Source organism: Atractosteus spatula, chromosome 1 (genome assembly GCF_055471065.1).
Source record: "Atractosteus spatula isolate fAtrSpa1 chromosome 1, fAtrSpa1.hap1, whole genome shotgun sequence".
NCBI lineage: Eukaryota > Metazoa > Chordata > Actinopteri > Semionotiformes > Lepisosteidae > Atractosteus > Atractosteus spatula.
This window is the reverse complement of record NC_142706.1, coordinates 49307185-49451363: the sequence shown is the minus strand read 5'-3', so window position 1 is coordinate 49451363 and position 144179 is coordinate 49307185. Positions and strand designations below refer to the sequence as shown.

At 37.2% G+C, this 144179-nt stretch overlaps 2 protein-coding genes across 7 annotated transcripts; one reads left to right on the top strand and one right to left on the bottom strand.

Moving 5' to 3' along the window:
* Positions 1 to 2716: 2716 nt before the first annotated feature.
* On the bottom strand, positions 2717 to 16909 carry slc49a3 (solute carrier family 49 member 3). 5 transcript variants are annotated; one of them, XR_016091292.1, is made up of 11 exons: positions 16440 to 16890; positions 10621 to 10779; positions 9714 to 9933; positions 9102 to 9178; positions 8590 to 8727; positions 7566 to 7682; positions 6713 to 6865; positions 6219 to 6376; positions 4952 to 5064; positions 4766 to 4872; positions 2717 to 4408 (listed from the first exon to the last, which is right to left on the bottom strand). XR_016091292.1 is itself a non-coding variant. In XM_088919801.1 (10 exons), exons 2-10 carry the CDS (start codon positions 10648 to 10650, stop codon positions 4215 to 4217), a joined length of 1200 nt encoding a protein of 399 aa, XP_088775927.1. In that variant the 5' UTR covers positions 10651 to 10679; positions 16440 to 16909; the 3' UTR covers positions 2717 to 4214. The 5 variants fall into 5 exon arrangements, 4 of the variants coding, with proteins under 4 accessions (XP_088775927.1, XP_088775924.1, XP_088775926.1 ...); XM_088919801.1 differs by lacking the exon at positions 4766 to 4872 and having other exon boundaries at positions 10621 to 10679; positions 16440 to 16909; XM_088919798.1 differs by lacking the exon at positions 4766 to 4872.
* A 9869-nt stretch (positions 16910 to 26778) lies between these two features.
* On the top strand, positions 26779 to 116835 carry pcgf3 (polycomb group ring finger 3). 2 transcript variants are annotated; one of them, XM_088908648.1, is made up of 10 exons: positions 26779 to 26874; positions 72095 to 72199; positions 73024 to 73141; positions 89084 to 89180; positions 95255 to 95310; positions 96595 to 96705; positions 98504 to 98592; positions 105722 to 105859; positions 107154 to 107234; positions 108148 to 116835. In XM_088908648.1, the coding sequence occupies exons 2-10, from the start codon at positions 72185 to 72187 to the stop codon at positions 108193 to 108195; spliced, it is 753 nt and encodes a 250-aa protein (XP_088764774.1). In that variant the 5' UTR covers positions 26779 to 26874; positions 72095 to 72184; the 3' UTR covers positions 108196 to 116835. The 2 variants fall into 2 exon arrangements, with proteins under 2 accessions (XP_088764774.1, XP_088764783.1); XM_088908657.1 differs by lacking the exon at positions 26779 to 26874 and adding an exon at positions 27390 to 27504.
* The last annotated feature ends 27344 nt before the right edge of the window (positions 116836 to 144179 follow it).

The following is a 144179-nucleotide window of genomic DNA, read 5'->3' as shown; positions in this document are numbered from 1 at the left end:
CCTTCTATCCTGATCTCATCAGGCTGGAACACGTGATTGAAGTCAACCCCTTAGTTACCTGTGAAAGATGTAATACATTGGGGTGGTGTGGTGGCTCCATGGCTAAGGTGCTGTGCCTGTGGCTGGAAGGTTGCTGGTTCATATCCATAGAGGAATCCTATGATGTTGGGCCCCTGAGCAAGGCCCTTAACCCCAACTGCTCCAGGGACACTGTATAAAGGGTTGACTCTGCGCACTAACACCAAGCCTCTCTCTCCCTGTCTGTATCTTATGGAGAGCAAGTTGGGGTATATGGAAAGATGAATTCCTGATACAAGAAATTGTATATGGCCAATAAAGTGATCTTTTTTCACTTTCCTGTTGTTTGTAAATTCTAAGCATTAATGTTGTGTATCTCAAAAAGTTCTTATTTTATAACAGCTGCTTATCCTAATAAGCAGTAAAGACATTTTAGTAAATAAGATGTGTACACCTGTGAGAACTGATAGCATTACAGTGGATGTCCAGAGGTATTCAACAGGCAAGTCACACTGAGTGACAAAACTAGCCAGGGATGTACAGTCATGAGCTGGCACTCCATTTCTGTCTTGTCAGCAGATTTGAGGTTAATGACATCTAAGCCAATAATCATGGCTGAAATATGGTGAGATAGTTTTGTCTCTTACAAAGTCAAATTAAACCTGTTTAAATCGAAATGGGTGTATCCAGTGCGATCTGGGACAGGCACTATTCACTGGGTATTGCAGATAAAGATATTGCCTGGAACAATATATTAAATAATAATAATAGTATGACTCACATTTCTTTACAGGGTGTATTTGATTCCTTGATGATGATACTGTATCTGATATGAAGCTAGTTCCCAGTCCTCTATGTACAATACACCCTACTGCTGAGAGGCATTGGTGGGGACACTGAACATCTCTTACACACCTTCTCCATTCTCTTAATGACAGACTGCTATCTTTTTAGAAACTCTCGATTCATTTGCAGATTTCATTTGTTTCACTCCTGTCCCCCCAGATCTCACTTTGTTGGAAAGCTCTTTCTCACCTGCTCTGTACCTACAGTATTATCATCTGCTCTGTCATCTGTTCCCTGTTCGCCTGTGTTTTAGATCCCCACTACCTTCCCCTCTCTCCCTCACATCTGAAGGCTCAACAGCCAAAACATTGTTACTGTAATTCTTTCTACCCTTCTGCATGGCAATAACTTTAACCTGATCTTTTCCACGTGTTTTGGGAGTGTCGTGTCCAGACGTGTTTTAAGTTCTGGAAGCAAGTCTCTTCCTCTATGTCTATTGTTCTAATAAAGGATTATTGCCTGTTCTCATGTGGTACTCTTGCTACATAATAATTCTTTATATTGGCCTTTTGCATTAGCAGACAAAGATATGATTAACTGGTCTGACTGAAAGTAAAAGGATGATGGCACTGAGTTGAGAGCCTCTGTCCTCTTTCCTCTGTTATCATTGAGTCATTAGTATATTGAGTAATGTCATTTATATGGTGCTCTTAGGGGTATTGTGGGCACTTTGAGTGATGCTGCTAGTGCAGTCAGATCCCTATTGCTAGGGACTGCTGTTGTTATTTAGTCACTCTAGCTAAGGGGGAGGGGATGGAATAGTTAAGTTTTAATGGGGTGAGGGACTTGTTTTTGTGCTTGTATTTTGTTACGTTTAATACGAAGGAAATACTGTATTACAAAATGTTTCATCATTATGAAGCCATATCACTCTGCAACTCACAACTGGCAACCCACTGAAGCTAAACAGGTGTGAGCCTGGTCAGTACCTGGATGGGAGACCTCCTGGGAAAAACTAAGGTTGCTGCTGGAAGAGGTGTTACTGGGGTCAGCAGGGGGCACTCACACTGTGGTCCATGTGGGTCCTAATGCCCAAGTATAGTGACGGAGACACTATGCTGTAAACAGGCGCTGTCCTTCGGATGAGATGTAAAACCGAGGTCCTGACTCTCTGTGGTCATTAAAAATCCCAGGGTGTTTCTCGTAAAGAGTAGGGGTGTAACCCTGGCATCCTGGCAAAAATTCCCAGTGCCCTTTACCAATCATGGCCTCCTAATAATCCCCATCTATGAATTGGCTTCATTACTCTGCTCTCCTCCATGCTGATAGCTGATGTGTGGTGGATGCTGCACATTGGTGGTGGTGGAGGGGAGTCCCCATTACCTGTAAAGTGCTTTGAGTGGAGTGTCCAGAAAAGCGCTATATAAGTGTAAGCAATTATTATTATTATTATTATTATCTCCAAGGAAATTCAGGCTCTTGCTGTAAGTAGCGTTGGTGGAGCAGTAGATGGCACTGTTCCCTCTGAACCACAATTTCTAAATCAATGACCTAGTATGGTTACAGAGAATGCCATAGAAGGTGTTGCCTGTCCTTAGTATAAGATATTAGACCAAGGTCCTGACTACCTTGTCATAAAAGGATTCCATTGCATTTTTTTAAAATTGTTTTTTTTTTCTTAACACCACTCTGGGTTTGTAGAATCTGCTTTTCCTGATATTCCCCCTTAATTCAATTAGTAAAACAATTTCTCACTTCCCGTTCTGATCTGTTGTGTAGTGGAGTTTCTGACACAATGGCTGCCAAGAGTCTTCCAGTCAGGTGCTTCTAACATGGATTAGAGATTATTTTAGCAGTAGAACATGGTCCTTTAGTATACAGTACTTTCACATAATATAACACAAGCTGGTAGTTTTTCAAAAAGTATAAAATGTATTAAACATTAGTAATAAAAGTTACAAAAAATACAGCTTTGATTTGTAATTGTTTGAACTCCAGAGTTTGGGAAGCAAAGATCACGGTAACCTGAAGGTAACCTTTCACCGACATTTTTGAGACTGTACCTTATCATGTCAGATTCCTTAAAATCTATGTATTAGAACTGAACCAATAATGAAACTACAGTTGATTCATCAGGTTTGGCTAATGCAAACTGAACTGTTTACAAAGGCTACGTTGTTACACTACGGTGTTTTACTTTTCAGAAGTAATATGAAATTAATGAATTCAGAACTCAATTAAGATGGAGACAGATGTTTAGATTTAAAACTTTTGTTATGCAGGACTTGAAGGAAACATTAATCTATTCTGAGAAGCCTTCCATCTGAAAGATAAAGCTCCTTGTGTTGATTGAGGAAACACATGCCCTCAAATAACTATAAAACTCTTTTAGAGGAGGAAAAGTTAGGCTGCTATATTTTCTTCACAGCTCCTTTACCTTTGAAAACCCATGCAAGATGGAAACAAGATGCTCAGTAGGGCAGTATAGTGTTTCCTAATAAACCACCATGCCTAAAATATTTTAAGAAATCAATACAATCACTGCTTCAAATACATTTGTACATAGTTTGTTACTTCCAACATTTTAACCAGTTGTTTGCACATACATTACTGCAAATTCACTTAAAGATGGATAATATAATTATTATTGCAGTGTAACAATGTTATTCGGGAGGAGCTGTGGCGAACACCAGTAAAAGTCAACGTCCCATCTGAGGGGGTGGAGGCACCAGTTTGAGGTTACTGAAAACCGAAAAGAAAACAAAAAGGAAAAAAGACAAATGCACCGCTTTGAACAGCGGTGTCCAGGCTGGACTGTCCCTATCTAGCGGGGTCCAGCCTGGGGGAAAAAGAACTTCTTGGAACAGTGGGATCTAGTCTGGACCATCCCTATTTGGTGGGGTCCAGACTAGAAGAAAGGGAGGGCGAGGTCAAAAACAAAAGGAACTCAACTCGCCCCAGTGGAGATACATGGCGGGAAAAGGGAGGAAAAACGCAATCTGCCCCGGTGGGAGAACGACGGCCTCAACACTCTCATCACAATCCCCTGCAGACCTATCCCTGGCGTTCTCCCCTTGCGGGGGTTGCTCGTCCCTCTGGGGAAGTGCTCAGTGTGTCTTAAAGGGCCCCGACAGCTGTGGCTCGTCCTTAGTTAAAGCACAGCTGCCACCCAGAGCTCCACCTCCACATTGAACACGCCCCCACGTAACACCACATGCAGGTTTACAGTTACCAACACGTACAGTATGTTACAAATTTAGGAAGAAATACAAACAAAATTGTATGCATTTTAGAAGTTATGCCACACAGCACTACACCTTTTAGATAAAAGAAAATATATAAACAAATGTACTATTTTCCTATATCAGATTTCTGTAATGACACAATAGATTTGGAAGAAGAATTCTTTGCTAAAGTCTTGGAGTCTGGTTGTCTGTAGAAATCACTCCTGACTCTCCTTCATTAACAGCTTCATCCTTCAGCTCATTGCTATTCCCTTCAAACACTGCTTCTTCTGCTTTGAGCCTTTTGTATTCTGTGTGGAAGAAGATGACAAAATAGCAGGTTCCTACACAGCATAAAGCTGCCATCACCAGAGCTGGCACTGCAAGAGAATGAGAAACACTAAGTGGCAACGTGTGCATTACTCCTTGAAGACCCGTAAAAAAACTGCAGAATGTTAAGACCTTAGGCTATTTAAAATCACATCTGTTTTATTTAAAACCACTGTGGAAAGAGTCAGTTCTGCAACAGCTGTTCCTCTTTCTTGTTTTTTGAACTGAGATTTAAAAATGTTAGTATGCAGCCCACTATACACATGACAATCAAGTGCTTTGGAACCTTTGGATTCCCAAAATTCAATTCTGGGGTTTTTGAGACACTTTAATTACATCTTTTTGACTAGCTCCTTATTCTCCATATTGTTCTCTGAAACATCATGCATTTCCACAGTTTTTCTTACCGTACATCATCTTGTTTCGATATTTGAATGTTGCAGTATCATGCTGCACTTTTAGGTGCTAAAAGCATTTTCTCAAAGGTTTATCTGCACCATCAGGTCAGCTCTAACTGTAATGATGATAAAAAAGATCAGCCAGAAGGTTTCTGATATTTTAATTTGACAAAGGTCTAAGACTGTGCATTTTACCTTTCCAGCTCAAGGCAGAATTATCTCCTAGTGCACAGGCTGAATAAGGCAGATCTGCAAGTGGCTTAGTCAGCAGCTGTAACACGATAATGAAGACAATGGACTGGATTTGTCTGCAATGAGATGCATTAGGAAGGAATTAAAACATTTTGCTCTTGTTTTATTCTAATTACATCAGTTCTGATTTGAAAGACTGTGACGTAAGAGTCAATTTAATGTCCAAAACTAAAGAGTTAAGACTGAGGCAGTGTCCCAAAAGCCACACCAAAGCTCTAAGCCCTTCCTCCAAGACCAAACTTCTGTGACGCAGAGCAGGTGTGGACTTAAGTTGTGCAAAAATTTCAGGTTGCACCGTTACAAAAAGGGCAATAAGACACATCACTTGTTGGTTACAGCTCGCGGTGAAAATGCTTCCTGTTGTTTTACTGCTTTCACACTGCTTCTTTTCCAATGGCTAAGTACATACCAAGCGAACCATTTTTCAAATAATTTTTCATTCTCTGCTCACAGTTTCATCTCACAATGTCATCTTGTCCGTAGACACCGTACACTGTAGGTGAACGAATATTCATCACTCAAAATGGAATAACGAAATAATAACTTTATCTCAACACTTCATACCTAGAATACAAATTAATCTAAAGTAGCCTAGTTAAATTTTGTTTTTGCATAAAACATTATGAGTTTTAAAACTGTAAAAATGTCCAGTTTTATCAACACATGAATATTTTATTCCCCATGGCAACTTCCCACAGCTTTGATGGGTTAGAACATGAAACATCACAATTTTGCAAGGAATTTGGGGTAATTCCCTTCAGCGATGTCAGCTTCTATGCAGACATATCAGAAGGGTTCATAAAGGGTTAACTGAAACACAATTTAGAAAATGTGACACCCTAAGCCTTTGCAGATCCGAGCAGAAACATGCATGTAAAAGACATGAGACCGCAAGTACAGATATTGGGACATGGCGTTGGTCTAGTTGCACAGACAATTATAACAATTCAAAAAGTGCTTTACACATAGAAGAAAACCCACTTAATCCACCACTGAAATAAAGAGAAATGTGTGCAATCTAAAGACCCAGAGAGAGGCAAACCTTTTGCAAAAAGACTTCTTTGTAAACTCCACAGATAAGTCAGAATGAGATTCTAATTTTCATTTGTTTTGTGAAGAGAAGACATATAAATATTATAGGCTTAAAGCTATCCCTTTTAAATTATCACTTTGAATAAATGTCTAAAATCTTGGAAGAGACAGTCTTTACCCAGATATGAAAATGAGTCCTGCAGATGTTGCCTCTCCAACGGGATAGGAACACTCTACTGATAATTCCATGGCAATGGGATATACTGAGAATCCAAACAAGCCAAAAAGAGAGCAAACAGCAGCCACCGCATAGCTCTGTTGTTCCATCTGAGATACCTGTTGGTCGAACAAAAGCAAGGAAAACATCAACAGGAAAAATCCCATAAATGCATACTCCTCACCCAGTCATCCATACTACCATTAGGGTGTTTTAGCAAAACTTCGGAAGTTGAACAGCATGGATTTAATTTTGTGATTCTCAGGTAGTAGGACTAATCGGAGCAGATCTGCACTCTGACTAGGGAAGCTCATTGAGTGTAGAATTGTCAATTTTGTGTCATAGAATTTTCATTTCTAAAATATTGTACAGCAAGTATGTGTGGGTACCAACTTTTTAAAATACAAATCCATAAAAAGAAATGAACTAATATGTTCATTTCAAACTCAACTTACCACAGCAAACACAATGCAGGCCAGTGAGGAAAGACACATGTTGATTTTGGTGACTTCTATGAAATTCTTTGTCCTGTCTACGTACATCCCAAAAACAAAAGCTCCCAGTATACCAAACACAATAAAGAGGGCACCACAAAGTCCTGCAAATTCCTGTTTAATGAAATAAAGGCAGTCATTCATTCCGTATTTCTTGTATCAGCATTTTACCACGTCAGTACTTAACAGCTCAGAAGATCATGAGGTTATAAATGTACTGAATTTTCTAACAGTGTTTTATATCTCTTCAGTAATCAGTATGATTTCCTTTTTCAGTTTTGAATTGTTGACTATTTTCTTCCTTTTTATGTACCCTCACTATGGAATAATTGATTGCAAGTCAGACATATTCACTTCTACCTTGGTGCTACTTTTACAACACTTCCTAATATAAAATTACATCCAACCACTGAAACATTCACCGTCAAGTCACCCACTTGTTTTTCACACTGTGAGCTCTGATGGCAGAGCTAAGGTATCAGAGCCACCTTTTACTGTTCATACTGCAAGTTTACAGGCACCAAGCAAACCAGAGGCTGCTGTTGTACAGAAAGGCAAGAATATAATAGTCGTGAACAAACCCAACCAAATCTCAAAACAACTGGCTAGTTAAAGTAACAGTGGACTGAAAAAACAGGTTATATTCATTAAGTGATTTCTGCATTATAGGGTCCGGCTTCTGCTCTAAATGTGCCTTTTCATTCTGGTACGTCTGTTCTGATTAGTGTGCCTGCAGCCTTCCTTCACAGTGGACCAAGAATACTTTTAAACTGTAAGTCTGAGATACTGATGTTTGGATCCTGTATTTACTTACATTTGAGTATCCTTTAACGCACAGCATCTGCTCCAGCAGTGTGGAAAAGCAAGTGAAAATGGCAATCCCACAGCCGAAGCACAGCAGAAGAATCATGTATGCTTTGTTCTTTAGCAGCTGCAGACAAAGAGCAGATAGAAGAATGTTGTTCAGCATTAAGTTCTGTTTGTGCAAGCCTGGCTCACTCCTACTTTCCCTTCAGTCTAAACAAAGACCGAACCTTAAGTAAGCTACAGTACATGCTCTTAAAGTCATATTAGCACCATCACCTACTGTACATATCCCACTCCCCAACAAAGATGTTAATTGTGAAAACACAGCACTGTAACGTATTGTGAGTACTCAATCACTTGAATCAGCACATAATACTTATTCTTAGAAAGTGTTTTTGTCATTTTAATTTTTAAATCAAATCTGATGATGCAGTATCACTGATAAAAATAAACATAAATAAATAGAATTTGCTTGAAGTGTTTTGCTGAGACAACTGGTTATGGGATTGTATTAGTTTACACAATTTCATATCTTCATATATTGCTGCCTTTCTTCTGGAATCAAAAGTTTAGTTTCCAAAAATTAGGAAATATTTTTACCTGTTACTCTTCCAGTTTCTTTTAGAGGTAAAAAAAGGTTTGCCAAAATGTACTTATTTAAAACTGATGTTATGAGTTAGATTTATATCATTACTAAGTAATAATTACTGCATGTTTTTTGTAATACTAGTAATACGTACTGTATGCTATTGCTATTAGTAATAATTTACAAAAAAGGAATAGGAGATTAATGAGTAGGATTATGAATCATGAACACCAAGTGTTTCTACAGACACTTCTGAGAAAAACAGGAACCAGAAACATGACAGAGCTCTTTCCCAAACATCTCAGAATGTTCAGAGAACTACTAGAGACATCCGAAACTGATCTGGATGAAACACTTAATTCAAATTACCAAAACTTTATCATCATCTTTCTGTTATCACAGTAGAGCAGACATTCAGGATTACATCCATTTTTTAACTCTTTACCAGATTTATTCCTGCAAAAAATGGCTCCGAACTGGATATTTCAGCACTGGCAGAAGGAGGTGTCGGGGGAACACTGTCTCGGATGCCCAGTGTTGCTAGGAGACAGACAATGGAAGCTGGAATAGTATAAATTCCCAGCTACAACCAAAAAAAACATTTCAAATTAATTTTAGATTAATCATCACAAAATCACTGTATTAAAAATATTTTCACAATTAACAGTAAAATATAAATGGTTAATTTTAGGAAACAATTTGGTCAGAAAGATTATAGAAATAATATTGTGATACAATTTTGATTTGGTTCATATAATTGCGGAATAAGAAATTGATTTTGCATTAATATGAGTCATTTCTAAAGTTAGATTTAGTTTCAGCTTAGTTCAGCTTCAGGTTCGTGTAGAAGGAAAAAAGTTAAAGAAATAATCCTTTTTTCAGGGATGACATCTCTACCCCAGAATATCTGATTTCCTTTTGTGAAAGTGTCAGCTTTTTCCCCAACAATGCACTCACCAATAACGGAATTTCATTTTTTTCCTTAACAATCAAAGGAGAAATGATGTTTGCAAGCAGAATTCCCAAAGGGTTTGCTGCAACAAAAATAAAAAACTATGTGATATGATTTAACATATTGTCACACATATTATTTTACCCTAGATATACATTTAACTGATGTTTTTACTCTGTATTTTACTGTACAGAAATACAAACCTCGGACATCACAGCGGTCTTAGCTGAAATTGCAATTTGGTAAATGTACAGTACAGTATCAGTATATACATTTCAATATATTAATATCAATATGATGATAAATACAAGGTCCCATATTATAGAGAATATAGAAATACAGATAGAGTGGTCTAGATTTGGCCATTTCTTGGCTGCCAATGTATTAACTGCAGCTTCTTATTAAAGTTCCCATTTGTAATTTAAAGAGTTTAAGTCTGAGTTGGTCTTTGAGCATTTGTGGAAGTAGGTTATAAGCCATTTTATTACTTCCATGCAGGTGTTTATGGATCAAAGATGCTTTATTTCACAGTGGTAGACACTCTTCAAATTGGACTGCATTGACTAGAAGAAATCACAGCCACTTTCCTGGCATCAAAACATTCCTCAGTCACTTACACATGGAGGCGAGCATATTGGCAGTGGCTCTCTGGTGTTCTGGAAACCAGAGTGCTGCCATTTTGGTGGGCGAGAAGATGACCAGTGGCTGAGCCAGAGCACACAGGGTCTGTCCAGCCATCAGCATGGGGTAGTTTCCCAGGGTGTTAGGGGTAAGCCCCAGAATGCTGACGAGGCGAAGGATACTCCCGGACATGTTCAGCCAGGAGCTGAGTATCAGCTGCAGCCCAAGAGGATGGAGGACACAAAATGATAGATAATTAAGAAAACAACCACTCCTGGGACTTCCTGCATTCACATGACTCTCTGTACCAAGCAAACACCTAAAATTCCTTCTGACAATACCTTAAGTTTTAAATTTACTGTATGAGACAATCACCTAATAACAATTATTTTAACTAAAACGAACGTAACCCAGTATTAAATTACTATTTAAGCTGCTTTTTACTAAAAATGATTACACACATATTCCCCTACTGAAGTGCAGCTCTGCTGCAAAATGATAACAGAGGTAGAAATCATAGATGAGAACTTGCTACCTTGGATGATTGATTTGAACAGAAGCAATTTCTTGGTTAACATATAGAAGAAAGGAATTGAGAAATACTGCATTTAATTTCATTTCCTTTTTGCTCATAAGCTAGAATGAGCTTTCTGTAGTGGTGACAACACTATAGATGCACAACATAAAAAGTAAGATCTCGTTCATATAGCAACAATACTTTATATTATTTCATAGGAAATAAAATGCTTTACAATTTTGTTCATAATTAAAGCAGCCAATAAGACTGCACAAATAAAGTGTAAACAGAGAGCATGATGCAAAATTAAGTTAGACTCTCTATATCATAAATTTAAAAAGACACTGCAGTAACAGCTCACGGATATAGCATTTTCTAAAACTCACCGACGTTCGCAGTCCTAAAGTGTCAAGCATCCATGTTGTTCCAAAGCTCACAGGAATGGCTACAACCATGTAAACAAGTGACAGCCAGTTAATCTGATCCAGAGTGGCATGAAAAAACTGGGCTGTCTGGTCAGCAACTGGAGCAAAACTCAACCATAGCTGAAAACAGAGACACAGCTATAATTTGAGAACAGAAAGACAACCAGCTTCTGAAATACAGATCAATATAACAAGTGTTAAAGTAATACCCAAACACATACATAGAATATAAAAAGACATTGGCTGATTTAGGTATTACAGCAAACAAGAGTGAACTCTGCCCCAGCCTCTTCAACCATTTCTACCTCTTGAGAGGTTCTAAAAAGTAGTCAGAAAGATTAGATTAGAGTTTAAGCATAACAAAAAGTTACACTTAAGTGAAAAAATAAACCTGAATAAGGAGTAATGGACCAAACAAATAGATTTCTAGAATATTTTGTAATAGTTCCAAAGGGCATTTTATACAAAAATATTGCGATATACGAGTTCTTGTTTGTCACACCACAGATTTCAGCACACCAACAAAATTGTATTCTTAGTTACATAGTAATGCAAGCTAACATTTTCTAAGATATTTTTGAACAGATTTCCCTTTCTAATCTTCTGCTTCCCTTTTCATATTTAATATTGTGTGGTATGGTCAGTCACCTGAATTGCAGAACTACAACTGACACCTGATTTCTGCACCAAGCAGAATTTCTCAGAGAGCAGGAAGAAGCACTAGTTGTGTTTCATAATTTCATGTGATGTGGGCACGCTAGATATACCAAGTACTCTTCCGTTGCACCTGCACAATAAAAGTGTAAGCAGCGTGCCGCATGATGCAAACGTTTAGCAATACTGTTTATACTGTCTTTATACTGTTGGGAGGGGCTTTTAAGAGACAAATAAATGACAATTTAGAGACAACGGTCAACATCTAGGTAGTGTCAACATTTGCAGTTCTCAGGAGATTCAAATCAAGAAAGGAAGTGAGCTGTTTATTGAGTTTATTGAGACAGGAATTGTCTGGTGTCCCTTGGTTAATTAAGTTCCTGGTAAGTGATTAAGAGTCAGAGGATAAAAAGAGAGGAGAGAGGAGACAGAGCAGAGAGAAGAAACAGTGTCTGGAAGGATGTCCTTGTTCCGATCAGCTTTTAAGACTACAAGTTAAGTATTTGAACCTTGTGAAGAGATCATGGCATTCTGTTGTTTTAAGAAAACTGATTTCCTTTATAAAGAATCCCTAGGTTAAAAATAGTCTCTTCTAGTTAGTGGATGCATTTTTTTAGACTAGGGATAGGTTCCCAGTAACTTTGTAGCATCCAGATATATATAGAGAGATTCAACTGTAGGTCATGTTCTATTTGGTTTAGAAGGCAAGCTTATCATATCTTTTTGGCCTGTTAGATATTATATAGAATTTGAATATTTTGCTTGGTCAGGATGTAGGCCTCCTACATTTTACTTATTGATTATTCCACAAGGCCATTTTCACCATTCACCTTTTTGTAACCCCTTATTTATAACAGTTTTATAACTTACATTTTAAAATACACTGCTAATTTTGCACTTTACCACATACATTCTGTAATACCAGAGTAAGATATAATCTACGTATCCATTTACTGTTATCAAAGTTTCTAAAACCACCACAGTTTTCAGGACAAAACCTATGTTATTGTAAGTGTCTGTCTGGACATGAACAAGCTTTCTGGAAACGTAATTCAACAACAGTTTAACACCTGTGCCAACAAGCAAGTTGCCTTTGAGAATAATTTTATGCATCATTTGTTTTGCCGCGAGTACCTGTGGTGCTGTGCGGAATAGCAAGTCAAGATCTAAGAGCTCTGGGTATCTCCAAGGGTATTCAGGGAGAGTCAAATGCAACAAGTGTAGGAGTAGAAAGGGCTGTCTGGGGTTTTTCAGGCAGACTGGTGTCAAGTTAAAGGCTGCCTGGGGTTTCAAGCAGACGGGGTTGACAGCAGCAGATGTGCCTGGGTCTTCCAAACAGCCAGGCAGCTCGGTGGTTCAGGCAGACCAGCGAGGCTGCCCAGTTTTCAGGCAGTTATAGACTGAGTCCGGCTGCCCAGGATTTAAGGCTGGCAAGCTAAGATGCCCAGGTTCCAAGCAGAGGAGACTGGCGGCTTAAGCGGTGCTTGACACAGTTCTTGACAGAGTTCTCAATCTGTATTTGGATGTAAACGGATCTGATCACCAATGGCTGTCAGTAGCCCAATGACAGAGTGCCAAATAAGCTGTGAATCAAGCCTTTATGTGGGTGATAATTAGAGGCTTGATTAGTAGCCTCTTTAGTCAAAGATTAGTAGATTAGTAGCCTCTTTAGCCGATGATTAGTAGATTTGCTGCCTGATTCAAAGGCAACCGGACGAACAGACAAGCAGCCTGATCTCGTTCTTGCAGGCTCGGCGGGTGGGTGAGCACTTGTGGGAATGCTGCCGTTGCCCATGGCAACTGCAGGCTGGGAGCCACTCCCGGGCCGGGTGCGGCATCATTACTTTTATGGATATGCATAAACTAATTAACAACGATTACAGACATATATGATAAATATATCCTGTAACAACGCCTTCTAAATATGGTGTCTTTATTTCTTGCTTATTTTTCTCAGCCTAATGTGGAAATAAAACATTGTTACAGCATGTATGAAAATGCATGAGGATCTTGCTGCACATAAGGGTAGAAATTGTCTCGGTAAGCAATTGTACAACAATTTTATTTGCAAAAATGAAAATGAAAATTTTCTGGAAATACAAAGGAGTAAAAAATTAAATAGATTTGTATTACAGGGAAAAGTTAAATGCTTTTTTATTACGTTTCAGTTAACTACAGTAGACCACTGAGCTAGTCTAACTGCAAAGTCACTTGATTTGACATAACCTTTAACCACAGCATTTTCATCAGATTCTCTTCTCAAAATGGCTACTATACTAACATACAGGAAATACTTAATTTACTTTTACCAGCCACTCCTGCTTAAATAAAGGAATTAATCACAGGCCACAACCTTAGCAGCTGAGGCAAAGGAATTACACTGAAATTCTAAGATAACAAAAAAAAAAACTATTGTATACACACATACAGCTGGCTGAAACGTATCTCAAATAAAACAAGACTACTATGCATGTTTTGGCAACAAATGGTAGGTCTTTACACAACAAGGTCAAACAGTGGTAACTACTTGTTTAAGCCATGGGGCGTGGTTTTCTATTAGATCAGCCAACTTCATATGCTTTAAAAACAAACCATTCTTGGTGAACATCAATAATTTCAAACCTCAATTTGTATACCATGTTGCATACGCATGGCAGGAATAATTACCATGAAGGACTTATTGTAATAAGAGTGGCACTGTGGTGTAGTGGTTAGCAATACTGCCTTGCAGTACTGGGACCCTGGTTTCAATTCTGGACCTGGGGTGCTATCTCCCCTGTTTTTGTGTGGGTTTCTTCCCCAGTCCAGAAACATACTGGAAGGTTAATTGGCTTCTGGTAAAACTGGCCCTGGTGTGATTATGTCTGTCTGTCCTGTGACAGACTCGAGTCTTGTACATGGTGTATCTCACCTTGTGCCCATTGCTTGCTAGTATTGGCTATAGCTCTCCTGTGGCCCTTAATTGGAACGTTAAAGTCATTAAAAATGGATGGATGAATGGATTTATTATAACAAAGACATAAAAAACAGGGATTAGAGTATACAAAGGTGCAGTAACTCTACAATATAATGCCAAAAACAATTAATTAATACTCAGAATTTATAGTGTGATAGATTTATTTTGATAACCATGATGTTTTATACCACTGTCAATTTTATATGATCAAAATAATCCAAATACTAAATTGGTGAGGTTAGAGACCAGAATCTGACATACAGTATGAATTTATGAAGAAAATGACAAAGCTATAATGGAATGAGATATCAGCCTGATAAAAAGCAGAAAAGGACATAAAATTCATCAGGCAGACATTAATGACTTTGAGGTAACCAGTTGCTTTGATTTAATTTTGAGAACCCAGTTATTTGGCAAAGATACAAACAATTTTCAAAAAGTACATTTCACAAAGGAAATGTATGTGATAAAGTCACATATAATTCTTAATAATTTATCTTTTTCGATAAATTATTTTTTGTTGATAGCTTCTCCTTTGGTGGGGACTTGTATCTGCCCACTAAATATTAGCCAATAGGAACTGACCTGAAGTTTTCATTTACTTCAGATTGAAGTCCATGAATGTTAAGGGCACATTTTGCTCTAAAAAGCTTCTAAAATCATCCTAGTAGTGCTGCATGCCAATCAGTGTTAATTGAATACTAGTGTACTGTGTGCAGCAGAAAGACACAAGGAGAGGAAACACTGATCCTCTTAAATGAGCATGCCAATCTGAAGGAGTATTGCTACAGCTCCATGAACTCTAGGGCAGGGATCCCCAGTCCTTTTCTTGGGGAACCACACACTTGCTGTATATGTACTCTTTACTAAACTGAATCTTTAACAGAACTAACACTGTAGATCAGAGGTTTCCAGCTGTAGACACACTGGGCCTCCTGTGCCACGACTGGGGGCCTCACCTCCAACATGTTCAAACTCAAATGAACTATTACTTGATTAATAAAAGCTTGATTTCTGGAAGTGAGTGTTAAGCCAGAATAAAGACCTAAACGTGGGAACCCCTGATAAAGGGTAGGAATCTGCAGCATTGCTGATCTGAAGGACTGCAATGTCTTCCCAGTAGTTTTTTCAGCAGCCTTAGTCAATGAGCAGAGATGTTAACAGCATGTTAACTCCTAATTAAGAAAATGATTAATCCAATTAAGCCATTTAGAGGTGAGTACAAACCAAAACCAGAAGTCTGTGGCAATCAAGTACCAGGACCGCAGAATTCTGACCTAAGGTAATTCATCAATTGTGTTCCATGTTTACAAAGTTTATTTTAAAGTGACATGCCTACCTTAAAAGGGCAATTTACAACTATTGCATCTTCACTACATTCCAATTCAGCAAAACCTATTTATTGTCAATTGGATAGAGGATGATTTTTTTAATTGTAAACCATAATTATGTCATAATTGCACAAGTCAGAATCGAACCTAGAACCCAAGAACTGTGATCGATAACCTCCATGTCACCGTGCTGCCCTGAAACAAAGCTCTCAACGGCTCAGGTGTAAAGGGAAAAATGGTTTGACTTGTTCTTTTATTAGCAGGGGTACTGTGTTATACCAGGACGCGAGTTCTGACAAAATTTGAAGGAACGTCACGTGACAAAAACAATCTAAAACTATTCAGGAATACTAAAGAGAGCGTCATGTGTGATTAGGTCAGCATCAAAACTCCAGAGCACTGAAATAGCGGCTGAACTTAACCCTTCACCCGAATGCTTACCCTTTTAGCTTTACATTCATCGCCCAACCACATACCTTACTTTTACAGTCAGAAATCAGAACTCATTCCCTACAATGGATTTGTTGAGTTCTTATCCTTTAGGATCAACCCTGATGTAATTGTTTTGCTTCTTTTCAGAATACTACACCGGATTGTAAGTCTTATCTCTGGGCTAAACACAGTAGAATTAACCTAATAAAATCTGTAGTACATTTTATTTTATGTTTTTAAGCAATCATTTGATTCCAAATCCCAAACATTTATCATAATACGCCAATTACAAGAGTCAGGTTTCTCAATCGACGAGATATTGGTTGCACTTATTGATAAAAACAATTAATTGGTTAGATTAGTTTTATTAATCCTAAAACAATAAAAAACCTAATTTCAATACCTACCATTGAGTTAGAACTGTTGAGGATACAGATCACAAGCAGGAGGAACCATCTCCGCTTGTACACCTTATACTTCAGAAGTTTAGTCAGATCTTCATTTGGCTCGGGAACCCGTATAACATCATCACTGTCGGAATCCCCATCCTCTTCCATTCCTTCAACACGAGTCCGTCTTCTGACTCTAACCGCAGTCTGTTTCTTTTTTCAGTCACTCTGAACTGAAGAAACGAAACCCGGGCAATGATCTGAATTAATGAAAAATCTTATTCGCTAGAAAAACTATACAAAATCTTCCGTCTCCACGCGGAAGAACCAGTCTTTTAAATCTATTTTTTAAATGAAAGGAAAAATATAATCTTTTGTGAATAATGAAATGTATGCAGGTCAGTGGACTCTTCTCGGCGGATAAAAAAACAAAATGCAACCGAAGATTACCTTAACACACTTGTCTATCTCACGGGATCTGGAGCAACGGGCAAATCGGCTGACTCCCTGCTACCACTCCCTTTGTGTCGCCCAACCTGCTCCCTGTACTGCAGAGTCATAGTGCCTGTCGTTTTCAACGTTCATAAACGGCACTAATCTTTTTACAATAGATTTTTAAATTTCTTTTTTACACCTTAAATGTTCTCATTTGCAACGTGACTGTCATCATCATTATTATTATTATTTTACATGGCTTCTGATATTTTCTCGGTTTAACTTCAATTTCTACCCTGCATACTGTAAGTAATTAAATGAGTTAAAAACGAGTGAGTTGAATGAGAAAAACTGAATTTTTAAGTGACTATTCGGTCACTAATTATTTTGATATTTTGACATATTTTACATAAATAAAACTCCAGTATAATAAAATAATGAATAATCAGCTTATTTTTTATGTACTATAATATTGATGGGTACCAACAGTGTTCTAGCAATAAAGGAGACCTCTGGGTTAAATTAGTTGTTCTTTACTGGGTTGCTGAAGACCTCTGTGTTACAGCACAGCTGGCTGGAGCTAGCAGTCCTGGGCTACTGACAGGCTGGAATCCGACTGCAGTGACTTGGAGAGCTTTGTCAACTGGCAGGGAAAGCCGATTGTGGAGGAGGAGATGGTGATGCGTAATGGAAGGTGGGATTAAAAGTGTATGAAGGCAAACAATGCAGATGGGTGAACGGTTGTAGGGAAAGATGCAACTGGATTGATGCCGGTATTCAGGAAATTGTCAGGGTTCAGGGTTGCAGGTTTCTGGCTGCAGGTTTCGGGTTTTAGGGTTAAAACCCTCTTTGAGATCAGAGCTGTCTGCTCTCTCAGATCGAAGCTGGGCATAGCACTACCAGACGCACCTCAATGTCAGAGCGCCGTTTCAGTGGTGTAACTGGGTATAAATAAGGAGACTGGAACTGGGCGATTAATTGGATGATGGGGGCTCGATTGTGGTCTGCTGGCCCCAGGATGAATGTGGTCACTTGAGAGAATTCCCCGGGCAACCGTGGGGTTCGAACTCCCAACTGTCCTGGCATGACACTCAGTTCACAGGTGAATCACAGCCGACACTTACTCTCTGGAGAAGAAAAATATCTGAATCATAATTCCCATCCACCCCAGGGCTAACATCCATTCACAAATAATCAGTAATGTTACAGAAGTGTATGAAGAATGATGGCACAAGGTAGAACTCAAAGTAATAACACAAATCTAACAACAACAACATACAACATACCAAAGCTCTTGGGCTTGTGTATCCATGACATCCGAATTAATACATGAATTATCATATTTCCAGCACCTTTAGTGGTTTTATTCTTCAGGACAGGGGGGAATGCAATGGCTTACAGTGCTACAATATATATGGATGGAAAAAAGAAACACAACACCTCCTCCTCCACACTCTGGCCCTCCTGTTTGTGTGGAACAGGCTGAAGAGTGACTCATCCGTGAAGAGGACCTGATGGCACTGCTGATGAGTCCATCACAGCCTCTGTCTGGCCCAAGCCAGTCGGGTGTGAAGTCTAGGAGGAGTGAGCAGAGGGCCTCTGACAGGTCACCTTGCTCTAAGGCCAGCAACATGGAGCCTCACTATCCTGTCACTGATGTGGGCATTGTGTCTGCCGGCAGTTTCAGCAGCAGTACGGGTGGCAGATCTGAAATGATCTCTCAGATGGACAGTCTGTTGTGTCTGTCCTGCTCTGGTGTGGTCACTTGAGGGCGACCGGATTTTGGACGGTCATCTGTCCTGCTGATCTGCTGAAACCTTCTCTTACTCCATAGTGTCTGGCAATGCTGGCACATGACATGCCTGCCTGCAGCATGCCAGTGGCCCTCTCCCTTGCTTCTGGTGACATTCGAGGCATTATGGAATGCACAGAAAATTGACTATGTGTGGCCTTTTTCTTGCAGTGACCTGTTTTGAATTAAGGCCTTTTTAAAGGTGACCTGATCAGGCATTGTTCCTCCTGAACCTCTTTGGGTAGAAGTGCACCAAAAATGCTTTTGTGTGATTGGGAAGTTGCAATGCTTCACTGCACAAGCTGCACAACCTCATTGCTCACATTTTGTGAAAGTACATAAGGTATATTATGTAGTATTCTCATTCCAGAAAATGTTGCATTTCTTTTTTCCATCAGTAGATATACTATTTATTTTTGCACATGTATGTATTTTTTATATGTGCACTGATGGTTTAGAAGTACAGAACCAGCTGAAAATCTAATTAAAGTCCCACTGATAAGTGAAAGAGGAGGAAATACTTTTCAAGGCACTGGCTCATGCAGACACTGGGCATCAACTTGCCAAGACAGAACAATGTCAGCTAGCACTTTCTGTCTGGCTCAGGAGCAGGGAACCGGGCTGCCTCTCTTGTCTGGAAGGGGGCATGTAGCTCAGTGATAGCAGCTCTTTCATTCTGTGGACACACACATAGCTTCATTAATCATTAAAGACGTGAGCAGAGCTGGATCAGCATGTGAGCTTCAAACAATCAAGCAAAGCTTAAGTCTATGTTAAAGACAAAAGAAACAAAAAACAATATTTCATGTGTGTGAGAAGCTTGTTCTAGCAGTGGGTACATTTTGAGCCTGTGTTTCTGGTATGTGCTGGGGCTATGCACATTGCCTGCAATGCTGAGACCTGAGCACATTGTGCCAATAAAGTAACTGAACAAAACCTTATTGGTCTGATCATTGCTGGAGCTCAATGTTAGCACATTTAAGTTCTACAACATTAGAATTTCGATCTTTCTCTGGTATTTTTCATATTTTTTCTGATGTGTTATTAAACTTGGATGTTACTCCAGTGTCATGGGTACATTCCACTTTAAACGTGTCTAATCTGGCCTACCCAAATGTATCCCTTAATTCATTAGTAAAGCAGTTTCCCACTTCTGCCTCTGTGGGTATGGTTGCTGTGTGATGCACTTCAGTGGTGGAAGACATACATGTAGCTCCTAAAGTTCAGTAAAGTTATAGTGAACTAATAGTTCTATACAAATACAAGAAATTATTTGCCTCATCCCACAATGAGATTATTTTGCAGAGATCTTGCAAATAATACAATAAAACACTACAAAGAGTAAAGCCGCTAAACTCCTAAAAAACTTAAAACCATGAAAGCCCTTTAGATACCCATGTAAGAACTTTCCCTCTAAACCCATAAACAATTATTTCATCATACAGTGTGTCTATTTATCTTTAATGGCCTCTAGTGGAAAGCTGGCTGATAAAGTCTTGCTAAAAAAACAGTCTGCCACATTCCCCTTAAATTAGAGTGCCCATTTACCGCTCAGTCAGAAAGCTGAAGATGGCATAGCATTAATAGTGATGAGAGGCATGTGAAACGTAGGAAAATCCAATGCTTGTTATTATGTGTGGGATCAGAACCTCATTCTTTTAATGGTGGGAGGACTTGATCTGAAAGAGGGAAGATGCCTGAATGGTAAATTACTACAGAGGAATGAATTATCATGAAGGAAAGAGATCAGAAATGATGAAGGTGAACTGATACAGATGTGTTTTGAGGGATGACTCAGACTGGAGGGACAAAAACAGATGCAAAGCAGATGCAGAGATGCAAAGCTTAACTCAGGAACCTCCAGTATTCCTGGTCCTGAGGGGCTGGTGTGTCTGCAGGTTATCTAGATCTTTTGGAAGCCCCAGCACCTGAACAGCTGAGAGAAGTAGTTAAAGCTGTCAAATTATGCCAATAAAGAGCTGATTGAGATCATTAAGAGCTGAGCTGGAATGACGACCCCTGGCTTATGTTATGACAAGCAGTGTCCAGTCCAGGTACAAGAGAGTTGCAGTTGCAGGCTTTTCTTCTAAGTCGGTTCTTAAAGACCAATACTTAAAGACTGATATCAACTCATTACTCGTTCATTTCTTTCTTTCCTGGCCCTTCACAGTGCTTTGAAAAAAGATGTAAATCTGCAGACGAATCAGCCTTCCACCAGCAGCCCCAGTCCAGAATAGCCCTGATTCAAAAGGATTAATTGTTCACCATTAAATCCATGGCTACCATTGTACATATGTCAAAGTGCCTTGTGTAAATCGATTAACCCATGGAATGTTTACTTCATTTAGTATAAGTTACATGGTACAATAAAAAACAATATAATGTATAGTTATTTTCAAGTAATAAAACAAAACTATTTTCAGGTTACCGGTTTTCTCAAAACTGTGAGAGGAAAAAACACTTTTAAGAGCAGGTAGAAAAAGCTAGTGCTGGTGATTCAAGAATGAACTCTATAAAGAATTTCCCACTTCTTATCAGTAACACCTCGTACATAGAATTTAACAGCACCCTTGGGGGGGCAAATATTCATAGACTTATCAGTGTCATTGTCTAGATATTCTGGAAAAGCAATTGAATTGGATGGTTATTACTGAAAATTCAAGTTCCCCAACTACTTGTAGAAACATGTTGATATTGTGTACACGTTGCGGTGTTTAAAGTACATTATTTTCAAAATTATATTCAGGTAGTCTTCCTTTGGTGGGCTGCAAGACAGTGAGCATCAGATTCATGGAGTATTAATGTTTCATTTTAAATAAGTCAATGCAAAGAAGGAACCGATAATTTAACCCTAATCTCAAAGATTACATCTAAAGGCTTTGTCAGTCATAATGCAATCTCCTGTTTAAAGTGCTGTTTGAGTTCAGTTCACAGCATTAGGTTAATTTTTTAAAATAGATTAAAAGTAGGATTGCAATGGAAGCATATAGATTATTTCTACTTTTATTGAAATAGATATTGCCATACAAGGACAAAGAAAGCTTGAGATCCTGGCTTTGGGAAAGGATCTCAAATGTATTCAGTGATTATGATATCAAGTAGCATCTTTTGGTTTAATTTGTATACGTTATTTTGGGTTGTTTTTGGTCTGCAAGGTTAAAAATAATTAATAATGAATGTTAATAGTATATATGATTTATTAACAATGTAATTAATCTATTCTGCTAATGGAGTTTTAATTAAGTATCACACACTGCAAAATGTATATATTGTTTTGAGCATTTCTGTTGTGACACAATGCCCAGTGTGACTCACAGTTTTTTTAATTTCATTGAAAACATACAAAACCTCCTTGCAAATAGGAAGGGATCTACTTCGTCCACCACTGAGGAGCAAGTGGCTAAATGTAGCAGTCATTATGTGCCAACAGCCCCACTACACAGTAGATCAGGTGGAGTGAGAAATTGCTTTAAGAAATAAATTAAGAGAAAATATTATGCAGACCAGATTGAACAAACTCAAATAATAAAAAGATAATAAAGGCACAACATCAGAGTTAAAACCATTATTCCTACAAACAGTGCCATGGGATCTTTAATGATCACGAAGTTAGGACCCTGGTTTAATTTCTCTTCGGAAGGACTGCACCTTCTACAGAACTGGTTCCCTGTTGTTGTCTTCTGCTTTTTGCCCTAGCTGAGTTCTTATTCACAGGCTAATTTATTTCAGATTTCAATCTGTGGAATATTTATTACTTTGCTTTCAGTTCTTAAAGGAGCAAATGGAATTTGCAATTGGTATCAAAGCTGTACCAATTTTAGAGTTGCATAATTGCCCTCATTTGAGACAATGTAACTAATTGGACCTTGGCAGAAGGAAAAAATGTAAGAATATCTGATACAATGTCATTCCCACCTCAGTGTGTTCATCAAAAACAACTAGTAATAGCAGTTTAGTCAAAACGTTGACAAGAGATTGTATAAAGTTCTATAAGTTGAAGTTATTGGAACAGTACCTTTAAAGCTAAATAAAAGTCTAAACAAGCAAGGGGATCAATAATGTCCTAATTTATTTTGGAGGATTTAGAATTCAGATGTCATCATTTATCATTGGAGATTTAGAATTCAGAATCCAGATGGAATGAAAAGCAGCAGACACAGTGTTCTTCCAGAACCAGGGTTCTGAACCTATTCTATGGAGCAGTGTCCCTAGTTACCATACAGGGAGACTGAATTGGACATCCTGGTCTTGAGGGAATAGTGCCACCTACTGGTCCACCAACACTTACAGCAACAACATGTTTTATCCTTAGAGGTCTTACACTGTAGGGCCAAACTTACTTTGCTTCTGAGATATAAAAAGATCCTGAGCATATTCCACTGCCTCACAAGTAAGCATTCCTTGTAAGGCACTCCTGACTGATGAATGACACAAGCTAAGGAGTGGAATGATTAGTTACTGCTCCGTTCTAATAACATAGAGCAAAACCTTTCAAATGTTAAAAGTAATTTTGTGCCTTGGTTTGGGTATTGTCTTCATCCTCTGTTCAAAAATGAAAAATATGACATAATTTGCTACTTTGCATAATTTGCTGCCAAAACATTACCATCATATAAAATTTGACCAACACACTCAATGTAGAAGCAATGGTTTTTATGTTGTCATCATGTTAAACTGAAAGTGACATGATGTTTCACACAGGACTCTTTTTACGGGACAGGTATTTGCTGAAAACATTCAATTCCATGACCATTTTATATCCACATGTATTTTGAAGCATACTAATATTTATTGATATAAATATTTATCAATATCAATATGTTTACTAATATTTATAATATTTATAAACTTGAACTAAAACCTTTGACATAAAGATCAAATAGTGCAGTGATATCATTGTGTCGTTGTTAACCCAATAACTCCTGTTTTGTTCAATAGGATTTACTGTAAATGGTAAAAGTATTACTAATAATATACAGTACATGTCCTCCAAAATTCAGCTGTAACTAAACATTTTAGACAATAAAACTGTTTGCAGATGGAACAAAGTAGTTTAGAGTTAGGATCAAAACACTTTTCAAAGTTAGATATATTTATACAGAAAAATAAGTGACTTTTATTTTCAACACAATCCACAATTCAACAGTGGCATACTATATACAGTACTTGCATACACTTTGAACAAAGTTGACGCTGATCCAGACAGAAATTCAGATGTATCTCACCTGTGCACCTCTGTGTAAACCTGCAGCCTGCTCTGCAGTGCATGTATCAGGACTGACTCTTCAGCCTCAGGGGAAGCAAGGCAGATGTCAGTGCTGTGTAGAACACTGCCAGATGGAATCCTTCTATTAGAATTGTTATTACTATACATACAGTAAAGTCATTAGGAGACACAAAATGCACCTCTGTCGTGACTTCATTATTTATATATAAAAAGTCCATTAGGATTTTATGCTTAGGCAATAAGCAGTGATATAGTCAAGTTACTGTATTTTTGTATATTACTGGATTTTTTGGGGGGCATGGATCCTTAAAGGATAACATTGATGAATTTTTCAGACATGCAGATTACAAAGTCTGATGCAGGAGTGAAACATCTCGTTAGGCAATTGGAGTTACAAATGTGACTTTGAACACTATTTGGCCCAGTACCCACTTGTCCTCGGAAATAAATTGTCTCTAATTCCATTTAAACTTGAAAAGGAGCAATAATAAGCATTTTATCAAGAATCGTTGTCTTATATTTTTCACGTGTGACATTTTTCTCAAGGCAGCTTTTTTCCCTACATCTACTCTCATTATTATATAAAGAAAGCAAGTAATGGTGAAAACCTTATCCTTAGTGGGCCTGGATCAGAGTGCAAGAAAACTATAACAGTAGCATGAAGGCTTTTTTGTTTATTGTTTAAATGTACACATTTGTTGACTGTTGTACTGCAGAAGAACTTTAAATATAGACCTGATAAATTCATTTGTAAATTCATTTCTGGAGTAAATTGAAAAAGATTTTCTTAAAGTAGATTTGTTTAAATAATGTTACCACCTTGCGTGCTGAATCATTATGTGGGACAAACTGTCTGTACACAAAGACTTTACAGAATAAAATACTTTTTGTGATGCATTCCTTCTGATAGAACACAGTGAAAGTAACTGTGCACCAAAGCAATCTTTGTTGTTAGTATTAGGTGTACTGGCCTGCTTTAGATATGCAGCACTCAACAGTTGCGTTTTGCAGTATTTTTCAAAGATGTAAAACAAATTAGGATTAATAGATAAAATGTACTTTTTGATATTATGTGTGAAAATATTGTGCTTTTGGATGCTTAGACACATATGTGGATTTTCATATGATAACAGGAAGTTTAATCATGTGAGCACTAAACTGAGGAACTTGGGAGACAGGGGTTTATGGAAGGCCAGATTTTACAAAACAAAGAACACCCAGGAAATCATAAATAATAACAGGAACATAGTTAAAATGACACAAATGAGACAAAGAGGCATCTGATACAGAAAATTAATCTCAGTAAACAATAAGACAAATCAAAAGAGCTAGACAAAGAAAGGTACAAATAAGCTGAAATGCTCATGTTAAAGTCTTAAAACACTAAAAATTAAGTGTTAGATCAAGAATCTTGTACTGTATATACTGTACAGGACAGAGATATGACAGATATAACAGAGATTTGGCTAAACAATGAGAATGAGGATGCATACAACACAGTTAGATGCAAACTTTTTTGGGAAACGGGCTGTCAGAAGAAGAGACATTTCACCTTAAATCAGGTGATAATAACATGGTCATTTTTGAGGATTATTTTTATTTAGAAATGGTGAGTGTTGCAGCACCCTGGAGCTCACCTTGAAAGCATAGAAAGCAAACAGGGCAGAAAGAAAAATAACAACCTACCTCTGGTACACCATGGGCCATGAAGAAAGGAACAACTTAGAATCATTAATTAAATGTTGTCAGTATACCTTTGTAGGAGGGAGGAAATTTGCAGTACCCAGGGAATTACACACACAGTGAATTGGCATGGAAAATGATGAGGGACCTGCAAAGCATTCTCAGCTGGTAAGATTTCAAACATACTGTATATAAGAAGCTGTTGAAACAGACACAACTGCTGTTTACAGTGCCATGAGTGCACATTAAACATGTAATCTAATACTTCACAGAGCGCCCTGACTACTGACTGTCATGGCAAAGTGGTGTAGTGCCCCAGTGCTTTAGTATTCAACCACTGACCCTTCTCCCTCTAAGCCTTCAGCATCACACACTCTGAGCTCAGACGTCCTGTCCTTCCTGGACATCCACTCCAGCACTCAGACAGCACCTGGACAACTGTCCTATCCTTTCCCACTTGTGCTTTTACATTAGACATGGAGTTTTAATAAGTCTGATTTCTTCTAAATATCTTCAGTACATGTGTGAGTCTTTGGTATACAATTCTGGTGAGTCACTTTCTCAGATTATGTCGAGATGGTAGGCATGGGCAGAAGAACCTGCTTAAACATGCATTCATACCTGTGGTCATGCTGGCCTGATTCAGCTGTTTTCAACGTTTAGGTGTTTTCCTGTTTGTATTCTGCTTTTCTTTTCTCAATATCCAATTGTATAACAAGCAAGCGAGTAACGGTCATTATATAACATTTTAAGACAATATACAGCAATGTGAACATTCTTAAAATAAGCACAACTGTGGAATGTACTACGTAGTGCCCTGACTTTATAGGTCAAAATAATTGTATTAAGTGAGCTAATTTATTAGAGTGCATTGATATCTTTCAAAGAGTTATTGAATCTTCCGTTTCGTTTCCAAAGGCAGTACCAGAATTCGGCAACTTCAGAATCATCTTATGCATGTAGCAGCATGTGCCTTTCGTTCTCTAAAACAAAACAGACTTTAAGCTGTGTTAAAAGAATATTTTTTATAATTCTCGAAGTCTGCAATTACTTCTAACAGCACTGTTAGAAGTGATTGCAGTGCAACACAGCTGTTCCCCCACTGTTTCGACTAGGTAACCTGTTTGCTTCCACCTCTCCGCTCACTGTTCACAACCCCCTCAACCATTTCATCCGCGCATGCTCGGGAGCAAACACGGAGTACCCGCTCGGTTTGTTTCGGGATTGCCCGGACATTTTCGCCTCTTTGTTTTACTGAAAGTGGATTTAACTCGGATTCAACCCAAGATCCTGCGGACTGTTCTGCCCAGAAACAGGTCAGTTGCTTAAACTTGAAAAAAATCGAACTGGGAATTTTGCAAAGGTTATTGCTCGTCCACTGTAGTCGGTTATCATAGCATATCCTTGTGTATTTTTTTTCTTTGTAGCTCTTTTCTCTTGGTGGTATGTGCATGCTGTTCGTGTTGTTGTGTGTGTCTGTGTGGTGGTGCTGTGTGTGTATGGCGACGCCGGGCCCTGCAGTTATACACCGGGGTCATTTTTTTTTACTGAAAAGTGCAGCTTAGTGGGGAATCAAAGGGTCGAGGGGACGCGCCGTGATTGTACCCCTCACATGTGGAAATGCGGTCATTCAAGATAAAATGTATTTTTGAAAAAAAAGCGTAGGTGCTATTCTGCATGTGAACCAAATTTTTCATTAGGCTGGAATGTTCATGGAACCCACGGTCCACCATTAACCCCTTCGTGCTTAGAAAGTTTGGGGGTGGGAAAAGGAGGTGGGGGTGTAGATGACGCCACACGATTTAAAATAGGGACAAAAGAAAGTTCCAGCGTGAAGTGTTGAAGATTTTGAAAGATGGTGAAGAAAAATGCCTAGGTGCACGGTTGTGCTATGATTTTGAGTTTTACTGAGGAAAAATCACTTGTGGACTCATTTTCTTGGACAGGTAAAATGCTCAACTTGTAATTCATACTTTATGTGTTCAAGAACTGAGGTGTAGAAATGCTAAAGGAGAGTGGAAATGCTAGGAAAAACCTTGGGGTCAGAAACGATTAGCCAAATGACGGATGCTGTTGGCTGTGTCCTCTTTTAACACAAGGCAAACCGATTGAAGTGAGGCGTCGAACACCCTGCGAGAGATCCAACTTTTATTTTAGGTTTTTTTTCTATTGAAAATATAATTTGACATCCGTTAGCTCGTTGTCTACATGCTTTGTCCTATGCTTATATAGGAGTTGTCTAGGAATTAAGTAGGTTGATGCTTTCTGTGAAATTTCTGTGGCAAGTTCATGAAAACGCTCTGTTTCGAATAAATTCGGTCGGTAATCAAATCAGACACAAGCAGAGGGCAACCTGTTAAAAACTCCTGAAATTACTGGGTTTTGACAGCCTATTTTCTGTCAAAGCATTTCTGAAATGTCTACCTGAAGTACATGGAGTAGAAATCTTGGACTCTTTAAAGTGGTGTCTGAAAGCAGACACCTCACAGGAGTGTTCTTTAAATCCTAGAGTATCAAAATGGCATTTAAAAAGTCTGTCCACAGAACCACTATTTGGTATCATTTCGACATCTCCAGCCTGGTTAATAGAGTTTTGCAACTAACATTGCAATTCCGTGATTACTCATGTGTGGATTACATGTAGTCATTTAGATACCAATACTCCATGCACAAGGTTGGCGCAACAGTGGAATACTGAAAATTGGGCCCATCTTGTAAAACATGGTAGCGAGGGGCTGCTGTATGAACCTTTTGTAAAGATTCATTTATCTGTTTAGAAATGAGTAGTGGACCGGTTTCTTAAGTCACTTCAAACAAGAATGGGTAATTGACTGTGCTTTAAATTATTACAAATACTGTATCAAACTATCACTTTGTTAAAGGGGTTGCTTCATAAGTCAAAACCATCATATAAAACTCCTGAAAGTTGCAACTGTTAATGTTGAAATCTGTGTTTTTGTTACATTTACAGGCTTTAAAAAGCAATTGGTAAAGGGCCCCCTGAAGGAGCTTTCCAAATATCTATTGACATAAATCAGAAGTTGCAGTGCATTTTAATTTTCAAATTCATTAGAAGCAATTTTGCCTTTTGGAGAAGTTCGTGAGCATTTTCTGTACTTGCGGAGACCTGTAGCACAGCCCCTCAGACTTTGGGATAGGTCCTTTTGTAGTGTGGTTTACCTGCAGCTGCAGTTGTTGCCAAGTTCAGCTGTGTAAACCGCCACTTTTTCCTTGTCATTAGGCAAGCAAAGTGTGAGCTGCATCTTTTTATAGATTTCCCTTTGTCACCAGCTCTAGAATAGTTTGATTTAACTCTAAATATTCTCAAACATTTCAAAATGATGGTAAAGGAAATTTGCCTTATGCCACTTCCACATCTGTGCTGTCTCTGACCAATTCACAACAAAAGGCAAATCGGAACACAGAATCGTCATTTCAACAATTCTCACATTTTACTGAAACTTGTTTTTCCACTGTTTTCTTTGGATGGACACTAAATTTCAGTATTTAATTTTAAATTTCAGCTGTTCACATTGCTTTATATCTGTTATAGCTGAATTGGCTTTGGAGTTGTTTTATTGGCAATTAGTCAATCACCATATTCAAATTGTAGCTTGATTTTAAGTCTTGACTTGATCTTGGAACTTTAATCATAAATGTTTCTCTTTTAAAAAAAATCAAATTGAAATTGGAGCAACAGTTAAGAATTTACTCACTTGCTTTAGCAGAAAATGATTCATTTGTACCTTTCAACCTTGCTGAAACAACCAAGAATAACCTATTTTCATAAAAGCTGTGTTGAGAATATGAATTTCACTAAAAAGAAAACTGTGATTTGTCTGGTCTGTGACTGTTGAGTGCGAACATTAATTCAGTAGAAAATTGGCATATTTATGTGGTTTTTCCTGACCAGGGCAAATACCATTACTGTTATCTCTAGAGGAAGTGAATAAACTACTTTTAAAGTCAGTTTTTCTTACTTTTCTGAAATGCAACCTTGACTGTCAGGCTCACTGAGAATTTTAGACAATCTTTGAGGCTTTTGCGATGACTTTGCAGGATTGAGAAACCGCTATGAAAATGTGAACGTACTGTTCTCACAATCTGTTTTTGTACAGTTGTGGAAATTGGTGTTAGTTTTGTTTCTCTCACTCGAAAATCAATTAAGGTGTTAACTCGAACTGTAAGAATTTGGTCAGAAGTCATTGTAGCTCTAGAGTTCACTGTTTTAATTTATTTTCATTTTAGGATGTTTGGTTCCATGACAAGTTGCAACTGTAGTCACGGTTATGGCAAACTCATCCTTGTAGAAGGAACTCTTTTGTACAAGTCTAGGAAAAGCTTTTTGTTAGAATAGGTGACAGTTGCACATTTCATCTGTAGCAACTGCATTGTTTTCCTCAGCTCTCGGACAATGGTAGAAATCTTCTAATTGGGCCGAACCTTGACTGTCTGAAGCTGTCCGTGATAATCGGGAATAGCACCATAAAGTAAATAAGATCAAAGTAAATTACCCACATCCCCAAACATATCAAACTAATTTCTGGTTTGGGCGTGGTTGAAGGGAATTCAGATGTGTTTGACAATTGATTACCTTACTTTATCCGATTGCTTGCCCAGGCAGAATACTATTATTTTACCACCGGGTACAGAATGATGAACCTACATGCTTTGTGAATTTTTTCTCCTTGGTTACCAGGAGTGGAATGGTTAATAGCTCTGCTGCCTAACAGCTTGTAAGACCTGCGTTACGTTTTTGCCCAGGGCACCTTGTGTATGGAGCTTGTATTTTCTCCCTGTGTTTACTTGGATTTCTCTGGATGCTCCGGACTCTTTCCACCTCTCAAAGACATACTGGATTGGTTAATCGGTGTCTTTTGAGTGTTCCCATTTTGTGTGTATGTTGTGCCCTCTAATGGACTGGCTTCCTGTCCGGGGTGTAATCCCACCTTCCACTCAGAAATAAACTTCACATTGCTGTCTCCCTCACTAGGAATAAATGTCTTTCTGATGATGGATGCATACCAGGAAATACAATTGTTATCACTTACAGCTGGTGGAGATGATCAGGTTGCCCAGAATTGCTGAAACACCTTTTTTGGTGAACATCTTATTTTCCTAAATAATAAAATAAAATCTTAAAATATTCCCCACTCCAGTCACATTTTTCTCACCCAACACCCTCAGAATACTGGAACTTTGCTAAAACATTTGAGAATTGTACAATTCTTTTTTGACGAAGAAGAATGAATAATAAAGCAGTGTTACTCAAATGGATCCTTATAGTTGTTTGGTTTTTAAAGAGGTGCTGATCTAAACCTAAATGTCACCTTCTTTCTGGTCCAATCAACTTTCAGTTTGAAATGTGGGATTTCCAATAATAAATGGGGACGGGATGTGTTTTTTGTTCATTTCTGTGTCAGCACAGTACTTGGGACGTTAAGATTTGTGGTAGAATGTACCTGCTAGAACTTTCCTGGCTAATTACTGTTGAATGGCAGTTTAGCTAAAATGCTTGAATAACAAGTTTCAATTTTGTATGTTCTATTTCTTTATAGTTTAATTTCACACTCATTCGTATTGAAATGGTTAAGGCAAACATTTTTAAGGAATATTTGTAGCCATATTAAACAATTCCATATTGCTCTTGGGTACTATTGGAGTTATTTGATTATAACTCTACAAAGCTCTGTGTATGCATGTTATGTTATGCATTTCTGTTAATTGGTTTGGCAGAAAATCTAAGTTTCTGTAATGGAATTGACTAGACAAGGTACTGTTGTGAAACAGTAATTCAGTGCTCACATTTGCTTCCCGTTCTGGAGGCCTTAATAAACACATGATGGCACCTTGGGAATGGTGTTTTTAAGTACCCTTACCCCAGGTATTCTAGAAGACGATGAGCATTATCCTTTGTAATTCATGCATTGCATTGGCTTTAAATTGGGGGAAAAAAATGAATTGTCAAACTACTGAGTAACAACTAAATAACCTTTGTGAAAAATGCCCATTTGTTCCAAGGCCATGCATAAAACATAAATAACATAGAAGAATATAGTATTTAGTATTATAGTATTATGTTATCTTTTCCTTTTTCTTGTTTATGTGCAGATGTGGTCAGAAAAAGGGCTGAACTCTAGGGCTACTGGATGTCGGAGCTAGCATAGAACCCATAGTACATCATGAGAAGTGCTTTACAGTAATGCTTTCATGAGTATTGATCAAGGGTAGTCCACACGTGATCAACAAGGTGCCTTTTCACTGATTCACCAGGCCATGACATAGCTGTGGTATAGCCTGGGCAATCGCTAGTTATTAACCATATGATCCGGCTGTCCACACCTGATCCATTCCGACGTGTGCCAGCAGGATTCCTCATCAGGTATCATTCATATTGTAAGTGGGAACGGCGGCAATCTCACAGGCCAGAATTGCTGATTTCATCTGCACAGTGCAGAAAGGGAAGGCCCGTACTTCTGTTCGCAAAAACTTCTAGATGACCATGTAAAATAATGTAGAAAAATTACCTGAACAATTTCTAGTGTAATTGTTTATTTCAGGTTTCTCTGTAGGCATTTTCTCCGAGTATGGGTGCTAGCACTTCTGGAATATTGCTGTTTGTTCAAGAATTATTTTCATTGATGCCACTTAAAGATTGTACTATTTTACTCTCACTGGAAAACAATGCCAGTGAGATAATGGACAAACTATATCACCCCTTGATACCTCCTTCAATAGAGTATTGATGTGCATCTTGGAGTTGTTACATAAATAGAATTATTGTTCCTTTTCTTTGTGAGGAGAATGTAGTCATTTCCACCACAGCATGTTGCTGGCAGCTTATGCAGATAGGGTAAAATGAATGTTTTCTGAAAGTATTAAAAATAGTTTTAAACTGAAAAGATTAAGATCAACAAATTAGTGCAAATGTGGTTTCACTGCAGGTTTTAGATGTTGGAAAATGTTTCCTATAGTCTACAGATTAGTGTAAAAACCAGACAACACATCACCCTAAAAAACTGATTCTGATTTTTACATGGAAAGTGAAGTTCTTTATCTTTATAATAGGTTTATTTGTGCTGATTATAAATTATAAAGGCGATACAAATACTTTATTTTCTTTGCTAGTGCTGTTTTGAATGATGGAGGATTTTACAATCAGTGTTTTTCTCAACATTTCCTAACACTTAATACTCTAAGTGTCTGTTTTTGTGTTCTTTTCATCGAGTACTTGTCGATCAGTCACTCGAAACAAAATGTAAATACACGTGACCCTTCCTTCCGCTTTTTCCTGTTACCCCATAAGCGACAGGTTTCCTCTTTATTCAGCAGGGCTGCAGCAGTATTTAATCTGGTGTGTGGGGGCTGGGGTTCAGTCTTCGACTATCTGAAATAACTTTATTTTTCTGTCAAGCACAAGAACCACCGCAGGTCTTTGAATAAAAAAAGACTATGATCAGCTAGCGACTGATCTGCTGCACTGTGAAATTTCAGGAAGCTTTCGGCCTGACACGCTGCACTTAAAACTGCCACAACTATGAAGTCCGTTTTTATGGTACCATAAAGGTGGATTAAAGGGATTCTGGTCAGGAAAGGCTGTAGGTATTTTGAGCATAACACACTTCTATTACTGTAAGATATTGTGGACACTAGCCATGTTTCTTCTTGTTTTCTAAGCTTACTCGAAAGAACACACATTTCATTTTGTTTTCTTGTTTCCTACAGTATTGTTCAGATTGTAGGTTTGCTGTTGTAATTAACTGCCCCGGAATCATTTGAATTAGTTAAAAATCTTTCCGAATTATACAACTGTATCAGGAGAGGAGCTGCATTGCTACTACCCCAGCTTCTTGCCAGTGGCCATTGCAGTACTGTGGGTCATTATTAAGCATTTTATGTAACCTGTTGGATTAGGTAATTAATTTGGTATAACTTATACAAGACTCCATGGTTTTGGATCTTTTTGACTAAAATTATGGTCCAGGTCTATTTTCCATAGCAAGAAAAATAGGTATCATTTTTCTTGGATTCCCTTTAATTTTGCCTTTAATACTGCAATTTGATATAGACATTTTATTATGTGAGCTTTCATTTTAGCCACTGGAATATAAATGAGCATTACTACTGATTAAACCTTGGACAGGGGTCTTGTTAAAGCAGGTCCTTCAACATGTTTTGCAATGCAAAGCAAGGAGATCTAGGCCTGTTGCTTAAAAAACACACTTAGTCCAAGTGCAGCTGTAAGTTTTCTAAGTTTCCTCTCCCAGCTATGGATGTCTGCTCTCCTTAAGTTGAACTTTAGTGAAGCTCCCAAGTAAGAAGACTTTACCTGAATGATTTTGCTTTCGGTTAGAGGGAAAACAACCTTCCTCGAATGGGGGAGATAAGTTTGTTTTTAGCTTTGCTCCATCTGTGATTAGTCAAAGGAATCTTATTTTCTGTTCTACAGGACAGGGGGAACACTTACTAGGTGACCTGATCCCTGCAGACAGGCAAAATTAGTACGTTGAATTTTAAATCTTTTTTTATCAAGTTCACCAACATATATCTGAACAGTTATACGTCATTAACACTTGAATTCCATGAGAGCTAATTTTGTTGCAGTCTAGTAGCATGCATGGCCACCATCCATTAAAGGCAGGACATCTGCAATATATGCTTTGTGTCAAATTGCAGATATTTTCTTGTGAGGTTCCTCTCCTAGAGGAACAGCCAAGCACGTCTCTGTCATCTGGTCTCTCAGCACTAGATGCCACATGTTTTTCCATAAATGTTCAATGAGGCTCAGTGGTTGGGTAGGGCATCCACATCATAAGTCACATTCTCATGTCTCAAGAAAGCAGTTATTACATTGTTGTGTGGTACACAGACAAGAAGTGCATCATTCTGCATGTGCATGCTGTACTAGCTGTTGTCTGTCAGGAGGGTCTACACATAACCTTGATTAACTGCTCGAGGGGACTATTTTTCACCCCACTTTATTCTTCAACAGACTCTTTCCTGTCCCTCTCTCTGTGCTGTAAACACCTGTCCAAAATGAGCATTTTCTGCACCTAGAGGGTTTGATTAGTTGTCATACAGTGTCACTAAGCTGACTAGGTTCTGCTCTCTATTGACTTGTAGTATAGACAAACTGCAGTACTCTTGTAAAAATCCATGTACAGGAATGAAATTGTTATAGGTCATATGCCGGCATCAGCATGGAGAATTTAGTTTCCAAATGTTTTCATACAGTCTGCAGCCCTAATTAACAGAACATTTTAGATTTATTTTGGCCACTCATTTTCAAATGAGTAGAGCTCTGCATGGGCATCTGTTGCCTTGAAATGTCAATCAGAAAGCCGTATTGCAGCGTTTATGATTAGCTTTAACTTAAAAAGGCTAATATTCTCAGAATACACATCCATCCATTTTCTATTCTGCTTATCCGCTACAGGTTTGGGGGGGCGCCAGAGCTTGAACCAGCAAGCAAACGGTGCAAGGCACAGACACAAACACGCACACACTCGCACAAGAGCCACTTTTCCCAGAAGCCGGTTAACCTTCCAATATGTCTTTGGATGGTGGGAGGAATTCGGAGCACCTGGAGGAAACCCTTACAAACACAGGGAGAAAATACAAACGCCACACAGATAGCACCCCAGGAGGTGAACCCAGGGCCCCAGTTTCTGTGAGGCGTTATTGCTAACCGCTGTGCCATCATGCTGCCCTGTTCTCAGAAAATGTAAAACCATTGAATTCATACAATTCATTCTTTGATTAAGGATTTCAGCATAGTAAAAAACAGACCTGATTTCACAGAGGAGATGAGATTTCATGGTCTGTCATTTTTCATGGCAGTGTTTTTGGTAGGGCCTTATATAAAATCACTGAGTTGCAAAAAATATTACTCCTACAAAAGAGAAAATAACTGCGCACTAAAATTTATGTTACTAAGAGGATTTTATATTACAGCGGTGTTTTCAGCCTCACCCAGAGGACATAGGATGTCCAGTGTCCTAGTCCAACCTTTTGCTACATTTGGGCATACATGGTCGCAGCCAGTCAGCTGCACAACCAAGAGGTCTGGGTTTTGCCAAGGCTTCTGGTTTTGTAGCCGCTGTGGTCCTGTGGATATTCCAATTGCAAAAGTGCCGTGAGGTTTATTTAGAATAGGCAGTCTGTAAAGGTAACACCGCCTAAGAGATCATCAGCAAACCTTGGAGAAACGATAATCAGAAGACATCGTAGCAGGTTTATCCACACACGATGCTGCATAAAAAGATCTTTAGACTTCAATGACTTGCCAAATCACCTCCCTAAGTCATAATGCCACTTTTATGTGGTGAATGCTTTAAAGCAGTGGTTCTCAAACTTTTTGGACCAAGTACCACCCCTAATCCAACCAAAGCATCCAAGTACCACCTACAAGTCATGATCTCATAGGAACCCCGGAAATTCTCAATGACTAACATGAGCGCGCGTGCACACACACTCACACATACATATAATAAATATTATAATAATAAACTTTATTTGATATAGCGCCTTTAAAGGTGGCTTCTCAAAGTGTTTTACAGAAAAAAAACATTAACAACAACTAATAAAAAAGCACCATTTCAGTGAGAGGGGTGAGCCTGTTTAGTTGAGCAAAGCAGATGTGAATTAATTTTTCGAGCCTTGATACAATTCACAACAGAGTCTAACAGATATTAAATCGTCAGGCATTTTCTTGACGGCAAAGGTCTCGCGGTGGATGTTGTAATGCGTACATTAATTTCTGGAGCAACCTCTCTAATTCGTGCAACTACACCATTATGTCGGCTTGTCATTGCTCTAGCACCGTCTGTACAAACTCAGACCCATTTTATCCAGTCGAGGCCATTCTCTTCGATAAATTCATTCAGAAGCTGAAATATGTGCTCTCCTGTAGTTCCTGTTGGTAGCGGTTTACAGAACAGAAAGTCTTCATGGGACATGCCCTCAAACTCGTATCTAACGTAAACAAGCAAACTGGCCAAATCGACTACAGACTCATCTAATTGCAGTGAAAAACATCTGCTCATCTTAACGCGCTCTATCAGTGTACTTTTGATATAGTCCTTCATTTCAATAATTCTATGAGTGACTGTGTCTTTTGGAGGGGGCAGCAGGTCGAGCTGTTTAGCAGCTTTTTCTCCACACATAATACGTGTCAGCTCTTTTGCCAAGGTAAATAAGGTTCTTCAAAAATAGTGTAGCTTACCTGCTTTAGCAATACGCAAGCTTGCATTTTTCCGCGTTTCCGTTTTTATTTCCGTATTTATTTAAAGTTTTTATTTCATGCACATGGGAGCGAAACACAGAGACGCTCGGTGTATTTTTCTCAAATTAGAACAGTTCTTAAATATTTTTCTGTTATCACGCTTTCGTGTGCTCACAAGATTACCTGCGTTCGTAGCACGTATTTCTATGCATTCCTGTGTTTACAACGTTGGCATAGTTCCAAAATCACGCACATTCTCCTTTCTCCCTATTTGCTGGAGATACAGTATCTTTTTTTAAATACAATTGGTCACTTGCATCCGTAGCACGCATTCCTATAGAGTGGTATAGAATTACAGAGTATCTCTTGTGTCCACTGAAGTATTAGCGCACACTGTATCGTAGTACGTAGGCTGCGTATTCGACACGTATTAAAATACAAAATATGAAAACCCGTCCCGATTTTTCAGCACACACGACACAGTTCCAGGGTCATTTGGCGTACCACTTGGCGGCACTCCACGTACCACTGCCGGTACGCGTACCACAGTTTGAGAACCACTGCTTTAAAGGGTAAAGGGACCGCACATGAAACTGGGTAAACCTTCGGTCATGAATAAAGAAGGCTCCAACATTCCATTTTGTAAAATATGATGTACCAAAGTGAAGGGACCATCGAAACGGCAATCTTGAATATCTGCAGTTAAGGAGGACTTTTTCAAATTTGGTTTTACATTTGTTTGTGAATATTATATTAAGTAAAAAGAAGCTAAACTCAAAATTAATTTTGCCGAACATTCTTCTTTCAAAAAAAAGTTAGAAAAAAGATTACACTTCAATTTTAACATAACAATATGAATGATGTATAAATTCAGAAAATTCCCCAAACCCATACAAATATGAATGCCAATTTTAAAGGAAATTGTAAAGTAATCTCTGTGGAAGACTGGGAACAAATAGATCCCTTCTTATGTGTTAACAGATGAACTGCTCTTATTCCCTGCATATAGATATTTTAATAAATTAATGTAGACCTATTCATCTTCATCACTTTAGCACTGGTTTGTGGCCTATCCTGAGAAATCTATAGTTTTTTTTTAATTTTTGAGTGATAAATAAATAACTTTGTTAGCAGATATTTGGGGGGGAATCCTAGTAGAGTGAGGATGTTTGCTATACTTAAACACTAAAAGCATTTGTACCTCTATATGAAGGACAAAATGCCGTCTTAAAGTCACATTTTCTCCGTTCTCTCCTGTACATCGTAATCTTGCTTAGTGTGTGAATTGGGTGTCACAGTGAGGGGCTGGCCAGCACCACTGCCTCCGAGTGTTTGGCTCCTGGATGTGGTTTTGTACTGGGGTGCCTTGTGTGTGCAGATGGCATGTGTGCCTGTGAGTTTTCTCTAGGTGCTTCATTTTCTTCTCACCTCCCGGAGACATGCTGACTAGGGTGATTGGTGACTGTAATTCAGGGGGTGGGTATCCAGTCCAGGTTCTGGAGGGCTGCAATGCCTGCATGTTTTCAAGGCCAGTAAACAGCTGTTTTTAGTTTTTAGCTTTGTAAGCGCTGGAATGAAATCCTGCAGACACACTGGTCCTGCATGTAGGATCGGACACTCCAGCTCTTAACAGGCCCTGTGTGGTGGTGTGTTTTTGTATCAGTTTAGTGTTTGAGATATTCATGTACCACATCTTATTTCATAATTGTGGTGATTTATTTTTTTACACCTCTATATTTTTATTTCTGGCTTTGCTCTACATTTAAATTACGTCTCTGGCAGGTGAAAACAAGTATTTTGGAGCTGAATTAGCCAAGAACTGGGATTTTTAAGGTGACTCTAATCTTCGGAAGAAATTTGGGACCTTGGCTTACTGAGTGGGCGCCCGCAGGGGAGTTGATCTTCACCCTGTGCCTGCCAGCATGTCTACCCAGCTGAAAAAAAAAGGAAATGTTTGTGCTTGGCAGAAGCTGCAGCTAAGAAATGCCAAGTGCATTTCTCCATCGGGGTACTGTATGGACATACTATTCCACCTTGCCAGAGGTATTTGTTCTTGGGAACTTGCGTGGAAGAAGTGGTAGGAGCTTGTGTGACAAACTCCCTTTCCCTCCCTGCCCTACTGTGTGTGTGGCTGCTCTTTTATTAGCCTTTATAAACCAACAAATGTCTGTTTGAACATAGCAAAGAGCCAAAGGCAAAAAATGGCCTAATATTACATTTTAGGCAGCCATTACTTTTCTTCTTTGTGCATCTGAAAGAAGTGATTCCTACTTAAAAGGTTGTGGTGAGTCTTCAGTTTTTTTTTTAGAGTAACAATTTTTTGTTAATAGTGCTTATAGGGCCATAGTGGTTGATGCGCAAGTTCCAGAAAATTCATTTACAGAAGTCTGCTCTATTTTTCCATATTATGGAATCTAGACAAGTCACTACAAATTGATGAGCAAAGGAATTGGAGATGTGGAGCTAATGTCCATGTCGTTGTGGAAGATCTAGTGGTGTTGTAACTTTTTAAACCTTTTTAAAAAAGTTTTTATAAAACAGCTGTCATGTGTTTGACAAATGGATGAAATTAGAACTGTGGCCATGCTGCATTTCCTGCTTCCTGCTATCAGAAGGATGAGGTCAAAGGTGGGGAAAGTATTCCTTTCCATTTCATTAATCTAATTAATTCCCGGGCAGAGATGGTGTCAGATCTGTGCAATTATGTTTAAATAACCATGAAATTACTTACATCTTTGTTTTCTCAGCTAAGCTTTCGCATTAAGTTAAATTAATTAAAACTTCATATGAGGTAAACAGTGTATAGGTATAGGTGAGGTACCTATACAGTGTATAGGTATCCTTTGCAGCCTACGCATGCTGACGCAGCTACCCACCTGTACTACTATAGGTATTTGTAAACTTCAGTTAGAAAATCACTTTCAGCCTGCTCTTTGAAAATGTTAATTTGTTGTATTGAATAAAATTTTAAGAAATACAAAAAAAAACTTTAGGAAGGTATAGCAAGTTCCCAAATTTTACAGATCAGTTGGCCACAATGACCTAAAGTAAACATCTTGTACAACAAATGCATAGTAGATTTCATTTTATAATACATTTAATACATGCAAAGAAAATGTATTTGTACAATCTGTATTTTGGAAATAATGAAGCCAATATCTTCTAATATCTAATATCTCTTAATAATGACTATACTTAGTTCATCAGATATGCTTTTACATATTTAAAATGAATCTGTCATTATTTTATTTATTTGTATTAAGATGTGTTCTGGGAGTGTGGCCTGGATTAGAAGGGGTACAGCTGGCTAAGGGGATCTTCAGTTCACAGTGTGAACTGATACACTGTGTGCTGTGCCTGTCCTATGCCTGAAGCCCAAGTTCTTTTTTTCCCTTAACAGACTGCAGCATGAAAGATATTATACATGTACAAATATAAAGTCCTTAAAGCCAGTAAGGGAGTGAGAACAGTAGTTAGTACAGATAAATATAAAATGGAGACTCCTAATTGGCTTAGGACAAAATATAATAGCTGTCTCTAAAATAATTTATTTTTTATACTGGCAGTCAGAAGAGTGGGAACACATGGAAACTACTGAAAAACAAGAAGGAAATGAAGAACATGTAATAGCTAATGATATAAACATTTAATAATCCACTCAGGAGGAAATGCAGCAGGAAATACGTTTAACTTAAGTTTTATTGCCTACTTTCCACATGCTGTTAAATATCTTCCCCTCCTGTTTAGAATCTGTAGTTGATATTGTGCTGCTGTGTACAACAATGCTGCAGACCTCCTCCTAGGTATGCTCTTGCACAGCTTGTCTTTTTGTTTTTGAAACTTCTGTCTTAATTGCTTCTGATTACATATTTAGCCTTTTGGCGATTGTAGCCTTTTTAATCTTCTCTCAGGCTTATTCCATAAAATCGCATTCAGATTGTAGTATGTTGACTGGTGAGCCTAATATTTTAATTAAACAAAATCTGATTTAATTACTCTTTGTTCTGCTTTTAATAATTGTGGCATAGCCTGGTTGTCTTTCTGAAGTTATTATCATGTTTAAAAACACCATTAACCCACATTACATATCTGATAGTATAATGCAAAATTATATTTATATGCAGGGCAGTGCACATTTTACACTAGTAGCTATAAAGATGCAAATCCATCCACTTAATAAACAGGAATGTATGTATCTCATGGTGTGCTTTACTGTCACATCTTGCAGAAAGAGTGTGCTATAAAAAGCATGCATTAAGAAAAGAATATTAAATTGTGTGCAGAAGCAATTTGATGGCATTAAATTTGGGTATCAGGGTACTACAAACCTTGAGAACTCTAAGCAAACTTTGAACTCGGAAGCAAGAGTGAAAAAGAAGTAAAACTATGTAGGGGATTCGAAGGATTTGTGAATTCCCCTTGTCAGTGCGTGGACCTGAGCCTCTCTCCTGAAACCGTCACGCTGCTGGATCACTTCTAGCTGTATGTTCTTCCAGGGTTTAGAAAGAAAACCCTTAGCTTTAACAAATGCTGACACAGTTATTTTAACAATCACCCCTTCATACTAAAAACGATATTGCTATTTGAGGTATGAGTTAGGTCACATTTAGTTCCAAGGTAAACGCCTTATTCTTACTGTTTTTGCTTTTTTCTGGATTCTGGATCCTTTATTACTAACCCTCTGCATCTGAAATAGATCTTAGATGTAAATAAAAGTATTTGTTGTGCTGTATATTGTATGTTCACAGCTTGTCCAGCCTCATGGCGGTTTAACAGTATTCAGTATAGTTAAAATGAGAAGTTTGATAGAGGTTGCGTTCCTTATACAGTCATAAACAGATTTTATTTTCCACCTTAAAGATCAAAGATTAAAGATTGTCAGGAATCTTATTTTAAATACATTCTCTGTGTTACTGATGTTGGCAATGTAGGATACTAAAAGTTTAGTTAATGAAGTATGAAGCCTTTTAAGATTTTACCTAGTCCTACGAATCTTATCGGAAGAATTATTTCTTGAAAAAATGAATGGTATGGTAAATTGCAACTGGGACAGATGTAGGACTTCAATTCATTTCTTTGCTACAGCAGCAGAGTTTTAATTTGAAGTATGTAAAATTGACAGGTGTTTGCAGTATTATTGATGTAATTTTTTTAAATTAAGTATTAGGTAAACCATTTGTTTGATAGGAGGATCTTCATAATCAATTAGTGACTGAGCCCTTCATTCCAGCTCCCTTAGGTCAAAGGTCATGGCATTGAGGCAAAGATTCCTCTGTGTGACCAGTATGGCAGTAAAAGGTTTAACCCAGCTGAGCCTCTTTGCCTTTAATGCAGTAAAGGCAAGTCTCATTATGAAAAAACAAGCTTGAAGCTTCAGTCTTGATTCACTGTCATTAAGGATACTAAGAGCCACATAGGAGACTTTTCTGGATTGTACCAGGAACTAGGGCAAAGGAGAGAGTGATCTGCAGCACAATTGTGTCTCTGGAGCAGGCTTAGCAACTCTTCTACTTTACCTCTTTCAAGTTAAACAAATGCTTTTAAAATGAAATTCTTTAGAGGAGTAAAGCTTTTTTCAAAGGCTTTGAGAAATACAAAAAATGCAGTATAAAATTTGAAGAATGTATGGTGGTTTGTAAGCTTTGCTTTTTTTGTTGTTTTTTTCATGTTGTTCTTTTGACCCATGTCCATCAGAGGAACACAAGGCTATATGTAAATAGGACACTTTAAGGAAATGTGTGTATAAAATGTAGAATTAGGTAAAAGAGCTCGGAAAGAACAGTTACTATCCATATGCAGTAACATCCTCAGTATTAGATAGTCATAATAAGTGCATTTCGTCAGGTGCAATGTCACTGAGGATAAAAAAAAGATGAGTGTGGTGCTAGTAGAAGGATCATTCCACAGAAATCAATCAAAAGGACAGTTTTGAATTGTGTGCTTTGCTTCTGAAAAATGTTCAGGATTGTGTGCTTTTGGGGCTACATAATTAGACCTGGGTAATTTTTCTCCCCTCCAGCAGGGCCATCATGTCCATTATTGTTTAAGTATATCCGATATTATAAAAACACACACAGCAAACAGTATACACAAAATACATTATCTGTCCTTTAACCTCGGCACAGCTGTATTGCTAACCTTGGATTTTTCATTTATTGTACCCTACACCCTTTTCAGCATTCCCTGCAATTTGTGACCACTTTGAATACAGAGTGCCATGTGAATCTTTTGAGTGTATCAAGTATACTCTCCTGCTAAATTGACGCTGTAGTGGTTTGGCGATTCTGTACCAGCTTTTAATATATTAAATCAATTAACAAAGGTGCCCTTGTAACACCATTGGAGAAATAATGTAATAGGTTACATGTGTCATGTGCATCATTTTAGTGAAGCAATTACCCATCTCATACAGTAAGTAGTTATTAATACAATTTGTATTTGAGTGCAGTGTCCTATTGCAGTGAACTGGTGCAACTGTAACATTCATGTTAAATAATTTACTAAGGTGGCCTGTTAACACATGACTGTATAATAGCACAGGTGAATTAAATAAAGATCATTACTAGAATGTGGCCTGTAAAAGTGAGACACGAGATCCCAGCCGTGTTCTTAAAGGACACAAAGGTGTGCAATTGAACTTAGTACTATTCCAGAATACTGTAACTTAAATTGTAACTTAAATTACTGCAGTCTAAAGAGAATAGTTTGACATGAAAAGCAGTGCCAGTGATTTTCCTAGCTTTAAAGACATTCAGGCATGTTGTTACCCCATTGCAAAGTGTCTTGGAGTGCTCCTTAACAGTGTAATGGATCACGCTGCAGCAGAAGCTCAGCTTTGTGTGTAGCCAGAAATGGTTGCACTTGTATGAAGCAGAGATCCCTTTGCCCTCCTTATGAAGACCAAGCTTATAGGATCTTCAGTGAAAAGTAACCCAAAAAAATAAGTAAGATGATAATGCTGTAAAAAGATGTTTCCTAGTTTCATTTTCAAATTGTGCACATTTTATATTCTTGCTTTATAATTTAATTAAATTTATAGTGGTAATGTCCTTCAGTATTCCTCCCAGCTACCTGGGACGTTATACTCCTAAGTTACGATGAAAAATTTGCTCTTGATGTAGGAAGGCTTTGCAGAAAGGGCTTTAGAGAACAACAATGTTATAATTTAAGAGGGTCACTTTAATAATTTTTGTTCCTTTAGTGCCTTAAACTTGCACCTCTTGATAATCTGTGTTGTGTGAAGACGTCTTGCATTTTGTTTAAATGCATGTCTTTAATGACTAGGCATCAGCTTTAGAAGAACTCAAATTGTTAACAAGCTCTTTTCTAGATGTTAGTTTTCCTGTGCATGCTTATATCTTATTTCAATTTGAATTTTAATTTCCCTGCCTCCTAAGATGTGATAACAAACTATGTCTGCATCTTAATAGTGTAATAGTTCAGTTTTTTGTCGTGTCTGTCCTCTGAGAAAAACACAGCATCATTTTTCTGTCTTAATATGTGCTTATACTAGTTTTGTTACAGTTGGTAAATTATTAGTTTAATTCATTCAAGTTAGATTTACACCAGCACCATGTTGTAACTTGTTTTTATCATCCAATAGTTTATGCAACAGTTTCTTACATCTCATTTTTAAACACTATTTATTTAAAAAATGATTCTGGGGTAATAGTACTGTTTCATGAAACAACATGTTTGTTTGCTTATGTGAAACTGCCCAAAAAATAAACAAAATTATTCAGGTTCTTTGGTTCTGGTGCAGACTGATTTGTTTCGAAACTATGCATATGTAATAAAAAAAGCTTTCCTAAGGCTTCTAGTAACGGGGTATGGGATGATTTAATTACAGACTGCACATTTCAAGGTTAACGCACATAGTACAACTTTCATGTTCCTAGTCTGGACAAAGATAAGATTAATAATTTATTAAATAACCACATTAACTATTGTTTGGCCACCCTAAATATGTCGACCTTGTTTTGGTTTTCCATTGAATACAATCGAGCAAAATGCTTCTCTTAACAGATTACTTTAATAGTGTTAAATAGCATTATTTATCTTTCATTAAGTACTAAGTCACTTTAAACAAAGAGACATCTACTTCTGTGAAATCCTTGAGTAACATATCAAGTTATGAAATACAGCTTAAGTGGGATTCTGAAGAAAATTCACATGTATCATCATGTAGGAATACAATACACACCTGAAGAAGGCTCCACAGCCAAAATGTTGTTTCTTTTCAGCATGGAATAAACCTTCACTCATTCTTTTGCGACATACAATATTGTTTTATAATGGGCAAAAAATTAGGTGCACTCACATTTTATTGGACGGAGGTAAATTCATTAAGTTGATTAACATATGTCATCAGCAGGAGGTCTGCTGAGAAAGTCACAGGCTAGTAGCATGTGTGAATATTATTGGAAGCAGTACAAGCTTTACATCTGTTACACATGCTTTACACCATGTGGCAGATGCTGTCCTTTGGGTTTCCGTCCCATTCCTTGCACATAGCCTGTTGAAACATGGGCCTGTTCACTGGTCTCTGATACCTTGATCCCCCATTAACCTAGCTCATCCCACAAATGTTCAGTAGGGCTCAGGCCTGCTGAGTAGAGTATCTACAGCACAACTGTCGCTTTGTCATCTTGCAAGAAATGTTTGTTTGTTAAATGAGTAACACATGAACAAGCGTTGCCCTGGTCACGGTGATCCCTTGAGAGACGAAGAAGATGAGGTCCCAGGACTTGATCAGTGTAGGGTTATATTGTCAAGTTGCCATCAGTCACTGTGAGTGGGGTTCTGGATAGATTAGGCTAACACACCTACACAGACCATGACTCTGGAAAGATGATGCTGATCCTGTTGTGGTGTTGTAAGTAATTAACTCCCAATTGGTGTACTCTGGATGTAACTTCTTGCTAGGCTAGAAATTGCTGACTGCAAGATAGGAGCAACTGTGTACTGCTGTAGTCCAGTTTCCACTATACCAGTAAAATGAAAGCATCATTATTTTATTGATCAGGCATTATTGATTCCTTTGTTGTCCTTCATGCTTGTTTTTCAACTAGTCATCAACTCATCACTTGTGCCCATCAACTCTTTCAGTAATGAGGGGCAACCAATAGAGTTAAGCCTATCCTGGTCCCTCATAACCAGTTAATTAAGACAATATTTAATATTCAAGATCTCTATTTTTAATTTTTCTAAAAACATGGTAGCATAAATATTTTTTTTAATCTAGTATATAATGATAGCAACATGAAAATGACCAAATTTCTTCCGCATCTGTTCTTTTCCATGTTCAGGGTGTACATATTTTTAGACAGTTTAGCTCATACTGAATCAATCAATTAAAATATCAAATATACTTATGTGAAACAGGAATAAAATTAAATATGCATCATGAATGTTCATTTTATATTTTATTGACCTACGTGTTTGTTTTAGTCAGTTGAGTTAATCCAGGCACCTTGATTGATTCATTAATTCTCTAATAGCTGTGGTAGGGTGAGCAGTCTCTCACAACTGCAGTTTAATAAAAGATTATTTTCAAATGCGTAAACTTGATTGTAGAAGGTAGGTAATTGCTTAATCTAAAAGATTCACCATATAGAGATTCAATTCTGTCTCGAACATTGATGGGCATGACATAAAAGTTCAGTTCTGGTCCTGGAGTACTGTCTGTGTGGAGTTTGTATGATCTCCCCATGTTTGTGCTTCTCCTGAGTTCTCTAGTTTCCTCCCACAGTCCTGGTGTGAGTGTGTGCGTGTCTGCGTGTGCCCTGCAATGGACTGGTGTCCCTCCAGGGTGTATCCTGCCTGTTGCTTGCTGTGATACCCTGTGACCCTGAATTGGAAGAGAAAATGGGTGGATAGTTGTATGGTACAACACAAAAATCCTGGATGATAATTCAATTTGTAATTTGCTCACGATGAAGTATTTTTCTTATATTTTATATTTGGCATTATGTAGAATTTAGTGGTTTTGATGGTTTAATTGTGGATGACCTTGATCGAAATTAAAGTATTTTGATCAGAGTTCTTAATTTCTAATAGTGAGCAGAAAGAATTGAAGCTGCTTTGGATTATTCGTTTTGGAGATGAGGTTAATTAGAATGGAGCACTATTTGGATCTAGATCTGGATCTGCTGGGCTAATTGATGTTGATAGCTGTGATCTAATGCTCATTACCTCCTTCCTAACAGTGATCCAGCTGAGTGTTGAATGTTGGGAGAAAGATGTAATGCAGTTTATTAGAAAACACAATCAGACCCTACATCCACCTGTATTTATTTTGTGCTATATTGCAGTCCGGAACAGTGCCATTAACACTCAATTTAACTGTGGTTACTACACTGCTGGAAAAGGCTTTTCTTGGTCCAACTATTATTGGCATGTGAGCATAGAAGACATTTTTTCCCAACAAATTCTTGAATGAATGAGCTGCTTGAATTTGAAACAGATTAAGCTATCTGCTAAATCCAGACTGGGATGTGCTTCTATTTATCAATAGTGCTCAGTCTTCACTTTTCCAATCACTGAGACAGTCCAAGGTACTTAATAATTAATGGATGATCATTATTGCTTACCTGGCAGTTTTGATTCTGTTTAGCCCTAATGTTCTTTTTGGATGTCATTGATCACAGTGTACTGCTGACCTGGGTTGAGAATTGCGGAGTTATTGAAGGATTTGGGAAAAGGTCTGGATTTTTTTATAGCCTAAATAGCTGACTAACGGCCAGTATCCCATCTACTTCAACTTTGTTTTTGCTCACACTTTGCTGTGAGATATCCTTGATCATTGATATTCTTGTTTAAAATATATTTGCTATACCTAAGTTATATTTTTCAGTTGTAAAACTTCCTTACTGTATTTGTCATTTGTACAGCTGTCACTGATATTAATACCGGCTGTATAATATATTTACCCTCTGGTTATATATAATTATAATTTGATTAGTTATAATTTTTAGCCATTGATTTCTTACACAAAACAAAGTTTTCATCATGCGTTCTTATTTCTTAAGTAAAATGTAAAATTCAGCTGTTTTAACTGTTAATTAAATTAAATTTCACATTAAAAAAACTGAAAACAAACAATCTGTGTGACCCGTTTTGACACATAAACTGATATTTGAAGCTCTTATACAAAGTGCTATAATTGTTCTGAATTTTTGTTTGTTACTCAACAGTGGTTTCATTGTTTAATCCTTCGATTTCTGAATACCACAGTAGAACCATTTCTCTGACCGATTACAAACTGCACAAGACAAAAAAGCTTCCTTTCATTTAGGAGGTAATTCTGATAATTTTTCTTTGAGCTTTTAAAAGTAGTAACAGGTAATCAAATCTAGATGTGGTGTTCTAAATTGAGAAAAACCAAGTGGAATTTGCATGCACATTTGCCTTTTGATTCTGTTTTTTGCTGTAGCTGCACAATTTTGGGAAGAACACTTCTACACTTCTTCCAAATAAATCTTTCTGATCATTCTTTCTGAGAAAGAGAGATACCTTTCAAGTCTTCGTGAAGGTGCTTTAGGTAAAATCTTAAGATGCATGTTAATAAATTAAATAGTAAGATCAAAAATATATAGGCTTCATTGATTAGTTATTTGACTTAAAAATTAAAAAGTTTATTGCTATTATGAGTATGGAGTGTAAACTACTATTTCTTGCAGTTTTTGCTGACATTTAAATCTCATCCATAAAAGTGTTCAGTTTCAGGATTTGTTTTGACAAATCAGGATGGGATTGAATACTTCAGCAAGTCACTGTATGTTGGTTAGTCCTTAACCAGAAAGACTTGATAAGCCCATTCTAGGTCTTAGGCACTGGGGTGCGAAAGAACACCTTTTCCTTAGGGTAGTTATGTCTCCATATATTAGCCTGTAATCTACCAAAAATGTTACAAATCCACTCAGAAATGTGGATTTATCTGATGTCTTGTCCAGTTTATAGTCTAAAATTAATTTGATGTACCCCCAGTTAATCATAGGACAGTTTAGATACTGAAAGAAAGCTATTTTTAAAAATGTCCTGTCAAAAATTGGTGTATATGTATTAACAAGGGTTACATTACAGAGGAAATTTCCCTCCTTGGCATATCAAGGACAGAGAAATCATTCAAACACTTCTGCAACAAAAAGTTCACTTTTATGACTCATGTTGGAAAATGAATTTCTTGAACTAGAAGTAAATGAAAGAGAAAATAATTTTCCACCGCAATGTAGTCCCAGTTTCTCATGCTCCTTTTTAGAACGGTGGTTTGCTGTCAAAAATATTTTTAATATATGAAACTTTTATCTACTTAATTAGATGAGTTGTGACATTTAATATTTAAAATCCGAGACTGGTAAAAAGCAGACATTTTTTCGTTAAGGGAAAAATAAGTGATACTGTAGCAGATAATATAATGTGAGTATCTGGTCAAGTGAAAATAAATCATTAATGATTACTCCCCCAAAGTGAAAAGCATAGTATAAACAATGTAACTGATCAGACTCAAACACAGTCTCTGTCATCAACACATAGTCAATGATGGCGTTCAAATAGTCCATTCAAAGTATTGCAGAAAGCCTACATTCTTCTCCAGTTAAGATGCTGTTGTATCAGAGTGTGATTGTGTCCAGTTAAGTCTCTTTTTTCAAACATCTGTAAATACCGAAATAGCGTGTCCTTCTTCTACAAGGTAAAGATGAAGACAATAAACAAACCAAGAAGCATGCTCCTTCTAGCAGTTCCAGATGTGTACAAAAGTCTGGGCACTTCTTGTTAAAACGTTTCATTGAATCTATATGTGAACAAAAAGCAACACAACCTCAACATGGTACAAAATTAAGCTCCAGATGTTTTTGCAAATTGATTCATAATTTTTGCTAAATTGCCGATTTTAACGGATTGAAAAAATAAAATGTGGTATGTGCAGTAATTTGGGTACCCTTCAAGTTAGTTAATTATTCATTTTTAATTTGTCTTTGAAAGCTTGATTGACTCTTTGGGCCTTAAATTAAGTTAGGCGAACACAATTCCGGGGCTGAACCAATACTGTGACCCTTTTAGCCTCTCAGACTGTATTTGTTGTTTGCCTACATTGAACAACTATGGTCTCCTCTAAGCAGTTGTCTGAGGACTTGAAAATAAGATAATTCACTCTTACAAAGCAGAGGAAGGCTATAAAATGGTATCTAATTGCTTCCAGCTTGCAATTTCAAATGTCAGAAACATAAAGAAATGGAAGTTATGTGCAGTTGTTGAAGTAAAGGCAAGATCTGGAAAACTCTGTGATAGAATTGCCTCAAAAGGGCATATCTGCAAAGCAGAATCCATAGATCACTGCAAAGAACCTGCAAAAAAGTTCAGCTGAAACCTGAATTAGTTGTCTACTGGTCCAGAGTACAGCATTGCTTACACATCAATGATCTGCATGAGAGAGTTGTCAGAAGGAAATCATTCTTACGACCTAATCACAAATCACAACAGCATTGTCTAAAGTATGCAAAAGAGAACCTTGATAAGCCAGAAACTTTTTGAAACAAAGTGCAGTGGATTGATTAAACAAAAATTGATCCTTTTGGCCATAACCACAGAAGATGGTTATCTGAAAAGAGGTTTGATATTTCAGCAGTGCAACAATCCAAAATATACATCAAAATAATCCATGAAGTACTTAGAGAAATGAAACATTAAGGTTTTGAATGACCTTCACTGTCCCCAGATTTGAATATTACTGAAAATCTGTAGCGTGTTCTCAGATATGCAGTGCATGTAAGAAGACCTAAGAATATGTCTGAGCTGGAAGAGTCGGAAAATATTTCCACAAGCAAGAATAGAAATGTTCTTATTTGGCTACAGGAAACGTTTGGAAGCTGTGATTTCTCCCAATGGATGTGTTACTAAGTACTGACTGATGGATTAACCAAACTTTTTCACATTCCATATTCACTGTTTTGTTATTTTGAATATCAATTATTTATTTTTGTTTAGTTATTTTGAATATGGGTAAAAAGGATCTGTTGCCTCAGTCAATTTAAACTCACATAGTTCACAGCGTGTTACACTTTTTATTAAGGAACAGGTAGCAGGTTTATTCCATGCTGAAAAGAAAGGTTTCAGTGGTGGAGCCTTCTTAAGGTGTGAGAAAGGCAGAGCAGATGGCAAAGATTAAGATAGATAGATAATACTTTATTAATCCCATAGGGAAATTGATGAAGAGAGGAAAAGAAACACAACGTTTCGGCTGTGGAGCCTTCTTTGGGTCTGAAACAGCATAGGAGAAAAAAAGCTGGAAAAGTGGAGGGAGAGCGGCGAGGCAGAGAGGCCACTCAGGAAGTGCAAAGTGGAGGGGTGGAGAAAAGAGTGAAGTTAAAACCTGCATGCGAATGGAGAAGTTGACACAAAAATAAGTCTTCTTTTACAATGGACACAGAGAGATCAGTGTGATCATGGCCGTCTGAGGTGAAATGAGAAACTATGGGCTTGCAGAAATCTTGAATCTTCACAGCCCTAACATGTTCTCAGAAGCGTTCTCCTAGTCTCCTTCCAGTTTCCCCAACATAGATAGCTGTACATTTTTTGCAAGAGATACAGGATGTCATCTGGGTGATCCGGTATTGACCTGAGGGGCCCTGAATGAGTGTGTTGTTAGATATGATAGATTGCAGGTGATGCAGCGAGTTCTGTTGCAGGGGAAGGTGCCTGGTGGGGATGATTGCCGAGTGCAGTCGAGGGAGCTGTGAACAAGAAGTTTACGTAGATGGGATGGTCCGCAATAAGAGATGATTGGGCGGTCGGAATAAAGGGTACCAATGGAGGGATCGTCCTGTACAATCGAGTAGTTATTAATAATGGTCCTGGGGATAGAAAGTGCGTTAGGGTGGTAGGGAAGCACCAAGGGAATGTGGTTGTGAGACTGGGAGTTCCTGATCGAGTTGATGATCTGAGGGCTGTTTTTGGCCCAGGTGTGGGCCTTATCGATAACCTGGGTGGGTTAGCCTCTGTTGATGGAAGAAGTAGGTTCAAGTAGGTAGCTGTGAATGCTGAGGTAGATACCTACTTGATCCACTTTTTATTAATATTACACTTATGATTTTGCTCTATAGAGAGTGAAAAGGAATCTCCTTATCAGATAGCCACTTGTTCTTCATAAAATATCTACCTACATGTCTAGAATCCTAGTTTTCATATTGTAGATTGCCCCTTTCTTTTGCCAGGCAGAAACCCTTTATTTATCTTGGTATCTCCAGAACGGCGCATTACCCAGAATTTTTCATGTGGCATTGGTTTTGCACCAGGTAGATTGTTTGCCCATTGTTGTTATACTCCATATGGAAACTTGTCTAGTTCAAAGATAACACTTCATATTAAATAAAATTATCTGCTAATTTTGTAGCTTTCGTGTTACATCTCCCATTTTTTCCAGGTCATTCTGTTTTGTTTTGAGGTTTCTAAGACTTAAAAAGCTTGTCCTCCATTTCAGTTGCCTGACTGTCAAGGTCATTAAAGTAGCATCTGTTTTATTTGCCTTGTCTCCTGAATTGTTCAAATTAAATTAAATTTAAATCAATAGGATGTTATTTAGTGGTGAAATTGGGGCACATCTTACATCTTCAATTTGTTTCAAGAGACGACCGATCCTTTTTGGGGCCACTAGATTATTTTCCTTGGAGTTCCTCCATTTCTGTCATCCTAAAAGTTGAAGGGCATGTGCTGTTGGTTTCAGACCTGTTGGATTAATCATCCATCTAGCCCTGATTGTTCTCCTTTCAGATTTGGGATACTCAATCTATTAGTATATTTTTTATTTTTAAACAGAGAAAATGTAGGGAATAAGCATATTATTTAATCAGTCTTAATTTAGTTGTCGAAAATTATAACGTTTATCAACGACCCATTTTTCATTTTGGTCAACAAAGACGAAATGCTCACGAAAATAATCCACAATGATGACAATCACAAATTGCTTTGTGGTTTTTGTTTGAGTGTATTAAGACGAGATGAAACAACCCGTTTCACGAAAACTCATGCCGAAAATGAATTTCGTCATATGAGGTCCACCGTTTGCACATTTATTTTCTGTCTGGCCAGTAACAGACTGGTTGTAACGGGTATAATCCCAGGGCTGTGGCGCGGTGCCTCCGGGCTACTACTGTGCGAGAATCGCCAGTGTGCCGTTTTCTCTGCTTTTGTTTTCTAGCTGTTCCTCATTTCCAGTCGGTCTTTCCCACACCTCATGTCATGAACTCTCATTGTTTGTGAGTTGATTGGTACCCAGATAAACAGTGATATGTATACGTTGTTAATTTGATTAAATATTAAAACGAGTACTTCGCTGAGAAAAAGAAAAGCCACTGAGGTCCAGTAAATGTTTGTGGTTGTTAATGCTTTTAGCTGGAAGAAAAAGATCTGGACTCTGGCATTACTTCATTTAGAAAGAGTAAACCAGGAAAATCTATAACACATTACTGAAGATAAACAGTACATTGTGAGTTGAAAACAACAAAAACTCTGAAGTGCAAGCAGTCGCAGCTGAGCACCCAGGCACTTTTGCATGAAGACATCCGTTTATTATATTGTAGGTAGTCAACAAAGTAGCTAGAAAACTAAGCAAGAATTAGCCGTATTTAACAGTTTGCATATTAGATTAAAAATTAAAAATTACTATTTTTGTGTCTTGGATAGACATGAATGTATAAGATACTCTCTTAAAATGTGAAAGTTGGTAGAACATGCTATGCACGCTGCATTTCTGCTTCGTAATGGCGCTGTCAGAAATATGATTTTTGTTCGGATTTTATTTTTAAAATGTTAAAATGAGTCTGTCAAATGCTTTTTGTGTACTGTATGTTTCATAGCATTAATAGCAATTAGAAAAAAAGTTCATTACATGTAGTTTGTTTACGATTAGCTAAACACCCAATAAGGTTGGGTGTTCAGCTAATCGAGAACATTTTATTGTAGCACCAGCATCTTATAGCGCATGCTGGCATTCCGTCTTATTGCTTCAGAAGAATGGAGTGAAAGCGCTGTGACAGGCCTGTCACTTTGTCAGCATGGTACTAGCATGACATCATTAACACATAGGTTACTCTTAGACTGGAAGTTTTGAAACTGAAATATTGTGGCGTCAAAACGGCTAGTTATTAATATAACATTAAGTTAAAGAATGTACTGTAATCTATATATACAGTGCCCACCAGAATTATTGGCACCCCTGGTAAAGATGAGCAAAAAAGGTTATGAAAAAATCTTTGTTGTTTATCAGCTTGATCTTAAACTGAAAATATGAGAGAAAGCTAACCTTTCAGTGAGGTGAAATTATTCAAAGAAAAAAAAATCCTTATTAGTAAAACAAACATTTTTCTGAAAAACACATGGGTCACAATTATTGGCACCCCTAGAAATTCCTATGAACAAAATCTAATTGACATATATTCCCATTCATATTTTACCTTTTTTAATAAGCACACCTGAGTCTTAAGGATCTCTTTAAGTGGTCCCCTGTTTCACTGGGGTATAGATATGAGGTGGCATGCAGGCCAAACACCCTTAGTCATCCATCAACATGGGGAAGATCAGAAAATACACAAATGAAATGAGACAAAAGGTTGCTGACCTTCGGAAATCAGGCAATGGCTACAAATAAATAGCTTCACACCTAAAAATACCCATCTCCACTATTAGGGCAGTAATTAAGAAGTTTCAAACAACTGGGGCTGTGATGAACCTGCCTGGAAGAGGATGCAGGTGCATTTTGCCCCCACGCACAGTGAGGATGGTTTGAAAAGCAAAACTTTCGCCAAGGATCACAGTTGGACAATTGCAATAGTTAGTGCATCCTGAGGTCACCAAGTCTCCAAAACTACAATGAGATGCCACCTCCATGCCAACAAACTATTTGGAAGGCTTGCCAGAATAAAGTCTCTGCTGTTGTCAGACCACAAACAGAAGCACCTGGAGTTCGCTAAGCATCACTGGAACTTTGATCTTTACCAAGGGTGCCAATAGTTCTGGAGGACGCTGTATTGCTTTTCCTATCTGGTGGTAATATTTGTAATAATTTATGTAGCAGCTATCCCATAGTTTTTGGAAATTCAGTATTGGCAGGAGCCTCTATTGAATAAATCTGTAATATTGCTTTCTTTGAAACTTTGGAAAAAATACATTTACAAAAAAGTCTGTGCAAAACTACAGAATCATTAACAGTCTAAAAACGGAATGAATTTTCCTAATAAAGTAAAATCCATGTCTCTGTATAAGATTATCATTAACCCTTTATTGCACGGTTATTTCTTGTTTGATATTTGACTTTGCTGGGAATCAATAAATACACTTTAGATTGTGCAACAAAGACCTTTTGAGTTCTTATTAGATGTGTTAAATATTTTCTTAGCAATACATTTTATTATACCTTTATGCATTTAAAATTTTAATTTAATTTTGTTTTAGTCGACTAGTAAGACTAGTTATACTCAGAACTTAGTTGACTAGAGTAAATTAAGTGGGTGAACAGAAATAAACTATGACTAACAACCACTAGTGGACTTGACTAAGACTATGGCTAAATCAAAAACTGGCAACTATATTAACAGTGCCTTTATTTTAAGGCCTAAAACAGGCCTCTACTGTCTCTACTTCCAGTGATATTACAAAATATTTAAGGAGACAATATTCTAGGTAGAAATTGCTTCTGGGGGCCAAAGACCATATGGAAGCTCATTTAAGTACTTCTTTCTCTCATCCAGCCATCGTATGAACTACACTGCTCTCAGCTAGCACTTGTGCTTCATTTCTTTGATTCAAATGACTAGGTTTCAGAAATTTTATTGCAGAAGTAGATTGAATGATCAAATGAAACACGCATTTAGCAAATAATGCTAAACTGTACTTGACCTTTTCTGCACTGTTGGTAATTAATGTAGAAAATGGTAATTTCTCTACAAGTGTAAATGGCTTTTACAGTGGTAATCTGTGACTTGGGCTTCGTGGTCTGTCAGTGTTTCTGAGGGCTTGGAAGAAGTGAAGATGTCAAAGATAACATAGGAGTTTCACTCTTGGAGAATAAACTGCAGTTGTCCTGCTGAGGCATGAAAGACTGCAGTTGTCTAGGAATCTGAAACAAATGGGTTCCTCAGTCCAAGTTGCCTGGGGTTGGTACTTGATCTTGACGTTCTGTGAATGCTGTAATAATGTTCACACAAAGACTAATAAAGAGAGCATCAACGATGTGTTGACCTACAACAGTTTTCCATAGGTGCTTTGGTTTCATCCCACCTCCAATAACATGCTGATTAGGATCGATTATCTGTTATAAACTGTCCGTTTCTCTGTGGCCCTGTAATAGTTGTCTCTTCACAGTCCAGGGGGAGTGTAGGTATGTGCTCCCAGTCCTGCTTTTCACCTTATGCTGCCTTTATGAAAGGTGGGGTGGAGATCTTACCTGGGTGTGCTATGAGATGGTGCTGTATATTTTGATCCTAATCGCATAACTTCACAGCTGCTTCATTGTGGCCTGAACTGCATGTGTTTTTTGAAGGAGACTTGTCAGATACTGACTGCCGGACTTTGTTTTAAACTCAAGTTTATGTGTATTCTTCTTAAGTTAACCTGCAAAATCTGGTGTCACTGAGTTTTGAATTAACGAGCCATGAGACTCCAAACAATACAAAACACAATGTACAAAAGTGTAACAAGGGTATACAGTGTCTTATCTAGATTTAAAGTTGTAATTTGTGTAGGTGTGTATATGTATGAATGTTTTATTTTTTCTGTAAAATATTTTTTGAGTGACCTGTTTTTATCTCTTGATTTTTTTTAAAACTGTTTAGACTGCCTTACTTTAGGCACTGGCTTGCCACAATCCTCACAATACAGGATTAGCAGGTGAATGGTTCCAAGGTGGACTCTGCAGGCTACACAGCTATTATGTCATCCAATTTGATATTTTGTGCAAAATCTTTTGTGATTTTAATTAATACTACATTTTTAAATATTTTGTGTTCTTAAGATGAAGATTTTCCATTTTATAGTTCAATATACAGTAGGATCTTGACATTTGTGAGAGTTCACTGCAGAAAATCTTTGTGAGTGGTCACATTTGCATATGACCAAATCCATCCCTATATTGTCACATATATACAAGTGCTGCAGTATATAGTGTGTATGGTTAAAAGAAATAAATAATCCACCCTTACATGATAATTAAAGTACCAATGCATTGACTTCAAGTTAAATTAATATTGATCAACTCAAACAAAAGTAGTCATAAAGTTGTAGTAATCAGCTAAAATAAACAAGATGGATCCCTTCTCTTTGTCCAGAGAATGTCTGCAGTTTCTTCTGTGTGATTACTATGCCCCACTGTTAATGAAAAGGACAATCAAACTGTCAGTTAGCCTGTAAAGTTGTCTGCAGCACTGCAAACATGTTAGTTACAATATTAAAATAAGTCCCATTTAGATGCAGAAGCTGGTTAGTGGGTACTTAGACATGGGGGAGGGACAGGCTCAATTCAATTCACGGTCCTAGTCTGTTGAGGGTTTAATTTGAAATTTGCGCTCTGCTCTTTCACCCAAGACCCTGTTGGCAAGTCCGAATCCTAAGCAGATTTGTGAGTGTTAAATTCACAGATAGTGAGATGCTACCGTATTGATAATTTGCATTTCAATTGTTCTATCAGTTGTCTTTGAATTTTAAATATTTGCAGAAGTGGAATTGCTCAAATGCGTTTTTAGTATTTTTAGTAAAAGTATTTAACACTAGTTTAAAAAGAAAAAAATCAATGTTTTGGAGTGTCCCAGTCAAATTCCAGACCTCAGTCCAATTACCTTTCCAAAAGGTGGCATGTGTGCCATTATTGGCACACAAAGGGATTTTTAACAGCACTAGCAATGAAAGCAGCCCTACTGGCCGATTAGACTTTTGTGCAGTGAAAGTCTAATAAACCATGAAGAAATTAACTCAACAATAAAACTATGCTTGATTGTTGTGTAATTCTCTCCAAAATGCAACCCAATGAAAGCTCTTTGGCATAGAAAAAAATCTTCCACTTGTTTTATTTACTACATTATTTTTAGTCTTGCTTGCCTATTGTTTTCATAGGTAATGGTTCATTCCATGCTGCTGATAACATTTTTCACTGTTAAGTGTAATGTCAAATATTTTTTCAGCCCTTTTGATGAGAGTCTGTTAACATAAAGACCATGGTCCAAATTACCATAAACTGCATGATGAAAAATGGGTTGCAAAACTGTTTCTAGCCGACATCACCATGATTACGAATGAACTCATCCTTCGTCTGCAGGTTGCATATCAAACTGTTGTGGTTCTTTTTGAAATGCAGAAGGCATTTCTTGTAAAAATCACATTTTTTTCTTGGGACATTGACTCCTCAACTTTCTGCTATTTCCACAATCTGAAAGAACTTTCACAACATTGCACGCTCCATGTTGCTAGGCTTGGAGTGTACATGCAAAAACTGGCATCAGAAGTTTTCGGATTTCAGCACTCATCCACTGCTAATTGAATTAGTGTTCAGATGTCTGGAGATCAAAGTTCGGTGATCTGCGAAACACACTTGAGGCTACGGAAAGCAATCACAATGTTTCGATAATCAACCCTTGGAAGTGCCTGCCAGTGACGAAAGTTTCATTTTCATTGCTCTCAGCATTTGGGTCAACATGCCTCTGTGATCAGGTAGATTCACAGATGAACTCATTTCTTTGTTCCTCTCGTGGCCAGTTAACAATTGAACATTCAGAGGCTAGCGTACTGCTTAAAGTGTCGAGCTATAAGCCTGAGACTAGAGAACTCAGAAAGGAAAGCAAAGGCATGGATCACACTAAATTTTAAGACGCATGACTTCATGGGTTTCAGATATTATATTTTAATATTTTTAGTTATCAAAATGTAAGTAGGGCTGTTATTAACATTACCAAAAGTATCAATGTCACTCAGATCCATAAAAAACAGTGCGTGACTTAAATCTTGGCCCCACCTTTGTGAAAGGTTGCCGACCCCTGTATTAGGATGTTTAAAAGTGAACTACGTTTGACCTGCTACATGGTAGTTTTTTAGATCCCGATGAGCAATAGTTTTGGACTTAACAGGAGCAGCAATAATAATCTAAAAGATAAATTCTGCACCTTTTGGTATTGCTTGACAATGTAGACTTGTTCTACATTTGATCCAGAAATTATAATTGAAGTTCCTTTTAATTTTTTGGACATGCATTGTAAAGATTAACAGTTATTGTTTCATGTGCACTTCTATCAGTTTTGACTGTGTGAAATCATAATACAGTGAATTTGTGATCATATTTTATTTAAATATCTATGCATCTATGACCAGTTATATCTTATGTTTTTAATTGCATTTAGCAATGAATTAAGAGTCATTAAGAAAATGAAGAACCTAAACTTAAACCTAACTCTTGGAGCAACTATATGTGAGCTTGAAGCACTATCCTGATATTTGCACCTGTCTAGAGGCCTGAGGGTTCTGTTCGGTTTTGTTCTATATGACCTCTTAATGTATTGTAGCCGGATAAACTACTGAAGTTCTGTTTGCGGAATTTTACTTTATACTTTGAGAATTATAATTACCCTATAAAAGCAGGAAAGGGGATGATATAGTCAAGAATAATATAATATTTCCAGTACTCCTTGATATTGGAAGTTTGAAATTTACTTTGTCTAATGTGATGAATCGGTATTTCCAAATATGATTTTATCACTATTAATATTCGGAACAGTGAATCATTTATTAATGTCTGGAGCAAAATAATCCGAGAACAGAGTTTTCCTGCTACTGAATAATCAAGAATTGTAGACTTTGTTCATGGTTTAGCATAGGTAAAAGTGACTTTTAACTGCATCAAGAGTTTTGGGAAATTATTAAAGACAACAAATATAGAATAGTACCTGTTGGAAAATGGCTCTGACGCTGCAAGGAAGTCAATCCAGCTTTTGTTTAACCTTTTTTACTGCTTGAAGAAAACCCTGTAAATATCTCTCTTGTGACTTAGGTAGTTGAGCCTTTTATTCCGAACAATCCATATTGGCGTGGTGGGAGAGGGAGTTTTTTATTGGTTTCTTGTATTAGTTGCAGTAACTATAATTCACTTGTAGGTGGTTTGAGGAATGATGGATAATGAATTGAGAAACTGAGATTGTTGTAAATAAAGGAAAATAGCAGCTTACATAGATCACATTGAAGAGATGGAAAAAAAAATGAAAAGACTTAAATTGCTGTTTTGACAAAGTTGTGATAAGCGAAAAGCTTTTGTTTGGTGGAATACGTCTTCTGTTGCTGTTTAACAAATCAAATAAAATATTTTGAAATGTTTTTTTCTTGATAGCACTTAATAGTGGGAGACCGTAACTGGCTTGCTTAATTTCTCATTTGTCCTGTGCAGCTCTTTTAAACATTTGTAGTGCCAGGCTTTCCTTGTAATTATACTAAATTGATCAGTTTACTCCTTATACAGAATGGTTTAATAAAATTTCTTAAGTTATGTATTCTTCTGCTCTACATTTTTGTGTTCTTTTTAATTTGAAAGTGCCAATGCATTGACGTTTGTTTGATAGATCAGTGGTATAAACACAGGCAAAACCACAAATTTAAGTTATATTTTACTCTTTATAATGCCTGTCGCACTAAACAGACAAAGGCTACTTGATGGAATTGGATGAGTCGTTGGTCCGATATGATGCTTTATCCCAGCAATGCTTGTACACGGTTATGCAGGTGGGTGGGTTAACAACATTCATGTTGCAGTCCCTTGCTCAAGAATAAAACAGCACTGTTCTCAGTGGGGGAACCTATGTTGCTCCAATTAAGAGTACCCACACTGCCCTAACCACTACTGTGCTGCCCCTATTCTTAACACAATATGCAGAGTTTCTTGTTAAAATCAAAAGCCTTTTCTGAGTGTGATTGTTTAACTGCAGGAATGTAATGGCACTGAGTTCTGTAAATATTTTTAAGAATGGTTGCTGTTTTACTTGCATTCTGTTTTTAATCTGGAGTTGGAGTAGGGATTGAAAAAAGTCATTATCAAGCAAAACTTCTAGAGCAGCTTTCTTTTATGATGTACGCTTCATTGTCTTCAGATTTAATGTTCAGTACAGTGTAGTCTGTGTTTGTGAGATATGTGTGCTGTAAAATTCAGCAAACTACACTTCTAGGTATTTACACGCCAAAATGGTTTGCGGTTTGGTCTTAATGTGGTAATTTCCATTCAAAATTTTCTACATCTAAGAGGACAGTGTAGTTCCTTTAGACAGGACTCTTTTGTATAAAGACAGTATCGTTTCGGCCTTCAGTTCTATATTGTGATATACTGTGTTCTTAAATACTTAGAAACAATCAGCAAGCTACCCTGATTAGTTCTCACTCTTCAATGTGAAGGTCTAATCTGAAAGCATGCTGTTTAATTTAAAAAGCTGAACAAACAGATGTCATTTTTTTGTATTTCTCTACAGGAACATTATAAGATCTGAGACTAAAATAATATCAAGGTCATCGTTTCCTTGGTTCTCAGTAACTTCTCTGCTGGATGCAGACAGTTTATGAATGCATAACATCTTATTTTCCCTCACCACTTTCTTATTTTAGTTTTCACGTTGTGTCCTGTTTCGGGCTGAATTAACTCCTGGATCACAAACAGCATTGTAAATGATGTATTTGTTTTAGATTTTTTAGCATGTACTCTAGTATGCATGCTATTTTAAAGGGCTCTTCCTTTATAAAACTGAATCAGACAGTAAATCCTCCACACCTGTAAGTCACTGTTTTTAGACTTGGAAAGTTTTTGCCACCAGGAAATTGATATTTATAGCCTACATAATGTAGTTTTGAGGTTGGTAAAGACTTAAAAACACCAGTGTGTGGAGAACAGAGCTTTAACGCCAGAACTGCAATTTCCCTCACGGGATCAATAAAGTATCTATCTATCTAACTATTTACATAGGAGCTAGGCCCAAACAAATTTAAAGAGCTCAAGAACAGGTCTGCACTAATCTGTGTGCCCGGGGGTGTTTGCGTAAATGCCTTTCCACTGGGCTATTGTAAGATCTTAGCAGGAGCCCTGTGGTTTGCAGAGAGGCAAGCAGTGGCTGAATCAAAAGCCTTTGTTTCCCTTTCGGGATAGGGACAGCTCATCCAGTCCCAGGGCCTGCCACTCCAACCTCAGGGTGTCCCCATGACATGAGGTGAGGTGGTGAACCAAACATTTCCTCTTAAAACTTCGAAAACGTTCATCTGGCGTCATGAAATTAACTCATCCAAGGACATAGATGAAATGATTTTTTTCACCTTTCACCTAGAAAACTCTCTCAGGTTTTAAGCATCTCACCTTTTGAAGTTTTCTTAGAAACAGAATTCCAATATGTAAGGGTATGGAGATGAAATAAAGCTCTTTTCTGCTGTAAGTGGTGGAATATGTGGGTGTCATTTGGTTATTGGCTAGAGCTCTAATTTCTTGGCATTGTGGGTCAAAATGAATTAAAGAAAGCAATCAACAAAGCAAAACAATATGAGCTCAGAGATTTTAACTCCCTTACTTTCTCTCATTAGCTGAGTACTTCATCCGGAAGTAAGCATTTCAGATATCTTGTTTTTCTTCTTTTTAAAAGTCCTTGTTCTAAAATTGTTGTAAGAGCTATCCCTGTACAATTGCATCAGTACAATTTGTACAAAGGTATGCAGCTTTTAAGATTTGAAATGGAAGATTTCCATCTTAAAAGCTCTGTGCAGTTGAAGCCTTATTTTTTACCTACATTGCATTTTCATATAATTCAGGATACATTGTGTGTAGCAAAATCTTGATTTTAAGTGAATACTTTTTGTTAGTTTAACAGTGCCATGTTCTCACTGTGTTATGCTCATTTGTAAAATATCACCAGCTGTGCTTTAGTAATAAAGATGTGAAACACATGTCTGTAAAGTGCCTTATATTCAGTTTTGCCAGCTGCGGTTATCTGTCCTGGGTAATAAACACACTGATAATGATCAAAACTCAGATTCTAGGATTATTTTGCCAGTGGCAGGCCACAGTCCTATCATTTGTTTATGTACTGCGTGCCAAAGATCCCATTCCTGTGGAACACGAGCAAAATGTGTTAAATAAAATTAGGGCTGCTAAAATATTACTATACAATCATCTGGTTTATTGTCTTTCAAATGTAACAATGAGCTTGATCTGTATGTTACTGAATGAAAAAGCAGAAGCAATACAGATAAAGACGTATGGCTGCTTTGAACAGCTGAATTAATCATTGATTAATGAGGACAGGATGCTTCCACCTGATTCCACCCTGGATTCGTTAATAATAATAATAATAATAGATGAAAAATGTGATCAGTCCCATGAGATGACAGGACTTTTAATTTGCCTTAGTGTATTTGTGCATTTGACTACAGCTATTGTGAGAGATCTTCTGACCTTTTCAACTGTATTTAAATAGTTATGTTAGTATAAATAGCAACAGTCTTCTTATATTTACGTAATGGCCATAAGCCTGCATATGAATTCCAAAGGTTCAAATTGAATGCCTTACATTTTTGCATTGAATTTTTCATCCTAAAAGTACCCATGTGCATTGCCCACAAGGAAGGACTTGCCTCATTCATCACTGAAATGCAGCCCCACCATCTATGTGTCAGCAACCCCATTTGTTGTCAAGTACAGAGGGGAAAAATTGCTTCAACAAGTGAATTAAGGGGGACTTTTAACAGGGCCATATTTTAAAAGCCCAGAGTGGAATATGGTTAGGGTAGCACCCCTAGTTTTTCAAAAAGCACCTTTGGGATCCACAAAGCCTGAGTGTTTTTTAATAACCAGGACTGTAAAAAGGGTAATTTAGTCAGGGCATCCTGATGATGATCATACTTTTAAGAGCAGTGCCATGGGACTTAATGTTCAAGTAGATAAACATCCCACCAGAAGGGCAGCACCTCCTACAACAGTTTTCTTAGTCATGATTTCTGGGGCATTGGTTTGGACTTTTTCGGGAGGAAGAGTGACTTACTGCTTCACCACCCCCACTTTCAGCAGCAAATGGGTTTTCAGTGAGGTCTCTCATCCAATTACTGACCTGCTTAGCTTCTGAGATCTGATGATCATCCTACAGGGTCGAAACACTGCTGCCACCTTACAGCAATCTGCTATTAAATTGTAGCTTTCTTTGCTCATTTGTAAGACTGAAATTTAAGCACAGGTTTCTGCCTTTCACTATATAAGGCCTCCTCATTACCTTCATTTTTGTCTACCCCTTTGCCTCCTCCTTTCTCTATCTATACCGACACAGTAAAAGCAATCTTCAAAAAAACAAAAGAAAAGAAAAGCTACAGGCCCAGACAATTTGTCAGCTGCAGCCCTCAGCTATTGTGCTGATCAGCTGGCTCCTGTGTTTAGCAACATTTATAATACTTCACTTCTTTAGCAGAAGGTCCCTCACAGTTTTACAATATCCACTATAATACCTGTTCCTTAATCTTCAAAACTATCCTGCCTCAACGACTACAGACCAGTTGCTCTGACTTTGGTGGCTATGAAAGCCTTTGAGCATCTAGTGCTTAAGCACCTCAAGCACTGTACATCTTCTCTGCTGGATCATCACCAGTTTGCCAACGGGTCTGTTGATGACGCCGTCAACCTGGCTTTCCATTGTATACTCCAACATTTGGAGAAGTCAAATTCCTATGCTCGCATCCTTTTTTTTGGATTTCAGCTCAGTAATCAATACCATTAATCCATATAATTAATTCAGTAAACTGATGGACTTGAACATCAACTCCTGCTATGTGTCGGATTCTGGACTTTTTAACACATCGCCAATAGACTGTCAGGGTGAATAATAGGACATCTTGACATCAGCCTTGGGGAGCACCTGTGCCGAGAGTCAGTGTCCTATCTCCATGGCTCTTTTCCCGTTTCACTAATAACCTCGCATCTCGGGATGACTGTGTCAAGATTTTAAAATATGCAGATGACACTACCATTGTTGGCCTCATCTCGAATAATGATGAGACTTGTTAGAGAAAGCAGAATGACTTGGGAACAGCCTGGTGGTTGGACAACGACCTTCAACTCAGTGTTTCTAAAACCAGGGAAATCATCATTGACTTCCGATGCATTCAGAATACAAAAATTCCAGTCTTCATTAATGATTTTCCTATAGAGACCACAAACTGCTTTAAATTTCTGGGTACATATATAAACGGTGATCTTAAATGGAGTACCAACACTGATCACATAGTCAAGAAAGCACAGCAGAGGATGTTTTTTTTAGCAACTCAAAAAAAAAACAGAGTGAACTGGCAACTCCTCTTTCTGTTCTACACAGCCGTAATCCAAAGTGTTCTGACCACCTCTATTACAGTCTGGTATGGGAGCTTGAATGACTACAAACTGGAAAGGATTGTGTCAAAAGCTGCAAAACTTGTTGGCTATGAACTCCCTTCTATCTCATCTCTCTACTCAAGCCACATCTCCAGTCGTGCCAAGAAAATCATTTCAGACCCCTCTCACCGAGCTCATAATCTCTTTCAGTTTCTCCCTTCTGGAATATGTTTCAAATCCTTCTTCTCAAGGACTGTCCGCTTCAACCTCAGCTTTTCCCACTCACTGCCATACGAACTCTGAATTCACGTTGAACTATGAATTCCATTGTATAATTTATGCTGTTAAATTAAAAGTTGTTTACATATGTATGTGATGATGTTTGTCTATTTTCTGTTCTATTTAAATTTGTACTGTATATGTTGTATGTATGTCGGTTCTCAAAACTGCTGCCATTACCCCCATGCCAAAAAAGCCTAACATTGCTTTCGACAATCTTAACAATTTTCGCCCCATCTCCAACTTACCCTTTCTTTCTAAAATTCTGGAACGTGCTGTCACACTTCAGTTACATAACCACCTTATGACAAACAACCTTTTTGAACCCCTCCAATCTGGCTTCCGTCAACTTCACAGCACAGAAACGGCCCTTGTCAAAGTCACCAATGATCTTCTTATAGCTTCTGATTCTGGTTCTCTTTCTATATTCATCCTTCTTGATCTCAGTGCTGCTTTTGACACTGTTGACCAGAACATTTTACTCTCCTGTCTTGAGACTGTGTTTGGAGTTTCTGACACTGCCCTCAAATGGTTCAAATCTTACCTCACTGATCGCTGTCACTTTGTCTCTCTTAATGGGTACAGGTCTGAAATTGGTCTTGTTAAGTCTGGTGTCCCTTAGGGCTCAATACTGGGCCCCTTGCTCTTCAGCATTTACATGTTCCCTCTTGGTCAGCTTTTAAGATCACATGGACTCAGCTTTCATTTTTACGCTGATGATACTCAAATATACATCCATACCAAACCTGACACTGACATGGCTGTCTCTATTCTATCTAATTGCATCTCTGACATAAAAATCTGGATGACTCAAAACTTCCTTCATCTCAACTGCGACAAGACTGAAGTCATGCTTATTGGTACCCCCCATCAACTTCGTAAAGCCAGTCCTGTAACCCTTTCTGTAGATGGCTCTGTACTTGAGCTTCAATCAAAATTGAAAAACCTTGGGGTTATAGTCGATTCTGGCTTAACATTCGACCCACATGTGCAGCATACTGTCAAAACATCTTTTTTTCACCTTAGAAATATCGCAAGACTACGCCCTATGCTATCATTAACTGTGGCTGAAAAGCTGATCAACACATTTGTATTCTCTCGAATTGACTACTGTAATGCTCTACTCGCAGGGGTATCAAAATCTACTCTGAACGAACTGCAGTATGTCCAAAATTCAGCAGCCAGAATCCTGACCAGGTCTTGTGCAAGTGTTCACTTTACTCCTGTCCTGAAGTCCTTGCACTGGCTTCCGGTCAAATTCCGTGTAAACCTTAAAATCCTCATGCTCACCTATAAGGCTCTGCATGGCTTGGCACCTCAGTACCTGTCTGAACTATTCTCGCCCTACTCCCCACCTCGTAACCTCCGCTCTTCAAATTCTGCCCTCCTTACTGTCCCCCAAGCCCGTCTACATTGTATGGGTGACAGGGCCTTCTCCTATTATGCCCCCAAGCTCTGGAACTCTTTGCCCAAGGATATCAGAGAGTCACCCTCTCTAAACTCCTTCAAATCCAGACTCAAAACCCTCTTCTTCAGAAAAGCCTTTACTTAACTGGTTCCATTCTTCACCCCTCTGCTCTTCTTAGTACCACCATCCACGGTCTCCCCTGTATATTGTAATTGTGTCTTATCTTGTGTATTCTCCTTATTTATTGTTATACTCTTCTTATTTATTGTTATTGTCATCCTGTAAAGCGCTTTGAGAAGCCACCTTTAAAGGTGCTATATAAAATAGTTTATTATTATTATTATCTGTGTTCTTGCTGTACTGATAGCAAATTCCACCAACTATTGTTGTGTTGCAATAAAGAATAATCTAATCTAATATTTTTTCATGTTTACATTCACCTGAGGAATGGTCTCCTCTCATTTTGGAACTTGTCTTAATATAAGAGCTAAATATGTTGAATCGTGGGCCTTTCAACATACATTAAATGTCCTTTCATCTTCAAAATATATGTGAACAGACCACTGTTTCTGTATAGTTCTTAATTTTGTGTATCAGAACTGTTCCCCAATGTTTCACAAATGCAGATTATTACCATAGGAGTAAAAGAACACCTATCAACAGATGATAAAATTCTTGGTGTGGTGCTGCTCAGTCAAAAATGGGTGTAATACTGCAGCAGTTTAGGAATTACTGTATTCCGAGTCCATTGTACTCATATCTGAGAAGAACCTTAGCAGCGCTTTGCATTAAAGTACTTGTCCATGTAATTTCAGTTCTTTAATTTTTTATTAGACCTTAATTCTTCTACGATGGGACTGTAAAAAGTAATTGTCATGTTTTGTAGCAATTAAATTTAAACATAAAATGTATCTGTTTTAAATACATTTCTTAAAAGACTGCATGTACATTTTTGAAGTTAGGTGGCTGTTTAGAAATATTTTCCAGAGAGGAGAAAAAAAAATACAAAGTTCTACCCAAAAACGTTTCGGGATAAATGCTAAAATTGCTGAAAATTGCTAAATGCTGAAATTGAGCATTAGTGTTTTTGTCACTGTCAGCTCTTTGAGAGAATTACTCATTTGGGGGTAGGTGCCAGTAGACATCAAGAATGTCTGGGGGTGGCTGGCTGTGACTGAGTGATTCAGTAAAAGTGGGCTGGCTGCCTCCAGTTCAGATCTGCTAGAAAGAGATTCCGCTGATGCTCCTTTTGTGTGGAGCAGTGAGTTCTTGCTCTGCCCAATCTTGGCAAGGAAGGAAGGATACAGGTGGATGCTGCACATTGGTGGTGGTGGAGGGGAGTCCCCATTACCTGTAAAGCGCTTTGAGGCAAGTGTCCAGAAAAGCGCTATATAAGTGTAAGCAATTATTAATTATTATTATAGAATATGGCATGGTAGGTAGTCATGCTAGTTTGAGTTTGTCTGGCATCTGTTCTGGTATAGTGTTTTATCTTCTCCGATTGTCAGTTAGAGTAAGAAGGTCCTAGGTTTAGACATGACTCTCTATTAAAGTGGGTGTGTGTTGAACTTGACCTGTAATACCACCCCCGGATAGTAAATGTTATTTTTCTGCACTTGCCAGGAAAGGTACTCCTATCTTAAAGTATGCCTTTTGGGGGGGAGTAAGTGTACCCTGGGTTTTTTGTGGGTATCCATCTGTCAGGGGAATTATCCATAGGAGAAAACTCTCGAGGTATGGTTTCAAAGCTTCCAATCTCTCTAATCACAGTAGAACAGTTGACATCTGGGGAACTGGTGTAACTGCAATTATTTAATCATGGTGTTTACAAGTAGGATAATAAATCCTCAGGTTTGGGTTGATGTGGCAGGCCAGCAGTAATTACTGTAGTGGTTCCAGCTGGCCTGCCACTAGAGGTTCTTCATGCCTATGTCATTAACACATATATTCTGATGTAGTGAATTAAAAGCCAATTGGGTAATTGATGAAGGTCCAAGAGTCACATTCGTAAATGGGTTTAATCTTGAATAGTTTGGTATGTTAAGGGATGATTACTAATATGTGCTCAGGCTTCATGCACTAGCCACCTAAGAGGAGTTTGTTATTCATACCTTTGTCTTTGATCAAAGTTCGCTGTATGTAGATTCACCTGTCTGCTTCTAGATTTCAACTGGAGCAAAAAGATCCTCATGTGATGTCTGTGCTACTCTCTTACTAGATTGCAGGCCAAACAGTTCCCGAGAGTAGATTAGGTTGCTTCACAAAGCTATAGACATTTATGCAAAGGTCAACAGATAATTGTCCGCCCCATTACACATCCCTACCGCTGCCCTTCATTGCAGATACAGTGCTCTTTTTTATCATACTTTTTTCATTTTTATTATTCAAAAAAGTAGATAGTATGTACATCTTGCCCCGTTAAAGCGTGGTTTTCACGTCATTGTTCAAACCACTCTTGCAATAATTCATGTGACAGTTATGCTGTGCTGGCAGAATAAAAATATGGAAAATATAGAAGCAGAAGTGCTCAAAGTTCTATTGTTTTTCAGAATTCAGATCTTAAGAATACAAAAGCATTATAAATAAGAGGAAGACATTCAACCCACCTTTCTTGTTAAATTGATATTAACTGAGTCCTGAGGATCTTGTTCTGATGTTTATTGAAAGAAGCTAGAGTGCCAGTTTTAACAACATGACTATAGCTTATTCCTGTCTCTCCCAACCCTTTGTGTAAAATCAGAAATGGAAAATTCAAAACTACATCCTAATTTTTTAATTTCACAAAAAATTCCCTTCAGGCATACTGCAAGGTGAAGAGTGTTGCAGCCATACTCACAGACTGTTAACTGATTTCATGGTTTAATGAACAGTGAAAAAAATAATTGCGAAGTAATTGTTACACTGGAATTGGAACTGTTGAATGAATGAAAGGTAAATTGATGTTCTTCCATTCATAAGAGAGCCAATTAGATTAGAAAACTCAGATGTTGATTTGCATTGTTAATTTAGATATCCAGATCTAAAGCATAATATTATCTAAATAGTGAATGATTTTTCTGAACAATTTGGTATTTGTTATTCATTCTGTGTTTTGCACAAACCTATTTTCTCACACTGCCACATTCAAGTCTACTGAAGGAATGAAAAAAGTGACAAAAGTCAATAAAAAATCCTACATCTGAAAATAGAAATACACAGACTGTTGCATATTTACAAAAAGAAGTATTGGGCCTAAAGCATCAACTCCAGCTTTTGTTTGACATTTCTTAGAAATGTAGGGCACACATTTACCTGGATATCACTTTAATTTAATGAATTAACTTTTAGTCAGTACATAAACTACATCTTATTATAAGGCACTTGTGTTGTGGGCATTTTAATTTGCTGTAAAATTAATAAATTCTAATGGTAAATTGTGAGAGTACTTGACAACTTTTAGGATCCAATCAAACAAATTTACTGTCTCAGACATGGATTCTTAATATACCGTATACTACTAATTGATGTAAACCAAAACATGCACATAGGAACCAAACAAAAATTTGCCATTTCAGTAGTGGATTCTTAATATACAGTGTATGATTTATTGATGTAACACCAAAACAGGCATAACATGAAACTTAATAGAATACATAGCTGAAACCATGTGCTGTGATATGGAAGCTGATTGTTTACTCAGGGAATATAAGAAGAATCAATAACTTCTAAGTTAGTTTTATCAGTCTCATATAATAACATCGCATTTATATTCTCAGATACACGTAAATATGCATTTTCTATCATTAACCATCTATCAGATGTGTTTGGAATAATAGTTTAACTCTTAAAAAAATATAATGTGGATAAAGAAGTTTTATACTCAAAAGATCCATTGGCCAAACACCATTGATGAGTTCAAAGTTTGTGCTGAGGAGATGGAGCTGGCTGGATTTGTACGTGGTTCAACATGACAGTTGATTGCTCTGTCCTGGGAGTATCCTGGTGCAGGGAGAAGAGAGAGAGCTTTGCCTTGTATTTGGACTCAGTAGCTAGAGTTGAGCCTCAGACAGCAATGCCAGAAGTTAACGTGGCTGACCTTTGGTCTTGAAATAATAGTGTGTGTGCAGTTTGTCGTCTTGGCTCTGGCCGCAAGGTAGACAAGTGGGAGAACTCAGTTTGCCTGACTATAGCTTGGTTCTGAATATACTCGAATACTCATTAATTGTCTTATTTCATTGCTCAGGTGGAAATAACAGTGGGTTCATGAACACAAGATTTCTTCTTTTGCAGGAAGAATATCTTGGGCATAACTCTGTATTTTACTGATGCACTATACATCATTCATTGTACAGCATTGGATGTAGCTTTACAATATCCAAGGGACCTTTTACTATATTCCTCTCCACTTTCAGGGAGGCACCAACCTGTCGGTGTTGTCTTGAACAAAGATTATTAGAGATCTTTAATAACACTTTATTCTTAGTGAAATAATATGCCTTGTTGCTACACATTGCTTTGAATAACGTGGAGTTATTTGTGATTAAGTGGTGATCGGCATTTAGAATTTACATGGTAAGGATGGTGTTCAAGAAACACAGATCTAAAAATTATATTACTGCACAGTGTCAAAAAACAGTGTCGGATTGCAGGAGCTTTAGGGAAAATGAATACAAACATTGTGAGTAGGTGATACATGATCTTCAAATGATAAGGATTCACACTGTACAGAGTTTCAGTGAAGAAAGCTAATGTAACACTTGCATTGATTAAAATGAAAAGATATGCAACTTTGTATTCAAGGAATAAAGTAGTTTGTATAGGCACCAGTCCATATATTCTCAGCTTGAATTAAATCTGTTGACAAACATTGCCATGGTAGGCAATGATATCGTGACTGTTTCCAACTCATAAATCATTTGGAGTTCATCATTCAAGCAATATGCACTGGAGTCCCATTTTCCTTTAAAAATACTGCAACATACTTGATTCACCAAGAGCATCCAAAATAACTTATGTTGGTCTTTGCCAGTGGTCATCTGTCCAGATAAAACAGATTATGAAAAATGTTTCATGCAGCCAGTTTCTCTAAAACTGTATTAAACTCGTTTAGCTGGCTCTTGGCAATTTCATCATACAAAGCTGTAAAATGAACAATTATGTGTATTATAATGGGGCTTAGACTCACAGCTCTTTTCTTTCAGGAGCTGCAAGTAGCTTAATGCAATGGGTGTATTGTTAACTAAAAAGAAACTACCATGTTGTATGGGAATGGATGTGTAATGCCTTTGTTTTCATTTCTTCTAGTCACATGAAGCACAATCAATAATGCAGAGCTAACGACACAATACCCCCTGTCGGAAGAAAGGTGGCAGCCAGATTGTCGACATTTAACACATGGCGGCTCTAGGGGTAAGACTTATTTATCTTTTGTTAGGTCTATTTTCATTTTATTTTTTATAAATAGCCTTATTCACTCACTTTATAAGGGGAAGAAGTACACCAGTAAACAATAAGTGACCTGGATTTGGTTTAAATACACCTTTAAATTACTATATAAAACTATATTTATTTAAATGCATATGTTTGGAATACCCTTACTATAAGGGACTAAACCCTTATGGTCTAGATGTCTCTATTTCTAGTCTGAGCTATTCATTAGTGGATTGTTACCAGGAATCCTGAACTGTGTAGTCTCATTTTGCTGAATACTGCAAAGGTGAGGTGACCAGGTTATTTACCCTTTGAACACTGGGCCTTGCCTTTGAGCTTAATGTGTGAAAGTTCAGTTCACTGAAAACTGTTCTTCTTGCATTACATGCAAACTCTGCTGTGTGCAACGTGGATCTTGTGAAAAGGTCAGATGACTTTTACAAGCATATAATTTGGAGGAGAAATAATACCAGCTTTATTAGATTTTACCCTGTGTATTGTCAGATTCAGTAACTCAGTGTGGCCAGTGTAGAAACTACTGCCCATATTGGTGCACGGTTCATCTTAGAAGACTACATACAATAGGGAGGCAAAGTAAACAAACAGAAGCACTATCACGTGTCTGTAAGAGCTGAAGAAGGGTTTTAGAATGATTTTTGTGTCTCCATACAGAAAGCAATTGCAACACCAGAATACTAAGCAAGATGCCATTGATAGTAGTGTATCATGTAAGCATGCCATTTGCTTTGGTAAGCAAATTTAGTATTGTACTAATGTGCTATATCTTTCTATTTCTTATTCAGAACCCCGAGATGCTGACCAGGAAGATTAAGTTATGGGATATAAATGCTCACATAACCTGTCGTCTGTGTGAGGGGTACTTGATAGATGCCACCACCGTAACAGAATGTTTACATACATGTAAGTACAAGTGTTTATTAATTATTGCACCTAATGCCCCCAGATACACAAATTTGTAGGAGTATATGATAATTTTCACATATGGCATTTGCAGTTCTATAAGCTGGATGAACACTTTGTTCTGTAGTGTGCTCTCTGAAGGCACCAGTTCTGTAGGGTTTGGGCATTTACTGGGACAATTATTAATTGTAGCAGTAAATCACAAAATTGATTCTTTTGATGGCTTTAGAATCCAACCATGCGATATAACTCAAACAACGCACACACACAGGTACTAATACACGAGGATACATTTATTAATACATAGAATATGCATGTAAACCTAACAGATCTTATCGTGAGGGTTATCAGAATACAAAAGATATATATTCAATCAGTTACGAAGAGTTACATATATCAAGAGGACATACGTTCGGTATATCATTCATTTAGACCGTTTCATAAAGTGAACTTGGTTATAACTTCTACATTAGATACTCAAAACAAGTACATAACTCTTAGGAATTAAATTGATATCAACTGGTTGGGATAACAATTGAATTCTCGAGCTGTAATGCATTGAAGTTGAATACTCATCCAATCTCTGGGGATTCAGATCTCCTGCGGGCACAAAGAAACAGTTGCAGGCTGTTGCTGTCCAATCCGCGCTCTCTGGCTCCGTGCCAGGCTGTGCTGTGCGGCTTGCGACGGTGCGCTGCTGATGCTCACTGACCGGCTAGTTATTGTTGGCTTTAACTAGCAAAGTTTGCGCACAGGAGAAAAGATGACTGTGGGTCCCAGCAAGTCAGGAAGAGGACCGGTTCGTTCCTGATGAAGCGCTAGTTCTGAATAGTGATTCAGCTGTCCACAGTTCTGACCTGTTCACGAGGCCCGCTGCTGGTGCTAACCTTGGGTGGATCCTCTGGCTACTCTCTGGCAACCTCCGCTCTAGACTCTTAGAACAAAGGAAAGTTCTGGCACTCGGACACACTGGCCGTTCCGTGGTTGTCCGGGCTGAGTCTCAGGATGGTCAGGAGGCGCGCTGCGAGAATGTCCTGCCCTTGGGAGCCTTCTGCTCCTGGGCCGTCCTGCCCTGGAATTCTCCTTTGAATTCCCTTTAGAAAAGTCCACAGAAGTTCACAGAATTCTCTCTGGCCCTCTGTGTTGCCTGTTTTTACCTGGAGGAACTTCAGCTCGTTCATTGGCTGAAAGTTCCATGGGCATCAGAGTTCCACGTGGGTTACTCGGCCCTACCAGTCCCTGATTGGTTGATCAAGGTGAGATATGAGTCATTTGAGACACCTAGGAATGCAGTCCAGATGTCCATCTGGCACTCCCTAGACAGATAGGCGCCAATGGATGACCATTGATCATGATAGCCAGGCTTAGCTAAGTGCATCCCCATTTGGGAGCTGTCCCTTATCAAAAGAAAACGTCTTTAAATCAGCCTGCATGAATAGTTTCTCTGTGGCTGCACCACAGAGATGAAGGGAGAGATGAGGCCTCATTTGGGAAAGCACAGCAACACTTAATTCTGTCTTATTAACAAGCATTGCCGCTACATATCCCCCCTTTTTGAAGGTCACGAGGTCCTGAGGCATTGTTGCCTTCAAAACAAAACAGAGTTAAGTGATGTCCCTTGTCATTAAAACATTAACCTTAAATGTCCACATTACTCCTCGAGAATTCATACCGGAACCAGCATTGGATACAAACATGATGAATAACATCTGGAGTATGTATAAACAAGGTAGGAGACATCATCTCAGTCTAGGCATTTCACATCAGGAAGTTCACTGTCAGTATCTGATACCTCTGTAGGCAGATATTTGGGAAGCAGTAACTTCCTTTCTTTTGACATGCTACCCTTGACTCATTCGTGCTACCCGGAGTACATCTTGATGTAAGAGTACAGCATTCGAAGTACACTGTCAGTCGTGATCCAGCTTCCCAGCAGCAGTGTTACAATAACACCGGTTCCTGTTCCCAGCCCCCCTGATGAACCACAACACCTGTGTTGGGCACCTGCCAGGGTGGTTTGGAGGTTTGTTCCATTAAAGCAAACTAACTACCTGTACCTCTTCAGGGCTTACTGTTTCTTGGATTTCTATCCAATTCAATAGTGTGGCACCTGAAGGCATCCACGACCTCAAGTTTGGTCTTATGTGTCTAGTTCTAGACAATACAGTGTTAAGTTACCATGCTGTACTATGGCCTCCTCGGGAACTTACAGGAAACTGTTGGTTAGGTAGCTGCATTGTGGTAGCTGTATCATGCCTGTCACAAGTCATAGTGACAGTTAAATGTGGTGTGCTGACCACCCATTTACTTCCCACCTGCTCTTCATGGGGTTCATTAACCTCCCTCTGCTCGTTAGTAGCTTTACACCCTTCATTGGTGAATCGTTTAGACACAGCCAATGGATAGCTTTGGTAGCCATACCCATCTCAAGATTTGGAACCGAATTCAATCTTGGATTGCCTTCTGGGTGAGCTATGAGCAATGGGGTTGTTAACGTCACATGCTCCTCTACTAAGAAGAGTAGAATCAAGTGGGTTGGGAATTGTGCCATGGCTAGACTGGCTACAGTGGCACTGAACTCCCTTAACAGGTCTTGTGTCAACATTCTGGCCTGTTGCACACAAGCATAAACCCACTGTATAACACCGACAATCATGTCCACTGGTTGGGGAATAAGGTTTAACCCTGTTGCATAGGAAGTTGCCTGTAGGGTTTTCCCTAGGCTTTCCAACTTTTGCTGCTGTCGATACAGTCTGTCACTACCCTCTGGCATTTCTGACACCTGCCTTCTTGGGGCAGTCAGGGTGAGAGTGCCAGTAGCAAACAAACCTACCAAAAATAGCAAACGCACAACAGTGGCAGCAGCGATCAGTCCTCCTAAAAGTCTTTTAGGGTGGCTGATCTCAGTCATCTCCTTCTGAGTGACTGTCGCCTTTCTAAGCTGGCGCAGCATGTACATGGTGTCTTTCTCAGTATGCCATGTGGCATCTTGGGCACCAACATCCTGGAAATCTGGGGAGATCTGACGCAGCGGCTGATACTGCTCCTCTGTTTCCAGGGCATCTGCTTTTTCGATTTGTTCATGCCTGTGCTCTAGGAACCCTGCAGGGGGCGGTGCAGCGGTGGAGCATGCCTGACCCTCGGCTGAGTGGTCATCTGGAGCACCTGAGTGATCTGGGATTGTTACCCCATTCTCACTGTTCAGGTCCACCCTGCACACTTCCTGATTGAGGAATCCCTCTATCGGCATGTTTACAATCGTTCGCTGGGGGTAGGTGTAGGACACCTGCTCGCCCCCCCCTTCCCTTGCTAGGGGTTCAGGGAGATGCCCCAGCACTGGGATAGCTAGTTCACTGTCTTTGAACTCACTATCACCCACCAGGCCCATGTCAGTGCGGGCGGGGATTCTGACACCCCTCTTTGCGATGTCCTGCACTGGCAGGCGGGTGGCTTGACCATCCAGCTCCAGTCTGGCTGAACCACTGTTGGTCAGACTCAGACTGACAGACTGAGCTGGTGGCTGTAAGAACACCGGCTCGGCTTTCATTCCCTGTCCCTTCTGGGGGACTGGGTGTGTTGGCAACCTTGCCGTTGAGGCAGGAACAATCAGGTCGGTCTCACTCACTACCTGGTAGTTGTGAGAAATAAGGTTACCTGACTGCAGGTTCCCTGGGTCACAGCAGAGGGAATCGGCATCTGGGATCAGGTGTGTCCACAGCGCAGTAGTCTCAGCGTCCAGCTGGACCTCCTGTCTAACCTGTGAATGTTGCACCAGGGGCACCTGGCAGTGGCCCTGTGACAGCTGCTCTAGCAGATCCTCACTAATAGAGGACCTCTCAGGTCTAAGGGTGAGGGCTACATCACCAACCTGCTCTCCTGCCATCTGGATCCCTTCCACCACTGCAGGGTGGTGGTCCTGACCCCTCTTGGGTGCCAGGGTGCACAGGGAAAGCTCCTTTTCATCACCAAGTGGGGAGATCCGCTCCTCTTTAGGGATGTGAAAGGGGTGTGCTTTACCTGGTGGATCAGGCGGCTGCTCGGAGCACCGCTCCTGTGGCATGGAGGCTGTTGGGACCTTGGCCAGGGCACGACTTCCCTGTATATCCGGAGAACAAGAAAATATTTTTATTTCTTGTCCAGAGGGAACAGAAGGAATCTCCGCATGGGCTTCTGTGTTCGGTGGGCACTGTGTGAGCACAGTCTGCCTCTTGGCCCCCCTTTCCTTCTGTACAGAAGGCTTAGGAGCCTTGACCTGGTTCCACACTTTGCCTTTCTGGTGATCCACCAAAGGTTCCACTCTGAGTCGCATGCCCTTTTCTTTTTCTACCCGTTTGAGCTTGCCGTGTGACATCAAACACCTCTCAACCTCAGTGTCAATCAGTGTCTCACTGTGTAAGACATCTCCCATGGCAGCCTCGAGGTAAAAGCTTCCTGCTTTTCCTCTCTGTTTTACTGCCTGCTCTGTGACTTCAGGGGTGGAGTCAGCACTCGCTTGGGAGTGGCTGAATTCATCCAGGCAGGAACCCTTCCGCTCAATCAGATAGACTGAGGGAGTGGGAGGGGGCGGGTCTCCGCCTCCTCCAGTGGAGAGTATCAGCTCATTCACGCTTCCGGCAGCCTTGGGGAGCGGTTGTCTCTGTCCTAATAAAGCTTGTTCAAGCCTGGCCAGGCGGGCGGCTACTGAATCCTTTTGTTCAGCTTTATCTAGCCCTTTCCCTCCCCCGGTGTTCTCATGGCTCTTAGGACGCTGGGTGCGGTCCTGTGTGCCTGCTTTGGAACGGGGCTTAGCCAGCTCAGGAGCTTGTGCTCCTTCGAGCAGGAGGGAGTTAACCCTGCTGGCTCTGACGGCGAATACAGTCGCTTTAACAGCTTTTTGCTCAGAGCGACTTTGGACATCATACTCCCAGGCTTTCTGCACGAATCTCCTAATATCAGTCATTTTCATGGTCTGTGCATCTGTATGCATTAAGATCATCTTTCTGACTGACGGGTGGAGATTCGCAATGAATAAACCCTTGAAATGTGTGTTCTCTTCGCAACCCTCATCATTTCGCCCTGCAAAATAAGTTCGTCTAAGTCTCTCGTAATATTCGCGAGGGGACTCTGCTCTCTCGTGCTTAATGTTAAGGGCGGCGGCTATCGCGGCAGTCGGGTCAATAAACGCACTGTATTCATGGATAAGTGCTTGACACAGCTCCTCAAAATCATTACAGACTTCTTTCATCTGCCTAGCCATCCACTCATGTACGGCTCTGCTGGTAGTTTTCCTGACCAGAAACACTTTCTCCTGTTCTGTGGCGTTTGGCAGATACTGCAGGTTATACCTGAGGTCCTGAATATAACTCTCGATATTATTCTCTGACACTGCGGGGTCAAATCTCTCTATGTCCTTCGCTAGCTCTCTCAGAGAATGGAGGTTTATTCTCCTAGCTTCTCCGCTGACGGAGATATGGAAGAGATCGTGATCAGACCTGTCGCTGCTAGAGAGTGCTTAATAGCGACTCGAATTCAGACCTTTTAATTCAGACAAACAGTAGACAAAGTAAATGGTTCAAATGTAAACAATGCAGACATCTTAACAATAACTGCAGATGTGCAATAAATAAAATTACAGTGAGGCAGATGGTGTAGGTGTGGTCCGAGGGGAATAGCCAAACGTGTTCACCAATCGCAGTGCTTGTGGGTAGAAGCTGTTGAAGAATCTAGTAGTAAGTGTCCATATGCTGTATCTCGTGCCTGAGGGCAGTGGGGTGAAGAGCTCATGCCTGGGGTGGTGACTGTCCTCTGTGATGGCCAGAATTCTACCACAGCAGATGTCCTCATAGAGCTGTTTAATCTCTGTGAGACCACGGCTGATCTTCTGGGCCACCATTCTCTGCAGTGCCCTTCTCTCTTGAGAAGAGATGTTGCCGTACCACACGGTGATCCGGTTGGTGAGGATGCTCTCGATGGTGCAGCGGTAGAAGTTCACCAACACATACACTGGCATCCCCCATCACATGAGACACCTCAGGAAATAGAGGCGATGCTGAGCCTTCTTCAAGATAATATCCATGTTCACAGTCCAGGTTAGGTCATCAGAAATGAATTCCCAAAAACCTAAAGCTGGTGACTGTTTCCACTTCCGTTTCATCAATACTGAGTGGGCTGTGAGTGTGTGGCCTGTGTCTCTGAAAGTCCACTATTAGTTCTTTTGTTTGACTTACATTCAAGTCCAGGTTATTGTTATGACACCACCTCAGCAGCTGTCCAACTTCATCCCTGTAAGTGGACTCGTCATCATCGCTGACCAGGCCTATTATAGTGATGTCATCCGCAAATTTAATGATGCGGTTGTTGCTGCGTCTTGCTGTGCAGTCGTGAGTGAATAGGGAGTACAACCTTGGACTCAGACAGCAGCCTTGTGGGGTGCCAGTGCTCAGGGTGAGTGGTGTTGATGTTTTATTACCTATCTGCACCACATGTGGTCTCTCGATTAGGAAATCCAGCAGCCAGTTGCAGACAGAGTTGCACAGTCCTAATCCCCTGAGCTTTGTCACCACTTGGCTGGCTATGATTGAATTGAATGCTGAACTGTAGTCCACAAACAGCATTCTCACATATGAGTTCTTAGTGTCCAGGTGTTCCAAGGCTGTATGTAGAGCCAGGGAGACAGCATCATCCACTGATCTGTTGTTCTGGAAGGCAAACTGCAAGGGGTCCAGGGACTCTGTGATGGAGGAGTTGATGTGTGATAACACCAGCTTCTCCAGGCATTTCATCACCACAGATGTTAATGCTACTGGGCGGTAATCCTTCGGGCACATTACTTTTGCCTTTTTGGGGAGTGGAACAATGGTGTTTTTTTTTAAGCAGTTGGGGACAATGGTCTGTGACAGGGAGGAGTTAAAGATGTCCGTAAACACTGTGGTCAGCTGGGATGCACGTATCCCAGGACACAGGGTGGTATCCCATCAGGCCCTGCAGCCTTACGGATTTTCACCCTACTCAGAGTTTTCTGCATGTCTTGCTCTGAAAGTTTCAGAACAAATTCACCCTGTGCGCTTGGGGCCTTCTCAGCAGTGTCCGTGTTCAGAGCATCAAAGCAGGCATAGAAATGGTTCAGCTCGTCAGGCAGTGATATGTCGTTCGTCTCAATCTCCTGGCTGCCGCATTTGTAACCTGTGATTGACTGTAATCCCTGCCACAGGCTGCAACACATCCCTGTATTTATGCCCATCCTGAAGATCCTGATATGGTCCGATGTGTATACTGGGGGAAAAAGCTGTACTATACAATCAAGATGTGGCAGGGTGCTAATAATCGAGACAGAATCTGTAATCTGACACCATCTTGCTTTGCAAGCAAATAAGATTAATATTTTAACCCCCTAAGGTCGGGGATTACAGAGCATCGTGCAGCATGTGCTTTCTTTTATTCTGTCACTGCTCTGATGGTTAGTAATAATAAGGCCCAAACTTAGAGACAAAACAATTTTAACAATAATCCATGTAACTATACAGCACATTTTATGTAAATTTGTAAAATCGGTGGGTTTCAGAGTTCTACTTCAGACTTGCAAAATTACTAAATTCTGTCCCTGTAGTTTTAATGCACCAGAAAACACTTTAACTGGGCAAAAAGATCACAACCTGTATCCTAGTAAAACAGATCCTACCCTTTCTCTCTAAAACATGGATGCCCTCTAGTGAGTGGAAACCATCCATCCATTTTCTAACCGCTTCATCTAAGTCAGGATCGCGAGACAGCCAGAGCCTGTCTTGGCAAGCAATGGGTACAAGGTGTGATGCACCCTGGCCAAGATGCCAGTCCATTGCAGGGAACACACATTCTCATCAGGGCCCTTTTTTCCCAGAAGCCAATTAACTTACAAGTATGTTTTTGGATTGTCAGAGGGAATGGGAAAATCTGGCAGAAACCTAAGAAACAGCAGGAAGAACATACAAATTCAATTCAGATAGCACCCCAGGTCTGGCATTGAACCCAGGGCTCCAGCCCTGCTAGGTAGCAATGCTCACCACTGTGTCACTTATTTCTAATAATGCTTCACTAAAATATGGAGCCTAGCCACTGTTCAATGTTTATTCTTTGTTATGGAGGTCTTAGTGAGTTACTGTGAATGAATTAGTGAGTACATTATTAGGAACACCATTTAGTCATCTGTTTTGTCATCATGTTTACTTGCCATCTAGCCCGAGGGCATCTAAGTAATAAAACAAAACCCATTGTTCAGAACCTTCTGAGTAGTAAGGTGGTCTGCCTGGGAAGGGCAGATGTTTCTAACCTTGCTGAAATGCAAATGTGCCCCTCTTCCTCCAGTCATGACTATATATATATATCATAGGTATACCTATGTGCAATTTACACTGTGCAAGTCAATATAAGTGTGAAAACATTATAGAAATACAGTTCTGCACAGTTTTCTATTATTAAAAGAACAGTAAAAATTAGCAAAAGCTGTATCTTTACATTCAGCGCAGTGATCTTTGGAAATATGTTTCTGTGATGAGACTGAATATGCCCGATGCGTTGATGGTGGAGATCAGAAGTTGTCTCATCAGTGTAATGACCACAGAAATTTTCCTTATTGTGTGAAAGCCTTCATGACCCTGGGAAATTAATCGTTTGATGCATTTTTTATTGGCTATTTTTTGCACATGCAAGTAACTACTTGGCACTGTTTGTGAATTAAATGTGCAGTTTTGAATTGGAAATAATCTTTTTAGAGGTACACATCCTAGGTATTCTATGTAGCAAACACACCTTTAGTTAGAATCAAACTATATGTGTTATCAGACAGCCTAAATAGAACATTTGAGATGGAAGTATCTAGCCTCCCCTTGTATCCCTGGATCCCATCCTGTCTTGATACGATGTACATGGAGGTCTCTGTAGTTCTGAACCATGGTGCTGGGGGAGTCTGTGTGAGGTGGAGGTGAAAGCACGCATTGTTGCAACTGAAGCAGTCAAATCCTTTCTGGATAATGCTTCTGTTTAATCTGTGGACTGCCGAGTGGGTGGAGGAGGGGAATGCTGCTGTATTGTGCTCTTCTGATTTGGAAGAATTTAATAACAGTAGCTCACAACATGTAGGTGCCATGAGTTGATAATCAGTCAGCACTCGCTCATCTCTGTGTGTGAAAACATAAAAGTCTGCTGTCACACTTCATCTGACATCAAGGCCTGTACTTGGTTATAAAGGAAGAAACTGTTCTGGAATGCATCACAAGAAACCTATCACTATTTATGCATTTGTTTTTTTTAGTATAAAAAACAAAAGTGTCAATTCTATTAATTGAGCAAAATCTGAGTAAAGTAGTGTCACTTGGAATACATGAGCATTCATGGCTGGCCTTAATGCCGTAATAGTCTGCATAACTGACTGTTACCTAGTTACCTCATTAGCGAGAAAGTTGATTTAGTAGTGGTGATAAGGTGAGCTGAATGTTGTTGCAGCAAGGTTATGGCCAGGCCTAGAATTAAAAGTTCAGTTAATTGCCTTGGAAATAATAACCAGGAACTGGTCAACTCCTGTGAGCCAGCTGCTAAGGAATGCTTCTGGTGTAGGGATCTGATAAGCACAATGCCTTGGTATAACACCCAAAAAAAACCCAAAACAAGCCACTATAAATTGGGTCCATGTTGAAACGCCACAAACTGATACCTCTCAGTCTGCAGCTGAAGGAGGAATGCAGATTTAGTCTTGCAGCCCGACTGGGTGTCACCTGTCATTAATCTACAGACAGGGCCAAAATGACCCACCAGTGAGGAACGTGCCACGTGGATTTTCCTCTACACCTAATTATGACACAACACATTCATGATTGACCAGGAGCCATATCACACTGCAACTCATAACTGGCAACCCACTTAAACTCAGCAGGTGTTAGCCTGGTCAGTACCTGGATGGGAGACCTCCTGGGAAAAACTAAGGTTGCTGCTGGAAGTGGTGTGAGTGGGGCCAGTAGGGGGTGTCACCCTGTGGTCTGCGTGGGTCCTAATCCCTCAGTATAGTGACGCGGACACTATACCGTAAAAAGAATTAAAAATCCCAGGGTGTTTTTCGAAAAGAGTAGGGGTGTAACCCCAGCGTCCTGGCCAGATTTCTCATTGGCTTTTACCAGTCATGGCCTCCTAATAATCCCCATTCATGAATTGACTTCTTCACTCTGTTCTCCTCCCCACTGATAGCTGGTGTGTAGTGAGTGTACTGGTGCACTACGGCTGGCGTCGCATCATCCACGTGGGGCTGCACATTGACAGTAATAATCATTAATTAATGTGGTGCAAAATAATGGTGGAGAAGTGTCCCCATTAGCTTTAAAGGGCTTTGAGTGGAGTGTCCAGAAGAGTGCTTTATAAGCATAAGATATTATTAGACGGTTTAGCATCTGAAATACTTTTACTTGGAACTTTGCTTATATTAATTTTTTTTGATAATTAACATTTGTCTGCTTTCAGTATATATGAAGATTGCTTGTTTTAGAACTCCCTTCTACAGGGTTGACTAATATTGACTAGATTATTACTGTCAACATAGTTAACCTTTTATTGGTTAGCTCTTGTAATCCCTGAATGATATGGCCAATCAATGTGTGTTTCTCAACAGTCTGAGTTATATCTGCATTCATTTTGGACAAATTGTGCTCATTGCATTGTATTGCATTCTGGTCCTCTAAGGAAATTTAAACCAAATCACTGCAATGTCAAACCTGGTGAAAATCAAGAAAAACAGTGGTGGTATCATGCGAACACCTCAGATGGACTTGTCAGCAAAGGAGACAAGTCCTCATCAGCAGTGAATCAAAATTTTGTGGGGAGACCACCCTGCTGGATGTCAGCGAGTGTGGTGCAAAATGATATTTTAATTTTTTGTAGTAGAGACTAATTGATGGGGAAGTCCAAATGTGATGTTTGTCAAGGGGTATGTTCTATAGAACTTTGGAAGTAGTGATTGTTGGCAGCAAGATTGTGTAAATAGTAGTGGTGGGTCATTAGGTGATGCTGTTTTTATTTAAAGTTTACCAGTAGGCCTGCACTTATTTGTTCACCAAATAACACGGTAACCACCAAACAATGATTAATGAAAAAGTATCCCTCCTTTGATGATTTAAGTCAGATGTTTTTTGTGTGTTTTGTTGAGTATTTTTGCCATCACTGAGTAAATTGATCAATTAATTTTATGTTGTGTTGTGACCAGTGTTATTTATAAATGCACAGTTTAGAATCAGATCTATTCCAACACTTCAATACTTATAACTCGTAGTTTGGAAAATATGCTCGCTCAACAGGCCACCAAAAATACTCGGAAAACTGTGATAGACATAGAAGTCAGTTTTCCCATTTTCAGTGAGCAAGAAAAATGTGGAAATTGAGAATAGTTGTTAAATGTAAAGGATTTCTTCTTGTAATTAATCATTTGGTGTGTTTTGCAGGTTTCTGTAGTGTATAGTGGTTTAAGATTGTTGAAAATGTGTTGAAAAGGAGAAATGTTTGGAAGTGGTTTTCAAAAGGAATTCATTTCCCTCAAACCAGTACAAGAATTGATTTCGTAGAACACCTTTACACCTTTGGTTTGACATTAACAAAAGATTTTTTTAAAGAAAGAAATAGGCTGTTGAATGACTTTTTCTACAGGCTGCAAAAAATGTTTTAAGCTGCTTGGAGTTTAAAAGGTTATCAACATTGACGCAGAGAAATCAATTGTACCAACCATTAGGTGAGAAAAAAAAATTTGTCTCTATAGCACAAAAAGAAAACCAGGCAGACTATAGAAAGTTTCTCCTTGTTCAATATGAGAATTCTACATTTGCTTTAATCTCCTTAGCTGCACCTGTTCTCCATGACAACCTGTGGTATTCCTGTACTTTTACTTTGTCTCAGAAGCATTGTTGTTTTGTTATGTGGCACACTTCTGTAGCTTTCCCTGTAAAAAAAAAAAGGTTCAAACGAGGTGAAAGACTTTATTTGGTCGGCTATGTGGCTCTACCTGGTGGTGGTAAAATGCAAGTACAACATAGTACTGCTTCATGGCAGTTTTCAGAAGGCAATTATTAATATGTTTTCTTTTTGTATGGTGCTTTTCATATTGGAAATTCCCAACGAGCACTAAATACACCACTTCAATACAGTATCTACTAGGGTGTTGTCAGGCAGCTAGTGTACGCCTGCAGCCCAATTTTGCAGCAGATTGTGAACAGGACAGAAAATTGTTACATCACTAGAAAAAAGGCAGATCTTGAGAGAAGTCACAGGTAATCAAGGTCCCAGAGCCACAATATCATTTTTTCTTTCTATTTTTCAGTGTGAAATTTACTTTAACTTATGGAGAATCCATGCGAATGCAAAGCCATAGTGGAATATAGATAGGACTCTAGCGAGAACACTCCTCCTCTTTCAAAAAGTAAAAAAATTCAATTCAATTTTTCATCAAAAGGATGCCACTTTCTACAGTACAGTGTCCCCAGTCACTGTACTAATTACCCCCAATGAAACTATAAAGTATTAAAGAATAATTTGTGAGTTTTAGAAGCTTTTAGAAATATAGAACAGTTGCTATAATGTGTGCAAATCCTAAGGTCTCAAGCTGGTTTCAGTATTATTAATGGGTTATATTGGAGCCAATTTAAATTTACAAAGATAGAAGAACATCCACACCAGTACTTTAAAATATTCATGCACCTCACTTGTTTTTAACAGTTTATTTAACAATTTATTTTGAATCAGTTCTTTATACATTGAAAGTAGGGGTTCTGTGGATGTGGGATCCAGTTGTGAATGGGCTCTTGGAATGAACCAGAAATGAAACTAAAAATGAAAGTCATGCAACTACTCATATTTCATTAATTAACTCAGGAAATTATTTAGTGCCCTGTTTAAAAAAAATTGGTTGATCAGATGAAGAGCATCAGGCATATGCATTTTTCCATTGTGTTCAACACATATAATTACAGCTGTTAATAGAAAAGGAGTCAAAAAGGCAGAACAATGAAAGAGCATAAAGTGACTCAACAGAGCAAATAGGAAAACATTTATGATGATTAATTTATTATTATTATTAATTTCAACAATATAAACAGTAACATAATGGAGTTCTCCACATGTGGCCATATAGTTTACATCTAACTTGAAAGCTGACACTTGACAAAGTGTCAAAGATTGCTTTTTAATTGCAGAATAGCTTTCAGCTATGTTCTGTGAAATCCATTTGTCAGGTTTTATAAAAACAATAAATCTACTTTTTTAGCAAATTGAAACATTGAGTTCATGCAAGAACGTGTATGAATCCTGTTCTGTCAGTCACGTCATAGGTGACAGATTGTACTTGGAGCAACATTCCAACTTTTAAATTTTAAGGGACACGGCTTCTCTGTGGTATATTATAACTGACACAGTAACTGGGAGGAAACCTTGGTTCAGTAGTTGAAATAAATGCTTATTAATTTTTATTTTATCAAGTATTTGTATTGTTCTAAAATGGCAGAAGAATTGTTGACTTTTAAGAAAGCAAATTTTTAAATTGCCTTTAAGTTTAATAATTCCATAAAAAGCTAGAACAGCATTTTTCTTATCTCTTGATTACTTTGTAAAACCAATAAAGAGGAACTATGAATAGTTAGGACTTCACTAGATTTTCACAAATGATTTTCATAGTCTACTAATATTGCAGTTGGAGCCATGGTAGCTCAGATGGCAGGGTGTCTAGTTCCTGACCGGATGGTCCTGGGTTCAATCCCAGGTAACGGCAAGTGATGTAGCTTGCTCTAATTCCAGAAACTTCCCAGGTCCACTCAGCCTGCTTTCCAAATAAGTACCAGGGGTTAATCCTTCTGGGGGTAATAGGCCGACCAGAGCATGATGCTGACCACATCACATACACTTCCAGTGGCGGATGGTCAAGAAAAATGGTGGCCCTTGCCCCCCCATTCCCCATGGGCTTTTATGGCTTGGACCTACCTACTAGTATTGCAATTATAATTTTTGCGTAAAATTACATTTTAATCAGCCACATTATCTACACTTGCAAGAACTTTGCACTTTTTTACTCTGCTCTAAGCATAGACAGACCTAGCATTTGAAGCTGCTAAATCACTAAACAAATGTCAGCAAGTGACACTAGTTTCTTGATATAATTTCCACAGCTTAAAGAGCAAGTAATACTGTACCAAAGGCCTTAGCCCAGAAGTTGTCAATACTGGTCCTGTAATATCACAGTGTCTTATTATGACATATAAGGCCTTAAACAAGATGACTTATTAAGATGGCGCTTAAGAAGTTGTATGGGATAGTTAGTGGCATCAAACCTGAACCAGTTTCTGGGTTTTGCACCTAGCCTATTTTAGCTATGTAGAAAGTATTGTTTTTGTGTGTGGGTGTTTGTTATAGTATCATTTAAATGTGTTAAGAATCACCTACTTAGCATTGTTTAAACATAAATGATGGAGAAACTACAGAAAGGTAAGGAGACTGGGCACAGCTCTGTTTACTAAATTGTCTTATTTGCAGCAGCATAACTGCAGCAAGATCTTAAAGCATGGAGTGCATAAATAGGCTAAAACATGCCAAGCAAGAAGTTCAGTTACATGTATTAATCTCCGCCAGTGACATTCAGTTTACAGTTCTCAGACTGGTTATTGTTCTTTTATTGTGCAAAATGAGGGTCATCACTTTCGCTCTATTTCTGTACAGTGTTGTAAAAATGAAAATGTAGTTGCTTGTTGTTAGCAAGTTTCATCACTACAACTTGTTTTGAACCCTAAAATAATTTATATTGTGGTTTACTAACTTTTACTTCATTCACATGATTATTAATTCATAAAAATAAAACATTTAAGCAGTTTCAGGGTTTCTTTCTGGTTTTCAAGATGTTGCCAGTGCACATAAAGGGCTATGGGAGTAAGGAACAAGTTCCTCAGCCATATTGTTGAAGCTCAATTTGGAGACAAATTGTGACTATATTACTACAAGTTTGTTTGTCACATAAATGTGCTGTGGTAAAATCTTTCAGTACGCTAGGCTTTAGGTGTTTCACCTGCTCAGTTAATAGCAAAGCTATACCTTTCCCCTTCTGAAGGGGGTTAGATAACTTTTTCTTCCCTTAGCAAAAGTTTTTGGGAAATATATTATTTTTAGCAGTGTAAGAAATCCACTAATAGTTAGGAATCTCATGGTACAAAATGCAAGTTAGCTTCATTCCTTATTAGCAACCTATACGGTAATACGGTAATAATAAATCCTTTTCTTAAAGCAATCGCGAAAGCAGATTTCTTGAGAGAAGTATAAAAGTATAATTTGTGTGGTAGTCTTTTTTATCTTAGTCATTATAGATAATGGGTCTAATATGTGTAATTGAGTCATGATTTATAGCAATAAAATAGTGCAAATTCATGTAGGGTTAAGTGTTATTGAACTGTTCTGTGCTTGACACTAGAGGGAGACCTGCAGCCAAAAATAAATGGAGGAGTAAAGTAAGGAATTGTATGTGGAAAGGATACACTATGAGAGATTTATTTAGCATTATTTTAATAAAATAACATTAATAGGCACCTTTAAGCTAAATGAGATATAAAAGAATTATAAAATTAAAAGAGTATATTGTTTATTTTTGAGTCTATAAATGTCTTGCCAAATGTATAACACAATGTCCCTTCGACACTCCCTGTCCATTTGAACTATTAGACCCTAGTCCTCTAAAACTGAATGCTTGACATACCTAAGTTGCTTGAGGTCCCTTAGGTACTTTAAATTGCAAAATAAAAAGCTATATTAAACACAGATCAATTCGATTGAAATAAAAACAGAGGTATTTGTGAAAATATGCATTTTAAGTGGGGTAATGTTATACATAAACATTTCAAGTGTTGAGTGTTATTTTTATTTCTGCAAGAATGTTACTCTGGATGAATTTAAATATCATATTTATTTGTTGAATTATCTGTGCAGTCTGCAGGAGCTGCTTGGTGAAGTACCTGGAAGAGAACAATACTTGTCCAACTTGCAGAATTGTTATTCATCAGAGCCATCCTTTACAGTACATTGGGTGAGTACCAGTGCACATCTGATGTCTTTTGCTGGAAAAAGACCAGGAACCCGCAGCATCTTGAGCTCCCTGAAGCCTGTCACAAAATGTAACGGGCTGCTTCAGTGACCTCAGCAATTCACCAATTAAAATACACATTGAGTTTTTTTAATGATGTCTATTTTTAGCCAAAGCTTTCTAGGCAGAAACAGTTTTGTTTAGAAGGAGGATCAGAATTAGAATTACATGTTTGTTGTTCTCTAGCACAGCTTTTATTAGTCTTGAATGTCAGATTTTCATGTTCATAGAGAAGAGACATTAACCAATAAATGCTTTAGTTTGCAATGACCTGCCTGCTATGGACCCATACACATCACTGTAAAAAGCTGGGTTAATGTCTATCCAGTGGTCTTCTTTTGAAGGGCATTTAATACTGAGAACAGGAAGTACTTCTTTACACAAATGGTTTTAGCAGTATGGAACAAGCTACCCAGCCATATTGTTGTAGCTGGTGTACTAGCATCTTTAAAGAAACCATTGGATGAGATCATTAGATCAATTAGCTACTCACTACAAAATGGAAGACTACAAGATGGAATAAATAAAAAAATACAGGAAAAATACAGTGGCTTGCAAATGTATTGAGGCCTTTCCTTTGGTGTCCTATTTTGTGATATTACAAAATGATGCATAGGCCTTTTTTAAACTTCAGGCAGATATTCTGAAGCTTTCTCGGATTGCTTGGGGACCTCTATTCAGGTTTTTCACAGTTTTCAAGTCATTCCACAGATTTTCAGTGGATTTTCAAATCAAATCAGGACTGTGACTGTGGCTAAGGATCTGCGCCTTTCCTAAATAGAAGTGAAAGGCTTTTAGGGCGGAGCGGTGGCTCTGTGGCTAAGGATCTGCGCCTGTGGCTGGAAGGTTGCCAGTTCGTATACCGCGGCCGGCGGAGGAATCCTACTCCGTTGGGCCCCTGAGCAAGGCCCTTAACCCCAACTGCTCCAGGGGCGCTGTACAATGGCTGACCCTGCGCTCTGACCCCAGGCTTCTCTCTCCCTATCTGTGCGTCTCATGGAGAGCAAGCTGGGGTATGCGAAAAGATTAAATTCCTAATGCAAGAAATTGTATAGGACTAATAAAGTAATCTTATCTGACTGGACCATTCAAGGGCATTCCTTTCTTATTCTTAAGGGACTGCATTGAGACCAAAAAGTTCCAATTTTGTATTGTCCCACCAAAAAACCTTTGGCCACACATTTGCAGTTTCACTAGAAAGCTTTCTTCCAAACTCCAGTTGGGATTTGCGATCGGTTTTTCAATTTGCCATACAGGCCAAAGGAGTGACTAGGATATTGCTGACCCACAGTCCCTTTCTCCTGTATCAGGCACTGACCTCTAACTCAGTTTACATCATAATGGCATCCCTGTCCAGGTTCCAACGTGCCTGGATGCTCAGTTTCCATGGACAGCCTAATTTATACAGTTTCAGATTTCCTTTCAATTGTTGTGTATAGAACAAATAATTGCTACTTTGAAGGTATTTTGACTGCAAGGTATGAAGAAGCAAAATGTGAATATTGTTCAAGGGTCTGAACGTTAGCATTATTACTCAATCATAATGTTCTAAAAACCTCATATTAACACATTATTTTTACCTTTAGGTTGCAGAATTACTGTAGTAGTTTTAACTTTTTAATAGCTGTTCTTGGCCTGTTGACAAGTAAGGTGATTTTAGTTTGAGCATTTGAATTCCCAAACTACAGTTTTTCACCCTAAAGCTTAATTCTGCAGCCTTCTAGTGCTAGTTCTACTGGGTATAATAATGGTTCTCAAATTTCCATACAAAATTACACATTTATTTCCACATGTAAAGGTTCAGATAGTACTGCAAGGGAGACACGGATGGAATGCAAGAATAGTTGTAGTTGAATAAAGCCTTCTGTTTTATATTTCATTGATTTATTTTGTATACTATACACTCATTTTCTTGGTCCTAACTAGGAATACTAGTAATCCTGCTCATCATTTTTTTTCCCTCATGAATTCACAGAAGATTATTTTCTATAACCTATGATGGCCACATACAGCGGTTGACATTATCATACACAGACTAATCAGCCCCACAGCAGAGACTAATTGGATTGCTGTTTTTCTGGCTTTCTGCTTTCTGATTCAGGTGCCATTTCATGCTGTGTTCTTCAGAGAAGGGACTGCCAAATCAGCGTGTGATGCTTTTCTTTTGTCTTTGGAGTGTCAATTGTAAGGGCCCATCTGCGTCCTTTAGGGGTCGCTGTCTGCCTGCAGTGTTTTTTGTTCCAACTGAGATACATTTTCACTGCAGCGAGATTAACTGCATAGATTGAAAAATGTCATTTTAGTAGATGCTAAAAAGTCTAACAGCAATTTGTTTTGCATAATGTTTGCAACCTTAGTTAACTATTTCCATAAAATAGCATTGAGAGAGTCATCAAAGCTCATATGTTACACTGGTGTACTTTAACCATGCAATTTGTTTTTTCTCAGCCCTAACAGGTTTTTTTACAGAATTTCAGAATTGTGTTTTGCTGGAATAGATAATTTGCCATTTACAAATAACCCAAGTAATCTAATGCTCTGTTTTTCTGGTGAGAACAATATGAAAACAGTACTTTTCGTCTAATGGACCGGAGAGACCTGAAATTAAAAGAACTCAAAGAGGGAGAGTCTAATATTTTTAATGTTTATTTTTAGGAGCACATCAAAGTCCTTCTTTAAAGAGAATGTAGAAAAATTGAAAAGTGTAAGCGCAAGTTTTATTTGGCATCAAACAATTTTCTGAACAGCTTTGCAACAAACTTGTAGTTATTAATTAACTGAGTTATGCTGTTATGATGTTATTGGATATTCAGATTGCATTAGGAGATAATTATACCCTCTCAAAAAGAAATCAGTGTAGTAAACTGTCCTGATATATTTACATGGGGATTTCAGTCTTTGCACTAAAGATTAATGTATTGTGTTCCTAGAGATCATAATAAAAATTTCACGTAGGGGAATGTCAGTGCTCTAACCTCTTGAATAAAAAGAAAAACTGATTAAATTAAGGATTCATATCATTTCTGTGGAAACATCAGCACTTTCTATCAACACTTTTTTTTCTGACTTGAGTGCAGCCAGCACTGTTGTAAAATTGTTTTAGCCTGATGGTTGTCATATTTTTAATCCATTAAAGGTTTCTGCAGCTTGATGGAATCCCAGCCCCTTTGGCATCTGCTCAGTGCCATCAGTGAATGTTATGCAGGGATTTATCTTAGGCTTCCTGTTGTTCTTCTCTCTGGAAGTTGGTTGTTTGTAATAATTTTCATTAATTGAATTGTCCCACTGTCCATAATTATAAGCTATGTGATTCCTGAGACTATTAAACTGACCAGTTTTGATGTGCATGAGTTGGTCTGCACATGCAGGCTTGTAATGGTTTAATATTTTCCTATCTGTCCGTAGTCCATCGCATTTATTTTAATTTTAACTTTATTCTGTCTGCTTTGTACTGTCCATCTGGAACATTAATCAATTTGTTTTATTACTTTTTTGTAGCCTATGACTGTAGTCTGACTTTTTATGGCCTAATCTGGTCAGATCTCAGAAGGTAGGCAAGGCTGCGACTGATCAGCACTAGGATAGGAGACCTCCAAATAAATCCATGTTGCTACTCGAAGTGTTTTCATAGAATAGTAGGCGGCTCTCTTCCCACAAAATGAAAATGTCCAAAAATCAATTCCCCAGTGTGAACAGGAACGTTGCTGTAAGAGGTGCCTTCCTTTGGATGTGACATTGAACCAAGGTCCAACTGTGTGATCATTAAGCATTTCATGGGTGTTGTCAAAAGAGTAGGGCTACTAAACCAGTTGTCCTGGTTAAATTCCATGCTGTGCTTTTGTACACTCTGCCTTTCTGAAAGTTCCCACTTAATTTAGTATATGAAGCAATTCTTCCCTTCTGTGTGTTACTCAGATGGGTGTTGCACTTCAGTGGAGGACGAAAAAGATTCCCTCCCATGTGTACAGTGCTTTGGTATCCCTTTTGATGAAAAGCAATATGTTAATGCAATAAATTATTATAAAAACATTAACAGACTCCAACTGAACTTCTGAAAAAAATGTTGGTACGTGATTCAACTTCTAGTGTGTGAGATTTTTTTATACACTTCTGTGCTGTAAATTAATTATCTTGTACGTGCTAATATATTCTAAAAACATTATACTTCTTGAATGTAATGAGGCTTAATAGAAACTGGACTTACTATGTTAGTCTTGTCTAGATTTTTGATGGGAGCACATAAGCTGCAGTTAAAAAATAACCACAAAAAACGGCACATTTTTTATAAGCAGTTTTCAACAAACTCAAAGCTTTATTCATTATTTTGTGATTTGATAACATTCACTTGATATACAGTGGTATAGTTATAGAATGGTGGCTGTCATGATTTGTGGTCATTTAATTTTTTAATTAACTTAAGGGCCAATAAGTACATATGACTTGGCCCAATTAATGACTTTAATAGTTTCACAGCATAACATGGCTGCCTCATAGGTGCACAATCCACTAAAGGCTTATACAAACTCTAAAGCCTTTCCTTTTGCTTTCAAACTTTGAGCTATTTTTGATAATTATTCAGGCCAAAATGTCAAATAGCCTTTTTTGTTGGCATGTAAAACTTTAGCTAAAACCATTTCCTGTTTCATATATAGAATTCTGTTCTTCTAAAACTCACAGTAACATTAAATATAAATAAAAGGACTAACAAATCCATTTGGAATGGACCTCAATCTTTTTTTTATGTGAATAATTTTCTTTGGTCTTTGAAAAACTTACAATTGAGTTCAACTCCTTTTTCAAAAGTCTAGTTAATGGAGCTTATCACCACAGTAGTTAATGTAAGGAACATTGACATTTTATCATTAGCCTGGGTATACAATACGCCAAAGTCAAGTAGAGTTTCTCCTCATTTTAAATTAAAATTAATTTTCTTAGTTTTGTACTGTTAGACTCCAGATCTATCCACAGCACTACTGGTCTGGAAACTAAAGAAAAAAGGAAACTAATATGCATGTGTTCACCAAGTATGCAGGGCCACTGAAATTGTGATAGATAAAAGTGGAGTTAGGGTCAGCTATTTCATTTTAAATCTGTTCGCACCAGCTGGTGTTTATATACAAATACAATACTTCCTTCTGAATGATGGTGTATTTCGGACATCTCTCTGAGAATGTATAAGATGCTAACAAAAAAAGCTAGATTTTCTGATCACTCAGTCTGTTCTGCCCTGAAATAGGTAGTTAATAGTAGCCTGAGAAGGTGTTCTAGGATATCTGATGTGTTATTAAAAAAAAACACAAGGACAAAATATGCCATAAGTTGTAGTTTGTTTGCTGAAATACAGAAATACATATTCACTAGAATGTTGCTCTTAATTTGTTCTCTAGTCTCCTGCTACATAATTGTGCATGTTCTCATTATTTTGTCAGCTAAGCAGCTGCTATTGGAAAGAATGTTTTTATTTATCATGTTATCTATGTATTTTCCAGTAACTTATTTATTTGCTTATGAAAACCCAGTTTCTCGGGGTTCATGCAATCCAACATATGTTTTAGGTAATTATAATTGCGCTGTTAGAAGTAACTGGCTGATTTATGGTACTGTATTTCACAAATAATTATTTAACATGATGTGCTCTGTACCTTTGAAAAATACTTTTTTTATAACTAAGACATATACTGTAGGGAGACTGAGGTTTATCATTTTAAGACTAAATGTGACTTAAAACATGAGTGGCAGACAAGCCAGTTGTTCTTCAGAGTGAATCATAAGTTCTTTGTATCAGATCACCAACATTATGCCCTGGATGCTCTGTCATCTCACAGCACAAAGAGGAGGGTAGAATATACCTGGAAAATGGTAGAGACTTTCATGAGATACTTTTTGTGTTTTGGCAATGAATAGAAGCTGTATTTTGTCTTTTTAAAAATATGATTTAGATCTATTTTTATTCACCTTGATAAACATAAGTAAATATAGAATTCAAATACTCAGATACTTTTCTCGTCTCCTTGTAGCCATGACCGAACAATGCAAGACATCGTCTACAAACTGGTGCCTGGGCTTCAAGAAGGTTAGTATCTGAATGAGACCGGTGATGGTGATGCAAATGCTATAGAATGTTACCTAAAGCTATGAATACATTGTTGACTAAATTTGTCTGTTCTCTGTATCCTGATGTACAGAGAGGGAAGCGTAAGAAAGATGGTGTTCATTCCTCAGGCTAGTGCCAAATTTGCTGTGGTCTTGGAATCCTACAAGTTATTGATCACTTCTTAAAAGTATACCACACTGGGCACTAATGAAATTTAGATGTATGTTATGGTCGCATAACATCCACCTTCTATTGAGGATAGCTGTACATGTTAGCATATGTTTGATTGAACAGAAATGTAATGTGTACAGTCTTTCCCATACTTGCAGTGGCTATACAGTTACATTTCTTGCCATCACTATAGTAAAAAAACATTTTTGGAGGCAAACCAATTGTGTTTTTTGTATCAACTATACTGCCTTAAATATTGTAATCACTACCGCGTTTGTATGCAGTACTGTTTTAGTTTTTTTGTCTGGGAGCAAAAAGTCTTATTCAGACTCTGTTACATCATTTGTGATGTGGTGCTGTATTAGTAGGAAAGACTACTAATCAATCCTTCTTCTGTAAATTGAAATGAAGACTATTTGTTCTGAGAAATCAACACATAAGTAAACCATTCCTACATTTGAAGTTTTTAAAAAATATTTTGGGTTGCAAATATCTTTGAGGAAACTTCCTTATCCTTATAAGCCAAGACTTCTAATTCTCCAGGTTCCAAAGGAGTTCATCAAAATTGCTCTTACCCAATGTATTCAGATTTTGGTATGCCGAAAAGAGTGTATGTGTGTATTTCCATATATTTAAGCTTTGTATAATTAATGTTAGTCTCTCACCACCAGCTAAAGGTTGAAACAAAAGCCAATACAGATCCGTCTGGGGCTGCATTCTACAAGTGCTTTGAAATCCTGAGTCACAACTGCTGCAGACGTACCTCACCAGGCTCCATATGTAACAATATGCAGCTTTTTTATATTGTTGTTGTCAAACTGTCGTATCTTTAACATTTTGATTAACCAAATACTTTTTCCTAGTCAAAAATCACAAAAGCATTTGGTTGCTGAAAATGTGCATAGTCTTTTCTTTTAAGGGTACCATTGTTTGGATTTCATTTTACAAGACCTGAGGTGGCCAAGGTCACCGGCAGCATGAAGATTGTGTTAAGTGATTTTTAATTACTTGATACCTAAGCAATGCTTGCTTATGCTTTTTGCTTCTTGAGCACAATGAAATAGATGGAAAACATGTTCTCTCTCTCTCCAGCGGAAATGAAGAAGCAGAGAGAGTTCTATCAGAAACTGGGAATGGAAGTGCCTGGAGACATCAAAGGGGAACTCTGCAACACGAAACCACATTTAGACCCTCAGCGAAATGGTAGATCACATTTTTGCTTCTTTATTTGAAACAGAGTTCACTGTATCCCCATCATCTTCCCTGATTGAAAGGACCAACTCTCATTTTTACCTGACTTTGTGCTGAAGTTTGTGTGAATGTACAGGCACCTGATGTCTACAGATACTGTATGTGATGGCTCAGTTATACCACATTAGGTTTTTATATGTAGTTAAGCTAAATAAGTTTTGAAAGTGTGCTTATCCATAGCAAAATTATAAAGCTGATTGCCAATGCATGTTTCTAAACTCAGTTATGTAAGTTAAAGGAATTTCATCATATCCTTCTCTGGTAAAAATAGCAGGAGCTCTGTTTAAGGTACTAAGATATTTCTGCATTTTTAATGCTGACTTTGAGTGGGAAAATAACACTAATGCATTAATGTGATCACAACACTGGAATATGTCCCCAGCCTGCCTTAAGTGCTGTTAATGACTTTAAAATTTTTACTGATATATTGATTAATCACCTGATATCCTGGATAAACATAAAGTGCAACCTTGCAATAATAAATATTAATAAGAAATGTTCTGCTGCAGTGTATTTAGATATCCTGTTCCATTTTTGCTAAATTACATAGGGTTTCATTTTGGATGAATGGCTTATCCTCTGTAGTGAGAGCACGTTTGTTTTAATGCTATTATCTCTCAGGGTATTTTTCCCTACTGACAAGTAGGTAAACTAAAGATTTTCAGAATACAAATGTTTCTGCATCTATTTACTGTAATCAAAGGTATGGTATCCTACTGAGACATGTGAATTGCACTACGGGATAATTTGTGTTCTCATGAAATTGTGCATATTTGTTAAGTTGTAACACTGTAGACAATTTCAGGTTTTGCCAGGGTAATTTGAATCTGATATATATATATAACATCATTGGTTATTTACCTTTTGGTATATTTTTATAGTTTCTAGCTTGTGTCACCACAGCTTGCTTGTACTATCCTGGAAGACATGTTATTTGGGCTGTGTTCAGTCAGACCAGTTTTTCTCTTCTCCCTGAGGTTTCACTGTAGACTGGAGATTTACTTGTTTCTCAGAGGGCAGTCACATCCCCTAGTGCCTAACTGCTTAGAAAAGAGGTGTCAAACTCCAGGCCTAAAGGGTTTACAGACCTGGTTACATTCTGGCTTCATGTCTTAAATATTTGGCACTCAGTTTTGTTTTTAAAGTATATATATTAAGTCTTCTTTCTGGCATAGGTGATCATTTGAAAGATGTCACTGAATCCATGTATAGTTAGTTGTGACAAGGAACTGTCTCAGGTCCTTGTGTTAGACTTCATCTTTGTCCATTAGGACAGAATATTTCTAATAACTTCATTGTTCTCCTGCCCGTCCTCCTTTTGCATGACCTTTTTTGTGTTCTCTCTGCAGAGCTGAGGCTCAGACTAATTACCTACCTGGCTTGAAATGTAAACTCTGTTTTAAGGGACACATCCTGAATTTCAATGTGTAGCCTTTTGTCTGAATATGCAGCATTCATTGTCCTTTATACTTCACATTTCTCAGTTAAGCATTGTACACCTGGTATCTATTTTCTAGATGCAATTATCTTATTACTTCCATCGTGAAAAGAGTTAATTATGCCCTTGAAGCTGATTAAGATTTTATAATTGTACATCATTTTAATGTAAATTGGAAAGCTATGAATGTTTAAACTAGTCTATTATTACATAGACCGTAATACTGGAATTTGGGTTTCTGCGGTTATGGTTATTTTTGGCAAATGATTGCATCTGCCTATTGATTACATCTTTTTCTTCCAAAAATCATAGGTGATACAAAACCAGAGGACACACTGAACAAAGAGACAGCGGAAGAGAAGCAAGATGAAGACAATGATTACCACAGAAGCGATGAACAGGTACTATTCTGTGGTTTTAATTTTTAATTTATTATTTTCATTTTTTGAGTTGCATTTACAAGGCCATCAGTTGTTTTTCCATAAGTCTAGTTAAGCCTCACTCTTGAGAACTTGTCCTACAACCAAAAAGTAAAACAGGAAATTATTTTGGAAAGCTACGATGAAATAAGGTTTTAAGTAAGCAATGAACCAAATGCAAATTAGTTTTTCTGTAAACATCTTGATCTGCATGAAATCTATGTAATGTAATGATTTAGACCTAGACAGGGGGACACAGAATTTCAAGTCATTCCAATATTCCTCTTATCCATTTCTTTCAAAAGTACGACTACTGAAAGTAGTCAGTGAATTAAAAATGGTTAATGCCCCCAAAACATACATTTCTAAAGCTTTTTTTCATTTTTTGATGTTCTTTATTTGGTCACAAATGTATGTATTATTTCTCAGGACTGAGAGATCCTGACCGATATACAGTGAACAAGTTTCAGAATAAGTCTCTACAGTTGTCTGAAGTAATAAACCACTATTATGTTTCTACAGAGTGCTTAAAAATAATGGAATTTACACTTAATTTGAATGATGTGAAACCTTCTGGACCTGTATAGTGAGTTTTTTCTTCTAGACACAGCAAGACACAGGTTGTTTGTGGACATCTTCAGGAGATGTCTTTCTTAGAAAAACCATGCTAAAAAAATAATTCTTTAGCCAGTCCAGGTTCAGAAAATGCTGGTACATTTTTTATCTCTATTCCACAAAATTTTTTACTTTTCAATATTGGTATGTCTCAATCCCTTAAATACCTGAGGCAGGTGCTTTTCAGGTGAGCTAAGTTTCTGAGACTTTAGCTCTTAGATTGTGGCTTTTCAGACCTCAATCTTGCTTTCTGTTTACTTTACCTTAATGTTATAATGGTATTATACCAGTCTTCTGTTACCCTGCCCTTCAGGGTGTTACCAAATATTGCAGTAATACCTCTTGCCAGTGGGTATTTATTTTGAATTGAACAATTACATAGTTCAAAGGGCACGAAAACAGAAGAACATTTCCCACATCCTGATGTAAAGCATTCTTTTGAAAAATATATGATCCAGAAAATTAATCTGTAATAGCAATGATCTTAAAGTATCTTCCGGTATGGTTAAAATAAAGCTTTGTGTTTGAAAGGGTAATTAAAAAAAGTTTAGATACTGATGACCACTTTGGATTGGTTTGTTTAAAAAATGCAGCATATCTGATCCAATTAGATATTCATAGCATTCAGCTTAATTTGTATTCAGTTTATATTAAAACATTCATAATTCAGGATAAAATTACTGCAGCTATGCAGTGTTTATTTAAATTTATGATTCTAATCATCCAAGTACTCCATGCTGTGATGTAGACCTCTTAAAAATATGTTGCTTAAATTGTTTTTTTAAGACAGATACTTATGATTGGGGAATACTGATTTTTTTTCTTTGCAACTTCTGTGCAGTCTGATAAGTTTTTTTATATGCACATAAAGTAGTTGGTTTAGCCTTTGATTTTCTGCAGACATGATTTGTGCACACCGCTCTAGTGCAATATTATGCATTCCATACACACATCACATTGCAGGGGAGTTTTGTAGTGGAGACTTGGGTGACATACATAGCACAGGAGGAGAGAGCACGCATCCTTGCCTTTTCAGTTCACTTGGTCATTATGAGTCATATTTCATTTTTTTAAGGCACGAACAGTAATCTCAGAGCAGCTTTCAGGTTTCTGATTTTCCAGTTCTGCTGTTGCTGTGTTTCAGCCTCTGCCACTTAACCTTGGAATGTGACCTTGGAGAAGGAAATGCAAACAAAATAATTGCCTTTCTTTCAAAGTGTACGAAAAAGTTAGCAATGAAACACTGGATTTTCCAGTTGGTAAAAGAAATAATAAATAATAAATTTCCACATGGACTATCTAGAGAGTTTGTTTTAAATCATTTTAATACAGGTGCTAAGTAATAGGGAGGAGGCTAATGGTGGTTGATATTTTCAGTTCAATAACCGTTTTACTCTAAAACCCAGATGTGATTAGCCCTGACATGTTCTTGTACACATGCTTCAGTTCTTCTGATTAGGGTTCATGGTATGGTATGATCTGATTAATAATAGTGAATAATAAGGACAATGTTTTAAGTGAATACAGAACAGAAATTAAAATGTAAGTGCCAGTAAGATTAATGACCAGTTTCACATGATTTTTTGCAAACACATTGCATCTTATAGTCAAATATTTGATAAATACATGATCATCTACATATAGTATATTATCATTGTATGAATATGTTTGTGACTATAATTCTAATATATTGTTTCTATTGTATAAGTGTTACATACAGAGTTTAACTTGTTAATAAGCTCCTTTACACCACTATCATAATATTGTGTCCTCTTTATGCAGAATTTTAAATTACTTGTAAAATGTAGGGCTCTTTATCAATCAAAATGTATTTTACAGTGAAAGACTAGAATGATAAAAACACTTAGATTATTTGGAATAATCTCAAGTGTCCTGCCATCTCAATGCATTCATGATAAAAGACTGTACAGTAATTTTCACAGTGGTGTTTCTGCACTTGAGCATCTTTGATACACTTGAGCCTCAACAAAATCAGAATAAACCCCATTTCATAACTCTTAAAATTTAATATTAGTCAACAAGTGTTTTTCTTTTCATATCAGATCAGTCTCTGCCTTCTGTTTCCTGTTCCTGCTTCCTGATTGTCAGTTTTAGGTTTTATCTTAACTTAAATTAAATAAACACCTCTCTTGTATGTGTTGTCTAACAGTGGCATTGCAGTTAAATGAGGTCTAATTTAATTGCCAAATGTTTATTGTGATTTTGTTTTAATAGTGATCTTGTAACTGTAGGTTATGCAGACAGGTAATAAATAAGATATTTCTAAGTGATTTTTGCACCAATCAACCTCTGAATATAACAGCAATAGAGATACAGATGTAAACCTTTCTGTTCCAGTTTTGGAAGGTAGTCAAGAAAAATGATCAGCTTCCACTGCAAATCCCAGTGCTGATGGTGCACCTGAATTAAACATGAATATTCTGAGAAACATGCAGAGATACTGTTTCCAGCAGTTTTGTTTTGCACTGAGGGTCCTGTAAACTGCTAATCATTGTAATAGAAGCCTAATCTTGGAGAATCTTATTTTGCAAATGAAAGTAAGGTACTAGTTATACGAGTTATGTGATAGAGATGCCCCTATGCAACCGTGATGCAAATCATCTCTAGAGATGATAAAGAGTACGCGAAGAAACATTCCATGTGTAAGAAAGTTAACAAAATGAAAATAACAGGACATTATTACTGCTATTGAGACTATAATATACTATATCTATTACATATTTAATTAGAATTATTATTTATTATTATTCTATTATTAGAATTATTAGAAGTGTACTGTGGGTATAAATGTTATTAGTAAACAGTTTTCATACTGCGTGTGAAGTTTTTACCACCAGGGCGTTATTGTCCCCAATGAGGTGCGACATTGATATTTTAACTTGAAAAAAACATCCTACAAAACGACAAGACATTCTGTCTGATTTTTTAAAGATACTAAAGCTTTTTTCAGGATTTGCTCTCAACTCATTTAAGTCTTTGCCCCTGGGGCCCCAGGAAAAACTACTGTTTGACATATGAAGCCAAAGAGAATAACTGCAGGCCAGCTTAAAAGGCCTTCTTTTGTATTTGACTCTGATGCATTTTTTTAACACAGGGACCTGTCTTGCTGCATTAGTGTATCAGGCTTTAAAAATAATCATACAAAACAGGATGGTATGCAACTCTGCTGGAGTAATCAGGTTGGATTACAGTCACGTTCAGTTTCACAGTATACTTAACGTTGTTTGAAAGGTTCACCTCTTGGAACCACAGGCTTTTGAAGCCTTGTCCCCACCCGCAGTGTCATTAAAGTTAACAGAAAAAAAGTGCACTTCAGTGTTTAGGTTTTAAAAGAAAAAATAAACCAAGTTTTAAGTTAGTCTGCTGAAGGCATTTTTACAGTCATTGGGATGGGGGGTCATTACCCATAATGCTCTTGGTGAATACACTTAACATCTTTTGTAGTATTAGCTGCACTAAGCATTAGATGCATATTTCCCCTAATCCCAGCCTTTTAAATTGTTGGAGGCAACACAGGAAGGTTATATTCAGTGCATTCACTAAGGTCACACTGCTTGCCCAGATATGGCTGTAGAGACAGAAGAACTCATGTTAATCCTGAATTTACTGAAAGGCTTGTAGTCCTAATGTGTATAGTGTGGAGCTAACAAATTGATTGGGCTTCTTCCTGTGGTGCATAAGTAACCAGCCCTGGTCCAAAAGGGCTACTGTCCATATAGGTCCAGTGTAGGTCGTGTATGTACCATTTAAATGATCAAGATTTGGAACGTGAGGTTTAGATAAGATCACTTTATTGGCCATATACAATTTCTTGTATTAGGAATTTAACTTTTTGCATATCCCAGCTTGCTCTCCATGAGAGACACAGACAGGGAGAGAAGCTTGGGGTCAGAGTGCAGGGTCAGCCATTTATACGGCGCCCCTGGATTAGCTGGGGTTAAGGGCCTTGCTCAGGGGCCCAACGGAGTAGGATTCCTCTGCCGGTCGCGGTATACGAATCGGCAACCTTCCAGCCACAGGCGCAGATCCTTGGCCACAGAGCCACCACACCACCCCAAGTTTGTATGAATCAGTAAATTAATTGATTCAATCACATCAGGAATAGCGAACTGTGCTCCTTGAAAGATTAAAGGTGTTCATATTTTAATTACAGGTATTAATCTAATTGAACTTAACTAATTAATTAATTGAACTAATTACTAACTTGTGACTATAAAATGAATTGTTCCATATGTAAAGAAATTATTTAAATATGAGGGTTAGCCACCTTTTCTGTAGTGCCTGCTTGAAGTGAAGCAGCAGCTGCCACTTAGAAATCTTGTAAGCATACTATTCCTTTTCAGTTTTCTGTGTGGCTCTTTACAGCTGTCCTAGATCTAATTTTTACACAAGAATCACAGCACAGAGCTTCACATCAAAAGGTCAACCTATCCTGAATCACTAGCTATTAAAACTAATTATCATTAACATAGAATTAAATGCATCCCTTTTGCACATCAGTGACAATATTAAGCTTGAATTAAATACAAGCTACTTATTAATTAAAACACCACACAACCACACTAATTGGGACCAACTCCTGTGCTGTTATGGATACAAGCTTTTGATTAGCAACTTGATCATAAATTGTATTAAATAGTGATATATTCTATAATACACATTTAAATCAAACATTGTATTTAATTACAATTTATTACTTGATTATGTAGGTATTGGTAATTCTGTTATATATAGAATTGTGTTATATCGGTAATTCTGTTATATACAGACACACTAAGCAGATGCTACTTATGTAGTGCTCTACTACTGAACTACATCTATACACCTTCATCAGGAGAGTAAAGCTTTGATTCCTTGATCATGATGTTGAACTGTCCAATGCTGTTAGCATCTGTGAAGAAAGAAGCTTTTCTTTCAATTTGGTGAAGTCAGATTGTGACCTTGTATTTTTATTTAGGTTTTACTTCTTATTTCCATTTTTATTGCTATATTTAACTTTGAATCTAAACTTGGTTAGAAATATTTTTGTCCCTTGCTTCACTCCAAGTCGTACACTTTATTACACAAAAGAAGTTGAGATTCGAGACCATTAGGACTCAATTGTGTTTTTTTTTTGTTCGGCTTGTGACCTAGTAGTATAGTTGCTTTATAGGACTAGTAATTGAATCAGAGAAATGAGAATTCTATAGTAATCACATTCTTTTACATGCACACGCATAAGGTCAGAAGTACCCTTTGCCATCTTTCCTGCTCGAATGGAAACCATTCGTCCCAATTTGATGGTAGTAGCTAAATGTTTTTAAGGATCCTAGCTGCTTCTTAAAGACAGCCAGGGTATCAGCTTTCACAACATGGTTACTACTTCTACTGGTTACTAATACTCTGTCATTGGTGAATTATCTGTTATTTTTAACAGATGCATTTATCCAAAGCAATATACATGAAATAATTGTAAGCATAATTTCAAAAATAAATACATTATGTAGTGCAATAAAAAGTGATATTGTGATTGCTGAAATGGGACATTATTGAAAATGGTTGTCAGACAACCAGGACATAATGTCTTTCAATCCGGTGGTTTAACTAAAATTCTAGTTGATTTAAATTCTGTATTTGAGGCAACTTTTTATATTTGGTTTCAGTTCATAAACAATTGTAACATGTAAAAACTTTTATGTGTAATTAGAATTAGAATAATAATTCTCATTCAGGTGTGTGACTTCAAATATAACCAATTGGACCTCTGCAGAAGGGGAAAATAGAGTGTGTTGTTGAAGGGGAGGGAGATTTATTACATTCATCCCTACCCACGTCTTGTTTATCATAAATTGATCATGTATTGAGAACAGACAAAATGACAAAGAGTGTGTAAAGATCTGTTTGCTCATGTATTTCTTTAAACCAAGGACTGAGTGCAGAAAAGGATAACCAAAATTCTAAACAAGGAAGCAGATCAATTAAAGGCATCAGTGTCAATGATTAAGAGCTGAGTTGGAATGAGAACCAGCAGATTCAAGGCTCCCCCAGGACTGAGGCTTTGAGTTACTGTTTCAAACACAGCTATAACATCCGAGAGGAAATTTAATTTTGTATTTTGTTCAATCAGATCTTGTTCTTCGTCTTCATCTGCAAAATATGAACAATTTTACATTTAACAGTGCCCTTTTTGCTGTTCTTGAAAATAGTAAAAGCAGATTGCCCAATGCAATGGAAAAGGAAAAAGCTGAAAACCAAAGATTTCATGTAGTATAAACTGCAAATTTAAAGCTTTAGAATGACTATGATGTGGCGGGTATCTCGGGTGCTGAAAAGAGAGAGACATAGGTGAAGAGACTAAGAAAGTGATTATGCCAGGATGCTGAGCTGTCACAGTCTTTTGTCACTAGATTAATGCAAGCTGTCTTCAGAGTGTATAATGAGGACTGCGGGAATTCTTATTAACTGTCCCTGCCTGTGTGTTTGCTTTCTCCTGAAGGTAAGCATCTGCTTGGAATGCAACAGCAGTAAGCTACGAGGATTGAAACGCAAGTGGATCCGGTGCTCTGCACAAGCTACCGTCCTACACTTGAAGAAGTTCATAGCCAAAAAGCTCAACCTGGCATCCTTTAACGAGGTAATCCGAAACTGCAACAGCTGAAGGTTTTCCAGCATTCAGTCAGTGTTAACTTTGTGTATATATTTGCTGTTTTCACAGGCACACACATGAAGATTTTGGTGTTTTTTCATCCCAGTCCTCTATGAAGTTCACTATGCCCTATTGTAATTTTTATGAGACACCCCCACACACAAATGTAAAAAAAAGAATCACCATGTTATCTCTTGGAATTTGTAATGTCTTCCTGGAATCTTTTCCTTAAAAAGAAAGACAGTTATGTATTAGGTGATGCAAATCTCCTAGCAGAAAAGTCTGTTTATTATTTGGAAGTCCATAAATGAAAAATTATTAAATTAGAAGAAGCAGTCTTGACTATCAGTAATGAATTCGGATTATTCAGATTAAATACATTTCTACATGGACATACCATTGATGTGATAACATGCAAATACATTCCTTATTTCTATACGTTAACATATCTGCGTATGTTAGATGCTAGATTTTAAACATTTGATTTAGAAGAAGAAAATTAAATTGTGTGGAAAGAACAAACCCTAATTCCATACAAGGATGAGATTACAGGCGTGTACATAAATTCTTGTAGAACACTACGGAAAGTTAAAAATAGTCTGGAAGGCAATGAATGCTAAAAATGTGTGGACTTCTTTTAACACATTTGATGAATTAACAAATCTAACATCAAAAGACGTATAGCCTGATGATACATTATTTAACCAGTAGATGTTGCTGTGACTATGTGAATTTAAAGTAAATCCCAGCTGGAAAGTAATCTTTTTAACATTGAGTGTATTGAAAAATTGCTTAATGGTTGATAACTTGACACATCTGAGTTTGATAAATAGGGCAAAACTGTCGCAGTCACATTTCTTTTGATAAGGTTGTGCCTTATCAAATACCTGGAACCTGTATATTCAAAACATCCAAAAAAGTAAGGGCTATCTTTGGGTATCTGGAAAGAGCACTGTAGATTTGTATGGAAGTAAAAGGAATAAAGGAATGAATTCTCTGTCTGGAATACATATCTTCCATCATAGCTTTATGACTTTAATCGGGTGAATTATATCTAATTTCAGTTTTCATTTTTCTGAAATGTAGTTTTATTTATAAAACATTTTTATTTAGACTCATGAACAGTAAAAAAAAAAAGTAGTTCCATCCTGTCAAAAGGAGTGGTACAGCAGTATAAAGTTTCTCAGGGTCATGCACTGAAATGGGTGCTGTATTTTTTCTGTTTTTCTTATTCACGTTTATTAAAAAGACTGAACCATTTTTTTATCTCTTCCTTTGTCAGCTGGATATTTTATGCAATGAAGAAATCTTGGGCAAGGACCATACGTTGAAATTTGTAGTTGTAACAAGATGGAGATTTAAGGTAATTATGGAAAAAGGTTAAAAACAAAACCAACAGGATATATTGTTTTGGATATTAATGTAGAGATGTAAATATAAAAAAAATCTTCATGCAGCATGCATTAGTCCTTAATGTCAACCACCTACGATGGTTAAACATGTTAGATGTAACCATAAAAAAAACGTTTGTCTGCTCTGTAAGAGTTCCCGTGAAAAGCAATGTGTGCTCTTTGAAATTCATTACAAATATCTTTTATTTGAAGTATTGTTCTTCACTGATATTCATTGAACGTACCCTTCAGAAATGTCAGTTATTGGAGGGTTCTTGCAGTGATGATTTTCTTGACCTAATCCAATCTGTTTTCGTGTTTGTCTGGCTTAGAGATTGCAGTTGAATATCGTTGAAATTTCTTCATAACACATTTAAGAAGTAATCTGTATTTTCTCCAAGACACTTGCACTTTTTAGTATTATTCCATAAATGTTCTGGTAACTGTTCTCAAATAATGCTTTATTAAATCTGTTCTTGGTTAAACTTAATATCAAAAATCAAATATGCTATGTCCAAGATGGTTAATAAGCCCATCTTCTCAAGTTCGATTAGGCCAAATGAAAAAGATCCGCCAAAAAATGCTGGTTTTGAATGATAAAATATTCAGGTTTTGCAAATTAAAATGGGAAGTAGTGCAGTTCAGTCACTTGAAGAAACACTTCCTTAGCTGTTATCTGAAATGGCCGTGCTCAACATTTGAATGTGACCAAATAATGTTGACAACTTCTGATTACAAAGATTTAATAATTTAATGGTAAAATGAAGCATAAAAAATGCCATTCTTCTCTTGAATACATACAATGAATCTGAGGTTTTTCTTATATTAAGTAATGCAGTGATAAAAATACTGTTAACTGGACTTTCCTCTCTATTTTCTTTGCAGAAGTCCCCCCTTCTCCTGCATTACAGACCTAAAATGGATTTGCTGTAGGACAGAGCGGTTGTTTTGGCCCACTGGCCCAGGACTGTGCAGCATTTTACTTATGCAGAGACTATCACCCAGCACAAAGTGCACCAAAAAAAAACTCACATAACACAAACCAGCAAGCCACAAACGCAGGAACTGATACTGTAACTTTGTGGGGGGGGGGAGAAACAACCTTTCTTTGTCCGCTATGTCCTAGATATGTGAAATATTTGAAGAAAGCATATATTTATACTTTTGTACAGAAGAGAGATTGGAAAAGGCACCAAGACACTACTGGTACACAGTTTACACAAGAAAAAAAAGGTTTCGTACTTCAGGACATCAATCCTTTTTGTTGCAAACGTTTTGAAAGGTAATTTGGGGCAGAAGAGGTTTTTTTAACAACACATTTTCTTTCAGGTTACACTTTATATGTCTTGGGAGCACAGAAAGTATATATAGTTATATATGAAATAATTTCTAAACTGTTTATTGAGTTGTATATTGTCTCCAAACATTTTTTGTTAATTTTCTTACTTTTGAGTCAATTGTGAATAGACTGAATTTAATATTTTTGTGTAGTTATTTATGTTCTATATACAAGTCTTGTATATAAAAGTCCTTAGAAATGTTTTGAGCGAACTCTAGGCATGGTTTCAGAAAGTGCTATAATTGGGGCTACCATTGTGTTGTAAAACTCCAGTATAAGAACAACAGACTTTGGTATAAAAAACACACCAGCTTCTTATATTAGTACATTTATGGTCTCCTTTCATTTACAACCTTTTGTATCGTATTATGTTCCTTTCCTAACAAAAAACTTACCACTGGTCTTTATTGGCAAAAGGCAAAACAAAATTATTTTCCTTGAAAACGTCAGTGCAAATATGGAATTGCTCAATGCTTCATCAACATTATGGGAGCAATACGTTTTGGAAACATCTGGTGAATAGAAACTGTTTTTGAAGTACATTCAAAACTGGGCTGAACTGGGAGGTCAGCTGCTAAATATGGGATAGCATTGATCTGCACAGAAATCTTGATTTTCAGTAGGCTTCGTTCAACTGAGTTTAGATATCGCAGTAAACCTGAAGTAGATTCTTTGTATTTCTTTAGAAGACTAAGAAACAGGCACTCGAATGGTCCAGATCCCATGTCATATGTAATCTATTTGAAATTGCTTAAAGTTGAAGAAAGATGTAAAATTGACGTTTTTTTTATGTAATTAAGAAATGTGGGTAAGTTTTAAAAGTTAGTGAAAGCCCCAAAGAAAACCTTAATGTCTCGGTAATTTATATACAATGCGTGCCCAGTTTAGAATTCTGAAAAAGCTTAGGAGATGTGTATTTAGTACTTGTTGTACAGTCACACAACAGATAAAATATGCACTTTGTTGTTTCCGTCCTCTTGACTCAACCATAAATGCCATAGGTGACACGAGACCTTATCATGTCACTTCACGGTGTGTTATTGTCAGGAATAGAAGATTCATATCCAAGGACAAAGTTAGAAATTCTCAGAGCAGTCATCTCCTAACCCACCAGTGAATGTATTTTCCCCAAACAGTTTTCTTTTACCATGAACGGTTTCCAAGCTTATTGCCACCTACATTGCCAAATGCACAGCCTAATCCATAGGGTTTTTTGCTTGGCTTCTCTGTTTTGTGTGGCAGGCTGTTTGAATTTACATACTGAATTAATAGTTTAAATCAGATCTTCTGAAAGGTATTTGTAAATGTTTGATTTAATAGCAAATAACTTACTGTTTTAATACAAGCATAACCTAAGAAAGATGAAAGCCACCATTTTTATATCAAAAATTGCTTTGAATAAACCATGAAGGTTAAATTCATTTTGTGCTAACAGTGAACTATTTGGTACAAAGCCATGAAAAGCTACAACATAGGTAAAATAGTTTCATTTTCATATATATATAATGACAGAACAGTGTTAAGTGCTATTTTTAATAGTGCATACAAAATACTGATTTTGTGATTTATTTTGTTTGATAGTCTAGTAGCCCAGAAATTAAACAAAAATCTACGGTTGATATAAGGATATTTTAAAAATGTTTAATATTTAGTGACCTGTGTTTAATATTCAAAGTATGATATTTAACAGCTTCCTAGTGAGAAATCTAAGAAGATTACTGTAAGATGATGTTTTCCATCTTGTAATCTGAATAGTGTTCTGATATCTACAGTAAAGCAAGCAAAAATGTATTTGAAGTACAGATTTTTGCTGCACTGCACCAAATTAATGATTAGTGATTTCTGTTTTTAATTGTTTAGGAGTAATGGTGCAGAAGAAAGAAAAAATATGAAGGCAGATAACCAATCTTTTTGCCCTATTTCATAATATAAAAAATTTGCACGGGATCACATCACCAAGTGCAGTACTAATAAAACTGAAGGTGGTGGGGGGGTTGACTTCCTCTCCTTTCTCATTTGATAATGTTTTTATAGAAATTTCCTTTTGTATAAAATAAAACACACATTCAGTTGCAGCCTGTAATTCTGCTAAGCAAATTTTGATATCAAAATGTTTTGGTTGGAAATTCAGGAGAAGAATTTGATGTTTTTATACATTAGTAAGAAAATAACCTCTAATTGACAGGTCGCTTATGGTCATGAATCTGCCCTCTGAACTGTCTTTTAATACAGAATTACTTTTTTGCAAAACCAATGTTTCTAACTTTTTTTCTATAGAAAGTCTGATAAGTGCTTATTGGTTTTGCATCCTAATGTACATTTAAGAGGGCTAATTTTCCACCTCAAACTATCTGAAAGAATGGTGGATAATTCAGACCACAAATGGGTACGTTGCCTTCATTCTATTGATCTGGTGCTGTCTTGAGTGCAGTTTAATGGGTGGGCAGTTAATTCAGTATAAAAATGGCTAGTCCATAAATTTTTATTTAAATGGTCATTGATCAAAAGTCTGCCATTTTTTTTTATTTGAAATTTAAAATCGCCAATTATTTTTGTTCTACCCACCCAACCTGAAATGGAAATTTGTGTGTTTTTCATGTCTCGGCTAGCAGCTAAGAACCCCGCAGTAGCACACGGGAGAATGGGGAAGTGCAGACATGTTTCTCAAACCCGCCCACTTTCAAACCATTCATCTTTTAACATGTCACATGCCAATGCCCTCATTGACAGCACTATAGGCCTGCAAGCATCTGGGAAGCTGCAGGGGTAGGTGAGAGCTGAACAACTCGATCTTTGATGGCACTCAGGTGCTTGTATGGTGCTGACTGGGGAATCGTGGGCATCATAGGCAGTCAAATTACAGGTTTAAACCCACAATCATAGCACACAGCCTTCACTAAGGCAAATTCCATTACTAGTTGAAGTCAGCAATGCTTTAATTTTTTTAGCATAATCCACTGACATTACTCCATGCTTCCCTTGCCCTTTGTCTTTTGCCTTTAGCCATACAAAAGCAAAGCTATTGTGTCATGCCAATAGGCTTTTTGTATACGTAAACAAACTAGCAGCTTTATGTATGATAGAATCTGCTTTAATTTTTAATGTCTGAAGCTTGAAAACAGTATTTTACATTTACGTTCTTATGATTACTTACTTCATGTACATGTAAACCTTTTGGATTCTGAGCAATGAAATGGCTGCAGTGTGAAAATTGAGTATTTTAAAAATGTTATGAGCCAGACATCACTTAATTCTTGTGGATCTATAAGATCAGTATCAATTACTTTTTTAAAACTGGTGTAATTAGACAAAGGCTTTTATTACTTTATTTTGGTTTAATTTTTTCAATGTGTGTTTTGTATTTGGAGGTAAATGTTCAGGAATTCAATGGTGCGAGTTCTGGAACAGAGTTTCTGTAAGCCTAAAGATGGATAAGCTCTGCCATTGTGAATGGTGGTAGTATTTTGTCTCGGCACTGGAACTGATTATGGTGCTAACATTTTATACTGTAAACTATGGTGCAAATCAGTTTCCAATGCAAAGTACTGCGGCTTTTACCAGCTCATTGTATAAAGAACATGAACAATACACTTTTTTATAACTTTCAGTTAAGACCCGACTAAGAACTGACAAGCAATTTTTAAAAAAAAAAAACATTTACTATTGTTGTAGCTCTCATTTCAACAAAAAAAATGGTAAATGTCTGAATGCATACAGTATTTTAATGCAGAAAGCAAAATATAGTCAGCTCATGTCAACATTAGTATTTATTTGTGATCGAGTTGTTTGTAGTTTGTCCTCTTTTGAGAGAACATATCCTGACCATGCAGTATCAGTCAATGTATGTAACGTTTTTTTTAGCACACTTTTTCTTTCCACTGACAAATTTCCAGCATTTTTCACAGGCCCTCTAGTCTACCTCAGTGGATCTTTTGGACATCATGTTCTCTGGCCTTATGGTTGTTGTTTTGATTTGTGAAGAACTTATTAAGCTCTTGAAACCAGTCATTCAGAGATGTGATGGTGTACCAATAGAACTCTTGAATGTTAATAGGGGTGGAAGGTAACTTGTCTTTTTTTTCACCTCAGGCATTACAATACATGTTAAAGGATGATTTTTTTGTAGTTTAATGCATAATGATGTTGAGACAGTCAAAAGAATGACTCCACTAAACCTTTTCATAAAAAAAGCATTAAGTGCAATTAGCACTGTCCAGAATTATAAAGGTACTCCTGTACTCTGCTTGAAGTCTGTCACTTACATTTGCTAAGGGGGAACTAAAGAGTCTTGGTGGTATCAACCTTTTGCTGAGACATTAAAGATAGGCTGCATCTTGACATTGAATTGACAAGGAGACATTTATGTGATCAAGATGTATAAATTTCCAACCTTTTAGTGTTAGTGCTTTTGCAGTGAGAATCAAATGGAGCTGAAGATGTGCTCATAAAGCTGGTTTTAATCTACAGTACACTAGTACACTGTTACTTTGGTTTTTATTCTGTAATTATTCTACCTATCAGGGTTGATATCTGTGTCGTAGATGTTTCCAAAAAGTTACAAAAACCTCGTCCCAGTTTGGTGATCCACACAGCACCAATTAAATATTTACATTAATGTATATTGTGTTTAATACAGTACACTAAGTCCCTCACGTATTATTAACTTGAAGATGTGATTTTTAAATTCGGTGTACACCAGTACAGATTTTGAAATCTGTTGTTGGTTGTCTTGAAACCCCAATTAGCAGGGATTACATGCCTTATTAGTATACACTTGTATATTTATATACAGTGTTTTCCTAGAAGCTGCTTTCTGTTGTTCTCTTAATTGGGAGGTACATAATTGCTTCATGTGAATTAGAAAGATCTTTGTTTTATTTGTAGTGTGATCCAGAGTTTGATGTGTTTTTAATAGGGTATTAAATGTCGGCTTGTTAAATTGACCTGACTGATAAATTTGTGGACTAAACAGCTTTACAGTGCTTTCTTTGAGTACAGGTATTGAGAGGGGTCATATGCCAATAGGTGGGACTGTTTAGTAGGACTGTCTTTCCCCTCTTTTTTCGGCATTTTAACGTATTGTCAGTGATTGAATTTGGATATCTGACTCTACAATTTTTAGAATGCCGTTCTTTTAAATGTCATTTGAGTACAGCAGGAGTTTTTTTCAAAGAGGTTTCTGCTTGTTTTATATGGTTGTCAACAGAGAAAAGTTGCATCATTTGAAGTAAATAACAGAAAAGGGGTCTGTTATTTCAAATTTAGTTTGCCTGTTTCAAGAATTGAAATATTAAAAAATAATACCGATCTTAATCCTGTTAGAAAACATTTGTTTTTCTTACCAATTAATGGTAACGCAACTGAGATTAATATTACAATTTAATGAAAGAGTAAATTTTGCATTTAGAGGTGCAGTTGTTCTCAGTACAGCCCCCCAGAAACAATTGCTAAAAACTTTTAAAAAATTGTAATCTACATCTAATGCTTTCTGCTGATAGCCCTTAGTCTGTGCTCAGTGATATGGTTTCAGGATGGACTCTTGAATTTTGTAGGATACTGTAATGCAATTTTACCTAATTTTTCAGTGTCTGCCAATAGCAGTCCCAAAGGCACATGTGTAGCTCTAACTGAATCTACTCCAGTAAAACGTATGTTTGGTGGGTGTGTTTAAGTCATTTCTCAAAAGGAACGTAAATAGCAAGAAAGAAATACGGGGCTATAAAAAAGTAGCTGGAGACAATAAAATTATGGCCTGCCAAAGTCCAGTAAGTTATCTGTATGCTTATGTCTAATAGTTTACCAGTTTTATAAAAAATATTCATACTCTGGTCATACCATTATTGTAACAGAAATAGGTCTTGACAGGCCTAAAAATTGAAATGTACATCAGCTTTTTTAAATGATAGAGTGGGAAATGAAGCTTGTCAGAATCTAAAGATGGTTTTGTTCAGCTAGTACATGGGTGCCCAGACTTTGACACGGGATCTACATTTTCTACAGTAATATCAGTGCATTCTACCGGCATAGTCTACCTCCTACCCCATAGATAAATATTTAACAGGTTATGTTATATAGGTACAGTAATATCTGTAGATAAAAAGTGTAAGAATGTAAGAAAACACACCTGCACACTTATTTATACAAAGTCTTAAGAAATGTCCTTATTGTCACATTTTTGTCCCCTTTCAACTATATTGAGACTGATCAGGTGCACGATACTATTATTAATTTAGCCTAGAAATACATTTTTACCTTTTCAATGGTTACCTTTCATAGTTTGATTTTAACAGAAATTTCACGCACACCTCTCGTTAACAATTTTGAAATGCTTTCTGTTTCCTTTCACTACGCTTGTATGTCAAATAAAACGTGCACGTTTTAACTGGTCATCTTAAAATGCATTCCCCCCACTCATTTTCAAAGTTTCTGTTTTTTTCATACTGATTACAGCACTCATTTTAGGACCCCATCCTCAAGATATATAAAATGCAAGAACAGTCTAATACATGTAAACTCCTAATTATTTGAAAATTTCAAGTACCTCTGCTCTCTTCTATGATTTCAAGACACTACCTTGGGACTGGGTAACACTTAAAAATAACATTTTGGCATCTGGCCCCAAGCATATTTGCCCCTTCCATCATATTAAACCTCATTAATTTCTCCAGGCTAATCCCCCTCCTGCCAGCCACATAAATGCTCAGGCTCCTGCCAATCTTTACAATATTATTGAGAATTACTATTGTTTCTATAAATTAGTTTCTGATCGATGTCTTGGGCACCCCTGGGCTAGTAAAATAGCTGGTGTATCAAAGTTAAATTGGATCTGTAGTTTTTCAAAATCTTGTATTTATTGATATGACAACATAATGACAAAAATATGAGTAGTAACTGTAGTGATAAACTAATTTTTAAAAGTAGTAGTGATACAGTATGTACGAAGCATTAAAACCTTCAAAAGAGTGATAGTATTTGGAAGTCTTGCAGAGATTCGACAGTAGAGAGGTGCTTTAATTATCAATACGCAAATCTGCCAAAAAATCTCAAATGGAAAAAAAGCATAGTTCCTAAAATAACATTGAGGCAACTAATGTACAATGGACAACATAATTGCAGCTGTTTGTAATGCAAATGTAAAAAGCCGCAGTAGCCAACCTTTCACGCTGGTGAGTTCCTCGTAGCCAGAACTGCCATCATCTGTTTTGTAGCCTGAAAAAGAAAAGGTTGTACTGCAAGGGTTTTTTTGTTCAGTAGCTGAGCCATTTCAGTATGAGGGCAAAGCTCTATGGTTCTTAAGAATTCACAGCTTTGTGGATATCAGAGTTTCAGGTGTAGTCATTTATATTTCTTATCCTGGCTAAATATGACTATAACCATAGGTATGGAATCTTGGGGTTTCTTGCACGAAAAGAATTCTATAAAACTAAATGATGTACTTTTAACACTTTCCCCTTCCTAGCATTATGCTGTGTGCTCTGCTTTTTTTCATTCATTTTATTGTTGTGGAATGTGATTATGTTTGCATTATTGTTCTCTGTGTGCAACATACACTTTAAAATGTGCTCCTTTTGGGAACAAGGTCTTAAAATTACTTTAATGTGGCAATGTTCAGTAGGCTATATTTTTTGAAAAAAGAAATGTGCAATATACGTGTCTCAGATGGTTCAAAATCCCAACCTGGAACTCAAGGTTTCTCCTATTTTCCTGTCATTTTCTCAGGTTTCCGATTTCCTTCTCAGTAACCTATCAAGTTGACTGGGAATATCAGATCACACTAATGCAGACTTAAGCAAAATGGTGGAGGTTTTATGGTTTTTATTTTATTCTTGTTCTCAATGTTTTGTGATACATGTGTTGAGATTTGATTTACAACATGGGCACTTAGCTTGGTGTCTTTTTCTTTGTTGTTTATTTTTTAAATATAATTATTTATTGCACATGTAATAAAACTTTGTTTTCATTGCCATGTCAAAGCAGTTGGGAGTTGAAGCTCAGTCAAGTTAGAGAACTGGGCTTGTTTTTCTGCCACACATTATTAAGGAAGCATTTTGTTGAAAAATTCAGAGTGTGTATTTCATTAATAAATGCCTTTAAGTAGCCTTTTACTGTATGTGTTTTATCCCTCAGTCAGCGCTTGAGTACTGTTTGCATACTGCTCACAAAATGCTTGTTGATTGTCCATAAGCTTCAATTATACACTTTTTTTCCTTTCACAATAAAATTGACTCAAATTATATAATTGTAATCACTATATATATTCTATCTTCTTGTCAATTATTTTATATCTTTCTTCATATTTTATATTCATAATTTATCTTTCATGTGATCTTAATGCTTGCACTATTTTTACATTATCCATAATGTTTTGCCATAAAAATATTCATAACCTTCCTATGGTGTCCTATTGTGTGAAATTAGAAAATGATGCATATACATTTTTTAAACTTAAGTTTACTAAAAGTCTTGAGTATTTAAGGGTAAGTTAAATTATAATAAATGTCGGCAAAGAGGAAAAAAATGCAATATATTGATTGCATAAGTATTCAGAACTATGAATGTAATATTTAGTGGAAGTGTCTTTGTCGGCAATTATACCTGCATGTCTTTCAGTACTTCTACCAAATTTGCACACCAGCTTGGCACAATTTCTGCCCATTCCTCTTGGCCGATTTGCTCAAGCTCTCTCAAGTTGATTGAGGGATCACTTTGTGTAAGGGTTTTCAAGCTTATACACAAATTCAAATCTGGACTTTGAGACACTCAAGAAAACTTTCTCATTACTGTAGCTTTGGTCTTGTGCTTTGGATGATATTTCTACTGAAAGGTGAATTTTCACCCTACTTCGAAGTATTCAGTAGATTGAAACTGATTTTCTTCTAGTGTTTTCCTGTACTTTTTTCTTCAATCCTAAAAAGTTGAAATATCTCTATATAATTGTAGGAGTGGTATTTACAACAGATGAATTATTTTGAAACTGTGCCAAAATTATCACTTGGCATTTAGACAAGAGTTCCAATTTTGTCTTGATCACTCACATGCTTTGTTACAACCTCCATGGAGGATATGAAATTGTATTTCCATTCTGTTGTACAAGCCAACTTTCTGGAGTGACTTGGATATATTGTTAGTCCATTAACACTTTGTCTCAGTCACTAAACTCTGTAACACTTTTAAAGTCACCATAGGCCTCATGGTGACATCCCTCACTCGTTATATCTTTGCCTAGCTGCTTTGTTTTCAGGAACAGCCTAATGTAGGCAGTGCCTGGAAGATTCAGCTTCTAAATTATTGACCTCGGTATGCTCCAAGTGACATTAAGGGTCTTCAAAATATTTTTCTCCCTATTGCTATTGTATTGCAACTTCATCTGTGAATTGTCTTGAAAGTTCATTGCTCTTCATGGATGAATTGTTGCTTGAAATTCATTATCTGACTAAGGAACCTTGCAGTATTTATTCTGAAATCATGTGAACTACTGTTGTACACAGAGGCCATTCAATTAATTGTGTGGTTTATTGAAGTAGTTGTATGCACCCACATTAATATAAGTTTGCCCAGCAAAAGATTTGTATATGTATGACATTTGCCTACTAGACTTATTTATCTTGCATATTGTCTAGTCTTTTTAGTTTTGAATATGTGAAGTAGGTTATGTATATAACATATCAATTTCTACTTGAAAGTATCATGACTGCAAGCTTCAAAGCAACAAAATGTGAAAACTGCAAATGTCTCAATACGTATGCAAGACACTGTATATAGCTTTGAAACATGATTTTGTTGCGCATGCTTAATTTCCATTCAGTGTTAATTAAACACAAAATACATCAAATAAATTAGCTGCAGGACCGCTGGTCAAAGTGTCTTACAAATGATCACTAAGAATACTTTTAAGCTTCACTAAAGTACTTTGGTTTTAAATATTCAGAAAACAAATATCTACAGAATAACACTGCCTTTTTGTATCAATATTTACTAGATTCTCTTTAAAGGTTATTCTGTCCCTTAATCATTAAATGGCTGGATTCTTGTGTTTTGCCATTTTTACTCATACTTTCTTTCAGAAAATGTCCAGCTTTAATACCACACAGCTGACTTTAATACTTGCCATTAACATTTTCTCTAGGAGAACTAGAAACCGATTGAAAAGGTTGTTCTTATAAAAGGATCTCTCAACCAAATCACTGTGAGGCCTCCCTGCGGGTCTGATCTTTTTTCCCTGGAATCCAGTTCATGATATATTCTCCAGAATTGATCTGGCAGTGATTCTGACCCTTTGCGATTTTTATGTGTTCGTTCTTCCAGTAATGTCACAAATTTTCATATTATGCTGTTTTTCGTGTCTGATTCATTCTTGTGTTCAGAGCCAAGTTTACACCAGAGCACAAGGAGCGCACACTGGCCAAAGGTATTTCCTTTCGAGTTACAAAGGTAGATTTTGATCAGAATTCCTTTTTCCATAAGTACACTTTTGAATTTCAGCTTTTTTAATTTCATTCATTTGGTTTTCACTTCGCAGTACATGTTTTTCCAAGTGACTTGCTGGCAAATCCTACAGGCTTAGATGCATTGACTAAAATCTTCAGATTTAGACTAAGCATACATGTTAGACCATAAGTTCATGTTCTGTCCTGCTTTGGTGCCTTAGCCATTTCTTGTATTCATTTTTTATTTTTTCAGTATTTGGAGTAAATACCACAAAATGATCAACAAATTGCAAGTAATACAGCATCAGCTCTCTTAAAGTTTTGTCTATATTTTTCCATTAAGGTTTTGTGACGTTATTTTTGCATGTTTGTCCATCTGTCTTGTCACTTTAAAGTGTAAAATCCTTACAAATATAATATACAGTGAGGCTGCAAGAGAACAATATTGCTAAGTGTTCTTGACTGTAATCCCCAGATACACTAATATCTCTATCCCTGTATAGCAATCTTCTTTTTCATAATATTCTACAGACATTGATGTCTGGGACCCCTTTTACAATTATTAGGTTAGTCAGGGCTGATCTTCTGCTGCCTCAAATTTAGGTCAGCATTTTTTTTGCCTTCCTCCACCTACATGCACGCTAGAGATTTAAGGTGGCCTACTATTTTGATTTCTGACCAAAACATTGGCCCAAATTTTAGCAACCTTCTGTTCTTGAATGTAAAAGTCATGTAAAATGTAAAAGAGGTGACAGCATCTGCACAAATAGATATTCATTCCAACATTCAGTGATGGACTAGGACTATAAATTGGCCCTGACATTAACAATATATCGGCCAAAATCCAGACTACAAACTCTTTACTAAATGTGTCTGCGTTTTCAGCTAATACAACATTGTTAATAGAAACATATGAAATAAGAACCTTGTATGCCTATTTATTAACTTTGAACCAATCAAAAAAACTGATGCTACACCTTCCTGAGATTATTAAGCAAAAGCTGTTTAGTATAGAATAATCAGCACCCCTTTCCCTTCAGGCATCCTTTGTCTTCACTAATGCTGTGTCCAGCAACTGCACTCTCTATGCTAAAGCAAGGCACAGAATTATCTTGTTAGTGCTATGTCCAGTGGCTGCATTAATTGTCTGTTTTGTGCTGGGTCTATTGGCATTTTTAGCTGCTTTAACCTCGAGAGTTTTTTGTTTCTTTTCTTAACATCACTTTATTAACCCTTAATAAGAGCCCAACGGAGTAGGATTCCTCTGCCGGCTGCGGGATTTGAACCGACAACCTTCCAGCCACCGGCGCAGATCCTTAGCCACAGAGCCACCGCTCCGCCCCACTGTCTTTACATTTTTGACATTCTTGTCACTGTCTTTACATTTTTGCCTGATCTGTATGTGTTATTAGAGAATCATATAGAATGTTTAATAGTTGTCATCCTAGCATAAGGCTAAAAGGCATGAAGTAAAAGACCACAAGACTATCGTGGAAACTTACACCTGATTGGTATAGACAGACATGAGGCCAGCCAGTGAGGAAGGCCAAGAGTCTGCTTATCGATTTAAGGAGCATTTTGTTTGAGATTGTAAGGTACCTGTAATTAAGTGCAAGTAAGTGAATTAAACATTACTTCTTACAAAACATGATAGTCTTATGTGCTTTACCAATTTAACTGGCCCATAATTGGCTTTTGGCATTTACCATTGTTTCCAGATTGTGAATCCAGTCCTTTTGGTACTAAATTTCATATAGTGCAATTATTTTAACATGTATGTACTTTGATAGGATGTTAACTGTATTTATTATTTAAAATGTTTAAATCTCTTAAGTACTTCGTCAGACAATGGTGTTTTGATCAAGTTTTTTTTCCCCAATTTGGAGTTTGTGTCATTAAGCAGCAACAAACTTAAATCAGTTTTCCTGTGCAATGAAATAAAGCTTTTTATTCAGTCGTTAATACAAGCAGATTCCAACCAGCAATTTAGGTAACTGAAAGTTAGTATAGTACTAGTACTGAAACTTTTGTATTTCTGATGTCAGTTCAGTTTAATATTGCACAATACCTAAATAAACCTCCAAGTTAAAAATACCAAAGATTTGCTATCATGAGTAAGGGCAGACTTTTTAACTTCACATTTCACTGCTTAGTGTTTTGCCTCATTAGTTTACAAGTGACACTGATCACTAATCGGCTAGGTTTAATAAAAAAGGTGAGCTCATTTTAGGTTGACCCAAGGTGGTGCACACTGCATGAGCCCAAAATATAAGTATGAAAAAGCCTCATGGTGTAAGTCTCACAGCAGCCCAATAAGACCTCCTTTTACTATGAGGAAATGCTAGAAACGTTCCATTTGTTCAGGACCCTGAAAGGTCTGCCATAAGGGGTTGGTCCCCGATCTAGCAATCTCTCTTTGAAGCCACTAGCTGAAGGAGATTTAGAAGGTCCTCCTCAGAAATGAGCTCAGTTTTCCTATCTGGTCCTGGTGGAAGCCCTGGTATAGACCAGGGTGTGTGTACAAGGTGATAGGAAAGAGGTCAAAGTGGTTTAGTATGGGCTGTATGACTGGGTCTTTTTAGACCAGCTGGTGCCCTTCATGGGTTGGTCCTCTTTGGCGGCTGGGAGTGGCTTCTCTGGTGCCTCCTGGGAGGTACTGTATACAACGTGCGTCCTGAATAGCAGTCTTAGTTGTCTCTTCTGGTAGGGTTGGCTTTTTTTACAGCTTTAATGATTGAAAGTTTTGCAAAATCTTTTAAGAAAACAGGTCTGGTGAGAATCATTTTTTGTTAATGGTTCCTTGTTTTTCAAGAGCCAGTAGAGTCATGCCTACTTCCTACAGATCTGCATAAGTTATACATATGGAATATGAACAAGTTGTATATAAACAAGTTGTATATACTGTATGTATATTTTTATAAGTTATGTATTCATCACATGAGGTCTGAATAGGGAGTTGAGTAACACTTCCTATTCAGATTTCCATTCATTAGGATGTTTTCTCACCTGCTGTGCATATTCTCTTGTTCTTTATAACAATGCATCTTTTCTTTCTTTCCTTCAACCCTGAATTATGTTCAACAGACAGAATGATATTTTTCTTTTAGGCTCTGCTTGTTCCATTTTAGACTGATGACTTGTTCATGGGCTAAATTCTATAATAATTTTGAATTGTATTCCTGTGTCATTTACTAAGAATACCACTTATTGGCATAACAGTTTAAAAAATAGTTTGAAAGAAGCCCCTTTGTTCCATTTCAGTTTAATCCCATAGCAGAGTACTTGTGATTGTTTGGAGGCCAAGAGGACAAAGAGATCTTTCTTGCTGTGCTACTGAGGGACATACATGAAATTCAAAGGGACAGCTTTAATTTTTTTCTAGCAGAGATGGTTATCCTGAAATGGGCTCAATAAAGAATGGTTACCTTGTGTTGATTTTAAAGTAGTGGCTCCTTTGTAAAAGCAATAAATCTTTCAAGATATGAAATATTACATGTCAGGAAAGTTAAGGAATGCTTTGGTAACTCTCGATTCATATTGTATACAAAAGTATCTCTCAGGTGAATGTGAAATTGACAGTTTCAGCTCATAGGGACCAGAAGAGAACTGCAAAAACATTTTTAGAATGCTAAACAAGTTTAGTTTATTCGCTTGAGTAGCTGGAAGTAGATTACACTTAAACCATTGGAACATTCATTTTTAAATATTGTTTGGAAGTAGTTTCTTTGTAATTAGATAAACAGGTGGATTATATAGAATAGGTGTCTGGGTCAACCTTATTTGTTCTCCATTCACATATCCACTAAATCAGTCATTTGGCATTCCTACCCGTTTTGTCTTGTTTTCAGCACCCTAGTAGCCCTATTCAGCATTCCACCATCTGTCGAGTGCTGTCCCCTGTTGTCCACAACAAACCAACTCTTATCTTGCGCAATCCCTTCATATAAGCAGTTGTTCCATTAATCATCCTCCAGGTGGTATGCTTTAAGTTGTCGTCCAATTAGTGCAACATAGCTGGTGCATGTGGCCCTGGGTGAATTTGTGTATAGTACTGGAAAAAAAAAAGAAATGAACTTTTAAAATGCATTATTTCAAAGATGGAAGAGCAAAAATAGCTTCATTGTCTCATTTTCTTGTACAATAAGAACTTGTAAAATGATAAAGCATCTTGAGTAAACAGCATGTAAAAAATTAACTAAAAGTGCATTATCCCTCATTACCCACTTGGAATATTAAGCTTCATATCATTAGTTAGATGTTTCCCATGACGTGGTTTGTGAATTGAGTAATTTCAGTCAAGTGCTACAGCACTCTGAGACAGGAGCACTTCTAACTAATGATGAAAATTGTTAATTTATTCTTGAATCTGTATGAACAAGATAAAAAAATTGAGGAGCACATACTTTTGCTTTAAAAGTTGAAATCATTTTACTGTTTATAAGGACTAAAAGAAAAAGTAAAAGCACCTTGATGTTGCTTATGTATTCATAATGGAAATAAATAGAAGGACAAATATCAAAGACATACTGGAAGGTTAATTAGCTTCAGGGAAAACTGGCCCTGGTGTGAGTATGTGCATGCCTGTGTTTGATTTTATCTGCTCTGCGATTGATTTGTGTCCCATCCAGGGTGTACCCTGCCTTTCGCCCATTGCTTGCTGGGATAGGCATCAGTTTGCCCGTGACCCTGAACTGGAAAAAGTGGTAAGAAAATGGATGGATGGTTAAGTAGAAACAAAGGCACATTAGGATACTGTTTGAGTAGGTAGCTGCATCAGGATGCATAGGCTACAAAGGAACAAGTAAAGGTTTGTTCCATGCTGAAAAGAGAAGAAAAGAAACACAATGTTTCGGATGTGGAGCCTTCTTTGGGAACTGCCTTCTTATTCTTCATCAACTCCACAGCCGAAACATTGTGGTTATTTTCTTCTCTTTTCAGCATGGAACAAACCTTTACTTGTCCTTTGCAGCCCACATTAGGACACTGTAAGCTAAAAGTAAGAAATATTAGGTGTAAATGACATTTATAATCCTGTACAGTTTTCCTTCAAAGTTATTATTAGCGCTGCACACTGAGCTGTTTTTACAATCTTTCATTGTGTCCAGCTGTGCACATTTACCCTTTGCACAGTTAAGTTCTGTTTTCTGTGAAGTTGCACATGCGGTATACAGTATTTGTATCCCTTTTTTTCAGGTGTCGGAATTTTGTTAGCCATTAACTATTATCTCTGGGTGTTCAAGCTGCTTGAGATGCAATGATAACATTTCTTTTTTTAGGATTTCTCTTTATTTTCATGCTTCAGTTAAGGAGCAACTGGCGTCTGTGATTGCGTGAGTGTCCCATGTAGCAGAGCATGCTTCAGAGCGACACTAGAATAAGTTACATGGTAGCAGAAACTTGATTAAAATCAAATCTGAACTTTTTTAAAATAAAATGTTCTTGTAAGAATTTTACAATCTGTTGTATTCCAACTTAACAGCCTACCTCTGTAGAAGTCAAAGAAGAAGATAAATCACAAAGAGCAAACGCCTACAACATAACTACCAGTGTTAAGCTTCTCTCCTTCCCAGTTATATCCATTCTAGAGGTTTTACCTCAGGAAAAAAAAATGTTCTTTCTCTTCTCCTAAAATATGTGCTTTCTTATTAAGTTCACTTATATTGTCATCTATATGCCTAAAATTATACTGATTTCAATGCTAAGTCTCCACATTTAACACAATGGATTTTTTATATGCGTATGTAGTGTTTATATTGTTTCCATGCTCTTATATTTAATTATGTAGGCTTGGAACTATAGACATTGATGATAATGTAAGTGCAACAGTTTGAGAGTTCTTGTATAAAAATGTATATATTTTTGTATTATAATTGAGTATAGCTTATTGTTGTTTGTTGGTCACTGTTTAATTTATTTTTTTACTATTTCAATACTTTAAATCAGCTATTGCTTGTGGAACCTTTGGTCTGGTTGGTCTTAGGAGGCTAAGGAGGAATTTCTCAGTGTCTTTTTTTCCTGCTGATTTTTTGCTGCCACAGGAAGCATCTTATGTGGGAAGCAATTGAAAGTCAAAAGCATCATTTTTGCATCCAGTCTACATTCTGAAATTGAACCAAATACTGTATAGCAAGTGCTTTTTGTTACTTTTAAAATAGTTTGTGTACTAGGTGCAAAGCCAGACTATATATCTGGCTTTTTTGTTGATTCTGACTACATTAGCAATTTGGCATAAAGGTGTAAATTTAATTATTTTGTTTCTTATATCACATTTGCAGCAATCTCCACTTATATAATTGTAGTGTTTTTGATAAGGCTATTTTGGTCCCAAAGGCTTTCCATAGATGGTCAATAAAAGAATGTTCCTGATTGTAATAGGGTGCAAGGCTATATTAATTAAAATTGTTAAAATTGAAATTGAGTTGAAACCATGTACTGTAAAAATCAATAATGTGAAAAAGGAACCAAAGACCAAAGGAACACAATACCATTGTTGTATTGTTGTGATGGTAAGGATCACAACCCAGAATGCTATTTTAAGTGCTCAATGATTCAACTGTGGTATAAATGGTCACATTAAAAGAGCCTGTAGATTAATGAAACTGACACACAAAGTGAAACAGCAGACTAGTAAACATACAGTACTTAATGTGTGGAGGCAGAAGAGACTGAACTTGCAATATTTACACTGTCATGTGTTGGGGGCTAGCCATCTTTTACAGCAAAATATATGATCACTGTTTGCAAGAACAGACCATTGCCTTCTGCCATGAAGGAAGTAGTGGACAAAGAGCTGGACAGATTGGTGGAAGAAAAAATAATCACTTCTTTGAAGCACAGTGAGTGGGCTGCACCTACAGTATAGTCCCTGTAAGGCAAAAAGGATTAAGGAATCATCTTGCATTGGGGTTATAAGATAATTGCTGTAGGGGGGATGGGATTTTTATTTACTGTAACAGTCAGGCACTGTATTGGTAAAATGAAAGAGTAGTTGATGACTTTTAGAAACCAATCAAACATAATAATTTACAGTTTTATACATGGATTCTAAATATACAGTTGATTGATGTGACCAAAACCATGCATAACAAACATATTAAAATACATAAGAATAAAATGACCTGTTGTGATACAAATGGTTAATCGTTCACTCAGCAATGACAAAGATCAGAGTTAAAAACAACTAAATATACATTTACATTTATCAAGAATTGTAATGTGAATAAAGGAGTTTATACTAAAAAATCTGTTGGCCACACATCCTCGATGCATTAAACTGTTTGGAAAACAGTGTTTGACAACACTGAGTGGAGGATCTTAGCATTTAACTTACAGTAACATCACCTGACCAACAAGTCTTACTTAATATCATTTCAAAGAAAAAGATCACTATCAGTTATCACTGTGGTTTGTATGAATACAATCAAATGCCTTTTGTAGTCAGTGCTGTACCTTTTAGACAATAATGAAATGTAATGAAGGACTTTCAAGTAGTTATTTATCCAAATGAGCTACTGGTTACTGGGAGAACCAAAACTGAATACTTGGAAAACCTGAGATGAGTACTTCAATGCTTGAAGGAGAGTGGACTTTGTGAGAAAATCCATATGTTTGGCAAAAAGGGACCACACGTGGACGCTGTGGTCAGCATTGATGACTCACAGGCCTAGACCCTGGGTTCAGTTCCACACCTTGAGTGCTATCTGTGTATTTGCAAGGGTTTTTGCCAGGTGCTCTAGTTTTCTCCCATGATCCAAGGACATACTGTACTGGTACGTTAATTGGCTTCTGGGAAAATTGGCCTTGGTGTGAGAGTGTGCATATCTGTGTCTGTGTATGCCCATTGATGGACTGTCTCTGGCTCCCCTGTGACCCTGTATTAGATGAAGCAGTTAGAAAATGGATGGATGGAGCTTGTCAAAAGTCAAATTTAATATTTTGGTCACAAGCTAGATAGAAACGGTATTCACTCATCCCCCGAGAAAGTGCTTGCCATTAAAAAAAATCAGCATACACTAATGTAAAAGAACTCGAGTTAATTTCTAGAATTGGTGAATTAATATGGACAATTTTTTTCGTAAAGTAGCACCACTTTACCAACTGCTGAAAAAATGTCACTTAGAAATGGAAAAAAAAATAATCAAAATGCTTTCACCAAATGCAAGGAGCTACTGTCAGGTGAACAGATCTTGGTTCACTGTGATTCCAACCTACCAATTACAATGGCAGGTGATGCATCTGCTCATGGTGATGCATCTGCTATATAATTGTAGTGTATTTGAAAATGCTATTTTGTTCCCACAGGCTTTCCATACATGATCAGTAAAATAATGTTCCTTATTATAATGGGGTGCAAGGCTTTATTAATTAAATTTGTTTAAATTGCAAAACCATTTCTGCTTTTTTCAAAATATAACACTTGGAGATGAGGATATTTTGGTTGAGTAAAAGAGTTGGAACAGTCAAACAAATCATGTCTTCAGGAGAAAAACATCCTATCACATCTCATCTACCATTTGATAAGAGGAAGAACTCAGATTGAGAAGAGAAATAGTAAAAAAAAAGATCCAATTGATATCTGTGTGAAAGACAGTTTGAGTGAATAACAGATTATAATCCTCTGCTTACCTTATTTGGAGAGTATAAAGCCTGCCTATGATGGCCACAGCAAGGATTAAAAGATGGGCCAATTTACTATACTACTAAGTATCGCTTGTGTTACAGTCTTGTCCTTTAAAAGTTTTGAAATGCAGATGGGATACAGCAGTAATGATGGCACAGACACAATAGCCAAGGAATGCAAAGGTGTTTCAAGTCCACCCCCCCCCCCAAAAGTACACTGTGAAAAATGCAAATAACCAAAGAGAAAAAACGTAACACTATAGTACAAGAATATATTCATTAAATGATTAAAAAAATAGATTGCCATAGGCAGCTCCTACTCTGCACTCCTACAAGCTTCTTCCTCTCTTCTTGAGGATCTCCTATTCTAGGTAAAAATCCTCCCTCTAGAATATTCCACTACAAAGCCAAAAGGAATTATACAAAATAAAGATCAGAATTCCAATATACACCTTTCTTTGTTTTTAACAAAAATAAAATGTCATTACTCCTTTTGTTTACATAAATATTTTTAAAGAAAATACTACACCCTCTTAATAGTATCTTCATAAAAATCGATCCATGCACTCACAGCCGTGGAGCAGGCACTACTAAGCCAGCCCTTTTTGTCAAGGTTTGGGTCCAACAGGTTGCGGTAAAAACTATTTTGTCAGTGACAAAAAAAGCCGTTTATTATAAATACGTGAGTTAAACACCAATTTATCCATATACATTTAGTTAATTTCACTTATACAACTAAAAAAAATGGTGTTTGGTCTGAGTTAGTTTAATTTTCACCATATGTGAACAACCTTACTTTACTCTGTGTGCACCCACAAAGCAAGCAAAGCTATCCCCATGATTCCAGACTAGTTAAAGTTTGTTTGCGTTTGAAGCCAGATTTATCACCTTTGTTTAAATAGTGAATTGCTTGCATATGTGTATGTGTGTCTACGTGTGGATACCTCACGAGTACCAGGTGATCTGGAAATGGAGTCTCCAGTCTCTGCTTGTCTGATAAACATGATAATGATGATGGCTGTCACATTTGCCCCAGTCAGTCAATTACGTGGTCCTCAAAGAGCAGTTCTCAGAAACCCTAGTTAATGCTGACCAGGTATGTCAAGCAACTAATACAGATGCCTAGCTCTCCAAAGTGTACCAGTTTCTGATTGAAGACTGTCTGGTTTCAATGGAAGAGGATCTGAAACCTTCCTTCAAAGGAAATCAGAACTATCAACTGAAAAAGGATGTGTATTGTGGGGGATTCACATAATTGTACCCATAAAAATTCAGGAAAAAAATGTTGAAGAAGCTACACATAAGACACCCATAAATTGTCTGGATGAAGGCATTTGCATGTAAATGTTGCATTGTGGCTGAAAATACTGTAGATGTCGAGCAGAGGGCATGGTGAAAAAATGTGTAGTGTGTCAGAGCAAAAGGCTCCTAAACAGGTTTCGTTGCATGCATGGGAAATTCCTGGAAAATGTTGGAAATGATTGCATATTGATCTTACAGGCCCATTACTTAACAGGATGTTCATGGTCATTGTTACATATTCAAAATGGCTAGCAGTATTCAAAATGTAATCCATCACTTCCCAAAGAACAAAAACCAGACTTAGAAGATTGTTTGAATGGATTACCAGAGCAGATAGTAACTGACAATGGTACTCTGTTCACTTCTGTAACTTCTGCAGAATTTCAACAGTTCATGAAACAGAATTGTATATACAACAATTGTTCCAAGACATCCAGCAACAGATTAGCTGAAAGGTTTGTTTAGACATTTGTATCTAGAATGAAAAATCTAACTGGTACTCGCCCAGATCTAGGAGACAGAATTTCATTGTTCTTGAAAGGTACCACCTGACACCTATTTTTTCAAATAATCTGATGCAGGACTGCACTACTCTGTAAAACTACAGAGTGGCACAGTGAACCCTTAACGTGAGGTGTGTCTACAGTTAATCTTATTTTAATAATAATTAAATATGTATTAAACCATTAGTGCCTTCCTGTGCTAGTGAAATATACATATAGTAAAATATTGTATATCATATTAAAAACATATCATATATAAAGGTATATAAAAACCAAAACAGTGGCCAGTAGTGACTTGAATGACTTAATCAAGTAATGTACAATAACTTACATTATATATTGCAAGTCTGCACTATATAAAGTATTGTCTTTAAGGAAACCACACTTTCACCACAATGCAACAATAATTGTGAAAAACTATTTTTAGTGTGTTTCTCAGTAATTTTGTTTAAGTTTTTATTCAGTTTTTGTTCGGTTTTTACTCATGTACTGTAGATTCATTTAAAAAGACTAGGTTTGCTTGGTTTGTGTTGTTTATACAGTATATACAGGTTTTTACATATACTGTAGCAGGTGTTTCTTAAAAATGCACTCAAGCCAGACCAGAGTCAGATTTCTACAAAAGTCAAATTTATTTAGTATGTGATAATACTAACATATTGGTTTTCCTGGAGATCTTCCATTTCAGTAGCTTATATCTTTAGCCTAAAAATTTAAGCAGAAGCATAAAGACTGCAAGATATACCTTCTGACATTTTTTTTACCACACCATTATAAAACCATGAAAAACTGAATTTTCTCATGTTTTTGGATAAACATGCACAAAGTTATTTGTCTTTAAATACTATGTGACTTATCAGAATTGTTGATTGTTTTAAATTTTACTATGTACTTATGTGTTTTTTATTTGTCTTTGGGGAGGCAGGGGTTTGGGGGGTTATGGTTGGTTTTGTTTTTTTTGCTTGGCTTGATGGAAACATACAGTAGTGTGAAAAAGTGTTTGCCCCTTCCTGATTTCTTATTTTTTTGCATGTTTGTCACACTGAAATGTTTCAGATCATCAAACAAAATGAAATATTAGACAAAGATAACACAAGTAAACACAAAATGCAGTTTTTAAATGAAGGTTTTTATTATTAAGGGAAAAAAAATCCAAACCTACATGGCCCTGTGTGAAAAAGTGATTGCCCCCCCCCTGTTAAAACATAAATCAACTGTGGTTTATCACATCTTTGGAAAGCTGGGTTCAATTTCTCTAGCCACACCCAGGCCTGATTACTGCCACACCTGTTCTCAATCAAGAAATCACTTAAATAGGACCTGGCTGACAAAGTGAAGTAGACCAAAAGATCCTCAAAAGCTAGACATCATGCTGCGATCCAAAGAAATTCAGGAACAAATAAGAAACAGAGTAATTGAGATTTATCAGTCTGGAAAAGGTTATGAAGCCATTTCTAAAGCTTTGGGACTCCAGCGAACCACAGCGCAAACGCTTGATTGCAGTTGTTGCTGCTAAGGGTGGCCCAACCAGTTATTAGGTTTAGGGGGCAATCACTTTTTCACACCACTGTATATTGACTTGAGAACATTTTTATCAAAGGGTGCTTTAGTAAGGCTACCTGTTTCTGTAGAACTCAAAAATAAATTTTGCATAAGGCATAAAATGTACGTTTTAAACCTATAGATATTCTTGCTCTGAGTCTGACTTCAATGTCATTTCAGATCAAAGTACTTTGATTTCTTTCTACCTTCTAATCTCTGTAGTGTAAGTCTTTTGGGTGACCTGGATAAAAGAAAGTACATAACTGAAATAAATCAAGCCATCTTTTTGATGCTATAGATTTTCTAAACTGAAATCATTCATCAACCAATTCATGACACCATCATGTGGTCTGTACTTCAAATCCTGATTGAAAGCAGTTTATCTTTGTAGCTTTTAAATCTTGACTTGATTCCTCTGCCTACAACAACCAAGAAAATAGTAATGAATAGCATTATAGTAAGCAGCCTCTTTGTGTCAGGAAACCTCACGAGGAATCAGTGCAAAGAGTAAGACTTTTATATTTGTTGAACTAATGAGTATAGCTGAATTGCAGAGCTCCTTATTTAAGATTGCAGATTTCCCTCAATTTCAAAGACTGAACTCCATGTTTTTATATAAAGCTAATTTATTTTTTAAACTTCCAAGTGGTGGTTTACTGTAATTAAATTTCAATTTCACGCTTAAATAATGTGTATCTAAACATTTCCAGCATGTGAAGCACTTTCTGCTAATTCCTCTGTGCCGGAAAGTTTCTTTACTGATTTGTTACTGTATAATTATTTTAAAGAACTGTTCTATGCAAAGCAAAAGATGTGCCCAGACTCCCCAACCGATAAGAAAACAAGCTGAGATATATAATCACAAAATATGTATACATTATGTATAATTAAGAATATTCCAGTATATTTTTTCTTGAGCCACATGTATGCAAAGACATTAGCACTGCAATATCATTTGTCTGAAAATAATTGACATTTGGAAGCAATTGTTCCCTCTCTCTGGATTCTGCATTTTTCTGAACACTAGTTTCCTACAACTTTTGAACCTCCTACCTTTTTGCCAACTGTGCTTGCTCATTTCTGTGGTATTTCTTTCATGTGTCTTTTTTCTAAAATTGAGTCACTTTAGGTTTTTTTTTTCTTGTACTGTCCCTTTTGTTATTGCATCATAACATTGCATCATATCAAGGTGGACTGGTCTTTGAGGCAACTATTCATATACTGTAGATTCAATTTGAAAGACTTACAGGAGGGTGGCTTAGTTTCACTTTGTAAACAAGCAACAGCTGCCATACCACTAGAGGCCACAAAAAGCCTCTCTTATTTATAAATAGACACACTGGGTGATAATTATTGGTGGTGATAACTTCAATGTTCAGTTAAACACATGGTTTAATTAGATGCTTGTGCTTATAAAGGGCATTTATTGGATTAATGCATGTAGGGTGTTTAATAGTAGTCTGGAGAGGTTACTTTGGAGTATTTTGTTATATCCCAAAGATCTCTAAAATCCTTTTTCACTGGCCATCATGTGTTTTTTTGTTTTCAGATTCCTTTAGCCATGTTATTTAAGGGTGGAGTCTGTCACATACACATTACGCCTCATAGAATGAAGCAATAAGGAGCAGCAGCCATAATTTGGAGTCAAAAACAGCTGAATTCTGTATTTCAATTGAAGTCCTGATGACATTATTCAGCTTATCAGTGTAGTGTGGTATAACACAGTGAAGACTATGCTCTTGTTGTCTCTTGTCTTGTTTTCTCCTTCTCTTGATAATAAAAACAGCCCAGAAAGACAGCCTGATCTCCAGAAGCAAGGCTCATTACTTCAGGATATGTACTCTGCAAGACAAATGATGATTCAGCAGAGATTTTGTTAATGACCTAGTAGCTTATACTGGTGTTAATGATACGTCTAGAACAGTAAGACATACATCATTGCAAAATAGCCTCAGTGGAGGCACAGGATGGTTTAACAGCCTAAAAAATCTTTTCTATGAAGAGGAGACCATATTAAATTACTTAAATGACTAGTGGAAAGTAAAATTGAGGATGACCAAACTTAGAAGAGAATGCTTTTTACAGGTGAATCTGAGATTTAATTGTGAGGCAATAATCAAGGGTTACATTGAACAAATAAAAACACATAATCTGAAATGTGAAAAATCTTCATCTATAAATAAATATATAGTAATGTGTTTTTGTGGGCAACACCAATTATTTTTAGGCATATTGATTTGTTTCTTAAGCTCAAGGAAGCTTTAATAACATCTTGAATTATTAAGAAAATATATCCTATGCTATATTGTGCTACAGGGTCAAATGAAATCAAAATAAAACACAGTGCTTGTAGGAGAACATTAATAATGTGCTGACAGAGTTGTGTTAGTATCTGCAGAGACATATGATTCCCTTTTATTAACTTGTATTCCTTTCATGTTTTCCGAGGCTAAAAATATCCCTCTTTATCACTAAATCGAAAAGGTTTTCTTGTAACAGAGATCAAATTCTGAATTTGCTTCCTTCCTCTTTCCTGTTCCTTGAGGATAGGTGCAATAAAGTACCTATTTTTGTATCTGCAGTATCTTGAAGTTTAATGTGTGTGCATTAAAGGTGCGATAAGTGAGACTGTAAAACTGTAACTCACAATGTGTTTTAAAAAACAAAATCTTTACAAAATCATGCTAGTCTCTGCCAAACCATATAAAAACTAAACATAACATGTATTGACAAGAACTTTAAATTTAATTCATGCATTGAATAGAGGTGATAAAACTGCTCCATATCATCTGTCTTTGTTTTAAAATGTTATTACAAGGGATCCAGATCTTTTAAATATTACAGTACTTCTGGGATCCTGCAATGTCCATCCAAATGCCCCAGCTTAATAACTACTCTTTTATCATAGGTTAATAATTTAGGTATTTTGGGATATAAAGCATCCCCAAGAGTTCTAGTTACCCACTGAACAGATTCAGTGGGTTTTGTAAAACTTAAAGTATAATATCATTTTAACAACTTATCTGATATGCATGTATAAAAGTTTTTGCGATAAGATATACATATTCATGTCCACTTCGATAGTCAGAATCCAGAGCTTTTTAATCGGTAAGTAAATTCTAAGTACTAGAGTTTAATTATTCAAATAAGGAACATTCACAAATAATCCATGGTAATGATAATACATTGTTTCACCTAGTAGTTTGGTTGTACAAACTAACAGTGTTGCAGCCTACTGTTGACTCCAATAATGACCAAAAGGTGCCAGTTTATCAAAGTGTAAGGCAGAAAAGGTAAAACAAGTTGAAAGTACTGTTTTCATCCACCCGTACCTCTTTTTACGAATGTTCTTTTTTTTTAAATTCAGGACTATGAAGCATGTGGATTGTTACCCCCATTTTGAACGAAAGCCAACTTCAAAACTACAAAGAAGCGATACAAAGAAAAATTTCTAAACCTAAACCAAATAGAGTGAAGAGGAAGGCGTCATGCAACAGTTTAGATCGAGTGTACGCATCACATTCCACTAACTAGGCCGTGTCCCAATTCTCGCACCGCACCCTTCCTCCTAGTCTGCACTTCTGCGATGTAGCACAAGTGTTGACGAGGTGTGCATATATTCAAGGCTGCATTGTTATAGAAAGGGTAATGGGATACTTTTTCATTCTCCACTTGCAATTGGATTAAATCGAATATCATCTTGTCCATCCTTGCACAAAAGTAGTCACACATCACACATCAAAATGGGTGAGGTAAATTAACGAAACCTTGGCAACATCGTTCTGTTTATTCAAAGCTTTGTACTACTAAATACATTTCATCTCATTTATCCCAGTACAAAAATGACGGTATGAGGAACAAAATGCGTTCATTCATGTTCTTTTACACAAAACTAAATAAGGTAAACTTGGCAATACCTCAAAGGTTTGTACTATTAAATACAGTATGTGTACTATTTAAAAACACTCCATGTACAAAATACATTGCAGGTAAACAAGTATTTATCAGTCGAAATAGGGTGATGAAATAAAAGCTTTATATCTAAACTTTGTACCTAGAATAATAAAGTATGAATCTAAAGTAGTCTAATGAAAGTTTGTTTTTACATAAAATATTATGAGTTTTAAAACGGTAAAAAGTTCAATTTTACTTATACATGAATATTTTATTCTCCATGGCATCTTCTCTGTTTTGATAGGCTAGAAAATGAAATGTCACCATTCTGCAAAGAACTGGGGGTAATTCTCTTCAACCGAGTCTGCTCCAATGCGTACATCAGAGAAGAGTGCATTAAGGGTGCATTGTGGGCACTCGTGAGCACCCTTGTGACACACAAATTTAGAAATGGGACACCCTAAGCCCTTGCAGGCTTGAGTGAGAATGCACATATGAAGGGCACAAGACGGCAAGATTCAACACTAGTGTGGGTGAGAGCTAGCACACAGCCTACAGAGTGGCAAGAGAGACAGGTGATACAGTTTACCGCATCTTGCTTTGTGAGCTGTTCATTATTGTGTGAGCTCTTACTTTTTGTGTAAGAAAATTTGTGGTTTAGACTTTATCATGGACCCTAAAGGTGTTTGTAAAATTAAAACTGAGTGTGTAATTGCAAAAATAGCAAATGAGGTGTTTACTGTACACTACTGTATTTAAGTATGATTAATGATGTCTAGATGAGCAGTTTTATATTGATAATTAATGTATTGTTATAAATACAAACCACAGTATGAATGTTAGTTATCATTGTTGCTTTTGTCATTTCTGGTTAAAAAAGTAAAAGTAGGGGTGACATTTTGGGGTCCAGAACGGATTGTAATTTTCCTTATAAGACATAATGGAAACAGGTTTTTCTTTTTACTAATATTCTTTATTTGAAAGGATTTCTGGGGATGAATTATGTTTGTAAAAAGAAGAATGGGTGTATTTGATTTTAAAAATATATATTTGATGACATTAATGTTATTATTAAATATTGTTATTACACTATAAGATTATTCAGCATTGAAGCTAAATTTTGGAGTTCTTATAAAACTGTAAATAAGAATTTTGCTTTCTTGAGGTTTTGTTGTTCATTCTTAGCATTGGTATTCCATGGCAATATTACATTTTTCTGAACTTGACCATGGTGTCAATTCCAGAAAAGTGGTCAATATATACTAACTAGTATTCTATATACTAATGTGAGGCCTCATCCAAGTTTGTGCAGTTATAAAACCAGAATCACAAAATGGGATTTCTGTAAATTTCAGTTGCACTTCGAAATATATTTTAGAGGCTAAGAACCATAATAAAACAGTGAAAAGTAGTAAAATGTTATAAAACACAGATAAAAGAAAAATAATTGATTTTTCTGTGACCATCCTTTACATCCTTTACTGCATGTGCTTTTGTGTTTGAAAGGCATTTTCTGGCATATTTCTGGAGATTATAATGAACTATCCAAATTACATTTTTTTTAACCTTGTTCAGACCGTATGTACTGTACATCACCATGACGTTTGAACAAAAGGGTTCAAGCCATGCCTGAAGTTTGTCAAACCTCTGTAAAATGTTAACTTAGTATATAAATAAATATACCCTGCCCAAAGTGCCGTTTTAAATTCCATGTACACTGTAGAAGCAGTTACAGGTACAGACAATGATACCCTAATGCTGTGTTGGTTCTTTCAGAAATTGTGATCAAGACCAAGCAATTTTGTTCTCATTTCCATCACAGAAAATGAGTTGCAATGGAAAATGTTTGCAGATTTCAACTAGCTCTTGTAAATAACAAGCTCCAAACAATGATCTTAGAAGCATAGAACAAGGTCTGTAAGCTTGTTTTTCCACTTCTTCTCCATGCAGTATTAACAGCTGCTCAGATCCAATGCCACAAGGGTCTATGTCCTTGAGGGGCATTACTTTCTCTGAGAATTTGTCTAAGTATTCCCTCTACCTAAGATGGCGGACTGGATGCACAGCTCACAGGAGTCTGGATTCTGGCAATCACCAGAGCAGAGATCAGCTGTACATCCTGCTGCAGCCCACACAGAGCACTGAACTAGGAAGGATCAGAGATAATTGGGTGAACAAGATGCAGTAAACGACACAGGACCTCCACATCAGCCTCTGCCCCTGCTCAGGCAGATGCGCTGCTGTTTCAGCCTGCAGGATAATCACTCCTAATATGACTGCTACAATCTCAACCACTGGGCTGAAGAATGGCTTTGCTGCTACCAAAATGACTTTACCATGCAGGCTGTCTATTTTTTCCAATACAGCCATGGAGATGCAGACCTCAGTCTTCCAGCTGCCCAGCAAGTCTCTGGGCTGAAGAACAGCTATGCTGCCACTGCACCAGCCACTTCAATGCAGATTAGGCTGCTGATCCCACAACAGCTACTGGGCTGAAAGCTCCAGCTATTGCTGATACAGTATCTGCATATACTGTATATATATTATTAGCTGCATACTCATTGTATAGGTTGCTGGCTCACTGTGGGATTTAGACTACCTACACATGCCTCTGCTACACTCTTGGCTGCATCAGAAAGAAATCGACCACCTCTGTTGCTGCGATGAACACAAGCTGTATTATGCAAGTTTCAAGTAAATAAACATTTTGACTTTAAGACTTGTGTGTAGGGTACATTTGTGATCAGGCCATCATCACAATGTTAACAAGGAATGGTCTTTTCCCATTCTGAAGTGAAGATAACGTGTTCAACTACAGCTTTTTGTTAACTTCAATAGTTTAGTAATAAAGCAACTTTTCAAAGTGGAGGATTTAAAGGTGGAATTAGATCTGAACATAAGTTCAATGCTTATAGTAGCAGTTTATTCAGGTTTTGTTAATTACAAGTAAATGGCAAAAAGGTCTGCTATATTATACCAATTGTTACTAATTAACCAGCAGATCCTTAGTTTCTGCAGCAGTAGGTTCATCTACTGCTGAGGTTACATTTCTCTACTGTAGTATATTTTCTTTCTTAAAAAATAGATGACTGAAAACACTTTTTTTATATTCTTACAGTTCAATTACATTACATTTGTGAACATACTTTTGAGGAACATGACACTGATCTATATTCATTGCACAACATAATGATCAATTTTCCCTTTTCACCATGTGCATGTCATAAAGTTTCAGGTGTGTAATTACCCGGTTTCTATTTTTGCTCACTTCAAAACAAGCACTTCAATACTACAATTGGTTATATGACGTGACAACATATTGTGTAACTTAGCATAAATCAGAAATATTTTTTTCTACAGTGTCAAGAAACCCTTATAATGAGCGCAAGTGATTGTTTGGTACATGGCATTTGGAAAATCTACCCATTATTTTCCTGTCACTTAAATTAATGTTACACATGAATTCACAACAAAGAAAATGGCACTTTTTATTGTTGACTTTGACTTGATCTATTAAGGCTAAGAATCAACAAAAGTGAAAAAGGATGTACTTTATTTTATTTCCCATTTTCATTTGTAAGATGCCTTTTCCAATGTTAACGTTGTAATGAATTGAGTCTATTTAGATGATATTGTGGTTGTTTTGTTTCCAGAGAAAGCTGTCATAGATAATATATGATATTATGTTCCTAAATATTTTACTGAAGGAACAATAAAATGCCACCAGTACATTTCAATATTCTATCAAAGGTTCATAATATTTTTCAAAACCCTTTTCTGTATTTGATAAATCTATTGCCAAGCTCACTTACATATTCTTATTTTTAGGATAATTGAATATTTATACATAACACACATATAGATTGCATATACTGAGCATATCTCTACAAAATTTACGTTATCAAGTATATGGAAAGAAATGTTTTGTACCAGGTTCATTGACATTTCACTGAGCATTGATCATATAGTAAATTTATAATGCTGATTAATATTTTAATATTAACAGGGTGCATTCATAGGCTAGTAATGTCTGTGGTCATTTTTAGCAGAAACACAAGGTGTACATTTCTCTTTTAGAATCTCAAAAGATGAGTCAACTATTTTGTCATCCACAGCCTCAAGCACAGAATGCGTGTAATGATGAGGTACAGGATCATCATTAATATTTTTAAGCAGTTTACGTATTTCTTGCTCAGTGTCTGGTGTAATATTAAGCAGCCCCTGGATTCGGGCGATGTATAATACTTTTGCCAAACGTCTTACCGCACTTAGAGAATTATAAATGTCTCTTGTAGTGCTTGATACCAGTGGATGATCCATTGTGTATTTTCCAACTAAACAAGAGTGATGCGTCTGACTCGTGTGTTCAATCTGACAAGCAAAAAAAGTGATCAGTTAAAATAGCTTCTCAACAGTGATTGAAAACACCACAAACATCAGATTTGACCACATTGTTCATAATTAAAAGTACATTCGGGACAACATCATGACTTTCATTGTTAGATCTATTAGCACACTTACACAGACTTTTGTGAAAAATTAATTATTTATTGGGGTATTTTGAAGGCGGATGAAACCTCTGGGTTCTATAAAAAAAACAGAAAAAAGGGAGGTGTAATTAAATATAACAAAAACACTGTCTATATCAACTTCCATGTCACAGGAGGAGGTAGCCAGGGTCAGCATTGGTACGTCAATCTTTCAACACTGAAATGGTGGATGGAGAGTTGGGGTACACGTTAACCACTTGCTGTGTGAAGCAGTAGGCCACAGAATGTATTCAAAACATTAACAGTAACTCACATCAAGGTCTGTAGAATGTGATACTTTCCATTTTTGGTTTGGAGAGTGGTATCCAGTTTGTTCACAAACTGTGGCTTGATGATCTTTGGATGCTGGCATGCTTCAAACCCTGAATGAGGATGAGGATGAGGGGAGGATGTTGAATGAGGATTGCAATTTGGGCAGTAATATTCAGTTTATCTGCCATTCCTCCCCTTCAGACACCAACTCATCCTGTTGTTTCTAAGGTGACATGCTAATAATAGCTTACATTCCAGCATTCAGACACCCCGCTCTTACTCTATAATAGCATGTACTTAATACATTTTTTTCATTGAAATAAACTTTTGGAAATATTTTTTTTTTCAGAATATACAGAATAAAACATGTCTGTAGGGCATTAAATTGCCATGGATCGCCAATTTACTAGAGGTACTGTATATTATTGATGGGTTGACTCAATTATTATTACATTATTCAATTTAATTTTGTAAAAAAATCTTTCAAGCATTCTTAAAGTGGTCTGCTTTGCGTTTTATAGAGCTTGCAGATGGGTCTAGGTCTGACACTAAGCAACCCTTTATCACTTTTAGCCTTCCTATACAGTGTGTAACCAAACTATTAGTTCACAAGGTCACAACAGAACACGACCTGAGAAACTCTTCTACAGTCAGTAATTTTTAAATCCTATTTTTTCAGAGCGCTTCTTATGTTCAAGGCATCTTTACTGTGTAAATAGGAAGTTGATGTGTGTATTTAGTCCTGTTCATTGTTAAGCAAACTTTTATCAAACCGTATGTTCCACCATGCATTCATGGCTATATTTCCTTTTCTGCCTCACACTGTGTGACATGGTGAGATAAGAACTAAAAATCTGGGGTAGCTGTGTTGTTGTTTTTTGGTCCTGTTTCAGGTAAATTATTTTTTGCTGCTGTGTTTTCATGTTACTACATAAACCTAAATGACATTTTTTTCAAACAGATGCTACACTGAGTAAAGAACCAGCAGTGTGCAGTGAGGAGGCACAGAGAATCCAGACTCCATCTGACAAACAGACAAGCAATTGTGAAAACAAGAAAAATCTGAATTGAAATGTCATAGGAATGTGTCTAAATTCACAGTCACTGTGACGGTGTTATTGGGTGACAAAGCAACATAAGAAAATGCTATTACAGACTGTTTTTAAAACATAGGTGGGATTTTATCTCCCGTGATATGCAATACCACGATGAAATGGAGATATTTACACTTGCTGCAGGATATAAACGAATGCCTGTACACATATGTTTGTTTATTAAAATTTCTGTACAACTAGCACGAGTAGGTGAGAAAATTCCAAAGGTTGATTGTTGAAGGCTGATTGAGAGGTTCGCATATGATCAGTGCAGTTGGCCGCAATCAAGGTGATTAAAAACGAGGCCTCCAAAGTGAAATAAACACAGGCATGTAACTACGCTCTGGGTCATGGTTCTAAGAAAAAAGATAAGCTTGGCGAAAAAATGATGTTAAAATGGAAAAGATACCATGTTCTACACTGGGCTTCAAATCTTAACCCACAGGTAAAAATGGAGATTGTGGGTGAAAATGGATGGATGGTTTTGCCAGCTTGCAAGTAGAATCGGAGAATGTAGAGAATCATGTACAGGGAGGGGTTTTAGAACAGGATGCTGTTGGTGAAAATAATAGTGATGAAAATAAACAGGAGGTTAATGTAGGTAACGAACTTATTTAATTTTAGAGCTGTATCATACAGAGTTTCCATTTGTAAATTTTCACAGGATAGGGAGCTACGTTGAAGCTATAAACATAGTCCACAGTGTAGTGCAGAGAATATTAAATGGGATTTCTCCAGGTGTAGGACATAATGACTTTGTATAGCTGCGTCTGTCTTCAGGTGGGTGCAATAATCCACTGTATTTACTTACTTAAAAATAGCACTGAGCACTTAGATAATTTGGATTGTACCGCCTTGAAACTGTTTTCCGACGCTTGCTAACACTAGCAGTGCTGTCTGTCAGGTTCAGCAGCAGAGCTAGTGTCGGTGGCCGAAGTATAATCCTCCTCGTTCTCAACACGTGTGCGTGATCTAGCACAGTGATCTTGGCGTCTATTCCTTTCAGCCATGACATAATACTTAATTTTTGCGAGGTATTCATTTTCGATCAATTGTTCTGTTGGTGAATGTGGAGCTGTTGGAGAAATTTCCCCCCGTTTCCCCTTAAAAGACAGTCAGGAGTCTGTCTTAGAAGTTAAAAGAAGTTTTTATTTCATGCGCATGGGAGCGAAACACACAGAGATGCTCGGTGTATTTTTCTCAAAGTAATTAACCTAGAACAGTCCTAAAATATTTTTATCTGTCATGCTGTCATGCTTTCCTGTGCTTACAAGATTGGCAGTGTTGCAGATTCATGGATATCCTCCTACCTCCCTATTTGCTAAAGATAATTTCTTTTAATACAATTTGTCACTTAAGTTCGTAGCATGCATTCCTATACAATGGTACTGTATATACAGTACATACAGTAGTAGCCCTTGTGTCCACTCAAGTATTAGTGTTCGCAATATTGAAATAACTAAGTACGTAGGCTGCGTATTCGACACACAAACTAATTTGGTTAAAATAGAAAATATGAACACCTGTCTCAAGCTTTCTGAAACTGATTAAGTAAATTACAGATGAAAAACTTAACGTCATTTTAAATTATTTAATTTTTAGTTCCCAATTTTCAGTGCACACAACACATTTCCAGGGTCATCACGCGTACCAGTTTGAGAACCACTGCTATAAACATTCAATAAATACATTGTACATTCAGGAATAGATTAGTAAATTTATTTTGGTGATCAGTATTTGATTTGCCCTGCATTTGGGTACTATTATTTTTCTAATTGTAGAAGAGACATCACATTACATTACATTACATTACAGACATCATAGACCATGTATCTGCAATGCACAGAATTCATTAACAGGACTGAAATAATAGCATCTTTTATGCCTTAAGTAACAGAATAAGTGAAAACAAAGCAGGGGAGGGTGGAAAGTCAATGTAATTAACTCATGAGCTTGTGGATCATTTAAAAAGACAGCAAAAGCAATAAACAGAAGAAAATGCAAGCCAAAGTTTACAAAGTTATTTTTTCCTTCATAGAACATTGCAATCCTATTCTAATTAGCAAAAGCCAAGCTGCCAGTGTTTATGAAACTATCACAAACTATTAAAATTTTACCATGAAGTTCTAAAGCCGAGTAATGAAATAATGTTACAAGTAAAGATTTCTGTCAGACCTCAGGCTGTTAGGAATTGAATAAATATGTGTCTAAATTAGATCCATTTATGAAATCTGACAGTGCGCAAGAGGCTAACCGACTTACAAAAAAATCAAAACGAAACAAGACTAGATGCTCAGGATATATTTTTCAGAAAAATGGAAAACAAAGCATTCACACATAAAGCAGTCTGGCCCTTTCAGAGTTTGTACTTTGCATTGGGAATGTTTTCACTCAGTGACACAGGATTTTTGGCAAGTTACCGAAAATGCAGTTTTATTATTATTATTATTTTTAATTACAAAGTAAATAATAAATCCATGGGACTCTGAAACAACCTGCCCAGCCATTTTTAGAAGTCCTTACCCTGACTTATTTATAACATGACAGGATGACATGCTCAGATAAATTAACGACTGACTACCAAAAGAGCCAGATAAGCCGAATGGCCATTTTTTTTGTGACCTTTATTATGTTCTAATTAAAAATTAATAAAAATTAAATGGTCAGTCACCACATTTGATGTGCTCTACTTTTAAGTGCACACCTCGATTCGGTTTTACTTGCTATGACTCTCCAGAACCAACCCAAATTCATTCATTTTCTTCATTAAGCCATCCTTCGAGGGGAATATGCTTTTTCTGAAAAGAAGGCCAACAAAATTGAACGAACAGATCATCATAGAATATCTGATACATGGAAGTTTTGGCACTGGTGTTCTTCTTATAAATTCAAAAAAGATAAATGAGACTACATATACTTATTCCTTTCTGTGTGAATGGAATATGGGTATGTGGAAAAGGATAAGGAAGAATTTTTGAAAACATAATCATTTTTTCAGTTTGATCATTCTACCTTGATTTCCTCCTGATGCTTAATTTATGCCGCTGGTGTTAATTACGACTCCTGCAAAACTTATAATGATCTAGAATGTAACCAAAAATAATTTTAGTGTGACCTCCTTCTACAGTAGGCCTCCTTTTATCAGAGTTTTATTTACTTAGAATAACCAGAGTTTTTGAGGTTATTACCCTGGTTTGTTTTATGGTCTTTAAACAAGCCAAGGACAAAGGTCTTTATTCAACTTAACATATAATGAAATATATTATATCTGTATAAAATAATGGAATGGATTTTACATGCATTTGAACTTTTATATGAATAAAAAACTAAATATTAAATATAAACTGAAATTTTTTACTTCATGTAAAAATAACTGTTGAACTTCAGGACAGAGA

What these genes read in the sequence shown, in the direction of transcription:
- slc49a3 (XM_088919798.1), bottom strand. Translation starts at nt 16,589, where the DNA reads ATGGAAGAGGATGGGGATTCCGACAGTGATGATGTTATACGGGTTCCC. An exon ending in CAATATGCTCGCCTCCATGT is followed by an intron (nt 9,179 to 9,713) that starts GTAAGTGACTGA and finishes TTTTTGTTGCAG; the next exon opens with CAAACCCTTTGGGAATTCTG. An exon ending in GCGTTAAAGGATACTCAAAT is followed by an intron (nt 6,866 to 7,565) that starts GTAAGTAAATAC and finishes TTCATTAAACAG; the next exon opens with GAATTTGCAGGACTTTGTGG.
- pcgf3 (XM_088908648.1), top strand. An exon ending in ACCACAGAAGCGATGAACAG is followed by an intron (nt 98,593 to 105,721) that starts GTACTATTCTGT and finishes TTTCTCCTGAAG; the next exon opens with GTAAGCATCTGCTTGGAATG. An exon ending in ACCTGGCATCCTTTAACGAG is followed by an intron (nt 105,860 to 107,153) that starts GTAATCCGAAAC and finishes TTCCTTTGTCAG; the next exon opens with CTGGATATTTTATGCAATGA.